Source organism: Betta splendens, chromosome 2, assembly GCF_900634795.4.
Source record: "Betta splendens chromosome 2, fBetSpl5.4, whole genome shotgun sequence".
NCBI lineage: Eukaryota > Metazoa > Chordata > Actinopteri > Anabantiformes > Osphronemidae > Betta > Betta splendens.
Window position 1 is genome coordinate 13,039,485 of NC_040882.2, and position 131,542 is coordinate 13,171,026.

The 131,542-nt window shown below is 42.0% G+C and overlaps 25 protein-coding genes and 1 gene segment (V, D, J or C); 1 reads left to right on the forward strand and 25 right to left on the reverse strand.

Moving 5' to 3' along the window:
* Window positions 1-4,164: 4,164 nt before the first annotated feature.
* LOC114847085 (uncharacterized) lies at window positions 4,165-5,305 on the reverse strand. The gene is made up of 3 exons (XM_029136450.3): window positions 5,251-5,305; window positions 4,452-5,162; window positions 4,165-4,368 (listed from the first exon to the last, which is right to left on the reverse strand). The coding sequence occupies exons 1-3, from the start codon at window positions 5,303-5,305 to the stop codon at window positions 4,244-4,246; spliced, it is 891 nt and encodes a 296-aa protein (XP_028992283.1). The 3' UTR covers window positions 4,165-4,243.
* Window positions 5,306-10,074: 4,769 nt separating this feature from the next.
* Window positions 10,075-11,297, reverse strand: LOC114866657 (uncharacterized). The gene is made up of 3 exons (XM_041073613.2): window positions 11,243-11,297; window positions 10,387-11,097; window positions 10,075-10,303 (listed from the first exon to the last, which is right to left on the reverse strand). Exons 1-3 carry the CDS (start codon window positions 11,295-11,297, stop codon window positions 10,179-10,181), a joined length of 891 nt encoding a protein of 296 aa, XP_040929547.1. The 3' UTR covers window positions 10,075-10,178.
* Window positions 11,298-15,859: 4,562 nt separating this feature from the next.
* Window positions 15,860-17,473, reverse strand: LOC114845356 (uncharacterized). Of its 2 annotated transcripts, none has more exons than XM_029133260.3 (5): window positions 17,196-17,473; window positions 16,436-17,104; window positions 16,228-16,350; window positions 16,114-16,145; window positions 15,860-16,010 (listed from the first exon to the last, which is right to left on the reverse strand). In XM_029133260.3, exons 1-5 carry the CDS (start codon window positions 17,248-17,250, stop codon window positions 15,897-15,899), a joined length of 993 nt encoding a protein of 330 aa, XP_028989093.2. In that variant the 5' UTR covers window positions 17,251-17,473; the 3' UTR covers window positions 15,860-15,896. The 2 variants fall into 2 exon arrangements, with proteins under 2 accessions (XP_028989093.2, XP_040924356.1); XM_041068422.2 differs by having other exon boundaries at window positions 16,228-16,353; window positions 17,196-17,472.
* Window positions 17,474-19,852: 2,379 nt separating this feature from the next.
* LOC114848483 (uncharacterized) lies at window positions 19,853-22,220 on the reverse strand. The gene is made up of 5 exons (XM_029138982.2): window positions 21,897-22,220; window positions 21,107-21,808; window positions 20,874-20,999; window positions 20,760-20,803; window positions 19,853-20,641 (listed from the first exon to the last, which is right to left on the reverse strand). The coding sequence occupies exons 1-5, from the start codon at window positions 21,937-21,939 to the stop codon at window positions 20,468-20,470; spliced, it is 1,089 nt and encodes a 362-aa protein (XP_028994815.1). The 5' UTR covers window positions 21,940-22,220; the 3' UTR covers window positions 19,853-20,467.
* Window positions 22,221-24,061: 1,841 nt separating this feature from the next.
* LOC114851390 (uncharacterized) lies at window positions 24,062-25,958 on the reverse strand. Its single transcript, XM_029143250.3, has 5 exons — window positions 25,739-25,958; window positions 24,889-25,557; window positions 24,657-24,785; window positions 24,490-24,530; window positions 24,062-24,394 (listed from the first exon to the last, which is right to left on the reverse strand). Exons 1-5 carry the CDS (start codon window positions 25,779-25,781, stop codon window positions 24,275-24,277), a joined length of 1,002 nt encoding a protein of 333 aa, XP_028999083.1. The 5' UTR covers window positions 25,782-25,958; the 3' UTR covers window positions 24,062-24,274.
* Window positions 25,959-26,652: 694 nt separating this feature from the next.
* On the reverse strand, window positions 26,653-30,129 carry LOC129603810 (uncharacterized). 2 transcript variants are annotated; one of them, XM_055506960.1, is made up of 5 exons: window positions 28,277-30,129; window positions 27,813-28,160; window positions 27,623-27,724; window positions 27,481-27,515; window positions 26,653-27,405 (listed from the first exon to the last, which is right to left on the reverse strand). In XM_055506960.1, the coding sequence occupies exons 1-5, from the start codon at window positions 28,335-28,337 to the stop codon at window positions 27,289-27,291; spliced, it is 663 nt and encodes a 220-aa protein (XP_055362935.1). In that variant the 5' UTR covers window positions 28,338-30,129; the 3' UTR covers window positions 26,653-27,288. The 2 variants fall into 2 exon arrangements, with proteins under 2 accessions (XP_055362935.1, XP_055362934.1); XM_055506959.1 differs by having other exon boundaries at window positions 26,653-27,515.
* Window positions 30,130-33,105: 2,976 nt separating this feature from the next.
* LOC114846411 (uncharacterized) lies at window positions 33,106-37,320 on the reverse strand. Of its 3 annotated transcripts, none has more exons than XM_055506958.1 (6): window positions 37,013-37,320; window positions 34,664-36,911; window positions 34,519-34,560; window positions 34,327-34,428; window positions 34,201-34,232; window positions 33,106-34,091 (listed from the first exon to the last, which is right to left on the reverse strand). In XM_055506958.1, the coding sequence occupies exons 2-6, from the start codon at window positions 35,100-35,102 to the stop codon at window positions 33,969-33,971; spliced, it is 738 nt and encodes a 245-aa protein (XP_055362933.1). In that variant the 5' UTR covers window positions 35,103-36,911; window positions 37,013-37,320; the 3' UTR covers window positions 33,106-33,968. The 3 variants fall into 3 exon arrangements, with proteins under 3 accessions (XP_055362933.1, XP_028991159.1, XP_040925841.1); XM_029135326.3 differs by having other exon boundaries at window positions 34,664-35,002; window positions 35,136-37,320; XM_041069907.2 differs by having other exon boundaries at window positions 34,664-37,320.
* Window positions 37,321-45,180: 7,860 nt separating this feature from the next.
* Window positions 45,181-47,363, reverse strand: LOC129603009 (uncharacterized). The gene is made up of 5 exons (XM_055502390.1): window positions 47,318-47,363; window positions 46,861-47,202; window positions 46,235-46,336; window positions 46,092-46,126; window positions 45,181-45,300 (listed from the first exon to the last, which is right to left on the reverse strand). Exons 1-5 carry the CDS (start codon window positions 47,361-47,363, stop codon window positions 45,181-45,183), a joined length of 645 nt encoding a protein of 214 aa, XP_055358365.1.
* Window positions 47,364-54,564: 7,201 nt separating this feature from the next.
* Window positions 54,565-55,434, reverse strand: LOC129603812 (uncharacterized). Of its 2 annotated transcripts, XM_055506964.1 has the most exons (3): window positions 55,266-55,424; window positions 54,794-55,138; window positions 54,566-54,700 (listed from the first exon to the last, which is right to left on the reverse strand). In XM_055506964.1, exons 1-3 carry the CDS (start codon window positions 55,351-55,353, stop codon window positions 54,582-54,584), a joined length of 552 nt encoding a protein of 183 aa, XP_055362939.1. In that variant the 5' UTR covers window positions 55,354-55,424; the 3' UTR covers window positions 54,566-54,581. The 2 variants fall into 2 exon arrangements, with proteins under 2 accessions (XP_055362938.1, XP_055362939.1); XM_055506963.1 differs by having other exon boundaries at window positions 54,565-55,138; window positions 55,266-55,434.
* Window positions 55,435-56,025: 591 nt separating this feature from the next.
* On the reverse strand, window positions 56,026-58,037 carry LOC114847197 (immunoglobulin lambda variable 6-57-like). The segment is given in 5 exon segments: window positions 56,026-56,671; window positions 56,901-57,002; window positions 57,277-57,318; window positions 57,458-57,799; window positions 57,892-58,037. Coding segments are annotated over 5 exon segments (546 nt in total).
* A 1,139-nt stretch (window positions 58,038-59,176) lies between these two features.
* LOC114847207 (uncharacterized) lies at window positions 59,177-60,564 on the reverse strand. The gene is made up of 6 exons (XM_055506962.1): window positions 60,499-60,564; window positions 60,031-60,372; window positions 59,849-59,890; window positions 59,600-59,710; window positions 59,443-59,477; window positions 59,177-59,315 (listed from the first exon to the last, which is right to left on the reverse strand). Exons 1-6 carry the CDS (start codon window positions 60,542-60,544, stop codon window positions 59,196-59,198), a joined length of 696 nt encoding a protein of 231 aa, XP_055362937.1. The 5' UTR covers window positions 60,545-60,564; the 3' UTR covers window positions 59,177-59,195.
* A 1,256-nt stretch (window positions 60,565-61,820) lies between these two features.
* On the reverse strand, window positions 61,821-63,634 carry LOC114848710 (uncharacterized). The gene is made up of 5 exons (XM_029139468.3): window positions 63,254-63,634; window positions 62,837-63,175; window positions 62,271-62,753; window positions 62,156-62,193; window positions 61,821-62,065 (listed from the first exon to the last, which is right to left on the reverse strand). Exons 1-5 carry the CDS (start codon window positions 63,318-63,320, stop codon window positions 61,955-61,957), a joined length of 1,038 nt encoding a protein of 345 aa, XP_028995301.1. The 5' UTR covers window positions 63,321-63,634; the 3' UTR covers window positions 61,821-61,954.
* Window positions 63,635-65,392: 1,758 nt separating this feature from the next.
* LOC114866677 (uncharacterized) lies at window positions 65,393-67,135 on the reverse strand. Its single transcript, XM_055504902.1, has 5 exons — window positions 66,951-67,135; window positions 66,157-66,834; window positions 65,880-66,005; window positions 65,744-65,787; window positions 65,393-65,639 (listed from the first exon to the last, which is right to left on the reverse strand). The coding sequence occupies exons 1-5, from the start codon at window positions 67,003-67,005 to the stop codon at window positions 65,532-65,534; spliced, it is 1,011 nt and encodes a 336-aa protein (XP_055360877.1). The 5' UTR covers window positions 67,006-67,135; the 3' UTR covers window positions 65,393-65,531.
* Window positions 67,136-67,498: 363 nt separating this feature from the next.
* LOC114866682 (uncharacterized) lies at window positions 67,499-70,868 on the reverse strand. The gene is made up of 6 exons (XM_055504568.1): window positions 70,013-70,868; window positions 69,593-69,928; window positions 69,150-69,488; window positions 68,752-68,877; window positions 68,639-68,667; window positions 67,499-68,543 (listed from the first exon to the last, which is right to left on the reverse strand). Exons 1-6 carry the CDS (start codon window positions 70,053-70,055, stop codon window positions 68,397-68,399), a joined length of 1,020 nt encoding a protein of 339 aa, XP_055360543.1. The 5' UTR covers window positions 70,056-70,868; the 3' UTR covers window positions 67,499-68,396.
* Window positions 70,869-84,277: 13,409 nt separating this feature from the next.
* On the reverse strand, window positions 84,278-86,095 carry LOC114851319 (uncharacterized). The gene is made up of 5 exons (XM_029143083.3): window positions 85,973-86,095; window positions 85,161-85,868; window positions 84,936-85,064; window positions 84,803-84,846; window positions 84,278-84,685 (listed from the first exon to the last, which is right to left on the reverse strand). The coding sequence occupies exons 1-5, from the start codon at window positions 86,025-86,027 to the stop codon at window positions 84,566-84,568; spliced, it is 1,056 nt and encodes a 351-aa protein (XP_028998916.1). The 5' UTR covers window positions 86,028-86,095; the 3' UTR covers window positions 84,278-84,565.
* Window positions 86,096-87,759: 1,664 nt separating this feature from the next.
* LOC114844139 (uncharacterized) lies at window positions 87,760-89,715 on the reverse strand. The gene is made up of 5 exons (XM_029131250.3): window positions 89,577-89,715; window positions 88,724-89,428; window positions 88,403-88,516; window positions 88,272-88,315; window positions 87,760-88,168 (listed from the first exon to the last, which is right to left on the reverse strand). The coding sequence occupies exons 1-5, from the start codon at window positions 89,629-89,631 to the stop codon at window positions 88,052-88,054; spliced, it is 1,035 nt and encodes a 344-aa protein (XP_028987083.1). The 5' UTR covers window positions 89,632-89,715; the 3' UTR covers window positions 87,760-88,051.
* A 5,531-nt stretch (window positions 89,716-95,246) lies between these two features.
* On the reverse strand, window positions 95,247-98,008 carry LOC114866725 (uncharacterized). 2 transcript variants are annotated; one of them, XM_055504502.1, is made up of 5 exons: window positions 97,548-98,008; window positions 96,727-97,434; window positions 96,498-96,620; window positions 96,364-96,407; window positions 95,247-96,239 (listed from the first exon to the last, which is right to left on the reverse strand). In XM_055504502.1, exons 1-5 carry the CDS (start codon window positions 97,600-97,602, stop codon window positions 96,120-96,122), a joined length of 1,050 nt encoding a protein of 349 aa, XP_055360477.1. In that variant the 5' UTR covers window positions 97,603-98,008; the 3' UTR covers window positions 95,247-96,119. The 2 variants fall into 2 exon arrangements, with proteins under 2 accessions (XP_055360477.1, XP_055360470.1); XM_055504495.1 differs by having other exon boundaries at window positions 96,727-98,008.
* Window positions 98,009-100,877: 2,869 nt separating this feature from the next.
* LOC114844111 (uncharacterized) lies at window positions 100,878-102,936 on the reverse strand. Of its 3 annotated transcripts, none has more exons than XM_029131205.3 (5): window positions 102,639-102,936; window positions 101,798-102,505; window positions 101,555-101,683; window positions 101,242-101,282; window positions 100,878-101,163 (listed from the first exon to the last, which is right to left on the reverse strand). In XM_029131205.3, the coding sequence occupies exons 1-5, from the start codon at window positions 102,691-102,693 to the stop codon at window positions 101,047-101,049; spliced, it is 1,050 nt and encodes a 349-aa protein (XP_028987038.1). In that variant the 5' UTR covers window positions 102,694-102,936; the 3' UTR covers window positions 100,878-101,046. The 3 variants fall into 3 exon arrangements, with proteins under 3 accessions (XP_028987038.1, XP_055360526.1, XP_055360520.1); XM_055504551.1 differs by having other exon boundaries at window positions 102,711-102,935; XM_055504545.1 differs by having other exon boundaries at window positions 101,798-102,544; window positions 102,639-102,704.
* A 2,637-nt stretch (window positions 102,937-105,573) lies between these two features.
* Window positions 105,574-109,907, reverse strand: LOC114866732 (uncharacterized). Its single transcript, XM_029168841.3, has 5 exons — window positions 107,035-109,907; window positions 106,218-106,925; window positions 106,004-106,126; window positions 105,894-105,916; window positions 105,574-105,800 (listed from the first exon to the last, which is right to left on the reverse strand). Exons 1-5 carry the CDS (start codon window positions 107,087-107,089, stop codon window positions 105,687-105,689), a joined length of 1,023 nt encoding a protein of 340 aa, XP_029024674.1. The 5' UTR covers window positions 107,090-109,907; the 3' UTR covers window positions 105,574-105,686.
* Window positions 109,908-110,050: 143 nt separating this feature from the next.
* On the reverse strand, window positions 110,051-111,836 carry LOC114844146 (uncharacterized). The gene is made up of 5 exons (XM_029131263.3): window positions 111,490-111,836; window positions 110,659-111,363; window positions 110,414-110,536; window positions 110,289-110,311; window positions 110,051-110,195 (listed from the first exon to the last, which is right to left on the reverse strand). The coding sequence occupies exons 1-5, from the start codon at window positions 111,545-111,547 to the stop codon at window positions 110,082-110,084; spliced, it is 1,023 nt and encodes a 340-aa protein (XP_028987096.1). The 5' UTR covers window positions 111,548-111,836; the 3' UTR covers window positions 110,051-110,081.
* A 148-nt stretch (window positions 111,837-111,984) lies between these two features.
* Window positions 111,985-114,272, reverse strand: LOC114844155 (uncharacterized). 2 transcript variants are annotated; one of them, XM_055504563.1, is made up of 5 exons: window positions 114,054-114,272; window positions 113,240-113,941; window positions 113,036-113,158; window positions 112,923-112,954; window positions 111,985-112,786 (listed from the first exon to the last, which is right to left on the reverse strand). In XM_055504563.1, the coding sequence occupies exons 1-5, from the start codon at window positions 114,106-114,108 to the stop codon at window positions 112,673-112,675; spliced, it is 1,026 nt and encodes a 341-aa protein (XP_055360538.1). In that variant the 5' UTR covers window positions 114,109-114,272; the 3' UTR covers window positions 111,985-112,672. The 2 variants fall into 2 exon arrangements, with proteins under 2 accessions (XP_055360538.1, XP_055360537.1); XM_055504562.1 differs by having other exon boundaries at window positions 113,036-113,161.
* Window positions 114,273-116,440: 2,168 nt separating this feature from the next.
* LOC114866737 (uncharacterized) lies at window positions 116,441-119,447 on the reverse strand. Its single transcript, XM_055502395.1, has 7 exons — window positions 119,393-119,447; window positions 119,160-119,280; window positions 118,731-118,973; window positions 118,463-118,521; window positions 118,265-118,390; window positions 117,664-117,707; window positions 116,441-117,368 (listed from the first exon to the last, which is right to left on the reverse strand). The coding sequence occupies exons 1-7, from the start codon at window positions 119,445-119,447 to the stop codon at window positions 117,249-117,251; spliced, it is 768 nt and encodes a 255-aa protein (XP_055358370.1). The 3' UTR covers window positions 116,441-117,248.
* A 2,148-nt stretch (window positions 119,448-121,595) lies between these two features.
* LOC129603414 (uncharacterized) lies at window positions 121,596-124,971 on the reverse strand. 2 transcript variants are annotated; one of them, XM_055504511.1, is made up of 5 exons: window positions 124,455-124,971; window positions 123,641-124,342; window positions 123,327-123,452; window positions 122,724-122,767; window positions 121,596-122,428 (listed from the first exon to the last, which is right to left on the reverse strand). In XM_055504511.1, exons 1-5 carry the CDS (start codon window positions 124,507-124,509, stop codon window positions 122,309-122,311), a joined length of 1,047 nt encoding a protein of 348 aa, XP_055360486.1. In that variant the 5' UTR covers window positions 124,510-124,971; the 3' UTR covers window positions 121,596-122,308. The 2 variants fall into 2 exon arrangements, with proteins under 2 accessions (XP_055360486.1, XP_055360485.1); XM_055504510.1 differs by having other exon boundaries at window positions 123,641-124,971.
* A 145-nt stretch (window positions 124,972-125,116) lies between these two features.
* LOC114844131 (uncharacterized) lies at window positions 125,117-127,659 on the reverse strand. 2 transcript variants are annotated; one of them, XM_055504557.1, is made up of 6 exons: window positions 127,568-127,659; window positions 127,344-127,445; window positions 126,750-127,211; window positions 126,532-126,669; window positions 126,346-126,386; window positions 125,117-126,113 (listed from the first exon to the last, which is right to left on the reverse strand). In XM_055504557.1, exons 1-6 carry the CDS (start codon window positions 127,620-127,622, stop codon window positions 126,006-126,008), a joined length of 906 nt encoding a protein of 301 aa, XP_055360532.1. In that variant the 5' UTR covers window positions 127,623-127,659; the 3' UTR covers window positions 125,117-126,005. The 2 variants fall into 2 exon arrangements, with proteins under 2 accessions (XP_055360532.1, XP_028987071.1); XM_029131238.3 differs by having other exon boundaries at window positions 126,750-127,445.
* Window positions 126,817-131,542, forward strand: part of LOC114844074 (prostaglandin D2 receptor 2-like) — a 19,216-nt gene continuing 14,490 nt past the window's right edge. For both annotated transcript variants that reach the window (XM_029131142.3, XM_029131135.3), the window contains exons 1-2: window positions 126,817-126,842; window positions 126,983-127,096. The gene's annotated coding sequence lies outside the window, so the exon portion shown is untranslated. The remainder of the gene's footprint in view (window positions 126,843-126,982; window positions 127,097-131,542) is intronic.
* On the reverse strand, window positions 129,167-131,484 carry LOC114844121 (uncharacterized). The gene is made up of 5 exons (XM_029131227.3): window positions 131,087-131,484; window positions 130,277-130,972; window positions 130,082-130,204; window positions 129,482-129,522; window positions 129,167-129,303 (listed from the first exon to the last, which is right to left on the reverse strand). The coding sequence occupies exons 1-5, from the start codon at window positions 131,208-131,210 to the stop codon at window positions 129,184-129,186; spliced, it is 1,104 nt and encodes a 367-aa protein (XP_028987060.2). The 5' UTR covers window positions 131,211-131,484; the 3' UTR covers window positions 129,167-129,183.

A 131,542-nucleotide genomic window follows, 5' to 3' on the forward strand; every position in this document is an offset into this window, starting at 1 on the left:
CGGGGGCTGTGCAACAGACGCAGTGAAGTTCGTTGTGCGAGCCGAATCAGGGACGCCCATCTTTGCGCCAACCCACGAGCTGGAGATGAGCGACTGTCCATGGAAGTCTGAGGGCCCGGTACAAAAACAAAACCCCGAGTCTGGAAGAGGGGGGCGAAATAGTGCGCGTTGTAGCTCATCGCGCATCGCACCCACCTCAACCCACAGCTTTGCCACACCCGGGAACTCAAACAACCAGGGTTCCTCCCACAAAATGTCATCCAGCAGCTCGACTGCTACTAACCTGGCCTCCGGCCTAGGAGCGTCAGTGGCTGCTTTCAAAATGACCCTGTAGCGCATCAAAAAGTGTGGGGACAGATCTGGTCTAGCTGGATCCATGGCACTGAACTCGAACTGGTTACACACACACAGACAAACTAAACAAGTTGTACAAGCACGAAAACAAGACAAGCACCCAGTGAACACAAACACACAGCCTCACAAACAAGACAAGCTATAGTGCTAACACAGACTACTCCTACAGTAGCGCTCCACTACACTAACCGGGGAAAAACAAAAAGAACAGGGTCGGCTGGGTCCAAATGGTTGGTGCATTCTGTTACGGGCAAGGGTCAAACTGGACTGAACTGTATTTTAAAACACACTCACTATGAGTGGGGAACAGGCTACAAAGGCCTTCAAACTAAACTGGAGGGAGGACCCAAATGCACAACCCACAGACAGGACTGACAATAAGTGCTTTAATAAATAAATAGAACATACAGACTGAGAACAATACAAACTAAGGACGCTGCGACTGCAGGATAAGCCAGAAACAAAAAATGCAAACTAACACATAAAACTCACAGGTAAAACAAAAGATCACTGCAGAGCAGGAAACTAAGTAGCCATACTAAAACACAAAACATGCAAACAACAGTATCCAACACAAACAGTAAACAAACACACAAACCTGGACAGAGCACGAGAGCACGAGAGCACGAGAGCACGAGAGCACGAGAGCACGAGAGCACGAGAGCACGAGAGCACGAGAGCACGAGAGCACGACGACACTGCAACACGTAACAAGTTATACGTAACGAGTAACGAGTAATGCACCAACAAAGACTGTACCCAAACCAGAAACTTAAATACTTACAAAAACAGGTGATTATAATTAACCTAATAACAGGACATGACATGACAGGAAATGAAAAAACAAAGAACCAACCAAGAAGGCCTTAATGCCACGTGAGCCAGAGTGCCCTCTGGCTGTCTGGAAGCTGACTCACAACACTGGGAGCGCATTATGAATGGTCATATCATGTTTTGCGTCAAATGTAGACTTTGTGAATACAGTTGGGGTGCAGTGTGTTCATGGTGATGTGAATCGGTATCCGCAGGCCGAAGTACTGGTAGAAGTACAAGGGCAGACATACCTGCTACTGGTGGCTGTAGTGGATAGTCTACCGACAGACAGGATTTGGGGCCGTGATTTGCCAGTGTTGTGTGACTTATTACAGAGCACTGAGAGGAGCACTGGAAATGTTGACTCGGTGTTACAAGTTCATCTGTCATGTCCGACCTTTACACGGACGCAAGCCATGGCAGGACTGACATGGACGAAAAGTCCGTTGCAGGGTGGAGATAGAGGCCCAATAAAATCACACAGACTGAAATGTCTGGAGAAGTACCAGACAGTAGAAGTACCTGGGCACACCAACCTCGGAGGTTGGTGTGCCCAGGTAAAGCATCTGTGTGCCCTCAACAAGCAAACTTCTGGCAAAATGGCAAGGCCCATATAACGTGATCCGCAAGATGGGGCCAGTAACATGAGGTCCATCACCCAGACAAGGGAAAGGCAAAGCAGACGTATCATGTACTGTAAATCTTGTAAAGGAGTGGAAGAAGTCATCGAAGAAGGAACCTTTGTCAGCCATGCTGGTACGGAAGATGACAGGTGGAGAGGAAGAGGACGGTGTGGAAGGTGCAGAAAGGGAGACGTCGGTGTTGAATCTGACTCACCTAGACGACATCAAGCGCCGGGAGTTGCAGGGTCTCTTAGACTAGTGCCCAGTGCAGCACGGGGGACCGAGCGGAAGGCGTCCTTTAACGCAGTGCACAGCGGCCCAGTGTGTTCATGTCTTTGGTTCTGTATCTGGGGAAAGTTTCCAAATCAGGTTGAAAATAAAAAAGTTGTGTTCCATGATAATGATGAATTTTGAAATTTTGTTTGAATTTAGTGGATCTTTAGATTTTGCAGTTTGATGTATTAAAGCCTAAAATAGTTCCCAATGATTCAGTTAATACTTACCAAACGTACCAAATAACTCAAGACGAAACTATAGGCCAAACAAAACATCCAGACCAATGATCTTTTCAGCAACGCCCTCTACCACTCATCACGTATGACCACTTCCAAATTATCCATTAAAACAACTCTCTAACGTTTAACAGAATAACTAAAAACTCTTCAGAGGATTTATTTTTCACGACCTGGCTCAGAGGAAGGACAAATATAAAATATAAACATATTATGTTCAACTCGAAATATTTATTTAACAAATCAAACAAGGAAACTCTATAACATGTATCTGTCATATAATATGTGTATGAATGGGTGTAAAAAGAAATACAAAAAAAAAACAAAGATAAACAAAACACAAGGCAACATAGGCCAAACCACAAACCAAAATGAGACAAAATGTCTGAATCTACCAGTTTAAATAGCGGATAAATGACTGAAAGGACTCAAGCTCACCTCAAACGGCTCAAACAGGAAGCAAAATGGGACCGTCACACTGTTATTAACCCCAAAGTCACAAACTGTATAGATGATGAGGAAATGACATTCTACCAGAGACACCGATGTCGCATGACAGCAATGTTAAAAGGTATAACTAAAAAAAATGAGAAAAACAGGAAACTGAAAAGCTTAAGCCCTGTGTCAGTGACGTATGTCTGCTCAATTAAGGACGTGAGGAGACTAGAAGCTGCTTCTTATTGTTGGTGGTGTCTCTACAAATGTTTCGTAATTGAAGGGTTTTACTCCTTGTACTTTGTCTTTGTACATTCTCTGTCTGTAGCTCTCACCTCTCCTTCCTGTTTCTTCACTTATTTCAACTGACTGCGGTTTATTATTTGGGTTAACACACATGCACCTGTGTTTTGTACTAACAATCAAGACACTTGTTGGTCAAATACATCGTCCAACTCTTACATGAGTATCTACAAAAAGATGTTTATGACCCACTGTACTGTACATTAAATGGATAAAATCTATAAAAAGCAATGATGAAAGCAGGTTAAAGATTTATTTTACATTGTTCACAGATGAGAGTAGATGCACTTTGTGATCTGCTCCAGACAAAGGACGTCTGCTTCTGATTTCATGTACTGGACTACAGAATCACCACTTATGGTGGTTTGCACATATCTTCTTTTCAACATTTGATGTGCTGCAGTTTTAATGTGTATGCTACTGATGGTACACTGTCACTAAAGTAGCATTAGGTCATAAGAGCACTGTGATGTGTGAAAGTTGTCTTTTGTGAGATTTATTATAAAAAAAGGAAAATAAAATAATGACGAAAGCAAATCAAAAACATGGATGTTGATCGTGCACATCAACAAACCAAAAACCAGCTTCAGTTATTAAACCACAAAGGTGTGATGCAAAGAGTCCAGAGTCTATCAGGCAGAGACAAGCATTGAACAATCTAGGTGAAATGTCAAATACATAGGACAGAAGTAAGACAAAACATACGATATTAATTGCAGGGCATACGTCATAAATCATATAAACAGCATAGAATAAGGAAGAAACTATTTTTCCCATAACAACGACACACACAGTAAAGTCAGTTTTTTTGGCCCTTGTTTAACCTTAAACCTTCCAATTGCCCTTATTATGTTACACAGCTCAGTTCTACGACTTCACACTGAGGTACACACATTCAATCCATGTGTCATCTTTTGTTCCTCTTCTGTTGATTTCACTCTGTGTTGGAGTAACATAATGACGGTTGTCTTGATTTAGTTTAACCTGAGAATTTAAAAAATAAAAAAAAATTAAGAACTTAATTGTCCACATACAAACAATAATAATCACAAAAAACATTACAAATAATAAAGTCAACATCTAAACCACAAATACCTCTGAAGTTTTTGTGAAGGCATCTGAAAGTATCGTATGAGGCTCTGAAATGCAAAATAACAATATTACAATGTCATGAGGTTCAGTAAACAGGGGATATTGATTGAGTCAGTGTTTATTACCCCAAAGGTGGTTGTTCATCACTTTGCACACTAAGAAAGCCAATAAAACACTCAGGAGGCTGGTAAATATTAAAGCACTTCTCAAGACATTCACCAGATGAGAGTCCTGATCTGTAGAGACAGACACCAGGCTTGAGTTTGTCGGAAACTACTGTAGAATAAAAAACACTTACCCTGCTGGTGAAGTGACTTACACTTAAGGTCCAGTTCGGTTCCATTTCCAAACACAATGTGTCCACATAAAGCGATGGCACAGTAGTAGGTCCCAGCATCAGAAGCATTCAGGCTTTGTAGAGGCAGGTTGTAGACACAGGTGTGTGTTCGTATGTCTGGTTTCCTCTCACACTGATCATTTCTGTCTCCGTGACTGTAAATGAGTCCTGGAAGAGCTTCTCCAGAGTTTTTGAACCAGTAAACACTGTGTTGTCCATCACAGGTCCCAGTTTGTATTATACAGTTCAGTGTCACAGAGCCTCCTGGCTGGATGCTCCCAGATGCTGACTGATGCACCAGAGCTGTGAGGTTGGAGTCTGAACCTTTTACACTGACTGTAGTGACATTTACAATTTTAGCTCTGTATGAATAGGTGCTCAAACAGTAGTAAGTAGCTGAGTCTGAAATATCGACATCTGTAATTGTCAGATGATTTTTACCACTATCACTTTTCAAGAGGTAACGTGGATTGTTCCTGAATTCATCATAAAAAGCGTGATTCACATCATCATATTGATTGAAGGTGGCCATGAACTGTGGTTTGTGTCCCATAGGTTGTTTAAACCAGTAAAGTCTTAGAGAAAAACCAGCCTCATAAAAACAGAACAAAGACACTTTGTCACCAACTTTTACAGAAACAAAACTACTCCACTGTTGAAATGATGATGAGGATTTCAGGTCAGTCATCTGGGCTGAATTGAACAAGACAAAAAAAAATACTAAATAAATTACTTACTATACTCGGACAGTTGCAGGTTATGGATAGATAAATGCTCTTACCCATTTTGCACACAAAAAGACTTGTTAGATAGAACACAATCCTAGAAGCTGCCATCTCGGCCCAGCTGTGCTAAATGACATTCAGCACAGCAGCTACAACATTATCAATGTTCTCTCCACTCTTTTAAGTGAGACAAGACTGCACCTGATTGGCCAGATGTTGCTGATGTGACTCTATAGGAAGTATGTTCACATGGCCTCAGCATGTTAACTTCTATGTGAGGGGTCAACGTTAGTGTGATGAAAGAAATGTTGATGTAATAATCACACTTTTTTCGTTTGTACCTGTGAGTACCAGTAAAATTCAGAGAGTTCAGAGAGAAGGAAATATACAGAGGGAGAGAGACGCATCAAGAGCAAGAACTACTGAAATTTCCTTAGTGTGTGTGAGAGAGGATTATACTGAATAAGGCAAAGGTGAATGTAATGAGCTAATGACCAGATGATTGGGGTGAAGGGGAAATGAGGAAATCCTTGCGGTTCAGATCAGGGGGCGTAGCTCAGGAATAGAGCAAGAGAATGTACAGTAAGAGAAAGGGAAGCCCCAGTATCCTAACATCAACAATCGATCCTGTGTCAATAAATACAGAAAATAAAATAGTCCATATTCTTTTATAAAGTGCATATAAAAAGCTGAAGACTTAAAAGGGAGTCTATAAGTTTTGTGTGACCTATAGAGTTCGGCTCAGTCACAGCCAGGGGGAAGAAGCTGAGTCTGGTGGTTCTGGTGGCTACAGCTCTGTGGCGCCTGCCAGAGGGGAGGAGATTAAACAGCGCCACATGCACCAGGGCAATAGGTCTGTAGTCATTCAGGCTGGTGATGGTGGACTTCCCATTGAGGGGCATGAAGCTGGACTGTCTGAAGCAGTTGGGCACTGTAGACAGAGACCGGTTGAAGATCTAAATGAAGATCGGTGCCAGCCGGTCAGCACAGACTCTTAGACAGGTTGGGGACAAACAGTAGGATCCCGAAGCCTTTTTGGTTTACTGCCTTTTCTGGAGTCGACAGAGGAGACATCTCCTGCACAAACCTTCAGTGCCAGTAGGGGGTCTAATGGCGGGAGGGTGTGAGTGTTGGGGGGTGTGGGTGGGTCTACTGTGTGGCCAGGAGGTGTGAGGTGGTTCCTTTCAAACCGGCAGTAGAACTTGTTTAGCCTTGTTTAGCCAGCAAGGCCTCAGGGTGTGGAGATGGTTTCCTGTAGCTGGTGATGTGCTGCAGGCCTCTTCAGACTGACGCAGGGTCGTTTGTTGTTGATTGTTGTCGCCAGTGGTCAGAGAGGCCCAGTGCTGCACGGGGGACTGAGCGGTAGGCGTCCTTTAACACAGTGTAGCAGCGGTCCAGTGTGTTTATGTCTCTGGTGCTCTATCTGTTCCAGTTATTGGCTCAGGTTGAAAATAAAAAAAATGTTGTGTTCCATGATAATGATGAACGGTTAGAGTGGCAGCAGCAAAACTGGCTCAACATTACCTGAATGCTCATCACGGGACTCTTCAAACTCAACAACCTTCAGGTACCGGAATCCGCCAGGAAAAAGGCCTAAAGAACTGGTGTGCTTTTACTGTCAGCAGACAGGACATAAAGCATCTGCGTGCCCGGAGCGCAAAGCTAAGCTGTCGGGGTACTGCTATGTCTGAAGGGAAGGGGATGTCAAACTGCACAGGGGCCGTGAGAGTCCCTCTGCATGTCATGTGACTGTGAATGGACGCTGCCTACGGACTTTATTGGACACTGGGAGCGCATTATCAATGGTCATATCATGTTTTGCGTTAAATGTAGACTTTGTGAATACAGTTGGGGTGCAGTGTGTTCACGGTGATGTGAATCGGTATCCGCAGGCCGAAGTACTGGTAGAAGTACAAGGGCAGAAATACCTGCTACTGGTGGCTGTAGTGGATAGTCTACCGACAGACAGGATTTTGGAGCCGTGATTTGCCAGTGTTGTGTGACTTATAACAGAGCACTGAGAGGAGCACTGGAAATGTTGACTCGGTGTTACCAGTTCATCTGTCATGTCTGACCTTTAAACGGACGCAAGCCATGGCAGGACTGACATGGACGAAATGTCCGTTGCAGGGTGGAGACAGAGGCCCAATAAAATCACACAGATTGAAATGTCCATCACCCAGACAAGGGAAAGGCAAAGCAGACGTATCATGTCAATCTTTTTAAGGAGTAGAAGGAGTCATCGAAGAAGGAACCTTTGTCAGCCATGCTGGTATGGAAGATGACGGGTGAAGAGGAAGAGGACGGTGTGGAAGGTGCAGAAAGGGAGACGTCGGTGTTGGATCTGACTCACCTAGACGACATCAAGCGCCAGGAGTTGCAGGGTCTATTAGACTAGTTTCCAGACTTGTTTCGTCAGAGGCCTGGGCGAACAGCGCTGATCCACCATACCATCCACCTCACCGATAAGACGCTTTCTAGGCAGAGGCCGTACCAGATACCAGAACGTTTGGTGGATCCACTGAAGGAAGAGATTTAGACGATGAAGAAGCTGGGAGTGATTGAGCCGTCTACAAGCGAGTGGTGCAGTCCAGTGGTGATTGTCCCGAAGACGGACGGGTCCATCCGTGTCTGCATTGACTTTCGGAAGCTCAACGCCCAATCCCAGTTCGACGCCTACCCGATGACCTCTTGGAAAGAGTGGGAAAGGCAAAATTTATAACTACCTTGGACCTTTGCAAGGGCTACTGGCAGGTTCTCTTGGATCCAGTGTCAAGGCCTTACACGACCTTCAGGACTCCGGCAGGCCTTCACCAATTCACTGTCCTTCCTTTTGGGCTACACGGGACTCCAGCCATGTTCCAGAGGCCTTGAAGGAGAAGATGTTCTCCAGCCCAGTGTTGCAGAGTCTGGACTTCTCCCAAGGTTTCCAGGTCCAAGTAGATGCGTCAACAGTGGGTCTAGGAGCCGTTTTGGTCCAGGGGGCCAAGGGAGATATATCATCATGTATGACCACTTCCAAATTATCCATTAAACCAACTCTGTTACATTTAACAGAATAACTAAAAAAGTTTGGACTCCTCCGTCCACCTTTTCACCGCACTGACCACAAGTTTACAGGTTCTTGATTTCTGCCTGTAAATTGGGATGAGGTGAAGCAGACAGTGGTCAGAGGGGCCCAGTGTAGCACAGGGGACTGAGTGGTAGCCGTCCTTTAACACAGTGCACAGCGGCCCAGTGTGTTCATGTCTCTGGTTCTGTATCTGGGGAAAGTTTCCAAATCAGGTTGAAAATAAAAAAGTTGTGTTCCATGATAATGATGAATTTTGAAATTTTGTTTGAAATTGGTGGATCTTTAGATTTTGCAGTTTGGTGTATTAAAGCCTAAAATAGTTCCCAATTATTCAGTTAATACTTATCAAACGTACCAAAAACTTAAGACGAAACTATAGGCCAAACAAAACATCCAGACCAATGATCTTTTGAGCAAGGCTCTCTACCACTCATCACGAATGACCACTTCCAAATTATCCATTAAACCAACTCTGTTACATTTAACAGAATTCAGAAGATTCATTTTTCACGACCTGGTTCAGAGGAAGGAAAAATATAAAAGATCCACATATTTTGTTCAACTCAATAAATTTATTTAAAAAATTAAACACGGAAATTTTACAACATGTATCTGCTATATAATATGTGTATGGATGGGTGTAAAAAGAAATAAAACAAAGATGAACAAAACAAAAGGCAACTTACTGTAGGCCAAACCACAAACCAGGCCCTACAGGACAAAATGTCTGAATCCACCAGTTTAAATGTGACTGAAAGGACTCAAGCTTAACTCAAACGGCTCAAACCTCAAAGGAGGTAAAATGGGACCATCACACTGTTATTATCCCCAGAGTCACAAACTGTATAGATGATGAGGAAATGACATTCTACCAGAGACATTGATGTTACATGACAGCAATGTTAAAATGAATAATAAAAAAAGGAGAAAGACAGGAAACTAAAAAGCTTAAGCCCTGTGTCAGTGATGTACAGTATGTCTGCTCAATTAAGGACGTGAGGAGACTAGAAGCTGCTTCTTATTGTTGGTGGTGTCTCTACAAATGTTTCGTAATTGAAGGGTTTTACTCCTTGTACTTTGTCTTTGTACATTCTCTGTCTGTAGCTCTCACCTCTCCTTCCTGTTTCTACACTTATTTCAACTGACTGCGGTTTATTATTTGGGTTAACACACATGCACCTGTGTTTTGTCAAGACATGAGTATCTACAAAAGGATGTTTATGACCCACTGTACTGTACATTAAATGGATAAAATCTATAGACACAATTGTGAAAGCAGGTTAAAGATTTATTGTATTTTACACTGTTCACATGGAAGATGCACTTTGTGACCTGCTCCACAAAGAGGACGTCTGCTTCTGACTTCATGTACTGAACTACAGAATCATCACTCATGCTGGTTTGCACATTTTTTTCTTTTCAACATTTGATGTGCTGCAGTTTTAATGCTTATGCTACTGATGGTACACAGTCATTAAAGTACTGTAGCATGAGGTCATAAAAGCACACACACAGTAAAGGCAGGTTTTTTGGGCCTAGCTTAACCTTAAATCTTCCACTTGCCCTTTTTATGTTACACAGCTCAGTTCTACGACTTTACACTGAAGTACACACATTCAATCCATGTGTCATCTTTTGTTCCTCTTCTGTTGATTTCACTCTGTGTTGGAGTAACATAATGACAGTTGTCTTCATTCAGTTTAACCTGAGAATTTAAAAAAGCAAAGAACTTAATTTTCCACATACAAATAATATTCAAAAAAACATTACATACATTAAAGTAAGCATCTAAACCACAAATACCTCTGAATTCTTTGTGGAGGCATCTGAAAGTATCGTATGAGGCTCTGAAATGCAAAATAACAATATTAAAATGTCATGAGGTTCAGTAAACAGAGGATATTGATTGAATCAGTGTTTATTACCCCAAAGGTGTTTGTTCATCACTTTGCACACTAAGAAAGCCAATAAAACACTCAGGAGGCTGGTAAATAATAAAGCACTTCTCAAGACATTCACCAGATGAGAGTCCTGATCTGTAGAGACAGACACCAGGCTTGAGTTTGTCGGAAACTACTGTAGAATAAAAAACACTTACTCTGCTGGTGAAGTGACTTACACTTAAGGTCCAGTTCGGTTCCATTTCCAAACACAATGTGTCCACATGAAGCGACGGCACAGTAGTAGGTCCCAGCATGAGAAGCATTCAGGCTTTGTAGAGGCAGGTTGTAGACACAGGTGTGTGTTTGTGTGTCTGGTTTCCTCTCACACTGATCATTTCTGTCTCCGTGGGTGTAAATGAGTCCTGGACGAGCTTCTCCAGAGTCTTTGAACCAGTAAACGCTGTGTTGTCCATCACAGGTCCCAGTTTGTACTGTACAGTTCAGAGTCACAGAGCCTCCTAGCTGGATGCTCCCAGACACTGACTGATGCACCAGAGCTGGGACGTTGGAGTCTGAGTCTCTTACACTGAGAATAATTCCCTCTGCAAAACTCAAGACAAAAGTATAGCTGCTCGCACAATAATATGTAGCTGAATCTGAGACGTTCAAGTGCAAAATATGTAAATCATTTTTGCCTTCTTTACTCTCTAATTTAAAGCGTTTATTTTCCCTAAATTCATTATAAAATGTTATAAAAATGTTTAGATCATACATATAAAAACTAGAGATGAGCTTCGGTTTCTCTCCCAGAATATTCTTATACCAGAAAAGCCATGCTGAGTCATTATCTTCATTGGAACACTGTAGGGTCACATTGTCTCCAACATTAACTGCTAAATATTTTCCAGCTTGAGGGCTCGACAGAAAATTTACATTCCTCTCCTTAGCTAAAATACAGAAAAACAAGCAAATGCGATAAATTAATTGTTGTAAACTTGATAAAATGTAATAATCAAATAAATAAATATAATCTTTCCAGTAAATCATTTTTTTACAGTAAAACAAAAAAATTACTACAAAAACAAAACTCACCTTTTTCTCCCGTGAACAGACACATGAGACAGAAGAAAAGTTTTAGAGACGGCATCTTGTTTGAATTCTTGTGTTGAATGAAAATGGTCTTGGTAGTTTCTCCCCCATCAGAGACCAGAGTGTGTTTGATTGGCTGAGCTGATAAGAAACTGTACTGAATGTCCTAGTTAGGAAACATCACATGTTCACTGCTACCTATAGTCGTAATTATGATGTTCACATGGTGAGAGATGACTGAATGTACAGCCTTTGCATATTGGTGCTATATCCTGAATATTAATTGACTTTCACAATCAGATTAGTCTTAATGGCAGCAGTTTATTATTGATTTTATTTAGCTATTTTTACACACAATCAAACAAAGTCCAACATCATGTGAAACAGGGTTTTCAATAATAGTTCTATTTACAGTCTTATTAAGAACGCAAAGCTCACATTATAATATATATGATTATCTCATTTCCAGAGCTTACTTTGTTACAGTGTCATCCAAAACCACAGGACTATAGTTTGGTGGCAGCTTGAATTCAATGAGAGGAAGGCAGCGCATAAATACTAATAACCACAGGTGTAACAAATGAACACAGTTAGTACCAGGAACCACAACCTGGACCTCAACCTGGACCTGAACCTCACAACCCCCCTATGAAAGGCAAACAACCAAGGCCAGAGACTTCGCCCGGTATGGCGCAGCCGGGGCCCCGCCCTGGAGCCAGGCCCGGGGTTGGGGCTCGTATGCGAGCGCCTGGTGGCCAGGCCCACTGGGGGCCGTAGGGGGCCGGTGCAGAGTGGATTGGGCAGCAGTCGAAGGCGGGAGCCTAGGCGACCCAATCCCTGGATAACCAATATGGCTATTGGGACATGGAATGTCACGTCACTGGGGGGAAAGGAGCCGGAGCTTGTGCAGGAGGTCGAGCGGTACCGGCTAGAAATAGTCGGGCTCACCTCCACACACAGCCTGGGCTCTGGAACCCAAATCTTTGAGAGGGGATGGACCCTCTTCTACTCTGGAGTTGCCTGCGGTGAGAGGCGGCGGGCTGGTGTGGGCTTGCTCATAGCTCCCCAGCTTAGTCGCCATGTGTTGGAGTTTTCCCCGGTGGACGAGAGGGTCGCTTCCCTGCGCCTTCGGGTGGGGGATAGGTCACTCACCGTCATTTGTGCTTACGGGCCAAATGGTAGTGTGGAGTACCCGGCCTTCTTGGGGTCTCTGGAGGGAGTGTTGGAAAGCGCTCCAACTGGGGACCCCATCGTTCTTCTGGGAGATTTCAATGCCCACGTAGGTAACAACAGTGATACCTGGAGAGGCGTGATTGGGAGGAACGGCCTCCCTGATCTGAACCCGAATGGTGTTATGTTATTGGACTTCTGTGCTAGGCACAGTTTGGCCATAACAAACACCATGTTCGAACATAATGCATAACATAAGACCTAGGCCGGAGGTCGATGATAGACTTTGTAGTCGTTTTACCTGACCTTCGGCCATATGTTTTGGACACTCAGGTGAAGAGAGGGGCTGAGCTGTCAACTGATCACCACCTGGTGGTGAGTAGGATCTGCTGGCAGGGAAGGAGGCTGGAACGACTTGGCAGGCCCAAACGTATTGTGAGGGTCTGTTGGGAACGCCTGGCTAAACCCTCTGTCAGACGGACCTTTAACTCACACCTCCAGGAGAGCTTCGACCAGATTCCGAGGGAGGTTGGAGACATAGAGTCCGAGTGGACCATGTTCTCTGTCTCCATCGTCAACGCGGTCGTTCGGAGCTGTGGACGCAGGGTCTCCGGTGCCTGTCATGGTGGTAATCCCCAAACCCGGTGGTGGACACCGGAGGTAAGGGACGCCATCAAGCTAAAGAAGGACCCTCAGCAGGGTGCTTGAGGGTTTGTGGGAGTTTGCCCAACCAGTCTACATGTGCTTTGTGGATCTGAAGAAAGCATTCGACCGCGTCCCTCGTGACATCTTGTGGGGGGTGCTCCGGGAGTATGGAGTCCAGGGCCCTTTGCTAAGGGCTGTTCGGTCTCTGTACAACCGGAGCAGGAGCTTAGTTCGCATTGCCAGCAATATGTCAGACCTATTCCCGGTGCATGTTGGACTTCGGCAGGGCTGCCCTTTGTCACCGGTTCTGTTCATTATTTTTATGGACAGAATTTCTAGGCGCAGCCAGGGGCCGGAGGGGGCTGGTTTGGGGACCACAGGATAGCATCTCTGCTTTTTGCAGATGATGTTGTCCTGTTGGCTTCATCAGGCCAGGACCTCCAGCGTGCGCTGATGCAGTTTGCAGCTGAGTGTGAAGCGGCTGGGATGAGAATCAGTTCCTCCAAATCTGAGGCCATCGTTCTCGACCGGAAAAAGGTGGTTTGCTCTCTCCAGGTTGGAGGAGAGTTCCTGCCCCAAGTGGAGGAGTTTAAGTATCTTGGCGTTTTGTTCACGAGTGAGGGAAGGAAGGAGCGTGAGTTTGACTGACGGATCGGTGCGGCGGCCGCAGTAATGCGGTCGGTGTATCGGTTCGTTGTGGTGAAGAGGGAGCTGAGCCAAAAGGCAAAGCTCTCTATTTACTGGTCAATCTACGTTCCTACTCTCACCTATGGTCATGAGCTTTGGGTCATGACCGAAAGGGCAAGGTCACGGATACAAGCGGCTGCAATGAGCTTCCTCCGCAGGGTGGCTGGGCGCTCCCTTAGAGATAAGGTGAGGAGCTCTGTCACCCGGGAGGAGCTCGGAGTAGAGTTGCTGCTCCTCCACATCGAGAGGTGGCTCGGGCATCTGGTTCGGATGCCTCCTGGACGCCTACCTGGGGAGGTGTTCCGGGCATGTCCCACCGGTAGGAGGCCCTGAGGAAGACCCAGGACTCGCTGGAGAGACTACGTTTCTCGGCTGGCCTGGGAACGTCTTGGGGTCCCACCGGAAGAGCTGGAGGAAGTGTCCGGGGAGAGGGAAGTCTGGAACTCTCTGCTCAGACTGCTGCCCCCGTGACCCGGCCCCGGATAAGCAGATGAAAATGGATAGATGGATGGATAGTACCAGGAAACACCGGAAATGACATCAAACAAAAACCAAGAAGGAACGTGGAGGCACAAGGCCAAAGTGCACCTCTAGCAGTGCGAACAGCCAATAGTCAGACTATTTATGTTTAATTACTGGTATACTGTACACTACAAATTTAAATGAAACTGCATTTGGTGAAATCAGAAAGTCTATCTGTTGTATACTGACAAATCAGAATTGTCTTTTATCTTGCAAATTTTGAATCAGATCTATGACTTGTGTTCTTAAAATTGACAAGAATTGGCATTGGTGGTAATCAAAAGCACTGCTCTGCTTCTTTTTCTGTGTCTAACAATTAAAGATCAAGGAAATTCTTTGTCCTAAAGAGTTTAAGAAACAGTGTAAATAGTTCATAGTGTGAAGCAATTTATTGTCCAATATGCAGTAGTGGTTCTCACTGTTGCCTCGAAGTCAGAATAGCCAGAGTTTAATTTAATATTTTTTTATTTCATTACTAATGAATGATTTTACAATTTTGATGTCTGCTTTCATGTTGAAGATTTGAAATTAAATCATCTATTACAGTTTTTATTCAGTTTAGCTCAACTAACAAAAGAAAATCATTTATCAATAAAACTTAAATCTCTTACAGTCTTACATCATACGCATCTAAGTAAATTGCATTGTTTGCTACATACATGTGAATGCTAACACAACACTGGTTGTAGGGAGTCAGGGCCACGGTCATCACTGCTCATCACTTCTGTGGGCATGATGAACGTGACAATCTACAAGAGCAGTGGCATCACATTTACACAGTCACTGAGCTTGCATGATGTTCAGCGACTTCTGTTTTCTACCGCTTCACACTGGAGTAGACACATTCAGTCTTGGTAGAGCTCCCCTTTTTTCTTGATCTGTTGGGCAGGTTAACGCCTAAAGCAGCATAATGAAGGTTGTCCACCTCATCACATCCCTGGTAGGAACATATGTAGAAATGCATTAGCACATCTATCTGAGCAGAAATGTTAAATATATTTACAGTGTAATACATGATATTTGATGGTGCCACTTGTGTGTGTGTGTGTCATGTTTGGATGCTAATTAATAAAAAAAAACATTAAACGCTTGTTTAATTAAATTAGCTATTTATTGAATAGAAAGAAAACGGTACACAAAGTGCCTGTACAGTAGCATTTGTTTCTTTTTGACAGGTTGCGTACCAAAAAAGCCAATGAAACATCCATGAGGTTGGTAAATATCAAGTTTTGCACTAATTATATTGCACAGTTCTCTAATCTGTCTGATCTATCTATCTTTCTTCTATTGAAATGCTTTGACAGCTAGTTTGACCATGGAAACTTGATCACAATAACTGGTCACTAAGACTGGTCTTTTCACTAAGAAAGTACATGGTGGACGTTCAACGTAAGGGGCAAGACCAAATGTTTCACAGCAGCTGGATCAGCTGTACGCTAAGATTCCAATTCTGTTATAATGGAAGTGTTTTATTATCAGCTCATCATGTGGTGTACAATGAAAAAATAGCGTATCTTTATTCCGTTTCTGACAAACCTGATTTAGTATGTATTGGGCCAGTTCACAGATGCAGCCAACAGTTATTTGGCGGTACTTTTTAGATACTTTATTGCAAGCAATACTATTTGAGGTTTTACTGTCTTACAGTAGAGTAAACACAGTGACTTTGTTCTTTCTGTTTTTCTGAGCTGCTGAACCTTTGTTTCCTTAAAGCAGCATAATGAAGGTTGTCTGCCTCTTCATCACCCTATTAGAAAGTATATGAGTATGAATGACAATATACTACAAAATAATGAGTAAGTAAAAGCGATAACACACAAAATTTAAGCTGAGACTAAATTGATATTCACCTCTGCATTTACTGTGGAAGAAGCTTGAGAATCTGGAGAAAAAGCAGAAAAGGCTGATTTACTTTAAAGTTCTTGTCCCATGTTGAGATGTCAGATACATACGCTTGAACCTACCTGTATATCTGCAGCTGTTTGCTTTATGAAGCCTGTACACTAGCAATGTTAGTAACACAGTCAGGGTGGTGGTCAACACCAAAGCCCCACCCAAGAAATACACCAGGACAAGAGAGTCTGCATCTGCTGACATAGACAAGAAGGAAACCTTATGGACTTGATGCTATTACTGTATGTGTGATTAGTGCTATAATTTTAGGGTACTTACACCTGAAGTCCAGTTTGGTTCCATTTCCAAACAGAATGTGTCCACATGAGGCGAGACCACAGTGATAGGTCTCAGCATGAGAAGCATTCAGGCTTTGTAGAGGCAAGTTGTAGACACACTGATCTTTTCTGTCTCCGTGGGTGTAAATGAGTCCTGGACGAGCTTCTTCAGAGTCTTTGAACCAGTAAACACTGTGTTGTTCATCATAGGTCCCAGTTTGTACTGTACAGTTTAGAGTCACAGAGTCTCCTGGCTGGATGCTCCCAGACACCGACTGATGCACCAGAGCCGGGACGTTGGAGCCTGAACCCTTAACACTGACTGTGACGCCGTCTCCAAACACAAAATTGTAAGCACTGCAGCTCGCACAGTAGTAAATAGCAGAGTCTGACACGCGCATGTCTGATATAGTTAAGTGGTAATTACCAGATTTCGTTTTCAGTGAGAATCGTGAACTGTTTTTGAATTCATCTGTAAATGTGATCTTATTTTGGTCATATTTATACAAGATAGACATGAGCTTTGGTTTCTGTCCTTGAGTTTGTTTATACCAAAAAAACATCACAACGTCACCCTCATAAAAACACCGCAAAGTCACTGTGTCACCAGCATTAGCTGATATCAAACCTCCTTCCTGACGGACAGACAGTTTAATGTTATTTGCCGAAGCTGAAAAGAAAAAAAAAAGAACGCTTAGACTTAATGCAGTAATGATAATACTGATTGTAACAAATATTCATCATTACAAGCTCTGACCTACCCGTTATCCAAAGTAACAGACAAGTCAGACACAAAGCAAACTTCAGAGATGTCATCCTGACCAAAACGTCTTGATGAATGTAGAGACCCGTTACATGTCCTCTGCTCTTAAGGAGGAGACAATGTTTTGATTGGCCAACAGAGAGGCGGCGCTGAATGTCCTAATTTGGAAACCCTGGTGTTTCCAAATTATAGATTACCAACAGTAACATTATTCATATTTAGATATTGCAACTGAGTTACAGAAATGAATGACCACAGTATTCCTGATCTGACCATGCTATTATTATGCTCATTTTGTACTTGTTCTTGTTGTTCATAGACAGGGCTCAGCCTTTAAGGACAAGCATCTGTGGGAACTTATGCTGGACTCAAGGGACACTCCGATTGCTCCCTAATTCCTATGCAGAGAAGTTCTCATTTATTCCTCCTGTAAGACGCCTTGGCAGATGGTTTGCTGTGGGCTCAAAACTACAACTAGTGCTTCCTGGTTTCCTCTGTACCTGCGCCAGCAACAATAAGACTGAGAGGGGGCGGGGCCAGGCCAAGAGGGGGCGGGGCCAGGTTGCTGGAGCGAAACTGCTCAGTCCCGCATTGTTTTTCCTCACATACACGTACAGCCTTAATATTCAATGGACGAATGTCCCTCTGTAGATTGTTTAGAAGACAGTAAGTACTTCAGGAGAGTCTGATATGTGGTTAGTTGTTAGAGTACAGCATCAACGAGTTACGCTGTATGGAGGAGTACGAGGCTGCCTGTAAGGAACGGGCACCCACAGCAGAGCTCAGCAACTCTACTAATAAAATAAGTCATTTCATCCTTTCGGTAATATCGGCCGGTTGCGTATCGACACAGAGACTCCGCGAAGGGACAACTGTCTTGTTGTTCAAGCCACTAACAGCAGATGAAGAAAAGAAGAGGGTTTGTGGCTAAATGTGGAATCTGTGGCTGTCTGCTTTGATTCAAAATTAAAAGATGCTAAATCACCTACAAATTATGTCTTTATTTAAACACAGTTAAAATATAACCTTTTGTTAAAAATGCAAAGTAATGTCTGAATGTTTGTTCGTCCCCACAACTCTAGCAGACTGACCCCGCCCCCTCTCAGCACGACCCCGCCCCCTTTCAGGGGCAGCGTAGGAAAACTGACATTTTGTCTGCAGCAGGCCGAGTTACACTCCCTCAACAAAGCTGCTTATAAGGCTTTTCTCACATCACTAACTCTTTGAATTACTGATTTGTTAATTATATGTAAAACTTATTTCATCATTTTTATACTGCTGCACTCATATAAGCTACTGAATCACTCTGGACATTGCAGCTAACCGTTCACACTGCAGGTTTCCGGTTAGAAACCACAGCAGAGGGTTCAAATAAAACACATGATAAAGCAACTGAGCCGTAACCTTTCAAACTCTTGACTGTGGCCACATGTTGGCTAAATATATAGAAAATACCTTTAGCAAGCAAGCAACTAAGGTTGTAGAAATGCCACCAGCACCAGTGCTAAAAATCCAGCTGACTGGGTTTGTGTGTTCTAATTATCACCTTTTTTATAGCTCTATGTTATTGTGTCCAGCATCTGAACTGCTCCAAGTCGCTGTGGAGCACTTGGTCTCTTAGAAGCTTCTTAGTCAGCGTGTGTCATTTAAGGACACTAGGCAGGAGTTTCTGTTTCAGAAACAGCTCATTAGTCCTCATTTACTATGAGCAATGCTTGTTTTAATGCATAAGATTATAAGATATACTATCTTTAAATAGTCTGTGCATTATAGTTATGATGGATGGAAAACTCTGCAGAGCCTTCCTGTTTGAAACCAGGGCAGAGGGTCTTAGAGAGGAGCTAATGTTCGCCTGCTAACCACACACAGGCTAGAAAAGATGCTCACACCTCTGGGGTTGCGGTATCAGTAACTTTACAGTAAACAACCTGTATACAATAACAGGAATTACTCCTCTAGAACTTGTTCTTATTAACACAGTCCATCTGGGCTTGTGAATGCTGATTTCGTTCAGTGTTTGTTCTGATTAAATCTGATATCGCAAAATGAGATTTATATAGAAGTGCCTGTCAGAATAACTATAAACATCACAGAAAAACTGTATTGCATCAGAAAACGATTTATTACAGAACAAGGACAGTGCGAGACAAATGAGAGTGAGAGTGGCATCTTTAACAGCAGCTCTATCTGATGCTTCATGTTAGTAGCCGTAGAGCATCTTAGGTGAGACCATGCTCACTGCGGCATGAGCTGTGGCCTGAAAAATGCATTCTTCCTGTGTTTAAGCTCTGCTAAGGCTGATGTTTCCACCAATGGAAACTTGCAGTCGCTACTTCACACCACCTTCACCACAGGAGTGAAAGGTAGAGACGCCGAGGCGGTGAGAGCTGGCTGCAGATTGGAGGGTGCTACATGCATATACGTCTCTGGCTGGAGGTTTTTCTCTAGACACCTAAACACAAGCAGACGTCTTATGTACTGTATATGTATCTACTACGTGTTCCTAGCTGACCTGTGAATGTGATCACAAAGTGGCCAGCATGAGTCAGCACATTCATGCACCACTGAGCTGATTGTTTGTCCAAATGGAAAGAGATACTGTAATAACTAAGGTGGTGTTGAGATGTAGAATGCAATGGATGAATGACAACAATGTAATGGCTTCAGTCCTGGCTGTATTTGTCACAAGCACGCTCACATGCACACACACATGAACTCGGGGCACTCGCTTACAGCTCATACGGGGGGACGGGTAATAGTGGCTGCACTTTCCAGGGGGGCTGCTAGTGCCTAAACTACTCAGTTTACTGGGTCGGCTCAACTTAGAGCTTGCGCCAGAGAACCAAAACTAGACCAGAGAGGAGGAGCCAAATGCACAATCACCACACTGAATATTTAATATGGAAACAACACTGAACACGTGACTAGACTAGACTAGACTAGAGGCTAAACTAGAAATATGAACATGAATTCAAAATCACTACTATGCAGGTAAACATAGAAGAGTACAGTTTTCACAATAAACTAAACACGTGAAAATAAACAAAACACAGGACAGCACAAGCCTTTACTAGACAGGACCATGACATCTACAAGCTGTGACAACTATGATGAACTAACAAAGACTGAACTCAAGCTAGGAAGTTAAAAACTTGGTAAATGGGTGAAACAGATTATACAAATTACCCACAGGAATCAAAACAGAAAGTCACATGACGCCAGATCGAGACAAAAAGAACACAACCCAAAACAAAGCTCCTATTGGTGATGTCACTTGCTTTCCTGAAACACTGACTCCAGTGGTCCAGTGTGTCCTACTTGACTCTTTCTGCTGTTTACTCTGGAGTAAACACAAGCATTGACCAGGTTGTTGTCAGGGCGACGTTGCTCATTGTTCCTGTCCAGTTCTAGAGCAGCATAATGGACAGCATCTGCATCTTGGATCTGTTAACGACACATTGATCAAGGGAAATTATGTGCAAAACAAAGACAGGATAATAACAACAAACTATACAAATTTATCAAAGAAATGAAAATGTAATTATGCAATTATATCACTCACCAAAGCATCAGAGGCTGCAACAGATCTCACTTTTGAACCAGACCCTGGGAATCATAGCACAGTGACTAAGCCAGTCAAACCACTCATCAGGTTTACTGGTTGTAGAGACTTTACCTTTGCAGACAGAGCACAACTTTCTCCTCAGCTTGTGCACAACGAACATCAACGAGAGAAGCACGATGATGGAAACTGCCAATGCTGCACTCAGACCATAAATCACTGAGAGTCTGGTTGAACCACCTGGCGTGCATGAGAAAGCATGTATCACATTTCTCTACTATGATTATGGGTTCATGTAATGCAAGGTTTCAGATGATACTGTAGCTGATTTGCAGCTCATCACCTACCTACGATCTCCAGCCTCGTCCCAGGTCCAAACACAATCTCCCCACAGGAAGCCAGAGCGCAGTAGTACGTCCCAGAGTCCGTGGAACTCACCGACTTTATAGCCAGGGTTGCACTGCAGGTTTTGCGTTGAGGCTGTTCCTCTTTGAGGCTTGTGCACCGTTCTTCACTAGGATGCATGATTGCAGGCTGAGAGCCACCGTATCTGAACCAGTAGAGACCCTCATCTCCCTCACATTGTTCAGTATGTACCGAACAGTTCAATCTCACGGCTTCTCCTATCCGATGTGCCACCACTGCTGGCTGCTGAACAACTGTCTGGGTCTTGGACAGTGATGTTTTGACATGAAGGAAAACTCCTTTTCCAAATTCAATGGCAGTAAATTCTAACATCACACAGTAATAAGTTGCTGAATCTGACAGACGAACATCTCTGATGATGAGGTCGTTGGTGTTGTCTTGTACTCCTGCCAGGACTTGAAACCTCTCTTTATAGGCAGGATATATATTGGCTTGTGCACTGTGCTTCATACGTGTTGAAATGATATTCAGTTTGCCTCCCAAGCTTTGCTGGTACCAGGAAACATAAATGATTCCATCATTTTCAGAAGAGCATCGTAAAGTCACATTCTGACCAACGTCAGATGTTATAATCCCACTGTGCTGGATTATACTCAACGTCCTGACAACAGCGGGGAGATGACCTGCATGTAAACACCATAAATTATTAAACTTATTTCAACTTGTACAACTGTTATGCACGCAGATGAAAATTGTGTCTAAAATACTCACATATTCCAATCAGCAGCATAAGAAACATACAAGGTGGCCTCATCCTTGAAGATCTTCAGTTTCTCGTGTGAACTGTCGGAGGCGACCAACTCTTATAGGAAACAGGTGGTTTGTGATTGGCTTAGTTGGCATGTTGGCTTTAGAAAGGTTCAGCCCGATCAGATTTTTGCCGTTGTAACTGGTGGTCATTGGCTTTTTATTGATGACATCCTAGTTTTAGACAACTGGAGCGCAAAAGGTGCATCACGTTGTGCAGGTGGAACCTTTGATTCTCCAATCATGCATCAAGCTTGACACTGCATTTACACATAAGACCCTAAATGGTTCAGTACCCTGAAAATTTGTGTGTGGGAGAGTCCTGGGTAGACAGAAACCAGGTCAAGTGATGCAATAAATATAAAAAAGGTCATGATTTAAAGTTGCTGGATGGTTACACGTGTAAGCCTTGCTAAAAATGTCACACCTCTGCAACTGTCAGGACAAAGCAATGGCCATCCGCACAGACATTACTGAAACTAGTTTAGATCATTACCATGTTTTTTCTATTTAGAATACTTTGAAAAGGCATTCAAATGTTACACCAGACTCTTGCTGATATATTTGCATCCTAAAAGACCACACATGAACACAATTTTTAATAGACTAACACTTCACCTCCAAGCTACAGTAAAGCGTTAGGAGGCCAGTTTAAGACGAAATTGCAATATATTATGAACAAGATGCTAAAAATAGCTGTTGGCTTCCAGCTAAACTCAGCCCCACATCCTCACTGTGAAGGAGGTGGAGCACAATTCAATTCTTGGGTACTACTTGGTGCTTACTACTTAACTGAATTATTTTCAGTTTGAGGCACTTTCTCTGGTGATTCTAATTAGACTTGAAGATCATTTCAAACTGATTTAAAAACTACTTTCCATTGTTCTTGATTTGTAAAAGAAGTGATCATGTGGAAGTCTTGTAATATGTCCAGTGGTCTCATGCAGCAGAAGCAGCTACTGTGTGTGACGCAGATATGTCACTTGATGTGGGTGGTCTGCACGTACACGCTTTTAAAAATAAACACACCGTGGTCAACGCTGTACCTTGTGAAACAGTAGCGTTGGGGCTTTTCTGATCAACTTTCTTTTCTCAGTAGAGGCAGAGCTGCGACTGTGTCACATACAGGAAGCTGTCATATGGTGGTTTGATGACTGCGACTTGGATTAGCTGCCTCTGATTGTTTCAAACCTACTGAATATGGTACATTTAGACATACTGTACATAATGTGTTAAAAATTGTGCAGATCTTTTTTGCATGAAACCTGATCATTTGTTTTTTTTATGTATCCTGTCTTTTTCTTATAACTTCTTAAAATAGGTCACAAACATGGTGAGCAGGCCGACGCACCACCACATCACCTCAGGATTTCTTTTTCCTTGCGTCAATCTTAGGCAGCATTGACTTATCCATTTTATTTCAAATGTCCATCTGATCAGTGCAGCAGTGATACAAATACAGTGACTGATGCTGCTACGAAACAAGACAAACAAACAGCAGCACAAATGCAACCGCATAGACGTCCTGTGGTGAAGGTGGAGGCAAAACCATTTGAACTCTAAAGCAAAGTGGAGTTTTTTCTCTTGTTCAGTCAGAAAACACATCAGTGTCACTGAACAATTGAACAACACCCCCAGTCTTGACTACACAACTCGGAACATGAATACATAAAACATAAAAGCCAAGTTATGTGCACAGTGACAAGGCTGACTTTCTTCCTGGGGGTTGAACCAAGGCTTTTCATGTCAGCTACAGTGGAACCACCCAATGGCTGTGAACAAACAAAGGTGTCTGTCTCTGAACTCTTCAAACACATCATGTAGAAATGTGTAGCCTCTGCTGTGTTTTATCTTCAAATAACTCTTTCCTTTTCAATGTTAGAAAGATGTTGGTCACAGTAAATGGTTGGTACTGGAGAGCAAGCTATAGAGTCATGTTTGCGTACTACCTGTTGTAGGTGGTCTGTTGCCCCCTGTTGACCAAAAGCTTAAGCTGCACACATCTGATGGAAATATAACAATATTTTAGCGGTATCTTTTCCATGTTGACTGCTCTTTTTGTGGGTCCCCCATTTGTTAAGTGATGTGTATAAGAAGAGTGTCAGATCACAAATGCAGTAGGTCAGTAGTTTTTATTTTTATTTTTAAGCATGCAGGCACAAGCTCACAGTTGTAGTTGTAAACTGCTCTCTGCAAGTTTACTGACTAGCTGTATGCAGTAGTGGCAGTGTTAGCAGTTGAAGAGGTTTAGAAACAAATCTCTGTCGGACTGAAATGAAGGATAATTGCACAAGGTGAGACCTCTTCCATAACCTGATTTTCTTGAGATCATTTCAAATGTTTCACAGTCTAACTTCAGAGTAAAGTGTCTCATCCAAATTGCTCTTTGCTCGTCTCCTCTTGCTTTGCATTTTCTTCATGTGCAGAGCTACGTACGGCAGAGCATCAGGTTCTTCAATCTGTAGGAGTCAAAAAATATTAGTAGTAGTAGTTGTAGTTCATAAAATACAAGTGAAAGTACATGTATGTGTTCTGGAGGATTTTTTTAAGTGAACTTACTGTCAGCAGTATCTGGGACACTCCTTTGGGGATGTAACCCTTAAATAAGTCAGATTTAATACTGATTAGTTTGTAGAACTTTAAATCGGCATACGTAGAGCCAATTGTAGCTGCGTGATAGACATTATATGAATTAGGTTGTCTTTGCTTCATCAGAACACCAACCTTTGGACTGAAGATTTCTTTGTCGCACGTTGCAGAGGATACAGGAAAGGATGCTGTTCACGATAACAGACAGAAGCAAAGCTGGAACCAACCAGTGCCTCAAGACAGCAGAAGCGTTAAACTGCTCTCCTGTGAAAAGGGTCAAATTGAGTACGGGTGAAAAACAGATGCAGAAGCAGATGTATATAATTTTTAACATCTAAATCTGAAATGTTTAATGGGTTTTGCTGACCTTCAACATCCAGTTTTGTTCCTTTACCAAACAGTATGTGTCCACATGAAGCCACGGCGCAGTAGTACATCCCAGCATCGGATGAGCTCACTTTGTTCTTAGAAAGACTGTACACGCAGCTCTGTCCTGGAGACCCAACCTCTGAAGTCGTCGAACACTCACTGCTCCTGTGCGTGTGAATGTACATGATTCCCACACTGGAGTTCATCGTGTCTTCTTTGAACCAGTAAACTCTGTGTTCGCTGTCGTTGGTTCCGGTGTGCACGGTGCAGTTCAGAGTCACTGATCCTCCTGACTCCACTGAGTCTGATGCTGGTTGCTGGAGGAAAGACCTGCAACTGGACTGTTTCAAGACCAATAATGTTCCTACTTCAAATTCAGTGATCGCTACGGTGGTTGTGCCACAGTAATACATAGCCGAGTCTGAGTCCTGCACGTTGGAGATCTTCAGATGATAGAAACCATCTCGGGTATAAACCGAAAATCGCTTGTCGTCTTTAAACTGGTTGTGGAAGTTGTTGGATTTGGGTGAAGATTTGTAGAAAGAAGACATGATCTGAGGCTGCTCCCCTGCAACCTGCTTATACCAACACAGATTAGTGGCTCCAGAGTCATGATCACAATGTAACGTCACGTTTTCTCCAAGGCTGGCGTAGAGCACAGCACCATCTAAAGACAAAGATAATGACATAATCACTACAAAGCAATGTATGGCGTTCAACAGTTCAACTTATCTGAGAATTACAAAAATTAATTCCAAATCTCCTGAGTAAGATCTGAGATGAGATACATTTTTAATTTAAATTAAATTAAATTTAATTTAATTTTTAGCACAAAAAGAGAGACTTACAGACTTGATAGAGGGAAATCAAGAGAACATAAACCTTGCACATCCTTCACGCTCGATCTATCTGATTCTTCCAGTGTGTTGGTGGTTGCAGAAAAAGAGGTCGGAGATAAAAGATTCTCCATCAGCGGAAAAGAACAGATTTGTGGGTGGACATATTTGTAAAAAAGGAAGGAAGTGTCTGTACTGTCTGTGTGAAGCTGTTCTCTGACAGCTAAAATCAGTTAAATTTGATTCATGACTGTTTAACTGTGGTTAAACTTTATTGCACTTCTTGTTTGGACGTATTTTCACATAAGCATCGGGTTCTGCCTTTCTCTTCCACACATTACTTTCCACTCATCGCCCTAAGTTGGGAAGAAAAAGAAATAAACGAGCACAACTATGCATTGATCAAATACAGAACTTGTCTGTTAAGCTGTTGTATGCACAACTCCTATTCCAACAAAGATTCTTAGCTGAGTTTTCTGTTACTGCACAGACTTGGACACACTGCTGCTTTCAGTTTCAGAGGTTTCTCAAAAATGCAAAAACGACTCTGAAGTGTGAGTTTTGCAAAGGTTGTGGGGACAATTTTTTTTCTCTTTCATAATGATGACTGCATATTTACAAGGAACTAATCTTACTAGAGGTCTGATTTCCACACCCACTCATTAGGTGGTCTACCACAAAGACGTCTATGCAAAGAAAACATATAAAACTGACTGGAGTGGAAAGAGATGAGATAATAAAAAAGGCAGGTGGGCTCCACATAGAAATTATTTTGTCTGATGTATTGTACATACTGAAGATATGTTGATTGAGATATGTGATTCTTTGACAATTCAAACAATTCCTGCTGGCTATTTGCTCACATATGAATGTTGGGAAAACCATTTCCCGTTCGTTTAAGAAACAATGAAGCGCAGTCTGGTTGAGCTGATGACAAACACATTACTACACAAACTACAGTGTAGTGACGCTCCTGTTGTAAGCTCTCACTAAGTAGTAGGGAAAGATAATGAAGAATTACTCTCTTCTGTGAATGTAAGGACTGATTTATTTTAGTTTATTCTGTGTTACATCAGTGTATCTTCAAGTTTTTAACCCTGAATGTCTTTAGACCTTGTCCTGTGTGTTTGTGATGCGCACAGATGTCAGTCAAACACATTGATGCTGCTTAATGATTTTTCTAATTTTTGAATGTGAAGGCTAATGTTGAGTAGATACGTCTAAGAAACCTTCGACCCAACAGTCCCTGTGCCTTTACCTTTACATGCTCAAATCACTCATGTATTTTCCTGTCAATGATGTGTTGCTCAGCAACTGCTACTGTGCTGCACATCTCATCTTCCCCCAGCAACTAAACTAAAATCAGGGTTCTCTAAAAAAACATTAAGTTGAATGGAAACTTAGGTTTATTTATGATTTAAGCAGAGATAGCACATGCATAATTGTATACATATAGCACAGACTTAAAGAAAGAATATTTTCACAAGGTCAGTGTGATGACAGGGGTCCCTGTCACCAACCACAGAAGAATCAGATCATCCAGTTCCAGTTGTCTCCCTATTTTATCTATTGGCAGCGTTATCAGGCTCCAACTGTGTCTGTGATGCCGGTCTGTGGTTTGTCCTTGGCTTTGGTTTAAAGGTCACTGCAGCATAATTCAGATTATCAGAGCCCAAAGTCTGGAAATGGAAATAACCACAAATGAATAAAAACAAATTACAGATCAATCTAAGGTAAAAATTATTTTTCATTACCTGACTGTGTTGTGGATTCTGTCCATGAACAGGAGCTACATGACAAAATCAGTTTAAAAATATTGTTGTCAGTATGTTAGGTTAACAGTAAATTTTGTAGGAACAAACTTTCTACTAGCCAGCTTTTATAAACTGTAAATACCTTTATGGAGACTGATGATTTTGATAACCAGACCAATGATGACTATAATCAGGAAAATAATTAGACCACTCAGGATCACAGTGATCAATGCACCAAACATTTCTACAAGAAACAAAATTAAATGTTTTTCTTATTGTACTTCATGGTTTAGCAAAAGTCAGACAGTACAAGTAATTTCCATCCTTCTTACCTTGAGTTACCTTCAAATACGTTGCATGAACAATCATTGGTTTTCCATCACAGTTATTTCCACAGAAATACAGTCCGGAGTCGAATAAATCCACATGTTTGATATTGAGGAAGACGGTCTCGGTGCTGGATGTCATAGTAAATCTGTCATTTTTAAATCCATCACAGAACGTAGTGTTCGTATCAGCACTGATCATAGAGGAAATGCAGGTGATGTTGGGTCCACTGCCCAGTTTAAACCAATGTATGTGAGACGGCCAACTGGTAAAGTTGGTACAGTCCAGTGTAACATCTTCACCATGTTGGACCTCCACAATGTGAAACTCAGACACTGAGGCGGAGATCCAGCCTGAAATAAACAGCAATTGATGATAAACATGTCATTTAATAGAAACGAGCAGTCAATACATTTCAGTTATGTCGTATTAAACTATTGAAGGAAACACCATCAGTTGTATTACTTACTAAAGAAGTAGACGAAAGCTGTTAGCAAGGTGAAGTTCATCGTTCTGACAAAGCACCACATACACTAGACGGTCTCGAATGAACTGTGCAGTGGTGAGAGTGATCACCACCTAAAGAGGTCGAGCTTCTTATGTCCGCTTTGTCAAAGTACAGTAAACGCAGGGGGATGGGTGTAGAAAGGTACTGTAGGGAGAAAAGTTATTATTACGCTGATTATTTAAGGAACACTTTGACGATTTTTAATGGGTGTTGACCAAAACGATCTTGTGTAGTATTTAAGAATGAAGGGACAATCAGATACCTCCATAGTTTCTATGCAGAGAAATTATCATTTATTCCTCTGCAGAAAGCTGAAACAGACCAGAGGCCTTTTGCTTTGGTCTCACAGACTACAACTATTGCTTTAAATGATAATTTCTATTTCTACTGGAGATAATTTCTCAAGGTATGTTAAAGTTAGTTTTTTCAGTGTTATAGAGAAATATTATATAACTATTAACTATTAAATTTAACTATTGTTTTACCTGAAAGCTGTTACGGTGACGGTTTTTAAGGTGTCAGACCGGGATAATCCAACAACAACTTTGATAATAGCATGGGTCCAATGGATCACCTCCCCTCTGCGCTCTGGTGGAGCAAACGATTAGGTGGGGTGTCCAGCACGGCAGGGAGGGCCTCAATGGCGGCCTTTACACGGGCTCCAACCACGCAACATGCTGGAAGTATGAGCTGGGGTTCCTCCGGTTCAGACTCGTGGATTCGGGAGAGAGCATCTGGCTTGCCGTTACTGGTTCCTGGACGATAGGACAGGTGAAAGTTAAAACGTCCAAAGAACAGTGATCATCGAGCTTGATGGGAGTTTAGCCGTTAGCTATCCGATGGCTGTTTGTAAGTGCTCAAGGTTTTTATGATCGGTGTAAACGATAAACGGTTGCTCAGCTCCTACTAGCAATGCGCCACTCTTCCAGAGCACTTACGTGACATGAACGCGCACGGATGAAGCTTGCCATCAGCCAGGTCCCGTTGTGAGATCCCCCCGATGCCGGAATGCCTGGACGTGTCTATCTCCAACATGAGCGCACGAGCCGGGCCTGGCAGTTGAAAAATGGGCACGGACGTAAAACTCTTCTTGAGGCACTAGAAGGCCTCCTCTGTCTCTGTTGACCACTGCAACTGAACCTTCAGTGAGAGCATGAAGGGGAGCGGCAAGAGAGCAGAACCTACGGATGAATCTGCGGTAGAAGTTGGCGAATCTCGAAAAAAAAGCTCGAAGGCGGAAGACAATAAGTAACTTCATTGAGGCCGCTGTAATCGATGTAGGGTCGGAGTGATCTGTCCTTGTTACCCACGGAGAAGGGTAAATTATCGAAATTGATTACCTTGGGTGTGGGGTCCGACGTGAGTTTGTCCACTGGGCGGACTGGACCCGACCTTGGATCGACGACAGGAGCGAACGCAATCGGTGCCCCACTCCTCTATCTCTCTGGTTCTCCAGTTCTGGCGTGGGTTGTGAAGGGGTAACCAAGTGTGGCCCAGCACAACTGGGTGGTAACAGGCAGGAACAATGAGAAAGTGTCAAGATCCTGGGCTGGCTCTGCCCGCCATCCTGTTATTTTTTACCCTGGACCACATCTTCTCCCTGACCATGCCATGCCTCTCTTTCCCTCTGTAGTCTCCAGGCAATCAGCCCAACTCTCCACTTCTGTGCTTCCCCTCTGCCTCCCTTTAAGGACTCCTGCAGCCCAGCACTCCTGTGCTCGGTCATTGTCACATCATCTCCCCACGCTGCTCACGTCAGGTCGGTTCCTGCATTGGACCTTTTTTTATCATCGCCATCACCCATTCACGGCACTATGGACATGAACCATCAATGGGTATGGTTGCCTGTTTGTCAGGCGTTGCTTGGCATGTAAGACGTGCAAAGGCACCTATAAACTGATTCATGCGTTGTAGTAGCCTTTTGTCGTTCATTCCATTCCTAAGCCTTGTTGTTCATGCCGTAGCCACGTTTGCTCATGCCATTGCCTTAGCCATGTTTTGCCCATGCCATTCCACAGCCTCGTTTTGTTCAGGCCATGCCTTAGCCACGTTGGGAGCTTCTTCTGAGTTCTACGTGTTAACTTTTGTTTTGGTTATGTTATTAGGTGTTTTGCCTCCTGATGTATTTAGTTGGTTTTAAAGGAGTGTTTTTTGCTTCATGAAATAAACTGTTTTCAGTGATTATGGCCCGCACTGGCTCTGATTCGGTCCAACTGCACCCACACAGTCTCGATCTGCCATGTTGTGTGGCGGATCGTGACAGAAAGGCAATCTCCTCCTGTGGTCATCAGGAAACGGCAGCGAAATGGGGGTGGTATGATGCGTGACTCTCCAGAGGCAACATCCATCCAACGCCATGGTCTCTAAGGTTGGTGAAATGGGAACGGTAACTACCCCTAGCTTCTCGGCTAATTCAGCATCCATTGAACATTCATGGATCCAGTTGTGAACATTAAAGTCTGTGTAACTTACCTTCTGGTCTCCGTCCCCATGCATGTGGGTCAGATTCGTCAATCTGCCTGACACATAATGATTCTATTGACAATTTCAGTATGACCCTGTTAAGCCCTCCTTAAGGTGCCAACACACCACACTGTCATTAAAGACCTACAGGATGCTACAGGTTGTGTCACTTGTTTTGACAAGGAAAAAACCTCCGTAACAGCAGGTGGCAGCAATCTGAATGTTTCATTGTAAGAAAGAAACCACACCTACAAGTGTAGTTCACAAATATTGTGTTTACATGTGTGTCTCATTGTGAGTATTTCTACTGAGCAGCTGTGTATTTGACTGAGAGAGAGAGACATGAGACAGTGGAGGTACAGATGCTCATCAAAAGGACAACTGTCAGTTGTTATGTAATGAATCTTGTCTCTCTGAGAAGGGTGGAATAAAACTAAGAGAAAGAGATGTGTCTACATGAGGTTTATTCTTTGCCAAGAAGGTAAATCAATGTTACAGAATCCTGGTTCAGTATGAGTCAACAAATAAACATACAGTACAGTAGCAGGTGTGTAACAACATAAACACAGGTCACAATGATCTACAGTACAGACGTCCATTTTCTAAGTGGATTGAAGAAAGCATTAGTCTTTTTGGCTAATTAAACTAATACTGTAGTAAGATCTGTCACATTAAGGATTTTAATAACGTTACATTTTGTAATATACCTTCTTGACCTGCCATTCCATGTCTCCAAATGTGTGTCTGATGCAGTTCTTTAGTCTGTCTTTGGCCTTAATTTGAAAGTCACTGCAGCAAAATTCTGATTATCAGAGCCTAAAGTATTTTGACACAAACTATTGCTGGCTAAACTTTTTAAAAACTGTAAACGTGTGAGGAGTTTCATTCTGTTCATACCGTCATGGAGTCTAATGATTTTGACAACCTGAGTAGTGATGACTATGAGGACCATAGTCACACCACCCAGTATCACACAGGTCAATGCTGCTAATCTATTTAAAATGTCTACGAAAAACATATTTACAATTTTTTACCTTTTCTGTTTTACTTGGTTTCATTTTAGCAAATTGTCAGACAGCAGAAGTAATTTCCATTATTCTTACCTTGAGTTACCTTCAAATATGTTGCATGAACAATCTTGGTTTTCTATTACAGCTATTTCCACAGAAATAGTCCACAATGGAATAAATCCACGTTTGATATTGAGGAAGACGATCTCTGTGTTGGATGTCATAGTAAATCATTTTAAATCCACCACAGAAAGCAGTGTTGGTATCAGCACTGATCATAGAGGAGATGCAGGTGATGTTGGATCCACTGCCCAGTTTAAACCAGTGTACATGTACAGTATGTGGCATGGCAAACTGGTAAAGTTGGTACAGTCCAATGTAACATCTTCACCATGTTTGATCTCCACAGTTTGAAACTCAGACACTGAGGCGAGATCCAGCCTGAAATGAAAAGCAAGTGATGATGAACATGTCATTTAATAGAAACGAGCAGTTTACACGTTTTAGTTATGTCATTAAAGTACTGAAGGAAACGCCATAAGATGTAGTACTTACTAAAGACGTAGACGACAGCTGTTATCAAGGTAAAGTGATCGTTCTGCGTAGACAAAGCACCACAGATGTAATTTCAGCCAATCTGAGAGCTGAGCGTGGTCACAGCAGTAAGAGCTCAGACTTTATGTTCAACGCTTTCAGGGAGATGAGTGCAGAAATGTAGCTAAGCTTCACTAAGCTATTAATGTTATTATGTATATAAGTGTATTATAGAGAAATTTTGTATGGAGCATGGAGTATTTGTAAGACGTCTTATGTGAAAATTGTTAAAGTAAATTTAAATGTATTTATATAGCAGTAAATACAACAAATGTTGTATTTATGTAGACACAAATAGACACAAATCTATGTTTACATAGACAAAAGTTGTATAGACAAAATATTAAATCCATTGAACAGCACTAAGCAGCAGAGGAGAGGACAAACTATGAACCATAACCTTTTTAATTGAAGAAACCTCAATCAGATCTGGTGGAGGCAGAGAAAAGAACATCAAGCATCAAAAAACAACAGTCAGTCAGCGAAAACCTCCTCCTCTGAGCTCTAGGAATATGGAAGTCACAGCGGAACAACAAACTAAACCAATATATGTTGATAGTGATGCATTTTTATCATTTTTATATATATATATATAAAATAAATAAATAAATATATATATATATATATATATATATATATATATATATATATATATATATATATATATATATATATATATATATATATATATATATATATATATATATATATATATATATTAGTTCATTTTGAGGTTGATGGCAGCATCATCTGTCAAAAAAGCTGGAAATGTTTACTAATGTGTACAAATCACCGGGACAGTAGTTGCTCAAAAGCCCTGGGGCCTCAGAGAACTGCGTAAGTAGAAATGTATCGACCTCCACTGAGTGCAAATCTACGCCTGTTTCCTTCGTACATCCCAATCAAGGTAGAGATGAGCGCAGATGATTGAGTATATACATGCTATTCATTTAAATACGGTCTGCGTCTGAGCCGGACCGTGTGTGCAGGTGTCAATGCTGCAGGTTCCGCACAGCAGCGTAAATAAAAAAAGTGGTGGACATGAAGCAAAGGGCGGCTGATTACAACCAAAGTGTCAGCAAAACAGGCTGAGGAGAAGGAGAAAACCTGACACTGTGTTCAGCCACTAATAGGAAGTCTTACATTAAACCACCCACTAGTGTTGACGCTGAAGACAGGATGATATTTGGGGACGCACAATGTCTATACTTGAAGCAGCTGCACAGTGAATGCTTTCATGTGACACTGCAGATGTGTTGAGATGCACCAGGCGTATTTTCACAAGTTCACAAGCGTTTACACCAAGATTAGTCACACGTTTGTGTCAGAAGTGTACCGATATTTATTTAAACATATCACTAATACAAACACTTCTTCTTTTCACTTCTGTAAAGTTCAGCGCGTGCATCTCACCCTTTGCTGCTCTGCTGCAGATTCTCTTCAATCTGTTGTCACTAAAGTCAGGTCACAGGTAGACAGTGACAAACACCAAGCCTCTTTGGTTGTTCACTCATTGCAGTACTGTAAGTTCCCATCAGAACACAGCAGTAGATCAGTCTGATAAGAGCAGCAGTTGCTCTGTGAGTCTATCTGCTGGCAGCGTAAGTAACATGAGTCTCCACTTGTCTCTGTGATGCAGGTCTCCTGCTTCTTACTGCTGGTGAAAACACACTCAGTGCTGCAGCCTTCAGGTCGTCACAGTCCACTTTCTGTAAATCAGAGTAGAAACAGTTACATGTGACAAAAAGCTGAGGTTTAAAGATAGAAATGAATTCATTTGTTATGATTCAGGGATTTTTGTTATACAGGAATCTTTACCTCATGTTGTGGATTCTGCTTGTCACCAGAAACTGGGTAGGAGATAATATTTTGTATTAAATTGTCATTATATCTACATCTCACTGAATTATGTTATTGGTCTGTATAAAACAACCCATAAATTACCTATTGGACAGTTCTTGACAACAATGACAGCCACAGGGAGGAAAAGAATAAAACCACCAAGGATCAGCAGTATCAGCACATAAGTGGTTTCACCAGGTGGTTCTACAACAAACAGCGTATTTAGACAGACACAGCTCAGTAACTTCACGATTTCATAAGAGAATGAGTGAGACTTTGTCCAAATGTCCTTACGTTGTGGTTCCTCGTTGTCAGTCCACTTATCACTGTCTTTTTCTGACAAGAGGACAAATTCAGCCTTGATTTAGTTTTGATGATGTAAATACATTTACAATGTGTAGACAGTTATAAAATGACCTGACTTTAGGGATCATTCTACCTCCAACATTTAAATAAATCACATCTAGTAACGGTTTCCCGCCTTCTGAAAATCCGCAGAAGTAAAGTCCAGAGTCGGATGAATCCACTTGTTTGACTTTGAGTATGAGAGTCGTCGTGTTGGATCTCATGTCGAATTTTTTGTCGTGAAATCCCTGACAGAAATCGGCTTTGCTGTAGGATCTGGTCATAACAGCGACACAGCTGGCCTGGGTCCTGTTGACCAGCCTGAACCAGAAGGTCATGGTTTCAGATTTAGAAATGTTAGGACACAGCAGGGTGACATCGTGACCAGGCTTGACCTGCACAGTGTGTGAGAGAGAACCTGAGGAGATCCAGCCTGCAACAAGCGACAGAGACACCAAGATGTCGAGATATGTTACGGTAAAAGTGAAAGCGTTTAACGAAATACATTTTTTAACTACACTATGTCTGCACATAAAGACACAAAGTAATGTATTGGCAGTACTTACTGAGGCTGCAGAGAGTTAAAGCTATTATCAAGTTAGACTTCATCACTGTGCGTGTAACAATGAAGCTCTGTGACTTCCCCAAACTACTTTTTTCCCCAGGAAGCACGTGGTTTTGTCTTGAGGAGGGGAAAGTTGGTGTATTTGTCTTAACTGATTACTTTGTTGCTTGGTGACGATTTTTAGCCAGAAATGCAGACTGATTCATTAGATTATGTATTTCCTCAATGTAGAGTCACGAAAACTCAAAATGAAAACAGCAAGTAATGGTGAACATGCCAATTCACAGAAACAAGAAGTTCATAGATTATATTGTGAGAATAAATTTCTGAAGGACTTTATCAAAGTAAAGTAAACGCTTTCAGGCCGATGGTGCCGAAATCTAACAACATCTACGACAGTGAAAAGTTATTAATGGTTTAGATCATCAGTAGTCATTCACATGTTTTACATGGACATATTCTATGTATTTCTTTAACATCAACCATCAAAAGACAACAAAGGAGCACTGGCTCCTGAGCTCTAGGAACCACAAATACGCTGGTTCACAGCCCTGGCTTTTTGCCCTTCGCCCTGGATTCTGCTGGTTAGGGTGAACAGAAGACAGTATGTTTAGTTTAGTTGACACAGTTGTAATTGTATGTACATCTCACTGAAATATGTCATTGGTCTGTATATAAAACAACTCATAAATTACCTGTTGGCTTTGATTTTCTTTAGATGATGTACATACATTTACAATGTGTAGGCGTTAGTGATCATCCTACCTTCCATATTTAAATAAATCACATCTAAATTCGGTTTCCCACCTTCTGAAAATCCACAAGTATAGATAGATAAATATTTATCAGCCCATTCGTACGGGCCAGTAGGTGCCTGCTCTACCTACTCGCTAACAGCTAGCTAAGTCGCTACGTTTAGCAGCTTTGGACGTTATTGTGGTTAGGATTAGGGTTACAGTAGATAACGGGTGGGGGGTTCAGGTTACGGTTAGCTAACACAATACAGCTAGCTAGTTGCTAAGTTATGCTCGCTAATTAATCAAAATCAAAAACTTCAATCCTCCCGTCTGAACAACAATCGCTCAACAGCGCCCCTATTGACTCTGCTGGTTAAATCATCCGAGCCATGATCTACCTTACGGATGACGGCGAACTACTGCACCTATTCACCGCTGCCAGCAGGTAGATGGGCACCTACCGGCTCATACGTATGGGCTGATAACCACTGATAATGACCACTGAATGGCGTAATAAAGTCCGAAGCGGCTCTACATACATACAGTACTGTAGATACTATTTCTTTGTTAATTAATTTTTTAGACGTGTTTGGTGGAACAACTGGATTTGGACCAGTTTTACGAAGTTGACAGTCCAAACTCTTCTGTCACTGCAATTGACATTTCAAGTTACCTCTTTCAGGGCTGTTAGAATAAATCGATACATTGTATCAGAAAGGCCTCAATTTTTTTTTCACAGTTGCCACAATTGGCTAGAAGACTGGTCTCATGGGAAGCTTTGCAGTTTTAATTACATTAGTCATAGACACTCATCCAGGAATTTGAGGGCTTCCTTCAGGGGGCCAGTGGACGGAGCCTTCACTTTGATGGTTCTGTCTGCTGGACCCCTCTGGGAACTGGCGATCTCCCAAAGTTCCTCATACTTAGCCACATACACATACATTTAGGGCCGGGCGTGGGCTCTTTCACTGGGGCCTGGGGGTGCGGCCAGTTGTGGCCTCGCCACTGGCCCTGGTTGGGAGATCACCACCCATATTTAACTGCACACTGACATTTAGGGTGAGGGGACACACCGTCAGCCAGCGGTCATGCTCCTGGAGGTGTCCCCCACTTTCAGTGCACTCTAGTTTAACACACTCACGTCCAAGCTGGGTTGCAGGGTTCTGGGGTGCCTTTTCTGCTGCCCTCTGCTTCTTCTGGGTTGGGGGGCGGGTCTTAGGAGGAGCTGCAGTCCCTGCCTGGGGCCACATGGGCGGCAGGCCGGAACTGAAGGTGTGTGGGCTCCCTGGCTGCTAGGATTCTTTCCTCTGCTTGTTGGATGGGCGTAGTGGCCAAGCCCCTCACATCACCCTGGCTTCCACAAGTGGCATTGTTCATGCACCAACGTCTGCCTCACCCTTTGGGTGAATTATATTAAGCTACAGCTTCACTAACCTTGTAGTGGGACACTTTCCAAACCCAACTGGAAATTGTGGTGTTGTATGTCATGGCTATTATTAAGTAGTATGAGATATGTACTGTATAACAATACTTATGTGTATGTAAATGATATATGTATAAGTTTCTATGAGTATGTGCACGTACAGTACAGTACCTTAACACTATTATTGGTATTAGTATTAATCTCCAAGGTAAACCACAGTACAACAGTTGTTTAGTTATGAATGTGTTAGCCTAAGGTACATCCCTGCTTATTTATTTTGCTCAGATTGTTTACTTAACAGATTTGTTTGGTTTTAGCAGCTGGTTGTAACCCTACCCCACACCCCTCCTCCCACACACACACCCCAAAGCAGAAACGTAACCTGTCCACCAACATAGCAACATCACACATATTTAGGATTAGCTAAATAAAACATTAAATACACCATTAATCAAGAAGTGTATATATATTTCTTATATACTCGTCCTGTAGAAGCAAAGCTGTGCATCACGATACGGCATTCAGCCTAATACATGCTGCTTGTTAAACTGCTGGACAGAACATAAAAAAGAAGACTGGTCTCATGAAATCCAGATGCAACACATCAGTGTCTATAGATTATTACTTGTACTTTCTAACTTCAACTCTGAAAACAGTGTTTTATCAATTTTCCTTCTGTCACTCGTCTCAAAATAAATGTGGTTGTGTTTTCTCCTTTTCTGCAGAAAATCTGTTGAGTGGAGTCAGAATTGGGATTCTACAGTAAGAGAGAGATAGATTTCACACAGATAAGCCTTGATAATGAGTTGATCAGAACCAATACAGTGGCTGATACATGATGAAAAGGTGATGATACCAACTCTTATACAGCACCTGACTGAAACCCCTTTCTGACAACAAGGACAACAATGACCTTTGTGACGACGACAGTCACAGTGCTGAGGATCAGGGTCATCAGGGTTGTTTCTTCACCAGACTCTTCTACAAAAAGGATGCTCAGAATAAACTGTGCTGTAGAACCATACACCAATTGTTGGGAGAGAACGTCTTCATAAAACAATGCCCCAACCATACCTTGAACATGTAAATATGTTGAACTGACAATCACAGAGTGTTTGTTTATGTAATTATAATCCACAAAAGTACAGCCCAGAGTCAGATGCGTCCACATGCTTAATTTTGAAAAAGAGAGTGGACACGTTGGATGTCGCTTCGAATTTGCTCTGTTCGTGCTGCCCACAGAATGATGCGGGTTCATTGGCGCTGTACATGTAGGAAATGCAGCGAGGCTGGGTTCTGTTATATAGTTTGAACCAGATTATCTGAGTAGGGGAACTGCTAAAATTGGAGCAGAGCAGCGAGACGTCTACACCAGACCGAATATCCACAGTGCGAAACTCAGAGTCTGAGACGGAGACGTAACCTGAAAAAGACAAGTTCAGTTCAGAGAGATGTGGCTTTTACCTTAGAAGCCATGACATACACATAGACACTCAATGTGACAGCTAAATGGAGTCTAGTTCATATTTTTGAATCAATAAATTACTTACTGAGGCTGCAGAGAAGAAGAGGTGTGATTATAGTGGCTTTCATCTTACTGTAAAGATGCTTAAACCGAGTTCCACTGCCAGACATAATAACACAATAGGCTGCGAATCGTTCGGGCTGTGTTTAGTTCAATGACACCTCCAACGAAAAGGCGTAGTTTGTGCTCTTCGTGTTCCTTTGTGGGCCAGTGGTCACGTCAGCAGCCAGTGCTGCTGTTGTGGTTGAAGGTTAGGGCCATTGTCTTGCTGAAACTGTTCAGTTGAGCTGTTTCTCAGGTTGTTCTAAGAAGAGTCAACAAGATCAGTCAAGTCTGAATAGAATGCTTTACGAGCGACTGTGATTATTAGAACTAGTTTACAGTCATCAATGACAGAAAAGCTGCTCCAAATGCAACACTATAAGGTGACGTGAGGAACATTCTTCAGAATTATCCTGTTAGTTAGTTAGCTCTTATACATACTAGTGAAATATCCTGTCCAACATCCACAATATTGTAGATCAAATTGAATTATCATTGAGATCCCATTGTTACCCACTGATAACCTGGACATGCAGCATGTGCAGCACCTGTCGTTTGCTTCTGTGCATTTAATTTATCATTGCCTTTCTGTGTATTATGAGCTGAGCTTCTTTTCTTCAGTCTTTCAAAACTTAACCCTCCCACCTGCTCCACCTGTACTTCGTGAGCTGCATTAGACACATTACGCTGCTGTCTCGGTTTATTGGTTAATGCCTTCGGTTGTGTGAGCATGAGCTCACACATCCTCTGCTGCATGAGGTTTTTTGCAGAGCTGAAGGACAGTGCTGCTGTGGCTTTCGATTTGGGTCTCAGGCGCAACGTTCACACCACAGTAGAATACATGGGGAGTGGGTATGTGTTTGAAACATAGCTAGGGACAGGAAGTAACTTGTTTTTAATTCAAACTTACAGTGTTGGCCCTAGCCATTTTGGTGCAGTTTGGTGATAACAAAAGCTGTATGACAGCCGCTTAGAACGGTGTCCCCTCGGCACCCTAGGTTACTGCCTGCCCAGAGAAGGCCTTGCAAACTTAGGTTAAACCTTTTCTGTGGTACGACTTTAAAAATCTGTCAGTCCTCCTTTAAAAGCTGAACTGTCTTGATCTGAACCCAAGTGGTCTTATGTTATTGGACCTCTGTGCTAGGCACAGTCTGGCCATAAATAACACCATGGTCGAACATAAGGGTGTCCAAGAGTGCACAGGGCACCAAGACACCCTAGGCCGGAGGTCGATGATAGACTTTGCAGTCGAGTCATCTGACCTTCAGCCATATGTTTTGGACACTCGGGTAAAGAGAGGGCCTGAGCTGTCAACTGATGACCACCTGGTGGTGAGTAGGATCCGCTGGCAGGGAAGAAGTCTGGAACTAGAGTGTGAGGGTCTGTTGGAAATGTCTGGCTGAACCTTTAACTCTCACCACCAGGAGAGCTTTAACCAGATTCCAAGGGAGGCTGGGGACATTGTGTCTAAGTGGACCATGTTCTCCGGCTCCATTGTCAATGCAACCATTCGGAGCTGTGGACGCAAGGTCTTCGGTGCCTGTCATGGTGGCAATTCCCAAACCCGGTGGTGGACGCCAGAGGTAAGGGATGCCATCAAGCTGAAGAAGGAGTCCTATCAGGTCTGGATGACTTGTGGGACTCCTGAGGCAGCTGATGAGTACCAACGGGTAAAGCGTGCTGCAGCCCATGCTGTTGCAGAGGCAAAAACTCGGGCCTGGGAGGAGTTTGGGGAGGCCACCGAGGCGGACTGCCATTTGGCCTCAAAGAGATTCTGGTAAACCATTTGACGCTTCACAAAGGGGAAGCAGTTCTCCACCAACTCTGTTTTTAGTGGAGCTGGTCAACTGTGGATGTTATCTGATGGTGGAAGGAGTACTTTGAGTGCAAGTATCTTAGGATCTTGTTCACGAGTAAGGGAAGGATAGAGCGTGTGACTGACTGACGGATCGATGTGGCAGCTGCAATAATGCGGTTGGTGTACAGATTCGTCGTGGTGAAGAGGGAGCTGAGCCAAAAGACAAAGCTCTCAATTTACCTGTTAATCTACGTCCTATCATCAACTATGGTCATGAGCTTTGGGTCATGACAGAAAGGACAAGATTGCGGATACAAGGGACCGAAATGAGCTTCACAGGGTGTCTGGAGGCTGCCTTAGAGATAGGGTAAGGAGCTCTGTCATTGAGAGGAGCCAGTTGAGGTGGCTCGGGCAACTCCCTGGGGAGGATTTCCGGGCATGTTCCACCGTTAGGAGGACCCGGGGAAGACCCAGGGCACGCTGGAGGGACTATGTGTCTCGGTTGGCCTGCGAACGCCTTGGAGTCCCACCGGAAGAGCTGGAGGAAGTGTGCGAGGAGAGAGAAGTTTGGAGTTTCTTAATTAGACTGCTGCTTCCGCGACCCGGCCCCGGATAAGCGGTGGAAGGATGGATGGATGGATGGATGGATGGATGGATGGATGGATAAATGAACCCACTCATTGTTTTAATCATACCCTCGATCTTGTCCTGACATATGGGGTTGAAATTTATAATTTAATAGTTCTTCCCCAAAACCCTCTGTTATCTGACCATTTCTTATCAACTTTTGAATGCACCATAATTGACCTTGCTGCAGCTGAAAAGTTATCTTACTATAGCAGATGTTTATCTGATGACACTGTTGCATCTGTTCAAGCAGATGATTCCATGATATTTTGCCTCAATGTGTTGTAGATACACAGAGGAGAACAGTCACCTTAATCCTTATGAACAGGTTGACTGTCTTGTAGATGATGCTGCAGCTTCTCTGCGTACAATGTTAGACACAGTGGCTCCTCTGAAGAAGAAGACAGTGAATCAAAGGAGGTTAGCTCCGTGGTATAACTCAGAGATCCGCAGCCTAAAGCAGAGGACCAGACAACTAGAAAGGCAACAAACTCAATGTAAACTGCATAGCATGGAAGGACAGTCTAATAATATATAAAAAAGAACTTTGTGCTGCTACAATCGTGGCTAAAAAATTATCTGACCACCTGAGTCGGAATAACCTGTAGATTTTTAGTCAGGGTTTTAAAAGTATCATAGCACAGAAAAAGCTCTGGTTAGAGTCATTAATGCTCTTCTCTTAGCTTCAGACAATGGTCAAGTGTCCTTGTCCTGTCAGATCTTAGTGCTGCATTTGATACAATCGATCATAACAGTTTATCACAGAGACTAGAACAAAGCATTGGAATTAAAGAAACAGCATTGGGATGGTTTAAATCCTATTTGTTGAACAGATTCCAGTTTGTTTGGAGGTTAATTATAGATTCTACTGTGAGGAACCTTGGTCTCATTTTTGACCTCGGTCTCTCTATTACATCATACATTACATAAAATCTCCAGAACCGCCTACAGTACTTTCACTTTAGAACTATAGCTAGAAGCATCCTCTCCCAGAGCGATGCAGAAAAATTCATCCATGCATTTGTTACAGTACCTCTAGGCTGGAATACTGTAACTCCTTACTACTGTAGGATGTCCTAACAGCTCCTTAAAAAGCTGTTTACTGACCATATATTTTGCTATTTTTTGTTTATATGTTCTCTACCTTTCGTAGGTTTCAGACATAGAAAAATGATGACCATAATGAGGAAACCACACAGACCAGCAAGGATCACCGTCATCATGTTTGTTAATGCACCAGGGTTTTCTGCAAGAGTAACAAGTGGATTACGTGGTGGCTTCATGGTAAAGCCTACTGTAGATAGAGCAAAAGGACAGTCTAAGGTTTAGTCTCAGACTCCACGTAGCCTCATATTCCCTTTTATGAAATAATAAGATAATGTAACACAGTATATATAGTGCTGCTGTTTTTATTATTATAATTTTATATTACTAGAGTATATATAGAATATATATACTCTTCCTGATTTATGGTTTATTTAATGGTTTATTTAGCTAATCCAAAATGTGTGTGATGTTGCTGTGTTGGTGGACAGGTTAGGTTTCTGCTTTAGGGTGTGTATTCGGGAGGGTGGGGTGGTGGGGTAAGGGGTGCAACCAGCTGCTGAAACCAAGTAAATCTGTTAAGTAAACGATCGGAGCAAAAAAATAAATAAAAAAAATAAATAAGAAGCATGGATGTACCTTAGGCTAACACATTCATAACTAAACAATTTTTGTACTGTGGTTTACCTTGGAGATTAATACTAATACCAATAAGATATGTGCACATACTAATACAAACATATACATACAATATACATACATATGTGCATTATTATACATATCCCATACTACTTAATAAAAGTCATGACATACAACACCACAAATTCCATATTCACACATTATTCATATTGGTAGTGATAAGTATCAGTAATACTTACAGTTGGATTTGGAAAGTGTCCCACTACAAGGTTAGTAAGGCTGTAGCTTAACATTATTCACCCAAAGGCTGAGGCAGACGTTGGTGCATGAACAATGCCACTTGTGGAAGCCAGGGTGATGTGAGGGGCTCGGCCATTACGCCCATCCAGCAAGCAGAGGAAGGAATCCCAGCAGCCAGGGAGCCCACACACCTTCAGTTCCAGGAGGGCAGGTGTTGCGACCCAAGCCGCCCACACAGAGCCCCCCAGGCAGAGCTGCAGCAGCCACAGAGACAGCACCCGAGGTCAGAGTGAGGGTCGGCCTGAAAGAGTAGAGCCCGAGGACCCACGGTTTGTAGGGAGCCCGCCAGAAGATGCCCCCACGCCCAGAGTGGGGCACACCCCCAGTCCACCACCCCCACGAACGGAGCGGGGCCTACCCCATCGGCCCGACCTCATCCCCTGGCGCCACAGCGGCCTGCAGCACAAGGCCAGCAATTGGTGGGGTCAGCAGAAAAGAGACCACCCAGGCAGAAGATCATCGTACCCTGGGCGGAAAACCGGACCCCCCACACTTCAATCGCACCACACGCATACCAACTCACACAAACACAGACGCATACACCCACCCACATATGCAACACACATCATCACATCAACACACACACACACCATGGACTCTCTCACAACCAACTAGTCAATCATACGTGAACCAATGCACTCTCAGATACATTCTCGCACCCACACCATTCGCTTGATCACATTCGTGGGGAGGGTAGGTCTCCGGCCTGCCGTCCATGTGGCCCCAGGCAGGGACCGCAGCTCCTCCCGAGCCCCGACTAACCCCCCCAACCCGGGGGAGGCAGAGGGCAGCAGAAAAAGGTACCCCAGAACCCTGCAACCCAGCTTGGACGTGAGTGTGTGGAACTAAAGTGCACTGAAGGTGGGTGACACCTCCAGGAGCACAACCGCTGGCTGACGGTGTGTATATAATTATTAACTGAGTGATGGTATTATCACTATGGTTTATTGTGTCAAATATAGTTTGACTGACCCCTCACACTTACAGCCACTGCAGGTTCTATATTTGAAATGCTCCATAAATATATATTTTGACTGACTGGAAAGTGACATTATGATACAATGTCATGAATTCACAGAGACTCCTGTTGTGTCACATGCCTTTGCCTTTAATGATGTCTTGAATGTTGATGTGAAGGTGAAGCAGATGTGTTTGTGGAAGGATTAAAATTAAGCACAATGAGCCAAAAGAACTATTATTTATTTCAGTTTCTTTTCACCTTTTATCCATTGCACACTCACAAAGAAACAGACACTGACGTGATAAAGCATCAGTTCCTGTTCTTGTGGTGGCAGCTAACAGTACGTAACATTTGTTTCCATCTCTCTCTGTGGTGCTGGCCTGTGGAATCTCATTCTTGCTGCCTGGTTATTTCAGGTCAGAGGTTATACCCTACAGTACATAGCACATCTACAGTATGATTGGCAGCATTCTGTACAAAACATATAATACAACAGAACATGCAAAAAAAAGTTGTTTAGCCCAAATTATTTAGATGATCAATTTTAATGTCTAATGACATTTAACACTGTAGGATTTAATCCAAAACAAAACAAACCACAATGAACTCTGCCTGTGTTATAATATTGTCATTGTTATTACAGTATACTGTTTTTTTAAAACAATCTAAAAAAGAAGCTTCTTTGCTTGCAGCAACTTGCAGTTGCTCTTAGAAAACACTGCACCGTGCACACGTCAACCCACAAACCATGTCCGTCCCAAACAAGTCTGATAGTTATTGTTGTTTACTGAACTGTAGGACATGAGGCAAAAAAGACAACACACTGACGAGAGAGACAAATAAAAGTAACCAGACGTAATAAACTTATTTCATGGATTTTACCCCAACTACACGTTAAACCATGTTACGCGATTTCTGTGAAGAAGTCTCTCTATCTGTCTGAGTTGATCTCATCTAGCAGCAGAGTACACCACGTTTGGCTCCAGCTGTCTTTTTGATGCGTATCTGTGGTTTCTTGGCTTTGTCTGGAAACTCAGGGCTGCATAGTGCAGGTCATTGGAGCCCAGATTCTGTAAAATAACAATGTTGAGAATCAGATGTTTCAAGCTTTGGTTTCACATCACCTCTAATTGCATTATCCAATTTACGATTATACGGGTGCTTTCACACCTTAATTTGTTTGCAGTGGGGAGCACTATCACCTCATAGCGAGAAGTGCTTGGGTTCGATTCCAGGGGCCCCCCGGGACACGGGGATTTTGCATGTTCTCCCTGTGTTTGCGTGGATAGGTTAATTGGCTACTATACATTCGACCCCCAGTCGCAGCTAGCTAGTAGTAAATGGATAGATGGTCTGAATCAGCTGATGAGTTTGTAAAATTGTAGCAAATGGTTTGGTTTTGTTTCCCACGTCACTTTGACCTACGCAAGAACATTCTCTTTGCTTATGTGGTCAGTTGTGTCTGCCATAGGAACTAAAAACTAAATATGGGAAGAAGGTGTGTTGTGGACTACTGCACGCTTCTGTGACAAGAAAGAGACAGTTGTTCGATGGTGGTCAACCTATGCGGGCTGGTCTTCGCCCCGTTTATTACCTTGCTTGCATTTTTCACTTCAAGCAAACCCGTTTGAAAATGAAGGCTGGTTAAGGATGGAAAACAATACACTGATGCACTTGATCACGTGATTCATGGCCTTTGATATCGTTTTGGTTCGGTTTGCTTTGATGAATATGATGATTTTGTCAAACTATATCCTATAAGTGTGAAAGCACTCTAATGAAATACATAAATCACATTAACAATGTTTGATCATAATAATAATAATAATACACATATGAGTAAAGTCATAAATGTGCAAACCTCACTTCCCTTTGGTTGTTGGTCCTTAGTAAAAGCTAAACAAAACAAGAGAAAAGTACGGTTGATTATTATAATTCTAATTGATTCTAGTGTGTTTCCATTAGGTTTATGTAAGATAGAAGGGGCCATGGAGGCAACATTACCTGTCTGAAGCTTCCTGACTTTAATCGATAGAGCAATGATGACCACAGAGAGAACAACACACAGACCAGCAAGGATTACAGCTGTCATTCCTTCACTTCTTCCTGCAAAAACAGTAACAGGGCCACCCATGTACAATCTAGTAGACCCACCACACAAGTCAGCAAAATCGAAAATACAATAAACAAGAATGCTCAAAAACCTGCTTATCTAATTAATTATTATTTGTTATTATTTTATATTATTAATTATTATTTTTATCATTTAATGGTAATTATGGTAATGGTAATTGTCTGTTAATTTATTTTAACAGACAAATTCATCTGTAAATCTGCAGGTTGTTACCGTAAGTGACTAGCTCATAAGTGGCTCCTACCAAGATACAAGACTAGCAAATAAATTAAAATGCTACACATTGTATTTAATTAAATCACACAGAAGGACAATCTTACTTTCAGTCTCAGAATCTACATCTTCCTCAAGCTGATCATTACCTTTTAGCAAAAAGATAAAATAATGTGATACATATTATTCTTTCTATTTATTAATGTCTTAATATTGTGGTTAATATAAAGTGCAAAATATTTTGAAGAATTGCATTGTTACTTAGATGTAACTACTTTCTTACCTTGAACTATTAAATGTGTTGTACTGGGAATGACTGTATGTGAATCTATGTAAATTCCACAGAAGTAAAGTCCAGAGTCTGAGAATTCTGTTGACTTGATCTTAAGGAAAAGAGTAGAGACGTTGGAGCTCATTTCAAATCGATTTTTAAATCCATCACAGTTTGAAGCTTTGCCATTCGCATCAAACATGGAGGAGATGCAGCGTGGCTTGGTTCTGTTGACCACTCTGAACCACTCTGTATAAGTTGGCCCTTTGGAAATGTTGGAGCAGAGCAGTGTGACATTTTGACCACGCTGGACTTCGACAATGTGAGTCTCAGAGCTTGAAACACAGATCCAGTCTGTAACAAACAAAAAGACAGTGTAGCAATAACATATGTACAGTAATGAATTTAAAGTTTAGTTAAAGGTGTATTAGTGATCAGCAGAGCATAATATTCTAACACAGATACTTACTGCAGGCGTAGAGAAGTAAAGCTGATACTGACGTAAAGTTCCTCATCGTGCAAACTGTAAACCCGTCTTAAAGCAAACGACTTTATACTGTGTAAGTGGCCTCATGAAAAGGGGTGGGGTGTAGTTCATATTGGGTTGCACTAAGTGTTTACAATGCTAGTTAGACATCGCTGTAGCTGTTGTGAGTCAGCTTCCACGCCGCCAGAGGTCACTCCAACTCACTTTTTGTATTAGTACTCTCTTGGTTGGTTCTTTGTCTTTTCATTTCCTGCTATGTCATTTCCTGTTATTAGTTTGATTAGTGTGTTAAGTTCCTAGTTTGAGTTCAGTCTTGGTCGATTTGTCATAGTTGTCACACCGTTTGCAGATGTCCTGGCCCTGTTTGTGCTGTCCTGTGTTTTGTTAAATGTCTGGTGTTGTAAGTCATTTAGTAACTTTCTATGTTTAGTTCATTGAGTATTCAGCAGACTTGTATGTTTACCTGCATAGCAGTGATTTTCAGTTAGTTATTATTTCTTTATTCATTAATTTTCATTAAATCATATTATTGTTACATAGTAGTGTACATGACTGTTGTACCGTTTGGGTCCTCTACTCCAGTTATGTTCGTAGGTCTCTGCAGCCTGTTCTCTGCTTATTGGGAGCCTGTTTCAAGTGTAGTTTGTCTAGAGGTTGTAACATAACATAGTTTGTCCTAACGGTGTTAATAATACTGATAGTTTCACTAAGCAGCCTTGAGGGAAACCAGTGCTCAATTCGATAGACTTAATGTAGATGTTTATATAAAAAAATCAGGTTTAAATGTGTCAGTCAGTTTTACAGATGTTGGTGATGAAGCCATAGGATCTTGTGCACACAGCTGTTTTTCCTCTTCTTGCGTGGTACTTGTTTTATAAAGTATTATAATTACTCAATCAGACTTGCAGGAGTTCAGTCTAAGAGGCACTGCTCAGCAAACACAAATTATTAACAGTACATACATAAAGTCTCAAATGTACAGGTAGCAGTAGCCATGAACTATTATGCAGTATCATTTGAGTTTTTAAGAAGTTCCTTGGCTTTGTTAAAACTGCACCTGTGTTACGCTGTACCATGTTACTGAGGCACATGTGCCTCATCCCAAATGCACACTGTAGAAGATGTATATACACACACTCCATTCTCACCCGCGGGTGGTCTCATCCACTTTCCAAGCTCGGGTCCTCAGGGAGCTTGAGGGTTCTGCGCAGTATCCTTGCTGTTCCTAGGACTGCACTTTTCTGGACTGAGATGTCGGATGTTATTCCAGGGATCTGTTGTAGCCATTCCTCCAATTTGGGGGTCACTGCCCCCAGTGCTCCAATCACCACAGGCACCACTGTGGCCTTCACCTTCCAAGCCTTCTCCAGTTCTTCTCTGAGCCCTTGGTATTTCTCTAGTTTCTCATGTTCCTTTTTCCTGATGTTGCCATCGCTTGGTATTGCCACATCCACCACTACGGCTTTCCTCTGCTCTTTATCCACCACCACAATGTCTGGTTGGTTCGCCATTACCATTCTGTCAGTCTGGATCTGGAAGTCCCACAGGATCTTGGCTCGCTCGTTCTCTACCACCTTGGGAGGTGTTTCCCACTTTGACCTTGGGGTTTCCAGTACATACTCTGCGCAGATGTTCCTGTATACTATGCCAGCCACTTGGTTATGGCGTTCCATGTATGCTTTCCCTGCCAGCATCTTACACCCTGCAGTTATGTGCTGGACCGTCTCAGGGGCCTGTTTGCACAGTCTACACCTTTGGTCTTGTCTGGTGTGGTAGATCTGGGCCTCTATGGCTCTGGTGCTCAGGGCCTGCTCCTGTGCAGCCACGATGAGTGCCTCTGTGCTGTCCTTCAGCCCAGCCCTTTCAAGCCATTGGTAGGATTTGTTGAGATCAGCCACTTCAGTTATGTTCCGGTGGTCCCAGGCAACAAACAGCTACGCCCTGCCAGTGATCAGATACCCTGCGGGAATAATAAGGTGGCCAAAAGAAGAGATACAGACCACAGATGTTAAGACACGAAAGCTCCTCACCATGCATGGAGGGTTCCACCTCAAATCCAGCGCCCTGAGACTGTACGTTAGCCGCAAGGAAGGAGGCCGAGGACTAGTGAGCGTGAGAGCCACTATCCAGGGTGAAACGTCCAAGATCCATAAGCACATCAAGGATAAGACCCCGACAGATGACGTGCTGAGTGAATGTCTCAGGCAGTGGAGAACAGAGGATGAGATGCTGGAAGAGGGACCATCATGGGAGGACAAGCCCTTACACGGGATGTACCACCGGAACATAACTGAAGTGGCTGATCTCAACAAATCCTACCAATGGCTTGAAAGGGCTGGGCTGAAGGACAGCACAGAGGCACTCATCCTGGCTGCACAGGAGCAGGCCCTGAGCACCAGAGCCATAGAGGCCCAGATCTACCACACCAGACAAGACCCAAGGTGTAGACTGTGCAAAGAGGCCCCTGAGACGGTCCAGCACATAACTGCAGGGTGTAAGATGCTGGCAGGGAAAGCATACATGGAACGCCATAACCAAGAACGAGCGAGCCAAGATCCTGTGGGACTTCCAGATCCAGACTGACAGAATGGTAATGGCGAACCAACCAGACATTGTGGTGGTGGATAAAGGGCAGAGGAAAGCCGTAGTGGTGGATGTGGCAATACCAAGCAATGGCAACATCAGGAAAAAGGAACATGAGAAACTAGAGAAATACCAAGGGCTCAGAGAAGAACTGGAGAAGGCTTGGAAGGTGAAGGCCACAGTGGTACCTGTGGTGATCGGAGCACTTGGGGCAGTGACCCCCAAACTGGAGGAGTGGCTACAACAGATCCCTGGAAAAACATCCGAAATCTCAGTCCAGAAAAGTGCAGTCCTAGGAACAGCAAGGATACTGCGCAGAACCCTCAAGCTCCCTGGCCTCTGGTAGAGGACCCGATTGGAAAGTGGATGAGACCACCCGCGGAGGGTGAGAATAGAGTGGTATATATATATATATATATATATATATATATATATATATATATATATATATATATATATATATATATATATATATATATATATATATATATATATATATATATATAACATACAGTAGTTTATATAGTCACAGCAAAACAACATGCTTTAAAACTTACAAACATTAAACCACTTTGCTCAGTATTTTTTCCTTAGGCTAACAGTAGTGTTTTGCTGCCACCTAATGTAAAGAACTTCCACCTATCCATTTTAGTCTAGTCCCATGCAGGATTACGGAGATCCTGGAGCCTATCCCAGCTAGCTGAGGGCGAGAGGCAGGGTAAACCCTACAGTGGTAGCGGTTTACCCTGCCTCTGCCTAGCTTTTTTACTGCAGTACCGACGCGTTGCCCCGGTGCAGCGGGTGCATCGCTGACTAAAGATTTTTAACGGATGAAAAAATCAGGACGTTAGTCTCGTTTTAACCACCAGGCGGCGCAGCGTTGATTAGAAGCCTCCAAAGCACTACAGCGTAACTGTGTCATGTTCTATGCCACTTCCTGTTTTTATGTTGTAGTACTTCCTGTTCTCAGTTCAGTTGTTCACTCCCCGGATCATTTAGCACACCTGTCAGCAATTAGTTTATCAAGCACCGGTATTTAGTCTTCACCTCACACACACTCTAGCCGCCAGATTGTCAAGTCCAGTACTTCTATCCAGCTTTTTTTGTATTGTCTCTTGTGTATTGATCCCGATTACCCTGACCGCCGAATCCTGTCTGAACCTTGCCTGTACTTTCGCCTGGATAAGAACCCTGCTTGATCATTTGACCGTGAGTTTGCCTAGTCCTTGTCTGTACCGTCGCCGTGCTCTTCTGTGTACTGAACCCTGCCTGTTTATTGGACCTGAGATTGCCTGCTCCTTGACTGTGCCCTTAAGACCGTGCTCCTCTGTGTATGACCTGGACCGTTTGACGCTGATTGTGGAAATAAAACCTGAATTCAATCTCAACACGTCTGTGTACTGTGCATGTGGGTCCGACGTCTGCCCAAGCCTGACAAACTGAGGTCCGACTGTTCATTTCGACCTGTAACTCACATTTATTACACCAAACCTATTTTACTATTACATTTTTACTATTAAGTATTTGTTGTGTGCTCAAATGTGGGGAGTGTGAAGGGCAACAACTTGTTGATGGCTTAGTTATTTTCTGTTCACTGCAAAGTTATAATCGTTCTGTCTAGTTTAGAACAGACCTGCTCCACAGCAGCAAAACGTTCTTGTTTTCATTCTCCTCAGCTTTTTCTTGTCTTTGAATAGCAGGCGTCTTTTAAGAATATGTACACAAACATTGTCTTCAGATAATTCCATGATTATGGGTAGTGGTTTAATAAATATAATTTGAATGCGCATGGCCAAGTAAAGACGTAGAGCACAGTCCATCTGTGACTACAGCCGCTTATTTAGGTTTTAGACTTCCACAACTTGTTAATAAATGTTTTCCAGTAGTCGTACGGTAGATTTTACATAAATAACCGTAATAATCGTAGGAATTTGTGTCGTTCTCTCATTACCTCTGTTTATAATTTGTTGGAGACATCAAACTCCTAAAAGTTAAAAGCTAAAAGCTCCGTGGGAGACTGGGTAGCATCGGGCGGCGTGATCAGCTGCAGGTCTAAGACTCATTAATGCAGCAAGTAGTTTGTTCTACATGTTTACTCTGCAAGAGTAAACGTATGTATTTATCGTAACTTTCTAGCAGTTCGACATTCGTTTAAAATATGCAGTGCATTTTAACACTAGAACTACTAAAGGACGTACACCTTTACATATACCCCTAACAACGTCTGGGTGTTCATTTGTCCGGCACGCTCCAGCTGGCACCCTGCCAAGAGCCGCTTTTGTTACGTAAAGAGGGCCATCACCAACGCACTCTGTGGGGTGGGACGCATGGGCTTGCTGACCCTGCTGCTGCCTGCAAGGCAGAGCAGGGTTCCTACTCAGGTTCCTATGAGTCTATGAGTGACATCCACTGTTACAATGTTCCACCGCGTGTAACGTTACCGAAAATTACAGAAAAGACGACAGTACACCCATCTAGTTTTAACATATGTGGAATTAAAATATATTATAAACCAAAAAACGCTTGAAAGCGTTTCGTTTTTTTCACATACATACAGTACTGTAGATACTATTTCTTTGTTCATTCATTTTTAGACGCGTTTTGCGGAACAACTGAATCTGGACCAGTCCAAACTCTTCTGTCACTGCAATTGACATTTCAAGTGACCTCTTTCAGGGCTGTTAGAATAAAACACTACATAGTATCAGAAAGGCCTCAATTTTTTTTCAGAGTTACCACTATTGGCTAGAAGACTGGTTTCATGGGATGCTTTGCAGTTTTTATTGCATTAGTCATCACACTCATCCACAAATCTGGGGGCTCCCTCCAGGGGGCTAGTGGATGGAGCCTTCACTTTAATGGCTCTTTCTGCTGGACCCCTCGGGGAAATGGCGATCTCCCAAAGTTCCTCATACCTAGCCACATACACATACATTTAGGGCCGGGCGTGGGCTCTTTCACTGGGGCCTGGGGGTGCGGCCAGTTGTGGCTTCGCTTACTGGCCCTGGTGGAGAGATCACCACCCAGTTTTAACTGCACAATAGACATTTAGGGTGAGGGGACACACCGTCAGCCAGCGGTCGTGCTCCTGGAGGTGTCCCCCACTTTCAGTGCACTCTAGTTCCACACACTCACTTCTAAGCTGGGTTGCAGGGTTCTGGGGTGCCGGGGCTCGGGAAAAGCTGCGGTCCCTGCCTGGGGCCAAATGGGCGGCGGGCCGGAGACCTACCCTCCCTACAAATGAGATCAAGCGAATGGTGTGGGTGCGAGAATGTATCTGAGAGTGCATGTGTTCAAGTTCGTTGTGAGAGTTTGTGGCAGTGTGTGTTGATGTACGTGTGGGTGTGGGTGTGCATCTGTGTGAGTGTGTATGTGTGTGGTGCGGTCAGAGTGTGGGGGGTCCCATTTTCCGCCCAGGGTACGTGAATCTGCTGCCTGAGTGGTCTCTTTTCTGCTGACCCCCAGAAAGAGATCAGGGGTGGTGCCAGGGGATATGGTTGGGTCGATGGAGGAGGCCCCGCTCCGCTCGTGGGCGGGTGGTGGACTGGGGGTATGCCCCACTCTGGGCGCGGGGGCATCTCCTGGCGGGCTCCCTACGGGCCATGGGTCCTAGGGCTCTATTCTCTCAGTCCGACCCTCCGACTGGGGGGAGTGTTTGCCCCTGGTTCTCGTGGGGCGGACAGCGTTGACCCACGGTGGCCCACTCTGACCTCGGGTGCTGTCTCTGTGGCTGCTGCAGCTCTGCCTGGGGGGCTCTGTGTGAGCGGCTTGGGTCGCAACACCTGCCCTCCTGGAACTGAAGGTGTGTGGGCTCGCTGGCTGCTAGAGTTCTCCCCTCTGCTCGTTGGCTGGGTGTAGCGTTGTAGTGGCTGAGCTCCTCCCATCACCCTGGCTTTCACAAGTGGCATTGTTTATGTACCAAAGTCTGCCTCACCCTTTGGGTGAACAATATTAAGCTTCAGCTTTACTAACCTTGTAGTGGGACACTCAACATCTGAGCTGATAAACAGGCTTTCCAAACCCAATTGTAAGTATTACTGATACTTATCACTACCAATATCAATAATGTGTGAATATGGAAATCGTGGTGTTGAATGTCATGACTTTTATTAAGCAGTATGGGATATGTATAACAATGCATATGTGTATGTATATGATATGTACAGTATATGTTTGTATGAGTATGTGCACATACCTTAACACTATTATTGGTATTAGTATTAATCTCCAAGGTAAACGACAGTACAACAGTTGTTTAGTTATGAATCTGTTAGCCTAAGGTACATCCCTGCTTGTTTATTTTGCACCGATTGTTTGCTTAAATGATTTGCTTGGTTTCAGCAGCTGGACGTTGAACTAACAAAAAAAAAATAAGACTGGTCTAATGGAATCCAGATGCAACACATCAGTGTCTATAGATTATTACTTGTACTTTTTCACTTCAACTCTGAAAACAGTGTTTTATCCATTTTCATTCTGTCCCTCTTCTCAAAATAAATGTGGTTGTGTTTTCTTCTTTTCTGCAGAAAGTCTGTTGAGTGGAGTCAGAATTAACATTCTGCAATAAGAGAGAGACAGATTTCACACAGATAAGCCTTGATAATGAGTTGATCACAACCAATACAGTGGCTGACACGTGATGAAAAGGTAATGATACCAACTCTTATACAGCACCTGACTGAAACCCCTTTCTGACAACAAGGACAACAATGACCTTTGTGACGACGACAGTCACAGTGCTGAGGATCAGCGTCATCAGGGTTGTTTCTTCACCAGACTCTTCTACAAAAAGGATGCTCAGAATAAACTGTGCTGTAGAACCATACACCAATTGTTGGGAGAGAACGTCTTCATAAAACAATGCCCCAACCATACCTTGAACATGTAAATATGTTGAACTGACAATCACAGAGTGTTTGTTTATGTAATATCCACAAAAGTACAGCCCAGAGTCAGACGCGTCCACATGCTTAATTTTGAAAAAGAGAGTGGACACGTTGGATGTCGCTTCGAATTTGCTCTGTTCGTGCTGCCCACAGAATGATGCGGGTTCATTGGCGCTGTACATGTAGGAAATGCAGCGAGGCTGGGTTCTGTTATATAGTTTGAACCAGATTATCTGAGTAGGGGAACTGCTAAAATTGGAGCAGAGCAGCGAGAGATTTACACCAGACCGAATATCCACAGTGCGAAACTCAGAGTCCGAGACGGAGACGTAACCTGAAAAAGACAAGTTCAGTTCAGGGAGATGTGGCTTTTACCTTAGAAGCCATGACATACACATAAACACTCAATGTGACAGCTAAATGCAGCCTAGTTATTATTTTTAAATCAATAGATTACTTACTGAGGCCGCAGAGAAGAAGAGGTGTGATTATAGTGGCTTTCATCTTACTGTAAAGATGCTTAAAACGAGTTCCACCACTACCAGACATAATAACACAATAGGCTGCGAATCGTTCGGGCTGTGTTTAGTTTAATGACACCTCCAACGAAGAGGCGTAGTTTGTGCTCTTTGTGTTCCTTTGTGGGCCAGTGGTCACGTCAGCAGCCAGTGCTGCTGTTGTGGTTGAAAGTTAGGGCCATTATGTTGCTGAAACTGTTCAGTTGAGCTGTTTTATCAGGTAGTTGTAAGAAGAGTCAACAAGATGATTACCTGGACATGCAGCATGTGCAGCACCTGTCGTTTGCTTCTGAACATTTAATTCATCATTGCCTTTCTGTTTATTATGAGCTCAGCTTCTTTTCCTCAGTCTTTCATGACTTACCCTTCCCACCTGCTCCACCTGTACTTTGTGAGCTGCATTAGACACATTACGCTGCTGTCTCAGTTTAATGGTAAATGCTTCCGGTTGTGTGAGTATGAGCTCGCACATCCTCTGCTGCGTGTGGTTTTATTGCAGAGCTAAAGGCCAGTGCTGCTGTGGCTTTCGATTTGGGTCTCAAACTCAACGTTCACACCACAGTAGAATACAAGGGGAGTGGGCATGTGTTTGAAACGCAACTAGGACAGGAAGTACCTTTTGTCTTTTATTACAAACTTAGGTTAAAGATTCAAGATTCAACTCATTCTGTGGTATGACTTTAATAATGTGACATCTGTTCCTTTGAATCTAATAACGTGTCACTCAAGCATCCTTTAAAAGTTCTGAACTGACTCCTCCTCCAAAACATTTCAGACTGTGATCAAGGGTACACACATTGATTAGTAGGCTGGTATAAGTTATGGATTAAATGTATTCTTACTCTGGGTCTGTAACAACAGGGGATCATGTGATGTCTGTGGTCTCAGTCTTTGCTGTCCTGACAATGTTTGTCATCACTGGCTTGATTCATTAATATTTACTTTTTTTACTTACAGTTGAATCCAGTTAAGTCAGTATATGAAACATTTGAGTTTGACTAAAGACTTTGACTCAGTCCACACTTTTCTGTCTCTTCCTGTGTAATGTTTATCTCACTCCCCTGATAGACCATCACGTACTTACTATCAAATGTAAATTAAAGAGAGAGAACAAGGACATGAAACATGAATCCACTGTACATGAATCTAACCTGATTACATGTTATTATGTAAGTGGGGAACACAGGTTTAATATGATAACACATCTATTACTTTCCAGTTTCCTGGGTCTTGACTGTATAACTAACACGCGTCTCCTCTGCTCTCTTCAACGCTGGTCTCCTGCATCTTCCTGACTTTGGAAGGAATCTCAGCACTTCACAGTTCATGTAATCATCAGAGCCCGGATTCTGCAAAATCAAAGTTTTTAGAATTAATGTAAATTACAGCTCATCTTCTATTTCCTAAACATTGAGGGTTTATATATTGCAACTATATGAGTAATAACATGTTTGTACCTTGTTTCTTTCCGCTTGTCATTCATCGATCATAGCAAAATAATAGAAAACATCTGTTTACTGACCATTTATTTTGATATTTTTTGTCCATATGTTAACAGAATTTAAAAACCAGCTCTACCTGTTGTAGGTTTCAGACATAGAAAAGTGATGACCATAGTGAGGAAACCACACAGACCAGCGAGGATCACGGTCATCATGTTTGTCGATGGACCAGGGTTTTCTGCAAGAGTACCAGGATATGTGATGGCTTCATAGTGAAGCCTACCGTAAATAGAGCGAAGGAAAGTCTAACTCAGACTGCACGTAGTCTCATACTTTCCCTTTAGCAAAGAATGAGATAACGTAACAGTATATACAGTGCTGTGTTCTTTATATATTACAGTGATTTATAAATATAAAATAGATTCCTGCTGGTTGTTGTTTGAGTCTGGATCACAAGTCGCTTGTGCTTATTTTTATAAATAAATGATATTGTGATTTAAAAAGAGACTTACTTTCAGTTTCAGATTCCACATCTTTCTCAAGTTGATCATTACCTTTCAGCAAAAAATGAGGGAAAATAATGTGAAACATATTGTTTTCAATAGAAATATTGTGTCTTAATAGTTTGGCTAACATGTAATACATTATATTGTAAATATAAAAGCATTTGATGTACTATAACTCCTCTCTTACCTTGAACTATTAAATATGTTGCGTTGGCGATAACTGTATTTGCATCTATGTAAAATCCACAGAAATACAGTCCAGAGTCTGAGGCATTCACTGCTTTGATTTTAAGGAAAACAGTAGAGACGTTGGAGCTCATTTCAAATTGTTTGTTAAATCCATCACAGTTTGAAGCTTTGCCGTTTGCGTCAAACATGGAGGAGATGCAGCGTGGCGTGGTTCTGTTGACCACTCTGAACCAGTCTGTCTGAGTTGGCCCTTTAGAAATGTTGGAGCAGAGCAGTGTGACGTCTTGACCAGGCTGGACCTCCACAGTGTGAGGCTCAGAGCCCGAGACGCAGATCCAGTCTGAAAGAAACAAACAAGGAAGGCAACAACGTATTGAATAAAGTTCTGACTTATAACCCTACATTCTACTGTTGTTTGGTGATGGTACTTACCGAGACAGCAGAGATATAACATTGTTGTCAAGGCAATGTTCCTCATTGTGTCCTTTATTGTGTCAAATATAGTTTGACTGAGCTCTTATGAAGTGGTTCAGGGTCAGAGGGGCGGGCGTGTTGTTTTTCGTGTTGCCCCTCACACTTACAGCCACTGCAGGTTCTATATTTGAAATGCTCCATAAATATATATTCTGAAAGTTAAACTCACTGGAAAGTGACATTATGATACCATGTCATGAATTCACAGAGATTCCTGTTGCGTCACATGTCTTTGCCTTTGATGATGTCTTGGATGCTGATGTGAAGGTGAAGCAGATGTGTTTGTGGAGGGATTAAAATGAAGCAGAATGACCCAAAACTATTATTTATTTCAGTTTCATTCCACTACACATGCACATAAAAACAGACATTACACTGATGTGATAAAGCTGCAGTTCCTGGTCTGTTCTGAGTTCATCTGGTGGCAGCACATGCCACATTTGGCTCCAGCTCTCTCTGTGGTGCTGGCCTTATTCTTGCTGTCTGCATAGATAGTGTTTTAGATAATGTTCTTATTGTTTTTTAGCCTGTTTTCGTCTGTTGTTTTTTGATAATTGTCTATGGCTGCTGCAAACAAAAGAATTCCCCCATTGTGGGATAAATTAAGTTGTATCTTATCTTATCATGTATTTCAGGTCTGGGGTAATACCTTTTATAGCACAGCTACAGTATGATTGCCAGCAATGTGCACAACAAGATATATTACAACAGAACATGCAAAAATATTTACTTAGATAATCATTCGTAATAATTGTCCAATGAAATTCAATCCAATCCACAACGAACTGTGCCTGTGGTATAATGTATATTTTTGCATTATTACTGTTCTTTTAAAACAATCTATCAAAGAAGCTAGTTTGCTTTGACCTGCAGGCTGTCTGGTTTTCACCTCTGTTGCTCTCCGACCACACTGCGCTTTGCAAAACGTTATCTGTCACACATCAACCCACAAACCATGTCCGCCCCTAACAAATCTGATAGGTCTTGTTGTTTACTGAACTGCAGAACATGAGCCAAAAAAGACAGCTAGACAGACAAATAAAACTAACCACACATAATGAACATCATATTCCATGGATTTCACCCCAACTACAACTAAACCAGTGGTGGACAAACCTGGTCCTCGATGGCCGCTGCCAACTCACACACCTGATGAAGGTGATCAGCAGTTAGAGTTGGAAACCAGCAGGGACCCGGCCCTCGAGGACCAGGACTGCCCACCCCTGCATTAAAGCATGTTACTCTGTCCCTCTGAACTGATCTCATCTGGTGGCAGCGTACACCACGTTCGGCTCCAGCTCTCCCCTGGGCGATGATCTGTGCTTTCTTGGCTTTGTCTGGAAACTTAGGGCTGCGTAGTTCAGGTCATTGGAGCCCAGATTCTGCAAAATAACACGTAATTCAAAAGAACAACAGCTTAATAGTAATTAAACACTTAAATCATTGAAACACTGTTTGATAATAATGATAATAATAGTATGAGTGAAGTAATAAATGTGTAAACTGTACCTCGCTTCCTTTTGGTTGTGCTTCCTCAGTCACAGCTAATAAAACAACACAAAAGTGCGGTTTATTAATATAATGCTGATTATATGCTTCTAGTGTGTTTTCATGTGTTGATTCATATGTTCATGTAAAATACAAGAGGCCATGGAGCCAACATTACCTGTCTGAAGCTTCTGGACTTTAATCGATAGAGCAATGATGACCACAAAGAGAAGAACACACAGACCAACGAGGATCATACTTGTCATGTCTGTCTTTGTGTAATTGTTTTCTGCAAGAAAGATAAAAAGAAAACAATAATATTTATTGGTGGAAAAGTTACAAAAATGCGAATGATCTAAACCTAATAAGCAAACTATGTTGCTATAGAATTGAATTGTTACAGTAAGTGATTTTAAAGGAGACTTACTTTTAGTTTTAGATTCCACATCTTTCTCAAGTTGATCATTACCTTTCAGCAAAAAATGAGGTAAAATAATGTGACACATATTGTTTTCAATAGAAATATAAGTGTCTTAATAGTTTGGCTAACATGTAATACATTATATTGTAAATATAAAAGCATTTGATGTACTATAACTGCTCTCTTACCTTGAACTATTAAATATGTTGCATTGGCAATAACTGTATGCACATCTATGTAAAATCCACAGAAATACAGTCCAGAGTCTGAGGCATTCACTGCTTTGATTTTAAGGAAAACAGTAGAAACGTTGGAGCTCATTTCAAATCGCTTGTTAAATCCATCACAGTTTGAAGCTTTGCCGTTTGCGTCAAACATGGAGGAGATGCAGCGTGGCGTGGTTCTGTTGACCACTCTGAACCAGTCTGTCTGAGTTGGCCCTTTAGAAATGTTGGAGCAGAGCAGTGTGACGTCTTGACCAGGCTGGACCTCCACAGTGTGAGGCTCAGAGCCCGAGACGCAGAACCAGTCTGAAAGAAGCAAACAGTCGTGAATCAGTGATATATTTAACATATAAAATCCGCTGTCATTTCAAAGTTAAGGTTAAAGGTGTGTTAGTGGTCAGCAAAGAGTTTAATAATCAAACTCATACTTACTGCAGGTGTGGAGAAGTAACGCTGTAAATAAAGTGAAAGTCCTCATTCTGCATAAACCTGTCTCACAGCAAGTGCATTTTATAGTGTGTAAGTGTCTTCATGGAAAATGGGCGGGCTATCGAATAGTTCATGTTGGGCGGCAGTAAATATTCACCACTCACACAACTGTAATTCAGTCAACTATACATGTAGGTAGAAAAATAAACATGGACATCAAAACTGTAAAACTGTAAAAAAAGAGAAGAGAAGAAAAAGACTGGACCGAATCATCAAATAGCTGACCATTAGAATTAGACCATTAGGAGACCTGGAGTTCTTCACCATTTCTCCCTCTTTATCACACATTGAAAATCAGGTTGGTCTGACTGTATATTCAGTCTCTCTCCTCATTGTCACCAGTATGATCAACAATATCACTACAGTCTTGATGGAAGCCAGTTTGTCTGAATGGTGTTAATACTAATGGTTTCACTACGCTGCTCTGCGGGTGCTCAACTCAAGGAACTGAGGATTTGTATGCACACAAATCCTCGTTGTGTGTGTCAGTAGCTTTACACATGCTGGTGGTGAAGCCATGGGAACTCATGCTCACACAACTGTTCTCCCCCTGCAATCAGTTTGTTCTTGTATTATAAAGTGATGAATAAAATAAGCCAAGGGTCAGATCGGTCAGTCTTGCTCACCATGTTTCAGGTTCACTCTGGAGTTTTCAGAAGCTTCTTGGTTTCGTGAAAACTGCAGCTATTGAATGTTACACCCTGTCCCTATCATCATAATTTAATAATACCCCAAATGCAATTGTTAGTGTGACTAAAGGTGATCTGGATCTATTATAGGATACAGTAGTTAATGTAGTAATGTAGTACTTAATATAGCAGTAAGCAATGTAAACAGAAAGCATAAAGTCACTGTAGGTTTTTATAGGTTTTCTAATAGCGGTGTTTTGCTGCCACCTAATGTAAAAAAAATATTCCAAAGCTTCAGTTAGTTTCTGTCTCCCTTCCATCTGAGGGGAAACTAAATGAAAATGCTTGTACCTTTATTTTTTATTTCCTTATCTGTGGCATCAAGGCTGCGACCAGGACACTGCCCATCCTCCCTTCCCAAGCAAACACTGTCTGTCAGGTGTTGTGTTGTTGTCTACAGTCATCTACTGGACAGCAGTATTAAGAAGTCACAGCTTCTGTCCAGGATAATAAGCATCCCTGATAAAATCACAACTGTTACAGATGTTTTTATTTTATTGGATTAATTTAGAATTTAACAGCTTCATCAGATTAAATCAAGAATTTTGTTTAGTTAAAAAAAGGAAACAGGGACATTATGTATTCAGACATTGAACACTATAATATTTTATTTTATTGTTGTTATGTGCATTATGTTTGTTCATATATCTGCAATATCGGCAAGTCAGCAATCAGTTATGAATAATATCCAAAACATATATGTACAATATTCAGTGCTTGATGTCTGAATAAGTTGCTGAGTCATCATCCTGTTTGACAGGAGCTGGTTGACAAGAGGAGCTTCTGGAAGCTGCACACACAGCTGCATACACAACTTCAGTCTGAAAGACATGGAAATGCGATGAGGTTTACATCAAAGACGTTATTTATGAATGTAGCTAAAGTCAAGTTGTGTTTGAGTAGTGAACCACCTCACAGCCTCCAGAGGATCCATCGCTGGGTTGGGCTGCTGTTAAAACAAAGATGTCTGCTGTCAGTGCTGTGGACAGATGTGCACACACTTACATCCTCCAGTGATTTAAATACCTGCTGGAGCCGTCTTGTTCTTGAAACATGACCACAGAAGAAGAAGCGTCATCACCCCCAGAAGAACGTTCGACAGCACCAGTGCAACAACAGTTGGACTCAGATTAGGTAAATTATTGAAAGCAAGTTCTTCATTAATCAACAAAACAATGACCCTGGTCCCGCTTCCAAACTGGACCCGTCCACATGAGTTCACGGCACAGTAGTAGGTTCCAGCATCACCAGCGCCGAGGTTCCTCAGGAGAACGTTGTGCACACAGCTTGCAGAGCTCATGTCAGTCCTGTGGCAGGAGATGTTCACATCTTCAAAGGAGTGAATGAGTTCCACATCGCTGTGGTTGGCGCTTTTCAGCCACATGATGCGAGTTTGTTCCTTTGTGCAGTGATTGGCGTGAACAGAACAGCTGAGAGTCACAGAACCTCCTAAAAGCACTGACTCGCTCTGTGGCTGCTGGACGACAGAGTGACTGTTCACGTTTGCTCCTTCAGAAAGAAACCAAATGATTAGTATTTGAACTGAAACTCCAGTGCATCTGATCTCAAATCACAGCAAACACGTACGGTACCTTTTATCAACAGAAAGGTTCCTTTTCCAAACTCAATGTCATATAAGTTCATCACTCCACAGAAGTATGTGCCAGCGTCTTCCCACGTGGTTGAAGTTATAGTGAGGTGGCTGGTGAGATGCTCATACCTGACTGCGTAACGGAGAGGTGCTTTAAAGGTGGTCACGTTGTAGAGAGTATCTGTTGAGGCCACTGTCTGCAGCCTCCTGTCTGGGGTGAGTTTGTACCAGACTCGCTGTCTCCCAGGATTAGAAATCCAACAAGTAATAGTAACTGGCTCTCCTAGCTCCACGGCTTGGAAAGACTCTATGTGAGAAACCTCATCTCCGTGGGTTTTGCCTAACAGACACCAAAACACAAGCATCATTAACTTACTTTGGTTTTGACGTAGAGAAAGAGTCCTCGGGTGTTACTTACACACAGAGCAGAGCAGAGAAACAGCCAGGAAGCCCATTCTCTTCAGCTTCTCCGCCTGTAGCCCCATCTTCCACACAGCAGCCCTCGCTGGAGCGAGTCACAGCAGATATGACGGCTCCAACGTGCAGGACTAGTTCATAGAGAGCAGGTCACGTGCGTCGGGTGGCTCGTTGGTTCGCCGCTCTCTCTCCGGGCTGACTGGACGAGCGGCGGCTGTTTCCCTTCCTCTGATCATTCTTTCCATCTTCGTCTGTGTCAGCGCGGTGCTTTTCAACCAGGTAGCACAAAGCGTCTATGGCAAGTCAAACCTCGAGAGCTCGTTTACAAAGACGCCGCTGGATCCTGGAAACGACATGAACGAATTGTGTTTTTGTTTTGTAATTTCAGCTTTGGTTTGTAATTTTGTTAAGATGTTTAGATGTTCTGTCACTTGCCCTCGTTAAACTGTGTAAGGAAGAGGAAGAGGTTGAGATGTAACCACATTCTTCTTATCTATGTGACATGCCCTTGGCCATCCATCCATTCTTTGTGCAGGTCCTCACCCTAGAAGACGAGACCCACCGCTGAACTCCGCAGTAGAAAGACAGTTTGTTTCCTCACATGTAAAGCTTACAGTTGGTGCTGTGGTTTAACGCCCTGTCTCTCATCAAGCAGCAGGGCCTACAGTGTTCTGTTGAATAGCCAAATATATTATAATTATGTAATGCAAAATATCAAATGATGGCAAAACATCTGCCACCTTCTGCCAGAAAGTAAATGGGAAAAAGGTTTAACCTCCCAACTAACAAAGACCCCGGGCACACGGCAGAAATAGGCGGCACAGAGGCTGGAGGCGTCTGAGCCAAGAGTCACTGAAAACCTAGTCGTAAGAGAAGGAAACCTTAGCTTTAGAGAGAGTTGAGTTGTCCGTACAGGTGTGAGTCTGTGTGTTTGGTTAGATTCTAATAAAAAGTTAGACCCTCTAAGTTATTGTTTAGAATTCTCTGCATCATCGCAACCCTCCAAGGCCGCATTCATGGTTGTTGAGCACCTGTGGTTTAGGAGGTAGCGCAGTCATCTGCCAGTACAGAGAACAGCAGACCATTTCCCAGCTCATCCATGTCTATGTCAGGTTCTGGTTCTGTGCTCATTGGCCATATTATCATGTTCTGGGTTTCTAGTTTCCATTTCCGGTTTTATTTTGGTAGTCTCCCAGGTTTCTGTTTCAGTTCGAGCTCCACTTCCAGTATTATGTCACGTCACAGCTGTTCCTGCTTCACCCGGTCATTACACACACCTGTTTTAAATCAGTAATCACTTCTTGTATTTAACCACCACCTGTTTCCGTAGTTCTCCGCCAGATCGTTGTATGAATACACGTCATCACCTTCCAGCCGTTTTTGTCCCAGCTCAACATACTTCGCTTTGACTCCGTTACGCACTCCTGACCGCCGACGCCTGATTACCCCTGACTGGTACTGTAGCCGTGTTTTATCCGTTGTCGAACCTTGCCCGTCTATGGACCTGATTACGCCTGCCGTTTTTGTACCTTAAAACCTGCGCCTTGCTGTGTATGACCTGGACTGTCTTCACTAACGAGTATTGGAATAAACCCTGTGTCTTACTACATACCATCGTGTCCTCGCACCGTGCATGTGGGTCCTCTCTCTGCCGCTCCTGACAGTCTAAGTCCTCGGGGATGCACTGATCCCAGTGATTGGGCTCAGCTGTTATAAAGGGTCTAGGTGGGTGAGCGGGGGTCATGTGATACTCAAAGGAGATGCTTAATAATTCATGCTTGGTAAAACTCGGTCACGCCATGGGCTTGGTTATGGTTCTTTTGAGGAAGAGCTGTTATGTTTTCGTTGAAGGCTAAATTTATTCACTCCACTGTTACCTACAGTACAACAAACAGACCTCAGTGTGTGGGTCGAACGGCTGAGAACCACCGATGCAGAGACATCCTGCGTGAAACCACAGAGGCACAGCTCTCTTGTCTTTGCAACGAGCTCACACAAACCTCCAGGTTTATGGCAGCGTGTACAGTAGCACGCCGGTGGCACGGCCGGTCAGGACGATGGCAAGTGTCCATTTACTGTAGAATCATGCAAACGTGACAGTAGCATCACATCACGGCAGCAACAAACAACTCAGACGACGCATTCTGTGTTTTTTTTAACATATTGATTTACAACAAAACAAGGAATAGGATGATTCATTACAGTTGAGCAAATATGTACAGAGATGTTTTTAGCAAAAAATAAGTCGTGGGTGCTACGTGCTGAAAACATGTCCACGGTTACTGCTTCACACTGGAGTACACGCATTCGCTCATGATCGCCTCGTCACGTAGTTTTCTTGATCTGTCGACTTCCCTGAAAGCAGCATAATGAAGGTTCTGCTCATCCTGAAAGAAATGGTCATTTATAAAACAGAATTAAGAATTGTAGTTAAGGATAGACAGCAGGCCACCATATATTAAATACCTAATTATAAATAGGTGATACCTACCTCTGTATTGGCTGAAGGTGAAAAGGTCACATTTGAGTGTGGTCCTGATGAACAGAATGAGAAGCCATGTAATAAGACTCTACCTGTAGTGAGCTGGTGGGTGCTCACCTGTACATACTGTACAGTAGGCAGTTACCTTTATACAGCTTACACACGAAAAAAGCCAGGAAAACCGCCAGGATGGTGGTGAACGTCAGCGCACAACTCAAGAAATACACCAGGTTGAGAGAGGCCGGAGCGTCACCAGGAGACACGGCTTTGTCTTAATAACGAGGAGATTTAGAGGAAATGTTTTAACAGCCTGTGAAATTCGCTTTGTGAAACCAACATGCTGTCGATGCGTTCACATCATGCTGGTATGTCAGGGTAAAATTACTTTCCACACAAAAAATCATTCCCATACAAATACTCACTCTTAAAATCCAGCTTGGTCCCGTTTCCAAACAGAATGTGTCCACATGAGGCGACAGCACAGTAGTAGGTCCCAGCATGAGAAGCATTCAGGCTTTGTAGAGGCAGGTCATACACACAGGTGTGTGTCTGTGTGTCTGGATTCCTCTCACACTGATCATTTCTGTCTCCGTGGGTGTAAATGATTCCTGGACGAGCTTCTCCAGAGTCTTTGAACCAGTAAACGCTGTGTTGTCCATCACAGGTCCCAGTTTGTACTAAACAGTTCAGAGTCACAGAGCCTCCTGGCTGGATGCTCCCAAACACTGACTGATGCACCAGAGCTGGGACGTTAGGACGTAGTTCTTTTACAATGACAGTGATTCCCTCACAGAATTCAAAGTCATATAAGTTGCTCTTTACACAGTAGTAAGTAGCTGAGTCGGACATTCGTAATTCTGATATCTTCAAGTTTCCAATATCCAGTGAGAAACGTCGATCGGTTTTAAATTCACCATGAAAGGCAACATTTTCACGGTGCTTATATGAAGTCAACACCAGCATCGGTATCTGACCCAGAGTTTGCTTGTACCAGTAAAACATCACTGCTGCATCATCCTGACAGAGACACGGTAAAGTCACAGTTGCTCCAACATTAGATGGTTCAAACCATAAGGACTGCTGATGTAAAACAGTAGAAGCTGAGGAGAATGTTAAATAAATTAGTGCTACAGCGATATATACAGTACATGTTAAACACATTTATCATTATAAAATGAAGTCATGGGAATAAGATAAAATAGAACTTAAAACTTGCCTGCACTGGACACAAACAGACATGCGAAACACAAAGCGAAGTTTGGAGGCGTCATTGTGCTTCAGGTGCCGAGACGAATGAATGGAGTCTAAATGTTGTCTACTCCTCACAGAGGAGACTGTGTTTCACTGGCCAATCACGTCGCCACCTCTTTACACAGTGAACTCATGTTCAGTGCCCCTGGTTTGGCACAGATGGTCCTTGAAACAGATTCATATTAGAAAAGCAACATGTACTGCAATCGATGAATAACAGCAGGCGAGTAGGAAATGAAGCATTTAGGGGTCATTTCCTCTTTTTAAACATGATGGACCTTTTCAACAGGCTTATTCTACATTTATGACTCCTTCTAGTGCAGGGTCTCACACACTGTAGCTGAAAGTCTTCTAAACGTTATATGACACAATAGGTTGCACTCTGTTATTGGTTATTTGTGTAAATGCAGCAACTCGTGGATCATCTGGACATGTGCAGAATTTAAAAATGTTTTCCACACAATTTACAAATGTCTATGAAGACATACAATGTTTTTGATAATGGTTGGAATATTTAATGTGTTCTGATGGAAGCCCCTAGATTTTTGCTAAAAAAATGAAAGATTGGCCTTACATTATATACTTATATACATATTATTTATTTATACTTTACATCCTCTCATAGTGCGTTAGTCACAATCAATTAAAGAAGGTAATGAGAAAATAAATATTACACAAATTTTCAGCTCTTACTACCCATGGCTTTATTACAAAAAAACATCCTAATCACACAGTCATTGTCACACATGCTGCCTTTACAAAATGTCTTGGCTTCCGTTTGTGCTGATTACGTTGTCCCCGGAGGCCACAGGCCACTCTTCCTGTGTACATGCTGGAACCTAAGTTTCCACCAGCGGAAACTGGTCTGCAATGCTTCACACCTCAGTTCACCACAGGACTCAAAACACAAAGAGGTGGCCAGCAAAGCTTGCACTCGCTTGTTGTTTCTGTTTACAAAAGGCAATAATAGTCTAGAGGAGATGCTTTTCTCATGCATGCATTTATGATTTGAGAGAACAAGGCCCAAGTTTCTGTTTTACCATCTGACCAACTTACACTGTTTTCAGTGCTGCATGATGTGAGGTCTTGTTGACTTACTGTACACGTGAGTCATCACAATGCACACGGCTTAAATCGTGGTCAGCTGTACAATAGCAGAAGGTTTAAGCGTACACATCTCAAGTGTGCTGACAATTCATAACCACAACCAGTTAGATGTAACAAACAGTAGCACAAGCCTTGTAGCAGGCACTAAATCTAGATGGTTTTGTCTAGTTACTGGCCAAATTTCAGGTCAAAGACAAATAGCGCATGTATACATATATAAGCTCTGCAGCTAGGTGCTAAAGAAGCAAAGTGATGAGTTTGTACCGTAGGTCAGCAAGACCCAAGCTCACTGTCCAAGACTGGTTCAGAGACGTGGTTCTGAGTTCTGTTGAAAGTCTCTGATTTTTGAATAAACTACCAGGTCTCCACTGTGTTGCACTGCATCTTGTGTGAGGTCGACGCCTCTTGGGGACAAACACATAGCTGAAGCATAGATAACACCATCACCAGTCTGGAAGAAGGCAAATTTAAAGAACAAAGACGTTTGAACACAAAACAAACTTGTAGGTTTCGTATTGGAGAAAAATCTTTTAAACAAATTTTTACCTGATTTCCTTCACAAGGTCCAGTAACCCCTGAAAAATAACCACTGATTATAGTCAATGCACCATGACTCATTATGTGAAAGCAATCAGTTCTGCAGTTCATAGATCACATACCTGCAGAGTTGCTCCTCCAACTCATGCAAAGTGCCCAAATGAGACCAAGTATCACAAGCCCAAGAAAGATGTTTGACAGAATCAGTGCAATGAAAGTTGAAGTCTGGTTCAAGGAGGCTGTTTCTACTGTAAAAATAAGACAACGTGCATTGTTCCTGGATTATATTCATTATTCAACAGGAGACCAGTAAGTAAGAGGTGGAAAGCATTTCAACAACAACTGTAGAAAAGATGTAACATCTGAAAAACTAGGTGTGTTGTCTGATTTTCAAAATTTACAAAAGTACAACAAGGCAAATCTCAGCAATTCAATAAATTCATTGATTCTGTTCCACACACTTGCTCTAAAGTTTTTTCCTACCAAAATCGTTGGAGCACACATTAGCCGTTACTCTCACCTTTATCGATCCTGGTTCCGTTCCCAAACCTCACGCATCCACATGAAATCACAACACAGTAGTAGGTTCCAGCGGCATCAGTGTCGAGGTTCTTTACCACAAGGTTGTTCACACATGATGTTGTTTCATCCTCCATCTTCTGGCAGCTGTTTCTCTTATTTTCAGAGGAGTAAACTATTTCTGGACCAGAGCCCTCAGAGGTTTTTAACCACATGAAGCTAGTGTGATCTGCTGAGCAGTGATGGGTGTGAACAGAGCAGCTGAGGGTCACAGAACCTCCTGGATGGACTGATTGATACGCTGGCTGCTGGACCACAGAGCTACCAACCATGTTTGCACCTTAAAAAATTAATAAATTCACTGGTATTACTATTATTTTGTTGTTTTTATTACATTATGTTGATGACATAGAAATTCTGCATCAAAAACAGATGCATACTTACCTTTCAGCATTAGAAAGGTTCCTGATCCAAACTCAATGTTGCTTAAGGTCATTACTCCACAGAAGTAGGTTCCAACGTCCTCCCACACGGTAGCAGTGATACTCAGATGACTGCCAGATTTAACTGTGTAACGTTGATGAAATTCATCAGGAACTGTAGTTAAATTATAGCGAAAGTTCATTTCTGCCACAAGCTGTAGTCTGTTCCCGGTGGTCAGTTTGTACCACGCTCCCTTGTTCATTGCAGTGTCTATGTCACACTCAATAGTTGTCGTGTCTCCAAGCTTTGCTGTCTGGAAGGGAACGGGCTGAGAGATCTCACTGAACTCCGCCACACCTGAAATAAACAGACAGGATGTTTTCAGCTTTGGGTGAAAAGGCGCTGATGAAAAGTCTCCAGAGGTGGATTTCTTTTACTTACACAAAGAGCAGAGGAGGAAAATATATATGATATATGTCAGCATCTTGTCTGTGGTCCTGCGTCTTCTCCACTGTAGTTGGGCATCTACAGTAAACGGCAGACCTAAAAGATTTACCAACAGCAGCCTGTCCTATATTCTGCCTCATCTGTCACTTCTGATTGGTTCATTATCTGCATAAAACAGGTTGCGTATTTCTCAGTGAAGAAAAAAAAAAGACTACTGTTGTTTGAGACCTAAATCTCCCACTGTTTGAGAGTTTCCTGTGTGTAGAACTGATAAGTGATCAACACTTTGGTATTAACTAACCACACCTTGGTCAACCACAACATGGTCTGTGGAATGGAAATAGGTGCGTGCCAACAAAATGAAAAAAAAAAACCTGAAGACCTAGATTTAAGTAGGCTAATCAAAAAGTTAAAGGTCATGAAACACACACGTGCCCTCAAATTTACCCTCAGTTTGATGGTGGGGGCGGGTTAACACGCCCCTTTACAGCCACATTTCAGCAACCGGAGTATTTAACTAGCAGGAACTGATATTACTCTGATGGATTCATGATTTACAGATTGCCGTCACAACCTCATCTCTGGCAGCAGGAAACACAAACAGTAAGGTTTGTTTACAAGACAAAATATTTGTGTTTTATTATTGGTAATACAGTTGGTTATAAGTACACTCAGCAAGACCCCCTGTTCTGTCTTCTCCATGTTGTGGTGTTCATAAGCGTTTAAGGAATTTAGGCCACTGAAGGTTGAGCAATATACTGACATTTCCTGCCCACTCAGTAACAGCATAGTCAACTCATTTCAACTAGTCCCTTCACTTCAGTCACTCTGTGACCCTGGGACCACACATGATGATCTGCAATAGCAACTGATCGCTCTCCACTGTGACTGGTTAAATCAGTTTAACAATTTAAACCTGATGCCGATGTTGTTGGGTTCAACCTACAGTGCATTATGTGTGGACTTTAAAGGGTGACATGATAATTTCCATGAAATATACTGTAATATGTACCGGATTCAATTTAATGATTAAATACTAATGCAGAAACATTAATATTCCTTGAAATAGGGGCACCAGGTTTGTTTTAAAGCTGAAACCATGCTTTTATTAGTCTTGTAAAACACCAGATGACAATTTAATTGGATACGAATTAGGATTAACAACAATAACAACTTTGTTGCAATAAAACCAAATCAGTCTCTAATGTTGTGAATTCTTGTGGTTTAGTGACCTTCGTCTCAGTCTGAAGAACAATGCACACAAAACCAGATTACTTTTAACATTTATTGATTTAATACTACTGGATATATGAATGAAATAATATAAAAATATTAAAATGAACAAGACAAGAAATGAGCAAACAGTTAGCATGAAATGATCAGCAATGCATGAACAGTGAACAGAATGATGGTGAATGAGGGTGTGTGTGTGTTGAAAGCTTTATACAGATAATGTTAATGGAAATTAATGAACATATGACAAACACAATCAAAGCAATAAATGAATAACTGAATGAAAGTATAATTGATGGTCAATACCAAAGTGTGTGATGGTTTTGATCAAGAGAATAGAGTAATTGTTTCTAACTAATGAATTTGGAATATTCAAGTTCATTCAGCAAAGGAAAAGTCAGCCAGGTTGAACTTTCCAAGGTATTTCAAACGTCAGCGCTACTTAAACTAGCCCAAAGGGAAAACTGGCTGGAATCTAATTTAATTAATTCAATCAAAAATAGTGAGTCATCAAAAAAAAGTTGATTATAGTTCAGTTTCAGTTTCATTAAAGTTTTTTGATGAAGTTTGTTCGTATTTCTAAGCATTTCTAGAGGGGATCCCAATTCAACTAGGGTTTCACTGGGTAAATACCCCAGGGGCAGTGGTCACTTCAAGGAGAAGAAATTAGTTCAACCAGTGGTGGAAAGCACACAAAACCAGATTCCTTTTAACATTTATTGATTTTAACTCGTGGAGCTGGCAGGTGGATGCACTTGTGACCGACTGGTGGTTGGCTGACTGACGGTAAGCGTATCGCATCACTTCCGGTTACTGAGGTTTGCTGCCGCTGTGTGTGTACAGCGTTACTCTCCGCTCTTTTCTAAATATTATCGTTTCTGTTCGGTGCCTGGTGTGTCTTATGTTTAGCTTATCCTCCGCCTCCTTTAGTGATGGTAATGGTATCTGTAATAGGTGTACGCTACAGAGGCAGCCGGTAAAAGTGTCTACCCCCACCGTGTTTGGGTTTCAAATCTGCCGCGTCAGTGCCGGGTTTGTACTGCGGGAGGAGTGTGTTACGTCCTTCTGGCCTGTAGGTGGCGATTGACTCCCACTTTTGGTCCTAAAACATCGTAGTTGCTTACGTCATATAGGCTCTTGTAGAACAACCAATGATCGGGTCTTGGGTGGCCTAGTGGTTAACGTGCATGGACACAACGTTTTTTTTTGTCCGGGGTTCGAGTCTGAGTGGAAGCAGTTTTTTAATTTTAATTATTGGAAAAACAGCGTCTCATCATCATCATGTGATCACGAGATGACAACGTTGTATTACTTAGTGCATGGATCACCAAGACCATGAACCGCTGGTCGCGTTATAGTATGAAGTTATGAACGTAAGTAAATTATGGCAAATTATGGCAGTTTAAAACCGAAAATAAGAAGCTGAACGGTGCGCCCTCCCGTGTGCAGCGTTCGATTTATGGCAGACAAGCTACTGTAACCCTGATTTCTCGCTGTTGGTACGGGCAATTTTCTTTACGTGGAATGCTTCTTTAATGCACCACACGGCAAGACAGTACGGCACATGTACACTTTTTTCTTTACGCCGCTCTTACCCAACGCGCGTCACATTTTCCTGTCCCCCGTCAACAAGGACAGGTAGGAACTAATGTTGATGACAAATAAAATCACAGTAGCTGAAATGTCACGTTTCTCAAACATAAAATAAAATGTGGGATGGCCACGCCCACTTTCATTCAACAGACGGACATGAAAGAGGGAATAACGAAATATACAGCTGGTTAACTTCGTAGGAGCACCTTGTAGTAGGAACTGGTATATTTAGAAAACGCAGTAGTCCTAGTGTTAAGGTGTGTGAACTGGGGAGGAGACGGCAGCAGCGACTGAACAGCGACTGAATAGAGTTGATGTCTTCCCCGCTGACAGGCGCATTAATTTGATAATGCACGACCTTGGCTGACAGTTCAGTTGAAAACCACACTGAATCTTTACAAACCGTCCCTGAATAACATCTATGAACTGCAGTTTCTTCCTTGATTATCCATGATTATTATGAAAGAAGCGCAAATCTTCGCCAGTCCAAATTGTGCAATTAATACTGTGTTTACAATAAAGGTAATAAATAATAATAATAGTATTTTCATTTTAAAATGCACTGCATATTTTAGACGAATGTCGAAGTGCTACAAATAACTTAGATCAGAAAGCTACGATAAATACATACGTTTATTTTTGCAGAGTAAACGTATGTAGAACAAACTACTTGCTGCATTAATGAGTCTTAGACCTGCAGCTGATCACGCCGCCCGATGCTGCCCAGTCTCCCACGGAACTTTGTCCTGAAGCTGAAGTATTTCTCACCTGCTGATCGAGTGGTAGCAACACATTAGCATGTCTATGCGCCTCTACAAAGGAGGGGGAGGGGAGGGGTGTGTAGATTTCCTTTGCGACTGTGAGCAAACAGGAGACAAACAAAAGCTTGGTCGAACTCAGATCCAAGTCATCTGAGTACGAAACACATCACATATCATTCGATCTCGTGTTTCATTGAGCGGCAGTCAGGAGCTCTCTGCTAAGACTGCTGCCCCGCGACCCGTCCACGGATGAGCTTCGATTAAAAATTAAAAGCAGAGGTTTTTTGTTTTTCGTTTTTATCTAAACGAAAAAACAGCTTTAAATTCAAGTCCGTGTGTTTTTGTTAAAAATATTTTTGTTCGGTTTATTGGTTTGTAATGCGGTGCTTTTATTTAGGATAGATAGACGGATGGGAAATCAAAGTTTTGAAACATACACGGGCCGAATAAGTCACATCAGCCACTCATTCAGTTACAATGACACGCACAGTCAAAACAGATTCTCGCTACATTTAGTGCACCACTGCCCCGTTCCTCTCGTAGCCTGCATTTGCACATCCATACATTTGTGTATTGGTCACTCTCTGTCTGGACACATGACTCCGAAACACGTCACGTGTTTGTGTAAGAGTTTGATGTCTCCACCAAATTATAAGCAGAGGTAACGATAGAACGACTTTTTGTTTTCCGTTTGTCTCTAAACAATAAAACATATTAACTCCAATTCCGTGTCTTTTTGTAAAAAACAAATATTTTTGCCTGTTTTATTGGTTTGTAAGGCGGTGCTTTGATTAAAATCCGTTTGCCGCTCATCGAAAGAGAAACGAAAACGCCAGTGAAAGTGGCTGGATGGACGGATGGGAAATGAAAATGTTGAAACGTACACGGGTCGAATAAGTCTCTCAGCCACTCAGTTACAATGACACGCACAGTCAAAACAAGTCAAACTGCAGTTCTGCAGACACAGAGTAAACGCGTAGGAACAAACATGTGGCTGTAATGCGTCGCTGTAGATCTGCTGATTTCTGGCATCCTGTCAAAATTACGATCGACAACTGCTGTAAAACAAATTCCTATGATTATTACGGTTATTTACGTAAAATCTACGACTATTGGAAAACATTCATTAACAAGTCGTGGAAGTTTAAAACCTAAATAAGCGGCTGTAGTCGCAGATGGACTGCGCTCTACGTCTTTACTTGCGCATTCAAATTATATTAATTAAACCGCGACGCATAATCATGGTATTATGTGAAGTCAATATGTTGTATCAGACGTTAGAGCGGTGGGTGTGTACATATTTTTAAGAGACGCCTTCTATTTAAAGACACGAAAAAGCTGAGGAGAATAAAAACAAGAACGTGTTGCTGCTGTGGCGCTGCCTGTTTTAAACCACACAGAACAATTATAACTTTGCAGTGAACAGAAAATAACTAAGCCATCAACAAGTTGTTGCCCTTCACACTCCCCATGTTTTAGCACACAACAGATACTTAATAGTAAAAACTTAATAGTAAAATAGGTCTGGTGTAATATATGTGTGTTACAGGTAGAAATGAACAGTTGGACCTCAGTTACGCTGTAGTGCTTTGGAGGCTTCTAATCAACGCTGCGCCACCTGGTGGTTAAAACGAGACTAGCGTCCTGATTTTTTTCAGCTGGCTGCAGGATTAAAAATCTTTAGTCAGCGACGCACTCGCTGCACCGTGGCGACGCGTCGGTACTGCAGTAAAAACCCTAGTCACTTTGAACCGCTGCCACTGTAGTTGCAGGGTTGGAGGCGAGGTTGTTAGACTTAGAGTCTCGGCTTCGCACTTTAGAAAACAGGCCAGCTAGCCAGGTCCCTTTAGCCGGTGCGGAGCCTCCTAGCTTAGCTGCTACCAGTCCCCCCGGCAGGTCCCAGGCAGCTGGGCAACGACTGGGTCACGGCTCGTAAGAAACGTAGCCTTAGGCAGGCGCCCACGGTTCACCACCAACCGCTTCACGTTTCAAACAGATTTTCCCCACTCAGCGACACATCGGCTGAGAAACCCACTCTGATCATTGGTGACTCCATAGTCCGAAACGTGAAGTTAGAGAATCCAGCGGTCATAGTTAGGTGTTTGCCTGGGGCCAGAGCGGGCGACATTGAGTCTTATCTTAAGCTCCTGTCTAAGGATAAGCGTAAGTACGCTAAGATCGTAATACACGCAGGAGCTAATGACGCCCGTTTACGCCAATCGGAAGTCACTAAAACTAACATTGAGTCGGTGTGTTCGTTCGCCAAAACAATGTCGGACTCCGTAGTTTTCTCTGGACCCCTCCAGCGCTGTGACCAGCGATGACATGTATAGCCGGCTGTCATCGCTCCACCGCTGGTTGTCTAGGTGGTGTCCTGCAAACGATGTGGGCTTTGTGGCTAATTGGAGCACTTTTTGGGGAAAACCTGGGCTGATTAGAAGAGACGGCGTCCATCCCATGTTGAACGGAGCCTCTCTGCTTTCTAGTAACATGGCCATGTTGCTTAGTCCCCCCACTGCGTGACAACTCAGAGTGGAGCCCAGGACGCAGAGTCGCAGTCTTACACGCCTCTCTGCATGTTCTCTACAGCCGCCACCCACTCTTACGTCTTAGTTATCGCATAGAGACTGTGTCTGCTCCCCAACCATCTAAACTATACAAGTCACAAACAAATCAAAGAGGAGTGACTTACCAGAATTTAATAAACATCAAAACAGTTCCTCTTACGGAACAAAGTAACAGTAAGCTAATAAAGTGTGGTTTATTAAATATCAGATCTTTCTCATCTAAATCCTTTTTAATAAATGACTTGATAAGTGACCATCACATAGATCTGTTCTGTCTCACTGAAATCTGGCTGCAGCAGGATGAATGTGTTACTTTAAATGAGTCGACTCCAATGAGTCACATCAACTATCATGTTCCAAGAAGTACAGGTAGAGGTGGAGGAGTAGCAGCAGTTTATAAATCAGATTTATTAATTACTCCTAAACCTAAACATAGTTATAACTCATTTGAGAGCCTCACTCTGAGCCTTTCTCACCCAGACTCTAAAACTCAGAAACCAGTTGTGTTTTGTATTGTTTACCGTCTTCCTGCTCCATATTCAGAGTTCTTAACTGAATTCTCTGAATTCTTATCTGACTTAGTTCTTAGCACAGATAAAGTCATTGTAGTGGGAGACTTTAACATTCATGTAGATGTTGACAGCAACTGTCTCAGCACTGCTTTTAACTCCTTAATAGACACTATTGGTTTTACACTGCAGGTAAATGAACCCACTCATCGTTTTAACCACACCCTAGATCTTGTCCTGACATATGGGGTTGAAATTGATAATTTAATAATCTTTACAACTAGGCTATGTACCACAGGCTTTTAAGGTGGCTATGGTCAAACCTCTATTGAAAAAAACAACCCTTGACTCTGGACAACTAGCCAACTATAGGCCCATTTCAAATTTACCCTTTATTTCCAAGATTCTGGAAAAAATTGTGGCTAAACAATTATCTGACCACCTTAGTGGGAATAACCTGTACGAAGTTTTTCAGTCAGGATTTAGAAAACATCATAGCACAGAAACAGCTCTGGTTAGAGTCACTAATGATCTTCTATTAGCTTCGGACAATGGTCTAGTTTCTGTCCTTGTCCTGTTAGATCTTAGTGCTGCATTTGATACAATTGATCATAACATTCTATTACAGACACTAGAACATAGAATCGGGATTAATGGAACAGCATTGGGATGGTTTAAATCCTATTTGTTGAACAGATTCCAGTTTGTTCATGTTAATGATAAATTCTCCACACGCACAAGGATTAGCTATGGAGTTCCACAGGGTTCTGTGCTGGGTCCAATTCTGTTTAGCCTATACATGTCTCCTCTAGGTGAGATTATTAGAAAGCATTCTATTAATTTTCATTTTTACGCAGATGATACTCAGCTATACATGTCCTTGGAACCAAATGAAACAGATCAACTAGTCAAAATTCAGGGTTGTTTAAAAGACATCAAATCCTGGATGTCCCAAAACTTCCTTCAACTAAACTCAGATAAAACCGAGATTCTTATTGTTGGGCCTAAAAATCTGAGAGAGACACTATTGAGTCAGATAGCCACCCTGGATGGCATAACATTAGCTTCAGATTCTACTGTGAGGAACCTTGGTGTCATGTTTGACCAGGATCTCTCTTTTACATCATACATTAAACAAATCTCCAGAACCGCCTACTTCCACCTTAGAAATATAGTTAAAATCAGAAGCATCCTCTCTCAGAGCGATGCAGAGAAACTGATCCATGCATTTGTTACCTCTAGGCTGGACTACTGTAACTCCTTACTCATAGGATGTCCTAACAGCTCCTTAAAAAGCCTACAGCTCATTCAAAATGCTGCAGCCAGAGTTCTGACAGGACTTAGAAAGAGAGATCACATTTCTCCTACATTAGCTTCTCTGCACTGGCTGCCTGTAAAATGTAGGATAGAATTTAAAATTATCCTACTCACATACAAAGTACTCAATGATAAAGCTCCTTCTTATCTTAAAGACCTTATAGTTCCTTATGCTCCCAGCAGAACACTTCGTTCTCAGAGCGCTGGGCTACTTGTGGTTCCTAGAGTGTTTAAATGTAGAACAGGGGGCAGAGCTTTTAGCTACCAAGCTCCTCTCCTCTGGAACCAGCTCCCTCTTCAGGTTCGAGAAGCTGACACACTCTCCACCTTTAAGATTAGGCTTAAAACCTTCCTCTTTGATAAAGCTTATAGTTAGAGATGGTTCAGGTCACTGGCAATTATTGTTAGTCACAGGAACCATCTCTTAGTTAAGCTGCAATAGACATAGACTGCTGGGGGACTTAATTTATACACTGAGCTCCTCTGTTTCCTTCTACCTCCTCTGTCCCATAACCTCCCATCATTGTCCCATGTTTAACTAACCTTGTCTCTTTCTGTCCAGTAGTTGTGCTTCTCCCCCCCCCCACTCTTTCTCCCTCTCTGTCCTCACCTACAGGTATCATTGGACTCAAAGTTTGGTGTCTGTGATGGGCAGCTGCGGATCCAACCATTCTGCCTGCGTCCAGTCCCTGGTCCTACCATCCTGCCTGTGCTCTGTTGTTGCTTGTTGTTGCTTGTTGCTGTGCTTTTCTATCTCTCTATCCTCTCACCCCAACCGGTCGAGGCAGATGGCCGCCCACATCCAGTCTGGTTCTGCTGGAGGTTTCTTCCTCGTTAGAGAGGGAGTTTTTCCTCTCCACTGTTGCTGTCAAATTAAATGCTTGCTGTATGTGGGATTTGTTGGGTTTAGTTGTGTGAGGTTTTAAACCTTACTTTGTAAAGTGCCTTGAAATAACTTTGTTGTGATTTGGCGCTATATAAATAAAATTGAATTGAATTGAATTGAATTAATAGTTCTTCCCCAAAACCCTCTGTTATCTGACCAATTCTTATTAACTTTTGAATTTAGCACAACTGACCCTGTAACAGCTGGAAAGAAATGTTACTATAGCAGATGTTTATCTGACAACGCTGTTGCCAGATTCAAGCAGATGATTCCATCATCTTTTGCCTCAATGACTTGCAGATACACAGAGAACAGTCACCTTAATCCTTATGAACAGGTTGACTGTCTTGTAGATGATGCTGCAGCTTCTCTACGTACAATGTTAGACACAGTGGCTCCTCTGAAGAAGAAGACAGTGAATCAGAGGAGGTTAGCTCCGTGGTATAACTCAGACATCCGCAGCCTAAAGCCAAGGACTAGACAACTAGAAAGACAGTGGCGTTCCAACAAAATAAATGTAAACTGCATTGCATGGAAGGACAGTCTAATGAAATATAAAAAAGCACTTTGTGCTGCTAGAAAAACATATTATTCCTCCCTAATTGAGGAAAACAAAAAGAACCCCAGGTTTCTTTTCAGCACTGTAGCCAGGCTGACAAAGAGTCATAGCTGTATTGAGTCTACTATCCCCTTAAATCTCAGCAGCAATGACTTTATGAACTACTTTACTAATAAAATTATCATCATTAGAAAAAACATTCAGCAGTGACTTCTTCCAAATGACAGAAAGCACTGTTTAGATCCATCAACTCTAAATTTATTAAATCCTCTGTCTTACCTAGCCAGCTTCTCCCCCATAACTCACTTCCAAGTCGTCCACTTGTCTTTTAGATCCAATCCCAACCAGATTACTCAAAGAAGTTCTACCTTTAATCAGCTCATCCATATTAAATCAAATCAATCAATCTTTACAACTAGGCTATGTACCACAGGCTTTTAAGGTGGCTGTGGTCAAACCTCTATTGAAAAAACCAACCCTTGACCCTGGACAACTAGCCAACTATAGGCCCATTTCAAATTTACCCTTTATTTCCAAGATTCTGGAAAAAATCGTGGCTAAACAATTATCTGACCACCTTAGTGGGAATAACCTGTATGAAGATTTTCAGTCAGGATTTAGAAAACATCATAGCACAGAAACAGCTCTGGTTAGAGTCACTAATGATCTTCTATTAGCTTCGGACAATGGTCTAGTTTCTGTCCTTGTCCTGTTAGATCTTAGTGCTGCATTTGATACAATTGATCATAACATTCTATTACAGACACTAGAACATAGAATCGGGATTAATGGAACAGCATTGGGATGGTTTAAATCCTATTTGTTGAACAGATTCCAGTTTGTTCATGTTAATGATAAATTCTCCACACGCACAAGGATTAGCTATGGAGTTCCACAGGGTTCTGTGCTGGGTCCAATTCTGTTTAGCTTATACATGTCTCCTCTAGGTGAGATTATTAGAAAGCATTCTATTAATTTTCATTTTTACGCAGATGATACTCAGCTATACATGTCCTTGGAACCAAATGAAACAGATCAACTAGTCAAAATTCAGGGTTGTTTAAAAGACATCAAATCCTGGATGTCCCAAAACTTCCTTCAACTAAACTCAGATAAAACCGAGATTCTTATTGTTGGGCCTAAAAATCTGAGAGAGACACTATTGAGTCAGATAGCCACCCTGGATGGCATAACATTAGCTTCAGATTCTACTGTGAGGAACCTTGGTGTCATGTTTGACCAGGATCTCTCTTTTACATCATACATACAACAAATCTCCAGAACCGCCTACTTCCACCTTAGAAATATAGTTAAAATCAGAAGCATCCTCTCTCAGAGTGATGCAGAGAAACTGATCCATGCATTTGTTACCTCTAGGCTGGACTACTGTAACTCCTTACTCATAGGATGTCCTAACAGCTCCTTAAAAAGCCTACAGCTCATTCAAAATGCTGCAGCCAGAGTTCTGACAGGACTTAGAAAGAGAGATCACATTTCTCCTACATTAGCTTCTCTGCACTGGCTGCCTGTAAAATGTAGGATAGAATTTAAAATTCTCCTACTCACATACAAAGTACTCAATGATAAAGCTCCTTCTTATCTTAAAGACCTTATAGTTCCTTATGCTCCCAGCAGAACACTTCGTTCTCAGAGCGCTGGGCTACTTGTGGTTCCTAGAGTGTTTAAATGTAGAACAGGGGGCAGAGCTTTTAGCTACCAAGCTCCTCTCCTCTGGAACCAGCTCCCTCTTCAGGTTCGAGAAGCTGACACACTCTCCACCTTTAAGATTAGGCTTAAAACCTTCCTTTTTGATAAAGCTTATAGTTAGAAATGGTTCAGGTCACTGGCAATTATTGTTAGTCACAAGAACCATCTCTTAGTTAAGCTGCAATAGACATAGACTGCTGGGGGACTTAATTTATACACTGAGCTCCTCTGTTTCCTTCTACCTCCTCTGTCCCATAACCTCCCATCGTTGTCCCATGTTTAACTAACCTTGTCTCTTTCTGTCCAGTAGTTGTGCTTCTCTCCTCTCTCTCCCCCCCACCCCCACTCTTTCTCCCTCTCTGTCCTCACCTACAGGTATCATTGGACTCAAAGTTTGGTGTCTGTGATGGGCAGCTGCGGATCCAATCATCCTGCCTGCATCCAGTCCCTGGTCCTACCATCCTGCCTGTGCTCTGTTGTTGCTTGTTGTTGCTTGTTGCTGTTGCTGTGCTTTTCTATCTCTCTATCCTCTCACCCCAACCGGTCGAGGCAGATGGCCGCCCACATCCAGCCTGGTTCTGCTGGAGGTTTCTTCCTCGTTACAGAGGGAGTTTTTCCTCTCCACTGTTGCTGTCAAATTAAATGCTTGCTGTATGTGGGATTTGTTGGGTTTAGTTGTGTGAGGTTTTAAACCTTACTTTGTAAAGTGCCTTGAAATAACTTTGTTGTGATTTGGCGCTATATAAATAAAATTGAAAATTGAATTGAATTGAATTTCACCTCTTCAGATCAAATATCAAACTAGTTGATTTGGAGTAATTCTGAATGTGAGCTAACTATACTTTTCTTTTTTCATCAAGCTCAAAGTGTCCATCACACCATAACACAGTATACATGTTACCATCACCTTGGCACTTAAATAATTAGGAGAAACCAGAATGGTTAAACAGTGAAATAAATGCATAGATTATTTAGGCTTTATAGGTGTTTTTTTTTAAATTATAGAGATAGTGAACAAATGTGGTAAATAATAATAAATCTGATGATAAGCACAAATTGGTGCATAAATATTAACATTCTGTAATGGTTCTCTTTTTTGTATATGTGTGGCATTATGTGTGTTGGTATTTTAACTGCTTTTACATGTTTGAAGGAATAAAGGTAGGAAAGAGCAGGCTTCACTTTCTGGCCTTCTGACCCCCCCATTGCTGTGGTGTTTGTTTTCATCCAGCATTTACTGGGTTAACACTAGAAGCTGGGGAGTCGGGAGGGGTCGTTCTCAAGGATCTTGGACATGATTGGCTAAGGGTAACCCTGGAAACGCCATACTTGGGCCTTTTCCGCCTTGCTTGGCCTGAAACGGATCGTCCATCTTGAGTTGTCCCTGTAGGTTTCAGTTTTAAATTTAGTGAGTTATGGCTCACAGAAGTGGAGGAAAAATATTTTTCGCTCCGGAGTTGAAGCAGAACACTTGCAGTTTTTGGACCATTGCGGGTATACCGTGTGTCTTGGAGCTAAACACTTTCCTGGATTACATTTGCTGGATCTTAACAGACAGAATGAGACCACACACGACGTGAATCGGCGAGGTTTGGGGTTTAGAAGTCGTCAAAAGTAAGTGATAAAAAATTTATGGTTATTGGTATTTGAGCATTTGGTGACTGCGCTGTGATTGTTGTCGCTGGAAATGGTTTATATGGTTAGATAGACGAAATTCTAAGCTTTCCAACGGCGTAAAACATGCCTAGGTGGCCAGAAATGAGATATATCCAGCCATCCATCCATTTTCCAAGCTGCTTATTCCCTAAAGCGGGGTCACGGGGGTGCTGGAGCCTATCCCAGCTGGCTACGGGCGAGAGGCAGGGTACACCCTGGACGGGTCGCCAGTCCATCGCAGGGCAACACAGAGACAGACAACCATTCACACACACACTCACACCTACGGGCAATGGAGAGAGTCCAATCAACCTAATGCATGTCTTTGGACTGTGGGAGGAAGCCGGAGAACCCGGAGAGAACCCACGCAGACACGGGGAGAACGTGCAAACTCCACACAGAAATGAGATATATCATAAATCCTAATTCAATTAATTCACACCTGTGCCTGTTACGTCACAGGCACAGGTGTGCCCTGTGCCTGTGACGTAACATGTAGAATGCTTGGTCTCCAAGTGGTGAGGCAGTTAGAAGGCTTCTTTGCCTTGTTGTTGCTACTGTGTGTAGAGTGGGCTGAACAACTCATCCACAGTACATGAGGGTACACATCAAGTACTTGTGTGGTATGGAACATAATATATAGTTATTCAAACAGGCTATTTAGCTGTATGGGAAGGCTAGATTCAGTTCTAATCAATGACCATTCAACTAATATAATTTACTTACCATTACCTTATTCATTACACATCAACAATCATACTTTCACTTATGCATTTCTAACACACATTTATGCAACAAATATTTCAAAGGCACATAAAAGTCCAACATAACAAACGTGATGCCATTCAACTCAATGTTCTACACCTTTAGACTGAAATTAAAAAAAAAAGTAAGAGTCATAAAGTCACAGCTCACACATTTTCCAGAACGAATACCGTATGTCAGAAACAGGACAAACTTTGCTTTGATCAAATTGCTCTTGTGGGTGAAACCAGTTAATCTCAGTACCACGTATCGCTCTTTGCAGATAAGACAGATAAGTGTTGGGTTGTCAAGGTTTAGCTGTGACCCAAATACTGCAGGAAACATCATTGCAGCTTCACTGGAACCTTTAGCGTCAGCTTTGCTTCTCGCAAATGTCACATGGTGAGAAGTAGTGTCAAAAATCTCATTTTCTCATAAATTTAAATATAACAAAAAAGTCATTTTGCATAAATCCTGAAATGTCAGACTTTCCAAAAATGTTGTTATCCAATGTCCTGTTTAATATCCATATTGTAAATCAAGCTGAATATTTGAGAGGTCAATAAGTTGGGATAGTAATTATCAGCAGCAAGTGTTTTTGCTTTTATTTTTATTAGTTTTTTTGGCTGCATTCAGACAACTAAACAACAAGCAGTCAAAGCACATGGTCAGATATGTAAGAAGTATACGGACCTCGCTCGGAACTTTATGAACTTCAAACACAAACACCAATACATGTAGTTTATTGTATTTAAAAACCTTCTAAAAAATCAGCATTCTACTAAGATCTGGCAAGTTCTTCCCAATATCATTAACTGGTGGGGTCATTTCAAAAGCTGATTAGATTCACTTGTTATTTAGCAACATGTGTTTTAACATTCAATACTGACAAAAGTACGAAAAGGATGGTTATCACAGAAATAGAGAGACCTTTCATGATATAGTCATAAATGTAAACTATTGATATAATATCAGCGTTTTGTTATGCAATATCACATATACAACACAGACAGTATTATTCCTTGATATTTGAGTACACACAATGCGACTCACAATTATTCTCCTGTCTTTTCGATCTTCGGGTCGTCTGCTGCCTTATAGCTGCATAATGGACAGTTTCTTTATTTGGCTGAATCTGAGTATAAGATAAAAATAAAAACGTATTTAAAAAATTAGAAATAAACAAAACTATTAAGACTGATTATTTAAAAACAATGTTTTCATTGTAAAAATAGTTAATAAAAATAAATACCTCTGAATTGGTTGTGGAAGAGGTTGAAACCTTTGAAGGGGATGCTGAAAAAGAAAAAAAGAAGCTTTTTGTTGTAGTCACTGAACTAACTCTGTTTACCACAACCTGCAGCATCATATAAATTATGCTGTACCTGTACACTGGCAGATGTTTGTTTCTTTGATCTTGCACAATAAGAAGGTTAATAAAACACTCAGGATGACGGTGAATCCTAAAGCCCCGCTCAGAAGGTACACCACCAGGTCATAAGAAGGGACCCTGTCTGTAGAGACAGAAACAATAGAAAAAAGGGTTGGGTTTAGGCCACAAATATGTCTATAGCCTTAAAAGAATAAGCATTTAAGTAAAAGTGTCTTACCCTCAAAGCTCTGTTTGGGTTCTTCTCCAAACAGAATGTGTCCACATGACGCAACAGCACAGTACAAGGTCCCACTATGAGAAAGACTTAAGTTGTTCACTGGCAGGTCATAGACACAGGTGTGTGTCTGTGTGTCTGGTTTCCTCTCACACTGATCATTTCTGTCTCCGTGGGTGTAAATAAATCCTGGGCGAGCTTCTACAGAGTCTTTGAACCAGTAAACACTGTGTTGTCCATCACAGGTCCCAGTTTGTACTGTACAGTTCAGGGTCACAGAGCCTCCTGGCTGGATGCTCCCAGACACTGACTGATGCACCAGAAACGGGATGCTGGAGTCTGCACCATGGACATTGACTGTGACTCCATCAGCAAACTGAAACTTGTACGAATAGCTACTTCCACAATAATAGGTAGCCGAGTCTGAAACTTGCAGATCTGCAATTGTCAAGTGATTTTTACCGCTGTCAGTCACCAGAGTGAAGCGTGGATTGTTGTATAACTCGTTGTAAAAGGTTGCATTGTTGTCAAACTTGTAGAAGGAAGATATAAGCCTCAGTGTCTGTCCCAGAGTTTGTTTGTACCAGTAAAATCTTGCAGCAACATCACTTTCAGAGAAACAGTGCAAAGTCAGGTTTTCCCCAGTTTTAACAGATTTAAAACCAGTGTCTTGAAAAACCGATGTGGAGAATTTCAGAGCAGCCGTGTGACCTGAAATGAGCCACAGAGCATATGACGATTTGACCACATAAATATCAAAACCAATGACAGCGGCTTAATGTGCTGCAGACAGCTGCCGCAGAAACACAACTTACCCAATTCTCCTACGAACAAACATGTCAGACAGAAGAGAAAGTCCGCAGGTGTCATTGTGCTAAAATTGTTGTGCTAACTGACAAGAATCTCAGCAATTTCTTCGCTTTTCTGAGACAAGCCTGCCTCTGATTGGCCAGTGAGACATGACTGTTTGTTCTAAGACGATCACGCTGGCACCGCCTCCCTCAGACATAGGCCTAGATTCTGAAGATATACAGTACATGTAGTGAAAAACCACAGAGACTAACCTGTTTACAGTGGCTTAAAGGTCAAACTCAGTGATTACATATATTCACTGACTGCAGTATTTGCACATCAAGCCACTATTAAATATTCATTACATTACATTCATATCTGTAGCTGCCCTCCCCAGACGCCTGTTGCAATGCTGTATGGACCTGACAGGTGGAGCAGCGATTAGGCCTGTTACTGCGTGATGCCGAGCAGACGGCTGCACCAGAGAGGAACACGAGTGCCCCTGTTAAGGCCATGCTGCCATGGACAGTGTGTTTTGGTCGCGCCCTGGATTCGCATGAAGGGAGCATAAACCTTCTCGGTGGAGAAGGTCATCTGGCTTTGTTCCCTGGACAAGTGGTTCAGTTCTTCTCAGGAGTTCATCTGAAATAACTGCTTTCTGTTTTACACCTTTCTTTCCTTCTTCAACTTTTACTCAAAACACGTTTCTACTGCCTGGTGGTGAAAATGCATCCAATCATCAAGCTTGCTGCAGGCTACCATTCTCCCCTCTGCTGCGGTAACCTTTAAGTCAGCAACACAGTCACACTTCAGTTTAGCTCCCCACTTCCCCCTGCATGTTATGTTCACAGACCAGAACTGTGACGCCTGTGACGGAACAGGCTGCTGAGGCCTACGAACACAACTAGAGAATAACGGACCCAAATGCAACGACCCAAGACTGACGAACATGGAACAAATAATGTAATTTAATAAATGGATCAACATAAACACAATCCAATAAACATGGAACCAATATTAAATAAGTAAAGGTCACTGCAGGGCAGGAAAACACTATAAACTTAGGAATAATCCAATTACAGATGTAAAGACTCAAATCTAAAAAAGGACAGTAACACAGGATATGACATAGTACCCAGACAAAGCTGAACAGGACACAAGATGGGAGTAACATACTGTACAAGAACACAATGCCATGGTAAACAAGCAAATGATCTGAGAAAGAACACAAGTGGAGGACAAACTTAAATACCCACAAAACAGGTGTAGCTAATCACAATCACAGACAGGAACAGGAAAAAACATGAAACAAGACACCAGCTGAACAAACCTGCCTACAGCAGGCCGGAGGCCTGGGTTGTAAGAAGAACATGGCCGAACCCAAATACAGAGAGGACCAGAATGATGGGACCATACTCACAGACACTTACTGAACCGACAGAACCAAAGCTAGAGGTCAGGCATAGGGACCAGTACAAACACAGGCAGACACCAGCACGGGAGAACAAGCGCATGAACAAACAGGACTTACACACTAATGAATTACAAACATAAAACACCTGAGACAGAAACCAGGACAACCTGGACCAGACCACCACTAGGTCTACTGGAGCAGAGGGGAAACTATGGGGCCCCCTGGTGGCTGGAGGGCCAAAACACAACACGTAGCACCAATCATCCCCCACTCTCTCCCAGTCGCGTTAAACTACTTAAAACACCTGACAGCTTTTGTCTAATTCACACCACTTCATAACATATTCATCATATTTATTCAATCACCTTGCTGCAAAATATACACTGAAATCTGCACTTGAGCGTATTGACATCATTTATTTCATGATAATACTGTAGTTAAGAATAAAAGCCAAACATTCAAGAAACACAAAGTGAAAGAATAGCATCTTTTACATTGTAATTGAAAACATTGGTATCGTCATCACAGAATTGCTGACATGAATGTTTTACCTCCTTCATGTTGTGCATTACACCGTTTACCACATCAAAGCTAGACGAGATGTTTATCTTAAGATCTACATTTCGAAGACTTTGAAGACTGTATGGTCTCGAGGTAAACTTGACCTGACTCGTTTGGTAATAATATTCTACTGCTTCATACTGGAGTAGACACATTCACTAGGCATATTGTTCCTCTGTGTCCTTGATCTGGTGGACAGGTTAACGCTAACAGCTGCATACTGAAGGTCATCATCATCGTAAATCTGTCAACACAAATATCAAAAGTAAATCACAGCATGTTTGCTGCAAAAAATAAAACCCCCAGAGTCCCCAACACTGATATTTCTGAAAGAAACCTGCTTTTACCTCTGGCTTAGTTGTGGAGGGAGCTGAAATTGCTGTCTGGGTCTCTGATTCAGGAAAAAAAAACATACTGTTAACAAAAAGCCACATTCAGACATATTATAGACAACAAGTCTCCCTCAATCATGAATTACCTGTAGTGTGAAAGTTCTTTGTCTTGTAAAGAAAGGTCAATATAACAACCACTAGGGTGGTGAAGGTCAGAGCTCCGCTCAAAACATACACCCATACATGGTCACTCCCTTCATCTGCATGTAACGTACAAGTATCAGAAACAGCATGTTAGGGACCCTGACTATGGCTCAACTGTCAACTCAAGTAATCACTATATTTAATAATACTCTTATTATTGAAATCTACTCCAATCCTGCATCCTGTGCTGAAATAATATAAAACAAATAATTTCATAACCCTCCCATCAGAACAGAGCGATATTTGCAATAGCATATTCTCACCCTTAAAATCCAGCTTGGTCCCGTTTCCAAACAGAATGTGTCCACATGAGGCGACAGCACAGTAGTAGTTCCCAGCATCAGAACGATCCACATGATTTATCTGTACGTTATAGACACAGGTGTGTGTCCGTGTGTCTGGTTTCCTCTCACACTGATCATTTCTCTCTCCGTGGGTGTAAATGACTCTTGGATGAGCTTCTCCAGAGTCTTTGAACCAGTAAACGCTGTGTTGTCCATCACAGTTCCCAGTTTGTACTGTACAGTTCAGAGTCACAGAGCCTCCTGGCTGGATGCTCCCAGACACTGACTGATGCACCAGGGCTGGCATGATTAAATCTGAATTCATTACAACCACAGTAATGGTCGCTAAGAATTCAAGTTCATTGGAAAAGTACCTCAAGCAGTAGTAGTTAGCTGAGTCTAAAGCACGTACATTTATGATTTTCAGGTCATTTTTCCCATTTTCATGATCCAATATGAAACGTGGATTTCTGTTGAATTCACCATTAAAAATTACATCCACATTGTATTTAAAAAAGGTAGAGATGAGCACTGGTTTCTGCCCCATGTGTTGTTTATACCAGAAAAGTCTTACAGCAACATCATCTTTATAAAAACATGGTAAAGTGACATTGTCACCAACGTTAACGGATAGAAAACTCCACTGATCAACAGATGATGAAGGTGTGAGACTTGTCAGCTGAACTGAAATGAAAAGCAAAGACAACACAAATGGAGTTAATTTTAAAGTATTTATATGAGTTAATATGCATACGCATACTGTATAATATTCTATTCACTTTTCACATTAGATTTCATATTAGATAATGAAAAAACACCAAATGCATCCTACCTATACTCCACAAGAATAAACTTGTCAGACGGACAAAGGACCCTGAAGCTGTCATATTGTTGAAGTTGCAGTGCTGAATGACAGAACATCACTGGGTTCACCACTGTCAGAGGACGAGGCTGTGTTTGATTGGCCAATCTAAGGAGCCTGGGCTCGTGTTCGACAGGCAACATAATCACATGTTCACTGACACCTATTGTGTCAATACTGCTTTTTCTATTTTGTGCATTGAGAAGTGTTGCTGAAATTTTGAAATAACATCAATATATGTAAACAGGAAACAAAGGTTAAGCCATTCAAAATGCCGATGTGTAATACGCAGAAACCACAATATATCCTGTTTCGTGCTGAAGAGACGTTTACAGATACACACTTCTGAGATGAAGCGGACAGGTAATTATTACAAGTATAGAGTAACACCAAGCCACCTACCATGTGGGCCTTCTCCACTTTCCTCCCACAGTTCAAAGGCACACAGTCAGATGAGGAGCACTTTTTAAGATAAAAGAGTAAACCATACTGTAAGAGTGAGTGGTTGTTTGTGAGGTTTATGTGATGGCATGGTGACCTGCCCATGGTGCGCCCACTTTCTACCCAGTGCAGCTGAAAATAATTGAAAGATTGAGTAGTTTCACTGACACAGCAGGTAGACAGGCAGAAAAACCAGCATAGCCCTCTTGTTTTATTTCTAAGACATCTATAAATGTTGTGACTATCATGGGCATGGAGGGCATGGGAGGAGACTCTCTATTTTGTCTGCTCATTGCAGATTTTACAAGACAGAAAACAGATACAGAATTTAGCCCAAGGGGTGTGTACTCTAACAGTCCCCTTCTAGAGACCTCATCCAGTCATTATGCAACAACAAATGGGGAGCAAGGTGCTGCACTGCCACAGTCCAGAGTCAAGAATGAAAAAAAGGCTAGTGTTATGACTTAATATTGATCAAATTGTGTTTTATGTTGAAAATTTCGCATAAACAAACAGATGTTAAAGTTGTCTTTTCTGTGATTCATTATAAAAATAAAGGGAAATAAAAATATTGGGGAAAGCAAATAAAAAGCATGGATGTTGATCGTGCACATCAACAAACCAAAAACCAGCTGGGGAGATCAGTGCACACACCACGAAGGTGTGATGCAAAGAGCCCACGATCCTCAAGTTGCTTCTGCCCTTTAACCTCTCGACTAGGGTGGAACGTCTGTGTAGCCCAATCAGACTACAGCACATGCACCATCCCATTACTGTTGTTGTGTGTGTGGAGATGTTTACATTCTTACACCTGCATCACTGGCGTCTGACTATTAGAGAGGAAGGAGCGCTAAGTCTCAACAGACAGAGACACAACTCCCCGGCCTTGGGTTTGGGGGCTAGAGTTGAGAGTCTATCAGGCAGAGACAACCTTTGAACAATGTAGGTGAAATGTCAAATACATAAAACAGAATTAAGACAAAACGTAAGATATTAATTGCAGAACATAAGTCATGAATCATAAAATAACTGCATAGAATAAGGAAGAAAGAATTTTTCCTATAACAGTTTTGACAGAGAGACGCCTACAGTATGTGCTGAGAAGGAATTCAAATTTGAACTTGAACTTGAACCAAAGAGAGTGTCATGATCTGGGACTTTGTGTCCGGTTTTATTTTGAAAGGACTTTTTGTTTTCATGTTGTCTTATTCCAGTTTCCAGTTCCTGTTTTATTTTTAAGGACTTCTGGTTTTGTTCAGTCACAGCTGTTTCCTGTCACTCCCGGTTCACCATGCACACCTGTCAATAATTATTAATCACGCCTGTATTTAAGCACCAGTAATCGCTACATCCGTTGCCAGATTGTTAGTTCGTGTTTGTGTGTCTACTCTCTAGCATTCAGTCAAGTAAGTCACTTTGTGTATTCACCCAGTTTCTTGTTTTGACCATGTCCTGCCTGCTCCCAGTCGGTTTCTTTTGACTCTGCCTTGTGTATGGAACCCTGCCTGAATCTTGACTGCCTTTGCTCACTCCTTGTCTGTGCCGTTGCCATTATAACTGATCTGTGTACCGACTTTTGCCTGTCTGACCATTAGCCCGATTAAACCTTCACAAGACTAAGTTCATACAGTACGAGCTGTGCATGTGGGTCCGTCATATCAATGAGGTACTGACAGAACAGACCCAGCCGGCTCTCAGGTAAAGACTCAGTTCGGGGATTTTTTTTGCTTTTCGCGTTTGGAGGAGGATTTCTACGGGCTTCTACGAGCGGATGTGCGCGCGACTCGGGGAGTTAGAGAGCGTGCTCCGCACCACACCAGCCCCCACGCTGTCCGCTCGGATTACGCCAGCCCTGGTTGCATCCCCAATGCCCCCGGATTCAGCTGACTCCTCTGCTCCTCCTTCCACACCAGATCAGCCCGCGGTCCCGGTTTCAGTTTCCTTTTCCCAGCCCCGTCTGACAGTCGCTGCTGCACCAGCTTGCCCAGCTCCAGTTTTACTCCGCTGGGAGTAATTCTTGCACTCGTGTAGTCCCCCGTCTCATGCCCCCGCTCTTGCCACAGAATCACAGACAGCAGCAGTCCCAGCCCAGGTTCCAGTCCAGTCGTGTCCCGCCAAGCTCAAAGGCCGCAAGCTGCCCTGCCGGCTCCAGAGAGGAGGCCGCAAGCAGCCCCGCCGACCTGGTAGCAGTGACCGTCCCTGTCCCTGTCGGTCCAAGGAAAGCGGTTGTGTTGCCCACCGCTGGTCCAAGAGAGACCAGTCTGGTCCTTGTCGGCCCCGATGGGGCTGTTCCAGCTCCTGTCCGTGTCGGCTTCCAGGCGGAGGTCGTTCCTATCCACGTCGGCCTCCAGGTGGAGGTCGTTCCAGCCGTAGTCCCCGTCGGCCTCCAGGAGGAGGTCGTTCCAGCCGTAGTTCCCGTCGGCCTCCAGGAGGAGGTCGTTCCAGCTTCGGTTCCCGTCGACCTCCAGGAGGAGGTCGTTCCAGCTTCGGTTCCCATCGGCCTCCAGGAGGAGGTCGTTCCAGCTTCGGTTCCCGTCGGCCTCCAGGAGGAGGTCGTTCCAGCTTCGGTTCCCGTCGGCCTCCAGGAGGAGGTCGTCCCAGCTCCGGTTCCCGTCGGCCTCCAGGAAGAGGTCGTCCCAGCTCCGGGATCGGTTCCTGGTGGTCCTGTCCAGACCACACCTTTATCGGTTCCAGGTGGTCCTGTCCAGACCACGCCTTCATCGGTTCCAGGTGGCCCGGCTCGGGCCACGCCTGCATCGGTTCCTTGTGGCCCGGCTCCGGCCAGATCTGCATCGTCTCCTGGCGGCCGGGCTGTGGCCACGTTCGCATCGGCTCCTGGTGGTCCGGCGTTGGTCCCGCTTCCCTTGGTGCCTGAGGGTCCAGCATCACGTCTGTCCCGGTCTCGTCTTCCGGTCTGGTGGCCTCGCCCGCGGCTCTCTCTGACGCTTGGGTGGCACTGCCTCCTCCGGCACCGCCTGCCTCGGCTCTGCTTTTGTCACGGCCGCTTGCCTGAGGGACGCCCTCTCCTGCCGCGGCGATGGCACGGGCTCTGTCGTCACCGTCCACCTCGAGCCTTGGATCCCTGGAGCATCGCTGGAGGCTGGGCTTGGTTCCGCCCTCACGGGCTCCGCCGTTCATCATGGACAACCCATCTGCGGTTCCAGCCCAGGGTATGCTGAGCTGGAACCCAGGGGGGATCTCTCCGGCTACCGCCCTCCACGGGAGGGGGGTTCTGGTTCCCGTGGAGTCCCCCTGGGAGTGTACCTTGTTTAGACTCTCGGCTTCTGTTGATAATGGACACTATTCCTGTTTCGACCCAACTCCAGTCCTCCCTCCGCCCTCCCTGCTTGTGTGCCTCAGCGGTGGTGGATTCGGTCCCTCCTCCTGAGACCACCCTCCACCTGCCCTGGTTGGGGGGCCTCCGTGGGCGCCGTAGTAGATGCCCTAGGGGGAGGGGTACCGTCATGATCTGGGTTTTTTTGTTCGGTTTTATTTTGAAAGGACTTTTTGTTTTCATGTTGTCTTATTCCACTTTCCAGTTCCTGTTTTATTTTTAAGGACTTACGGTTTTGTTCAAGTCACAGCTGTTTCCCGCACTCCCGGTTCACCATGCACACCTGTCAATAATTAGTAATCACACCTGTATTTAAGCACCAGTAATCGCCACATCCGTTGCCAGATTGTTAGTTTGTGTTTGTGTGTCTACTCTCTAGCATTCAGTCAAGTAAGTCACTTTGTGTATTGAGAGAGCAGTTGGAATTTTTAAGTTGGATGTTTACTCCACCATATCAAAGTGCTATCGACACATTTGCCTGGAAAATGTTAATTATTCTTATTATCATGTTAAGTTGTAGATATTGAACAACTATACAGATACATAATAATAATAATAATGATACAGAACTTTATTAATGCAAATATTCTCAGACTGTCATCTACCCAATTCAAACTGGATTCTAAACTATTATACAGTAATAAGTAACACAGAGTTATTACAAATGATCACTTGGTGTTGACTTAGATTATACAGTAAATATTTTATTCCTGTGGTTTGTAATTGATACAGCAGATTATAAACCAGACTATGAGTGGACCTGAGGGCAAAACGATTTTGATGGTGCGCATAAGATTATATTTGGAGCATATGCACCAGAAGAAGAGGAACAGAAACTTTCTCATACCTACCGGATATGATCTTGAGTCTTGTGCAAACACACTTGGAAATGCAATTGATTTTAAATAAAGTTATCTTTGTCCATTTCTGCCTGTGAGGCTTCTTAATTTTCAGAACTTAAGCACTTTGGAAGCGTAGCTCTAACTCTCTCGTGTAGCATGTTCCTATTGGTTCCTGAGTAGAAAGTAAAAGCCAATGTGTCTCTCTAGCTCATTACAATAACGTCCAGTGCTACAGTTTTATATTAGAGTACACACATTCATGCTCTGTGCTGTTCTTCTGCCGCCTTGATCTTTTGGGAGACTTAATAACTATAGCAGCATAATGGAGGCTGTCGTCTTGGATGCTCTGTTAACAAAAGCAGATGATGCAACACAGATCACAATATGGACTCTGGCAATAATCCATGAGGCCATTTTACTGTTTGAATACTGAATGATACTTTCACCTCTGCATGTTTTGTGGAGAGGGTGGCTCCTCTGGACTCTGGTTGTGAAGCACAAATTACTTTGTTATTAAAGTGCAAATCCGGTGAAAGCGCATGGTACCAAGTATAAAACGTGCCACTTACCTGGATCTTTAATTTTTCTGCTGTTTTTCTTGCACAGTAAACACATCAGTACAACAAATACGAAGATGGTGAATGCCAAGCAGCCACACAAAAAGTACACAACCAGCAGGCAGTCCACGCCGTGTGGCAACAGGTAATCTAGACACATACTGGAGCTGTAGCTTTTACTTATTAAAACGCTGGGTCTTAAGATGACGAAGTGGTAGCAGCTTGAAACTCAAACTCGTCCTTAATAGACAGAAGAGTGATACTCGCTCTTATCTTCAGGCGCCACAGTATGTTTGATTGGCCAGTCTATCGTGACACTCAAATGTCGTGCACAGGAAACAGTCACATGTTCACTGCTACTTATACAGTAGTGTCGTGTGGCCAGTCTGCTTATTGAGAAGGTTCAGATCTAAATGAAGACCACCTATACCTCTGAAATAGAAAGGCCTCCAGTAAAGCAGTACCAAGAAACGTGTACAGTTTCCAGTATTTGCCTATGAATGACCCTTAGTATGTAAATGAGTATAGGTATATAAATGAGGTCGAACGTCACGAGGGAGGAACACTTTCATCTGTTAAACCACAGAAACTGCTGCTCTCTACGGCTTTTCTATCTCTTTCAGATTAGGTTATCTCAAGGCTGAATGTTTCTTGTTTGTTTCTTTTTATTTCAAACAGATTTACTAATTTTTCTAGATACAAATACACCTATTGTGATACAGGATTGGCAGAATAGTCTTTCTAGTTTTGATGAGCACGTACTACAGCATTTTGGAAACTCAGCTTCAGCTGACAATGTGGCGAGTGGAGGGGTTCAGCTTGGACAGGTCACCAGTCCATCACAGGGCTACACACAGACACACACAACCACTCACTCTCACTTACGAACAATTCAAAGTCCCCAATCAACCCGACATTCCCGTACAGTAAGTCTGTTTGTGGACTGTGGGGGGAGAAAACCCATGCAGATGCGGGCAGAACATTTAACAAGAAGGACACCCGAATGACCCTTGAATCAAACACTGTGCCACAAAGAACCAAAATACAACAAATGAAATAATAAGACAGTATTGTCTGAATTTTCTGTAAACAATTAACAACAGACTTCTTTCTAATTACTTCATGTAATATTACAGGCCATCTTCTGTCAAAATACTGATTTATAAAGATCTTGATAAAAGACAAAATCCGATGGAAAGGCTCATGTCATGAATCACATGAAATAAAATAATAATAATCTTAAGATTTTACATATAAAAGAACAAAACATGGATATGGTTTACACATTTGTGTCTAAATCTACAAGGCACATCTAAGTCCTATTCACACAGTAAAACATCTACAGCTTTACACTGGAATACACATAGTGAGTGTTGGTGTCATCTTTCTGTCTTCTTGATCTCTTTGGTAGTTTAGTGTTCAGGGCTGCATAATGAAGGTTGTCTGCGTCTTGACCAATCTAACAAAACATGCAAAGAATGGATTTAAACTTGGTTCCTGAACTACATGTCTACAAGACAAATATGTGTTTTGCTGAAAGGCACTGTACTGATTGTTCAGTAGTTAATAAAAATGATATTTACCTCTGTGTTTGATGTGTGGATAGATGAAAACCTTGCTCGGTGCTCTGGTTTAAAAATGAAAGAGATTTGCTTAAGCACAAAAAAGTTATGAATGTGTGTGTAGTGAGTGTAATACATAAAAACATTTTAAGTACCTGTGGACTGACCGAAGTTTCTTTTTTTACAAAGTGAGACAACAAGAAAAACAGTCAGGATGAAGAAGAATATCAAAGCTCCGCTCAAGAAAGCCACCAGAAGGTCCACGTTACCTGTGAATACTTACACAGACATGTCATTATCAAACACTTATTACAGCTTTTATTTCTGTTCTTACATTTAATAGTAAACCAGACAACCCTTGCTGTAGGATCTACTGTAACTTACCCTCAAACTGCAGCTTGGTCCCGTTTCCAAACACAATGTTTCCACATGAGGCGACAGCGCAGTAGTAGGTCCCAGCATCAGAAGCATTCAGGCTTTGTAGAGGCAGGTCAAAGACACAGGTGTGTGTCTGTGTGTCTGGTTTCCTCTCACACTGATCATTTCTGTCTCCGTTGGTGTAAACGATTCCTGGACGAGCTTCTCCAGAGTCTTTGAACCAGTAAACGCTGTGTTGTCCATCACAGGTCCCAGTTTGTACTGTACAGTTCAGAGTCACAGAGCCTCCTGACTGGATGCTCCCAGACACTGACTGATGCACCAGAGCTGGCATGGTTAAATCTGAATTCATTACAACTACAGTTGTGGTCCATAAGAATTCTACTGAGTGTATATAGCAACTCATGCAGTAATAAGTAGCTGAGTCTGAAGTATGTACACCTGTGATCGTCAAGTGATTTTTATCATTTTCATTATCCATTATGAAGCGTGGATTGTTAATAAATTCACCATAAAAAAGACAGTTCCCATCATACTTGTAGAACGTAGAGATCAGTGTTGGTTTCTGTCCCAAACTGTGTTTATACCAGTAAATCTTTGCAGCACCATTGTGTTCATTGAAACATTTCAAAGTTAAGTTGTCCCCAGCTTTGACTGTAACAAAGTGACTCGTCTGGCGACGAAGTGAGGAGGACGTCACATCGGTTAGTTGAACTAGTGAAACAAGAGAAGAAGCAAAGTAGGATTGCTGTAATGCAAGAAATGGGAGCACTGCAGTTCTGACCCTAGAATGCACTGATAAAAGGAATGACAGAAGCATAACTTACCCAATTTACCCAGGAACAAAGCTGTGATACAGAACATCCACACTGGTGATGCCATTTCGTTAAAGTTGCTGTGCTAAATGGAAGAATGTCAGTGGTTTGCTCTCTTTAAGGCCAGGACAGCGTTTGATTGGCCAAGTTGAAAGGACGGCACATCCTTTGTAGACAGTATGATCAGATCCGCCCTGTGAGCAACAGAAGCCGCCTGCTGTTTTATTGGATGGATTAGAATATAAAAAGCTCAAAAAAACAGAACACTATTACCTTTTTTATAACTAAGCCACACTATTGTTGAGACAGTGACCTCTTATTTGAAACAGATTTTCTCACTTACACTGCAGTAAAGCCCCTAATGTATTTTTGTAAAAATATCCCTTAATAGAAAACAAAAAAAACACTAGTTGAGCCTGCAATGAAACATCTCACACCTCCCAGGTCATTCTCACAGCCTCTCACTGACACAGAGTGACTGCGTGACAGAACAGGATGACCAGGAAGACCTCCATACAGTATAACAACTGTAGCAGAAACACAGTAAGTTAATGTTTTACAGTAAAATGGTGGTGTGTTAGTGGATAGAGGGAGGAAAGGTGAGGACAACAGAGGAGCTCAGTATATGAAGGAGCTTCCCAGCATCTAAACCAGCTTACCTAAGAGTTGGCTCACAGTGACCTAAACCTTCTTTAAGTATAAGCATCATTTAAGGCTGGTCTTAACGTAGAGGGTGTGTCTGCTTTTAGAACCTGAACTGGAAGCTGGTGGCACCGCAGAGGAACTCGGTGGCTAAAAGCTCTGCCTCCCATTCTACATTTAGAAACTCTCGGAACCACAAGTAGGCTGGAGAGAAGCATGAGGAACATAGGGAACTGTAAGGTCTTTAGGATAGGATCCAGAGTGTTAGCATTGGGTGCTTCAATAGGGAGTGCTTTTGTAATCTGTCATAAAAACAGCTCATTCTTAAGCCTTATTTTGTGCATTAGGAGCCTTTTAAGCATACTCAAGTTAAAATGGTTGTAGTTCCTAAATGCTAAGGGCTACATTGTTGAGCTTGGTGTCATTGATGTCATTGTCTAGTTTTTGAAAATAAAAACAAAATTTGTTACAGTTATAATGAAGCGAAATAACAGACACAAACCTGAGGTCACTTTTTGACAAACACTTGTCTGGAATTTTACGTATTCACTTTTACTTAAAAAATGTCAAAAAAAACTGTCTGGGTGTAAAGGTTTGATAAAAATGAATGTGCAAAGAAACTGTTAATGATAATTATATAAAAATTGAGTGAAGAATGAAGAAATACCTAGGAAGTAGTTTTCTACTTTTATATATTAAAATGTCCAGGCGAGGGCCATGGTCTCCATTTAGACACCCAAAAATGGAACAATTTGGCCAAAGGCTTTTAAAAAAAAGAGTAGAGATGTAAATGCATTCTTTTTTTTTTACACACTACTCATAAAAATGTTTTCTGTTGTTTTCTTCTTCTTTTTTGGTGTTTTACTCAACTCTGACCCTTGCTATTACCTCCGTAACCGACTTTTGCCTGATCCCTGCCTGCCTTGTATGCCTTGTTCTTCGAGCCTGCCTGGTAAACGACCCTGCAGGTTAGTTTGACTACGATTCTGCCTCTGCCTGAACGGTATTGTAACCTCGACCAACACGTTAACGAATCTTGCCTGCCCACGGAACTGAGTCTGCCTGATCCATTGGATTGTTCATCGTTGCCTACCTGTGTATGACCCTGCCTGATCCTGACTCTGTCTTTTTGGAATAAATCCCCTTTTTATCACCACTCAAGCGTGTCTGTGCTGTGCATGTGGTCCGTCATCTACATCGCCCTGACACAAACATGTCAGCAGGTCTTAGAACAGGGAGTTCATAAACACATTTACTGACTAACAATGATGTACTACTGTACATTATAATACAAAAATGAAACACAACTGATAATCAAAACATTGTAAATGGGAACTCCAAATTTGGATGTACAGTATACAGTTATTGGAAGTTGAATCTAGAAAAGTGAACACTAACCGCTTTTACACAAGCAGTGGCACTGTTCACTAGTTAAACTTTGTGTTTTCTGGTCAGTGTTAAATGCTTCCTGAGTGGTTTTACTTTTGCACCAGAACAATTCGGTTTTGTCACTCACTCGTTTCTTTTAGTACAGTAGATGAGGTCAACCACAGGCTTAAAATGACATGAGGCTGTCACGTCTGTGAACACACATGCACTGCACTGTAGTCCACACGTCTGCTCCTGTTCCTCTGCAGCGTGGCACTTCTGCTATGCTTTCAGTTAAAAATTGGCGACTATTTCAACAAATACTCCAGCCTCGAGTTTCTGCACTTGTGAAGGCTTATCTTGGTCTTCAGTCCAAATGTCAAGACAAGGTGGCGGCACAGAAGTAGGTCATGGTCACATTTATCTCCAGAAAAATCAAGTCTACTGCACATATCCTCCAGTTAACTGCCACTACGTCAGTGGTTATGTAGTAATCTCCTCTGTACAATATTTGTGAAAGCTGTGCATTATTATATATTTTTTTTGTATTTCTTATATATTTACACAATGTGCAAATTGCAAATGTATTTATATTTAAACACTGTGCAATAACCCTTCCAATGACCTCATATTCACCCTACCGCTGTACTGTCCTACATTGTACTGTGCCAACACAAACTGTCTTATATTCTGTTGCTGTATTCTCTGCTCTGTACTTTGCTGTTGTGTGAAGCAATTTTCACACGGTGGGACTATTAAAGGTTTTTCTTCTTATCTTAATGCCCCATTAATGTACTGTATGCAGGTACTGTGAATACTATATATACCCACACACTTACTCCATCCACCCAGTGGGCCTGTTTACATTAAACTGTGGTGATTCTACTTCATATATTATAAACAGTAAACAATATATCGAGAAACCAAATTATCCATATCTGATGCCAAACACACAGATAAACACTATTACAGTGCATTTACCAGTCACGTGTTTGTATACTTAAACGGAGCAGGACAAACAGAGTGCTTGCGAGTGACAGAGGTAGAGGGGACGAGCAGCCTGATGTCATTTTATGGTCTGTTTGTAGCAATTAATGCAAACATGCCGAAAAAAAATCCTGTTGCGTTTTGCTGAGACAAATTTGATGGAGGGACATCTGACGCTGTTATCAGCACTTTGGCGTCTGTCTAATGTGGTTGAGCTCTCTATAAAACAATTGCTTCAACTTACATTCTCTATCAAAGTCCCAATTACCATTTGAAGGATGTGGGGGGGGTGATGGAATTTTAGAGCGTGTTGGTCTAATTAACTCTAATAAGACAACACATCAATTGAAGATTTAGATTGTTTTATTTAAAATATTTGAATGGCCAGACAGGCTTTGAGCGTTTATCAGTATGGGTCGACAATAAACTGCTTGGCAATGATGACTAAAAGCTTGATTATACAGGTAGAACAACATTAACAAGGACTGTGACATGAGCTCTGTTCTGATTTCTACTACTTCACACCGGAGTAGACACACTCAGTCTGCGTGGAGCTTTTCTGTTTTCTTGATCTGTTGGAGCTGTTAACACCTAAAGCAGCATAATGGAGGCTGTTCACCTCTTCACATCCCTGGAAGGAACATATGCAGAAATGAATGAGCACATGATCTCAGCTTCATAATTACTGGTTTGCTAAAAGAGTAGTCACCTGTGGATTCGCTGGAACAGGAGCTGACCTTGCTTTTTGCTCTAGTTGTAAAATGGAAAATAGTGGTAGTAGTAGAATAATGGTCACATACTGAAAACACATGCTTTATAAGTACTGTAAAGGGATCTAGAACTATTAAAAAACTTAAATAAAGTTCAACTTTAATATTTCAAAGTGTTGTTTATAATTAAGACTTTGTTTTGCTGATTCATTGTAGTAAAATGTGCCAAAACACATACGTTTTGAAAACATTCTGAAGTTAATGCATTTAGAAGTCACTGTAAAAATTGAATTCAAGGGAAGTACAACTCACCTGTACCGTGGCAGTTGTTTCTCCTTGACAGGTTGTACGCAGAGAGACCCAATGAAACAACCATAAGGATGGTGAATATCAAAGCTCCACTTAAGTAATACACAAGAGAGCTGGAAGTGTTCACATCATCTGCGTTCATTAAAAAGAGACTTTTCAGCTTGTACTGTATATTCACAAAAAGCTTGACCAAAAAGTTATATATGATAATGTATTTGATTATATTATTACATCAATGTAACTCACGCTTAATGTGAATGTCAGTTCCTTTACCAAACACTATTTGTCCACATGAGGCGACAGCACAGTAGTAGGTCCCAGCATGAGAAGCATTCAGGCTTTCCAGAGGCAGGTTGTAGACACAGGTGTGTGTCTGTGTGTCTGGATTCCTCTCACACTGATCGTTTCTGTCTCCGTTGGTATAAATGACTCCTGGACGAGCTTCTCCAGAGTCTTTGAACCAGTAAACGCTGTGTTGTCCATCACAGGTCCCAGTTTGTACTGTACAGTTCAGAGTCACAGAGCCTCCTGGCTGGATGCTCCCAGACACTGACTGATGCACCAGAGCTGGGACGTTGGAGTCTGAGTCTCTTACACTGAGAATAATTCCCTCTGCAAAACTCAAGACAAAAGTATAGCTGCTCGCACAATAATATGTAGCTGAGTCTGAGACGGTCAAGTGAAAAATATGTAAATCATTTTTGCCTTCTTTAGTCTCCAATTTAAAGTGTTTATTGTCCTGGAATTCATTATGAAATGTAATTTTTGTATCATACACATAGAAACTAGAGATGAGCTTCGGTTTCTCTCCCAGAATTTGCTTATACCAGAAAAACCATGCTGAGTCATCACTTTCATAGGAACACTGTAGAGTCACATTGTCTCCAATATTTAGTGGCAATAATCCTTTCATCTGCGAGAGCAATGATGGGGAACTCAGATCAACCTTCTGAGCTGAGAACAAAAGCAAACACACAAACACTTATATTCAGTCTGAAAAGAAAAACATAAAAGGTAATGAAATAAGACACTTTTTAGTCAAGTCTTATTTAGGTATAAAAAAGTAGAGCCACAAAACACAACTCACCGTGTTTCCCCATGAACAGACAAGTCAGACACAAGACAAACTTCAGAGATGACATCTTGTTTGAATTCTTACCTTGAATGAAAAGGGACTCAATGCTTTTGGTCTCTGCAGAGATGAGGCTGTCTGTGATTGGGTGAGCTGATATGACACGTCTTTGTACATCCTAGTTAGGAAACATCACATGTTCAGTGCAACCTATAGTGTTGTTTGCTTTCTGAGACATTCCCACGGTGAAAATATCTTTGGCAACATATTTTCTAATGTGGAGAAACAAATGACCTTGCAACATGATCTATGGAGCACAATAATAATAACAGAGGCATTAGTTTGAACATTATCATGCTGAGACATTAGTCTGTCTGCTGTACTTGCGATATTTACCAAGGATTTTTCTATAATTTGGATTTGTTTTTGAGGACAGCTTTTGTTTTAAAGGGTTCAATAAAGGGTTCAATGTGAACACTTGGTGGTCCTTACTGCATGCTGGGGAACCTTTGTTATAGTCTTTAGTTTGCTTTCTGATGCATTTAGGAGAGAGTGCTATCACCTCTACTGTACAACTTGTTCAAAGCCTTACCAACTACTAAAGCAAAAGAAAAACAAAGCAAGACCTGGTGTAAAGGTAGAATGCTCTTAACTCTTAATGTGTTTGAGTGAGTTAATGGAATATCTTTACTATGATCTAAAGTGTTTCCCCTAGGATCATGACTTTGGGGGGTTAGGGGGTATGGGTGGGTTAGGGTTAGAGTTTGCGGCAACACACTAACACAAACACTTGCTACTCATAGTGTTTATGTTTCTTTTAATTACAGTATAACAATATATTATAACGTCTGAACAATTACTGTACAATAACGTAAAAACTGTACACTGAACTAAACACTAACCATCAGAAATATTTTTTTAAAAAGTTTAACAATTGCCCTCTGAGAGTCATTCGGTGTTGTCTAGGACCTGCAGCACGTGGGCCCTTTTCTTTACTTTAACTCGGATTAGGAGAGCTACACTGGCTTCGACGCACAGTCTCTGCCGGCTGGTGTGTGTGTGCGTGCACGTGTCTGTGTGTGCACGCATTGGGGAGGAACTACGCCATGTGCGATACGTAGGACAATTGTAAACGTGCATACGTGGAGACAGAAATTACATATCGTATAAAAAACATAAGTCTGTTTAGTGTAATAAGAGAAAAAAACGGGGGGCGCGAGTGCCGTTGGGGGGCTGCCCCCCAATATAATGGTAGGGGAAGCACTGGAGTCAATCATATCAAAATGTGCAGAACAAGCTAATGTAAAACGTCCAACATTGCTGAAAAAATCTATGGGACCTATCTCTCTTAGCCTGGCATTTCAATCTACTGTATCTGGCTGCACGGTTCCTCAGATCTGTGGTTCGCGACCCTCAGGACTGTGGACCGGTACCAATTCATTGGTACGAGGCCACACAGAAAGAATACATATATTATATACCAATATACATAAATTATTTCTGTCAGTCTGAACGATATTTTATTTTGGAAAATTACTGGATTATCTCCGCTACAATATATGATGCAATACTGGATCTTATATTTATTTTTGTCCTGTCCAGAATCTTGTAATGTGATGGACAGTTTTGCTTTATCGAGAAAAGTATATAAACAATATATACCTTTCCTGATCATTGACTCTTGTCTAATTGTCCTTTTTGCATATTTCTGAAGTCAGCCTCAGAGTTGGTGGCTGAAAAAAATAAAATACATACAATATTAAACCACAATCATAATAATCAAACATTAGTTATAATAGTAAATGACAGCAGTACATACCTGTACAGCTAAGTTTAAGATGTGCTGGTGCAGTGTCCCACTACATAGTTAGTGGACTGTGTAATGGAAAAATTGTGCCTTTGTGCTATTTCTTATCCAACACAGTCGTCATGTGCTGGTTAGGTGCAATACTGAAAATTCTTACACAAACAACTAATCTCTTGTGCCCTGTCGTACATCAAGTCCAAACATCTGATGTTCCATTTGACTGACTAATAGTTTATGATATATGTTTGTCTTTTACACACGGACTCTGGCTCCATCCTATCTGACTCCCCACCAGACCCAAGGCTGTTAAAGCGAATGCATCTTGTCTTGGAAGTTCGGTGTTCCTTCCTTTGGATAACAAGACATGACGATGCAGAAGTGAGAACGTAAACATTCTTACTCACGATGAAATAAGGTGGCACAAACAACTCCATTGCTGCAGACATTCCACCGCAGCCAGAGAAAGGGGTTAAAAGGCAGAAGCAACTTGAGGATCGTGGGCTCTTTGCATCACACCTTCGTGGTGTGTGCACTGATCTCCCCAGCTGGTTTTTGGTTTGTTGATGTGCACGATCAACATCCATGCTTTTGATTTGCTTTCCTCATTAATTTTATTTTCCTTAATTTTTATAATAAATCTCACAAAAGACAACTCTCTCATCTGCCTCTTTATGGGAAATTTCCACCACAACTGTACAATTACAGTGTAAAACAAAAGGGTAAGAATGTCACTGGTGCATGAACAGAGCCACTTGCTAAAGCCAGGGTGGTGAGCAGAGCCCTGCCTCTACAACCAGTACAGAGAGTGGTAAGAAGGAAACTAGAAGCCAGGGAGTCTACTAATAGTTCAGGGGCCGTGGACCGAGTTGCCCACACATAACCTTCCAGGCAGAGTAGCAGAGGTCACAGAGACAAAACCTGGGGTCAGATCGGGCCACTGTTGGGTTAATGCCTGCTGACTTGGGGAGAGCGTGAGGCTCCCCAAATTCCCCCCCAGTGAAAGCGAGACAATGGAGCCCGAGTCCATAGGGAGCCCAACACGTAAAAGGGGCATTTATTGAAGCAGGTTGTTGCCTGTCATCATCCCACGTCACTGAAGGTGGGATTATGAATAATAATAAAATAGTAATAATAATAATAATAATAATAATAATAATAATAATTAATAAGACACATTGTCTTATTAAAAATGTGGAAAAAGTGATTAGAGCAAAAGTACTAAAAGTACAACTTTAACATAGTTTATTTACTGTGGTCTACAACTTTACACCAGAGTAAACACATTCACTTAAGACTTCATTCCTCAGTCGTCTTGATCTGTTTGCCTGGTTAACATGTAATGCAGCATAATGAAGGTTGTCGTTGGAGTCCTGGAACAATTACGTAGAGCATCACATAAACTGGCCACATTTCAACACATTTCTAAAGAATAATGACATATTTAATAAGAGAATAAGACTCACCTCCACATTTGTTGTTGAGGGAGCTGTAAATAAGAAAATGCCACATTTTATGGAAAAGCCAAATTTAGTGTATGTACAATATATACTTCAACATAAATACTACAAATTACCTGAACATTTGCAATTTCCCTTGATCATCTTGCATATTAGGAAAGACAGTAACACACACAGGATGGTGGTGAATGCCACAGCTCCACTCAAGACATATACCAAGAGAGACGAGTTTATCTGGCCTGAAAGTTTAGAAATGAGGTGAAACCATGAGTGGCCATGAGTATTCCCTGGCTTTATTCAGAATTTGAACTTTGGTAGACATTTACTCACGCTCAAAAACCAGTTTGGTCCCGTTTCCAAACAGAATGTGTCCACATGAGGCGACAGCACAGTAGTAGGTCCCAGTATGAGAAGCATTCAGGCTTTTTAGAGGCAGGTTGTAGACACAGGTGTGTGTCTGTGTGTCTGGATTCCTCTCACACTGATCATTTCTGTCTCCGTGGGTGTAAATAATTCCTGGACGAGCTTCTCCAGAGTCTTTGAACCAGTAAACACTGTGTTGTCCATCACAGGTCCCAGTTTGTACTGTACAGTTCAGAGTCACAGAGCCTCCTAGCTGGATGCTCCCAGACACTGACTGATGCACCAGAGCTGGGACGTTGGAGTCTGAGTCTCTTACACTGAGAATAATTCCCTCTGCAAAACTCAAGACAAAAGTATAGCTGCTCGCACAATAATATGTAGCTGAGTCTGAGACGTTCAAGTGCAAAATATGTAAATCATTTTTGCCTTCTTTACTCTCTAATTTAAAGCGTTTATTTTCCTTAAATTCATTATGAAATGTAATTTTTGGATCATACATATAAAAACTAGAGATGAGCTTCGGTTTCTCTCCCAGAATTTGCTTATACCAGAAAAGCCATGCTGAGTCATCGCCTTTATAGGAACACCGTAGGGTCACATTGTCTCCGATATTTACTGGCAATAATCCTTTCATCTGAGAGAGCAATGATGGGGAACTCTGATCAACCTTCTGAGCTGAGAACAAAAGCAAACACACAAACACTTATATTCAGTCTGTAAAGAAAAACATAAAAGGTAATGAAAAAGGAAGCTTTTTAGTGAAGTCCCACAAAACACAACTCACCGTTTTTCCCCATGAACAGACAACTCAGACACAGGACAAACTTCAGAGATGACATCTTGTTTGAATTCTTACCTTGAATGAAAAGGGACTCAATGCTTTTGGTCTCTGCAGAGATGAGGCTGTCTGTGATTGGTTGAGCTGATATGACACGTCTTTGTACATCCTAGTTAGGAAACATCACATGTTCAGTGCAACCTATAGTGTTGTTTGCTTTCTAAGACATTCCCACGGTGGAAATATCTTTGGCAACATATTTTCTAATGTAGAGAAACAAATGACCTTGCAATATGATATATGGAGCATATTAATAATAACAGGGGCATTAGTTAAGGCGATATTCAGCAAATGTAGTTGAGTACAAACGGTGGTCCTTACTGCATGATTGGGAACTCTTTGTTACTGTCTTTACTTTGCTTTCTGATACATTTAGGTGAAAGTGCAGTCATGTCTACTGTACAAACTGGTGTAGAGGTTGTAGCAAAAGAAAACCAAAGCAAGACCTGGGATGAAGGCAAAATCATACCTAAAGTCAACCATATCAAAATGTGCAGAGCAAGCTAATGTAAAACATCCAATATTGCTGAAGAATTCTATGGCGCCTACCTCTCTTAGCCTGGATTTTCCATATAGGTCCACAGGTCCATAGGTTAATTATTTTTGTCTAATTGTCCTTTTTGCATATATCTGATGTTAGCCTCAGAGTTGGTGGCTGAAAATAAATAAATCAACAAATAATAGGAGACCACAACAATTATAATCAAACATTAAAAATTAAAATAAGAATAGGAATACCTTTATTAGTCCCACAGCAGGGAAATTGCACCTTACAACAGCAAGAGGAAAGCAAAAACAAAACAGAGAAACTACACAAACATACATCTATACAGTAAATAGGTCACACAACCTTAATGTAAATGAAGCACACACCCATAAACAAGCACACATCAACGAACAGGGCAAATGTAGTTAGCAGATCTGGTTGAAGAGTCTTACAGCAGCAGGCAGGCAAGATCTGGGATATCTCTCTTTCACACAGCGAGGGTTGAGGGTGGCTGATCAGAACTTATCAGCCTGTTCCTATGGGCCAGTAGGTGCTGCTCTACCTACTCGCTAACAGCTAGCAGCTAGCTAAGTTGCTACGTTCAGCGGCTTCGGACGTTATTGTGGTAAGGGTTAGGGTTAGGGTTAGATAACGGGTTGGGGGTTCAGGTTACGGTTAGCTAACACAATACAGCTAGCAACTTACTAAGTTATGCTCGCTAATAAATCAAAAACTTCAATTTACCCGTCTCAACAACAACCGCTCAACAGCGCCACTACTGCTGGTTAAATCATCCGAGCCGTGATCTACCTTACGGATCTATGAGGGCGACCTAGTGCACCTATTCACCACTGCCAGTAGGTAGGTGGGCACCTACTGGCTCACGTATGGGCTAATAACCACTGATAATAACCATTGAATGGCGTGATAACATCCAAAGCGGCTCGTCCTCCAGTGGGTAAGAGTCCTGGTTCAGGATGGATGTCAGTTTAGCCAGGACCCTTTTCTCACCCACCTGCTGCACCGTGTCCAGAGTGCAGCCCAGGACAGTGCTGGACTTCTTGATGACCCTGTCCAGTCTCCTTCTGTCCCTCACTGTGATGCTGCTGCTCCAGCAGACCACACCGTACAGGATGGCTGATGCCACCACAGAGTCATAGAAGGTCTTCAGGAGTGGCCCCCTCGCTCCAAAAGACTGCAGTCTCCTCAGCAAGTAGAGCCTTTCTGACCCTTCCTGTACAGTGCATCTGTGTTGTAAGTCTTATTGTTCAGATGCACACCCAGGTACTTGTAAGAGTCCACTCTCTCAATGTCCCTCTCCTGGATGTGCATCGGTGGGATGACACCAGGCTGCCGTCTGCAAAAATCAACCACCATCTCTTTAGTTTTCCCTGCATTGATCAAGAGGTGGTTCCGCTGGCACCAGTCCACAAAGTTCTGAGTGAGTCCTCTGTACTCTGCATCCATTTCGGGAGTGCAGGCGCCGTGGACCGAGTTGCCCACACAGAACCTCCCTGGCAGAGCGACAGAAGCCACAGAGACAACACCTGGGGTAAGATCGAGGCACTATTGGTTGAATGCCTGCTGACCCAAGAAGAACCTGAGGATCCCCAAATTCTCCCCCCAGTGAGTCAGCCTTAGAGCATGGAACCCGAGTCCACCGAGACTACCAGGAGAAGGGTGAGAACAACAACAACCTCCCAACCCCCTCAGAGCAAAGTGAAGCCCATCCCAGCGGTCTGACCATAACCCCTGGCACCACATTGGGCCTCCAACATGAGGCTGGCATTTGGTGGAGTCTGCACCAGAGACCACCTGCAGCAGAACTGTGCACCCCAAGCCTTAGACAGACTTCTCATGCATCCAATGTACCGCAACACAGCACACAAATAAAGTTACTTTGCACAGGGTAAAAGAGCCAGTAAGGAGACACAATAAGAAAAAGAAAGCTGCATTTAACAGACAATACCAGAAGTGGTAATAAATATGGATTTATTGCAGCAGGTTGTTCCCTATCACCAAGGGTTGCCTGTCATCATCCCACTGTTACTGAAGGTGGGATGATGAGTAATATTAAAAAATAATGTTTAATAATATAAAAATAATAACAATAAAATTTAATAAGATACATTAAAAATGACTTTTGTATTTAGGGAGCTCCAGGCTGGACCACCATGGGTAGTAAAAGGGACCACGCATACTGCAGTCAGATGCTTTTTACACTGCAGAACATCAATGAATAAGACCCATAAAGAATTGAAAACCGGCAAAGACTTCAGACTATTAAATGATCCCTGATTAGAGCGGGTTTATCAGTGAGTAATTACACAAAACAACTAACTATTATAAAAATCTAAACTTGCCCCTTAAAGACATGATGATGGTGAATCCAACAAAAGAACCACGTACGTAAGCTACAAGTTACACTTACAGAGGCAAATGTGGAAAAAGTGATTAGAGCAAAAGTACTAAAAGTACAACTTTAACATAGTTTATTTACTGTGGTCTACAACTTTACACCAGAGTAAACACATTCACTAAAGACTTCATTCCTCTGTCGTCTTGATCTGTTTGCCTGGTTAACGTGTAAAGCAACATAATGAAGGTTGTCGTTGGAGTCCTGGAACAATTACGTAGAGCATCACATAAACTGGCCACATTACAACACATTTCTACAGATTAATGACGTATCAAATAAGGTAATATGACTCACCTCCACATTTGTTGTTGAGGGAGCTGTAAATAAGAAAATGCCACATTTTATGGAAAAGCGAAATTTAGTGTACAATGTATGTATATATGTACAATATATACTTCAACATAAATACTACAAATTACCTGAACATTTGCAATTTCCCTTGATCATCTTGCATATTTGGAAAGACAGTAACACACACAGGATGGTGGTGAATGCCACAGCTCCACTCAAGACATATACCAAGAGAGACGAGTTTATCTGGCCTGAAAATTTAGAAATTAGGAGAAACGGTGGCCATGAGTTTTCCCTGGCTTCATGTTGAATTTCTAAGCAAGTAACATTCACTTTTAATACATCAAACAAACTTTGGTAGAACTGTACTCACCCTCAAAGTCCAGTTTGGTCCCATTTCCAAACAGAATGTGTCCACATGAGGCGACAGCGCAGTAGTAGGTCCCAGCATGAGAACGATCCACATGCTTTATCTGTACGTTATAGACACAGGTGTGTGTCCGTGTGTCTGGTTTCCTCTCACACTGATCATTTCTCTCTCCGTGGGTGTAAATGATTCCTGGATGAGCTTCTCCAGAGTCTTTGAACCAGTAAACACTGTGTTGTCCATCACAGGTCGCAGTTTGTACCGTACAGTTCAGAGACACAGAGCCTCCTGGCTGGATGCTCCCAGACACTGACTGATGCACCAGAGCTGGGACGTTGGAGTCTGAACCCTTAACACTGACTGTGACGCCGTCTCCAAATTCAAACATGAACGAATAACCACTTGCACAGTAGTAAGTGCCTGAGTCTGATATTTTGATATCTCTTATGTTCAAGTGATTTGTATCACTCTGGATATCCAGTGTGAAACGTGGATCACCTTTGAACTCATTTTGAAAAGTGCCATTTTTATCAAACTTATATGTAGTGGAGACAAGCTGCAGCTTCTCTCCCAATTTTTGCTTGTACCAAAAATATTTTGCAGCATCACCGTTGAAGAAACATTTCAAAGTCACTGTGTCCCCAGGATTAACTGAAATGAAACCGCCCTGCTGATTCACACTAGTGGTCTGTTTCAAATCGTTCATGTGTGCTGTAATGAAATGAGACAAAGAATGTCACAAACTACAATAGATCAGTGTAAAGTTACACAAAAAGGTCGCAACGGCACTTCAGCGCTGACAGTACACAAATTATAAATGCCTCTATTAAAACTTACCCATTTTCCACGAGAACAAACATATCAGGTAGAAGACAGACTTTAAATGTGTCATCATGTTGAAATCGTCCCTTTGAATGAAAAGGACCTAGATTCTTTCTTTGCTCTCAAGAGACTAGACTGCTTTTCATTGGCCAGTCAGGCAACATTCATCACATGCTCACTGCGACGTATGCTGCTTCTTTCCGAAAAAAAGTGATCAGAGGCACACAAGGTGTCCTCACAGAGCTAAGATGTCTCAAATCACTGAAAAATACAAATCACCGTATTTAACAGTGTGGACAATGTTGTGTAGACCACACGCTTGTCAACTATTCTAGAAACGTCTCCTAAGATCTGTTAGAAGTAAATTAGCCTTTTTTTCATCACATTTTAAAGAAAGTGTACTACGCTATGCAGTACTGAACTGTGGAGTCAAACTGCTATTAGTCCACACAATACAACTCTTGCTGTGTGAAGTATGGCGGAAACATGAGCCAATACATGATGACTGGATGTTATTTGATACCTTTTTAATGAACAAGATTTTCCATGAGAACTACCTGATCAGAGTTCACCTGCTTTAGCAAGTTGACATGTGTCTTCACTCTCCTAAAAAAGATCTAAAAGAGCAAACACTTTTTAATCCTGCTGCAAATATCAGGGTTTACTTCATGACTTCTTCATTCACAACGTACATTGGTGGTAAATTTTAACAGCAGTCAAATAATAATACTAATAAAAAAAGATTGTTGGATTGTCATTTTAGTTCAAAAGAGAAGAAAAAAGTTAAACCACATGCACAAAGACCCCCAAAGAAGCGCGGACTACTCATCTTTTGATTGCAGACCGCAAAGAGAACTATAAAAAGACCTCACAGTGGTTGTAGCGTCATCTGCAACAGGTGCAGGTACCAGAACACTGGGTGTTTTTGATGTATACATACAACACCCATCAATGCGTTCAGCAGTGCAGCACTGAGGGTCAGAGGTGACAGTGCTGATATGTTAAATCCTCTCTCCTCTGCATATTCTTCTTCAAGTAGTTCCTTTCAACCCACAATGAGTCAAGTGATTGAGCTTTTCCGTTACAGAAACTGGAAATTACACATAAAATTATAAAGAAATATACGTAATGTAAAGTGGTCTAAAGATACAGTATACTACAGTATGTGAAATACATACAAAATATATAATGATCAATTCTACAGTTTGACAGTGGAATACACACAGTCAGCTTCATTCGTCTGGTTTCTGGTCACTCTGAACCTTTGTGTCCTTAAAGCAGCATAATGGAGGTTCTCTGCATCTTGATCACCCTAAAAACAGACAGATGTAAAATGACAATAAAGGACATTAAATGCATTAGAAGTATCCTTAACACACCAATACTGTATGTGCTACAGAACACCTAAACTGTAACTGAAGAAAGACCACTGAGCGGAAAATGTTCACCTCTGCATTTACTGTGGAAGAAGCTTGAGAATCTGGAGGTAAAGCAGAAAAGACTCATTTACTTTAAAGCTCTTGTCACAAGTTAAGATGTCAGATGCACCAATTGAACCTACCTGTATATTTGCAGCTCTTCGCTTTATGAAGTCTGTACACTAATACTGTTAGTAACCCAGTCAGGGTGGTGGTCAACACCAAAGCCCCACCCAAGAAATACACTAGGACAGGAGAGACTGCATCTGCTGACATAGACAAGAAGGAAACTACAGACACTAATATGTGGGATTAGTGCTATAATCATAGTATCATAGAGTACTTACACCTGAGGTCCAGATTGGTCCCATTTCCAAACAGAATGTGTCCACATGAGGCGACAGCGCAGTAGTAGGTCCCAGCATGAGAAGCATTAAGGCTTTCCAGAGGCAGGTTGTAGACACAGGTGTGTGTCCGTGTGTCTGGTTTCCTCTCACACTGATCATTTCTGTCTCCGTGGGTGTAAATAATTCCTGGACAAGCTTCTTCAGAGTCTTTGAACCAGTAAACGCTGTGTTGTCCATCACAGGTCCCAGTTTGTACTAAACAGTTCAGAGTCACAGAGCCTCCTGGCTGGATGCTCCCAGACACCGACTGATGCACCAGAGCCGGGATGTTGGAGTCTGAACCCTTAACACTGACTGTGACGCCCTCAGCAAATTCAAAGTTGTATTTAAAGATACTGGCACAAAAATAAGTAGCTGAGTCTGAAATACATAAATCTGAGATTGTTAAGTGGTAAGTACCATTTTTAGTTTCCAGTAGAAATCGTGAATTGTTTTTGAAGTCACCTTGAAAGGTGCCAGTTGTATCACTTACAAAGAAGGTAGAAATCAGATTTGGTTTCTGACCTAAAGTTTGTTTATACCAGTGAAACATCGCTTGAGTGTTACATTCATAGAAACATCGTAAAGTCACTGTGCCACCAGCATCAGCCAATATCAAACCTCCGTCTTGACGAATAGACACTTTAGGATCTGTTGCCAAGGCTGAAAAGAAAACAGGAACATACAGATAGACTGATATAGGATTATTATAAGACAGTTTACTTTAACAACAATGTTTATACATGACAGTCTTAGGATTTAAACCCAAACGTACCTTTGTTCCAAACCAAAAGACAAGTCAGACATGAAGCAAACATGAGCGATGCCATCTCGATCAAAATTACTTAATGAGTGTAAAACCCCTCTGTACGTCCTCTAATGTTAGAGGAAGGACTGTGTTTGATTGGCTAACAAGTGACACTGAATAAGGAAGCAGCGAGATCCTGTTCCGTGTCCACTCAGTTATGAAAAAGTTTAGGTCTCAGGTCAGAATAAACAAAGTTTTCAGTAGCTCGTTTTGATAGCAAATATTAATATGAGACTAATAATGACATGTTATTAAAGGCAGTGGAGTGGACGTCTTTAGTTCATTGTTTTGAAATTATATTATAATATGTACAGTATATGTTTGAGGATGTAGCAGAGGAGTTACAGGTTTAGATCCACCAAGCATTGTAAAACTAAAGTATTATGAGGTATCAACCAGTCTAATAAGTGGTTAAGGTGTGTTGACTTTATGCTCATGTAGCTCATACCAGCAATTAATGTTACAACGGTTCATCTTCTGGAGACCATGAATGTTAGCGTCAAGTTCTAGTATAATAGTATTTTTAAAGGAGCACAGAAGATTTAATGTTACTAAATCAATCACCAGAGTCATGGGGTTTAATCCTCTGGGAAACATGGACATCATATCAATCTATTAATACCTTGGAAAATGCTGATTGATTGGAGTAATGTAATGGGCTAAACTTTGTGTTACAGCTACAGCTTCTTTGTGCAAGTTGCATTTAAAGAGATAGTTCCTGTTTGAAACCGCAGCAGCAAAGAGAGCAGAGGGTCCAAACAGAAGTATATGACCAGAGGAAGCTAAATAAAGATGCTCACACCTCTGGGCCTGTGGCATATTTTAGAAGAATAGCCACAAAACAACAAAGATCTGTACAATGCATGAGCTTGTTGTCTCAGCAGGTGACAACAACTCAGACAACCCACTTTAGTAAGATTTAAAAATAAAAATGTGGGACCAGCACCCAGTCAGTGTGTCTAATGCGAACCACACACCGCATAAGCTTACCTTTGTGTACCTATGTAGCTCTGTTGTGTGGAGGAGAAACAATAGCTGCATGTGACTGTATTTATATCTGCTGGGACCTCAGCCACCGGTCAAACAGACCACCTACACTCTCTGCAGCAGCTCCATGTAATTTTACTGTGCTACACTCGTGTTTATTAGGCATAACTACTGAACTGTACACAGACCTATACATGTATATGCAGTGGGAACCAACTATGATCCCTGACAAAAATAAAATTAGATAACATACATTGTTGATGAGGCAGAGCAGACATTTTCCATGCAATGGATCTATTGCCCCTTTGTTTGAGTGTTCCCATCCAGTGTGGCTCCTGGCAAGTCGGGTCACCAGTGTCAGCTTGTTTATATATTATACTGTGAACATCTCAGGTTGATTCGGTGCTGCATCAAACGCTGTCTGGAAGCAGTAATCAGTGAAACACATGCTTCGAGAGCCTGTGTCCATGCGACTACCACCAGCCACAGCCGGACAGACCAGGGGTCAGCGCGATCACAGCTAATCAGATATTCAGTACAGGGGCTCTCCTTGCCATGTCATATTAGTTAGAAGTATCAGTTTGTTTGGAACGTGTGGATTTGACAGATAAAAACTATTATACGATGCGCAAAATAAGTTCTACCGCATGTACGACCACCGAGCGTATCTAATGCTGCATTCACTTACTGTACATTTGTGGCGGAGCGAAAGTACAACATTACAAAATCATGATACTATAAACACACTATGCTGGAGAATTATTGGCTTTGCAAACAGTTTTTATAGTGATGTGAGATTTAAAGATGTTGAAAGGGTATTATTTCTTTTTCTGTTCCTCTTTTTCATAAGTAGGTAGTTTAAAACTTTCAATAGTAATTCTCCCAGTTGGCACAGCTCCTAAAGGCAGCGTGTCCACAAGACGTTTTGGTCTTCTGTGTTAGTTCCGCCCCCTCACACGCCATGCAGACCGAACCTGAAAAAAAGAACTGTAACTGAAAAAAAGCGTTGAAAGCTAAACAATAAGATTTGAAACTCGAAAACCTAAAAATGAAAGCTGAAAATATATTTGAATGGATAATCTTTGCATACACTTTAAGCTTTTAGTTTCAAATCATTTACATTCAAGACATACAGTATGGGCCCAGTTTAGCTCCATAAGTTGGAGAGTCCGCTAGAGGCATCTGTTGTTGGAGCTCGACACAGCGACAACCACGCAGCCAGCCACATCCAGCTGCTCACCGCACTAGGATCTCAGCCACGGGGGCATTCAGAGCTTCAGACCAGTCAAGTAGTGGACCCTGAGCCGAGCCAGCTGTGTGGCATCAAGTTCCCATACAACGGTTGATCACAGCAACATTATAGCGCAGTTTGCAGCCAGATCAGGTTTACCTGACGTGATCGGACCCATGAACTGGACACGCATCACTATAAAAGCACTGTCACAGGATGAAGTGGCACATGTCAACAGAAATCATTTTTATTTCATCAATGTACAAATAATCTGTGATGCACAAATGCAGCTACAGTCAGCAACATTGTGATGAGGTGCCTGGTTTAATGCACAATCTATTCATTTTAAAAAACAACATGGCAAATTTGAAGCTGGAACCAGATTGGTGGTTCCTTGGTCAGTAAATAATTTAATGGTCTTAATATTAATTCCTGTTGTGCATAGAATCTATGCGCCCCCAAAGTACATCCTGTTTTCAGTGTCAATACAAGTTGGTGATTTGATGTAAAAACTTCCTATTAGTTGCTAAACAATGTCATAAGGTTTGTTTCTCCTTCTCCTCAGCCTCTTTTGGTGACGCTTTGATGCTTTTGCTTCACATCCACCTTTAATGTCAGACCACTTTTATTTTGTTAATTTCTGCTGCTGTGTGGGACCTGTAGACATATGATCCAACTCTATACTGCGCAGACGCAGACCATATTTAAATGATATAACATATTTATATAGAGGCGTGTCATGGGAGGAGTGTGCTATGCATTCACCTGTGCTCATTTCTACGTTGATTGGTAAGTGTGAAGCAAACATGCGTAGATTCATACTTAGTAGATATTAATACATGTAGATCTTTTTTTTACTTATGCAGTTTTCTGGATTTTAACTTTGTAGGTCTTTGTACAGTACAGTTTATGAAGTGATACCCAAAAGTTCTGTTGACTGGAACCTACATCCTCACATGAGAGTACACACATTCACTCCATGTGTCACCTCTCTGTCTTGCTGATCTGCTCATCTGGTTCCTCTTCATTGCACCATAATTGAGGTTCTCTGCATCTTCATAAACCTAACAATGAGATAAACACTACATTTGTCAGAACTGTTTGAACGTTTAATACATTACCAACACGTCTGTCACATCCATACTTATAGGCAGCTTGACGTCACCTAGGATCTAATTACCTAACAATTACCCAAGATGTAGGAGGAACACACCACCCACAAAACAGGTTCTTTCAGCTGAGGTAACAGTGCCATTAACTACTATTATACATTCAGATAAATAACACTTAGGGGATTATGTTTTCTGTTCTAAGCTGTGATTTATTCAAAAATATGTTACATTACAGGACCATACTCACCTCTGCATTTGGGGCAGAAGACGGTTGAGATCTTTCTTTAAAGTCTACATGTGGCAAACATAAAAAATACTTGTTTAAGTACACAAGAAACTAAATGTAACAACAAAACAGGAAATAGAAACTATAATTAAATCAACACTTACAACTTTGTGACAGGTTACCTACTATAGGTATCCACATGCAAACATGTTATACAGTTGAAGCTAAGTGTGAGGTTATAGTTCGCACAACTTTCTCAGTCATCACATCGGTGTTCAGAGGAGAGGCAGAGCCCCACTGGCTTCATTCTAATCCCAAACCCTGCATAAACATGAGTTGTAACCGTGCCACAGTCAAATGAAAGATTGTGTACATATGAGAAATTCAACATTCTAATTAAACTGGTTGACCTGGCTTGCAATATTTCAAAATATACAGGATACAAACATAGGAACAAACCTACAGTCCTTGAATACATGATATGGGAATGGCTGTTGACAACGCACACCAGACAAAACCCCAGCACCTCTGGAGGCCGGGCTCTGACATTACTACCTCTCAACACAACACAACATAACACAAACCCAAACTGTAAATTACTGTATGAAGATTTGCAGCCCACCTGTGCATTGGCAGCCATTTGCCTTATATGTTCTATAAGCAGGGTAAGCCAGGAAGACCACCAGGAGGGTAGTGAACACTGAGGCTCCACTCAAGACGCACACCAGCATGAAGGACTCATCAACATCTGCAGAGAGCCAGGCAATAAATTAGTGTCTCTATAATGTGTCTATGAAGCATCCACTACAACGTTACTCACCCTCAAAGTCCAGTGTGGTCCCGTTTCCAAACACATTCTGTTTGGAAACGGGAGAGAAACTACAGACACTAATATGTGGGATTAGTGCTATATTCATAGTATCATAAAGTACTTACACCTGAGGTCCAGCTTGGTCCCATTTCCAAACAGAATGTGTCCACATGAGGCGACAGCGCAGTAGTAGGTCCCAGTATGAGAAGCATTCAGGCTTTCCAGAGGCAGGTTGTAGACACAGGTGTGTGTCTGTGTGTCTGGTTTCCTCTCACACTGATCATTTCTGTCTCTGTGGGTGTAAATAATTCCTGGACGAGCTTCTCCAGTGTCTTTGAACCAGTAAACACTGTGTTGTCCATCACAGGTCCCAGTTTGTACTAAACAGTTCAGAGTCACAGAGCCTCCTGGCTGGATGCTCCCAAACACTGACTGATGCACAAGAGCTGGGACGTTGGAGTCTGAACCCTTAACACTGACTGTGACGCCCTCAGCAAATTCAAACTTGTATGTAAAGATACTGGCACAAAAATAAGTAGCTGAGTCTGAAATACATAAATCTGAGATTGTTAAGTGGTAAGTACCATTTTTAGTTTCCAGTAGAAATCGTGAATTGTTTTTGAAGTCACCTTGAAAGGTGCCAGTTGTATCACTTACAAAGAAGGTAGAAATCAGATTTGGTTTCTGACCTAAAGTTTGTTTATACCAGTGAAACACCGCTTGAGTGTTACATTCATAGAAACATCGTAAAGTCACTGTGCCACCAGCATCAGCCAATATCAAACCTCCGTCTTGACGAATAGACACATTAGAATCTGTTGCCAAGGCTGAAAAGAAAACAGGAACATACAGATAGACTGATATAGGATTATTATAAGACAGTTTACTTTAACAACAATGTTTATACATGACAGTCTTAGGATTTAAACCCAAACGTACCTTTGTTCCAAACCAAAAGACAAGTCAGACATGAAGCAAACATGAGCGATGCCATCTCGATCAAAATTACTTAATGAGTGTAAAACCCCTCTGTACGTCCTCTAATGTTAGAGGAAGGACTGTGTTTGATTGGCTAACAAGTGACACTGAATAAGGAAGCAGCGAGATCCTGTTCCGTGTCCACTCATTTATGAAAAAGTTTAGGTCTCAGGTCAGAATAAACAAAGTTTTCAGTAGCTCGTTTTGATAGCAAATATTAATATGAGACTAATAATGACATGTTATTAAAGGCAGTGGAGTGGACATCTTTAGTTCATTGTTTTGAAATTATATTATAATATGTACAGTATATGTTTGAGGATGTAGCAGAGGAGTTACAGGTTTAGATCCACCAAGCATTGTAAAACTAAAGTATTATGAGGTATCAACCAGTCTAATAAGTGGTTAAGGTGTGTTGACTTTATGCTCATGTAGCTCATACCAGCAATTAATGTTACAACGGTTCATCTTCTGGAGACCATGAATGTTAGCGTCAAGTTCTAGTATAATAGTATTTTTAAAGGAGCACAGAAGATTTACTGTTACTAAATCAATCACCAGAGTCATGGGGTTTAATCCTCTGGGAAACATGGACATCATATCAATCTATTAATACCTTGGAAAATGCTGATTGATTGGAGTAATGTAATGGGCTAAACTTTGTGTTACAGCTACAGCTTCTTTGTGCAAGTTGCATTTAAAGAGATAGTTCCTGTTTGAAACCGCAGCAGCAAAGAGAGCAGAGGGTCCAAACAGAAGTATATGACCAGAGGAAGCTAAATAAAGATGCTCACACCTCTGGGCCTGTGGCATATTTTAGACGAATAGCCACAAAACAACAAAGATCTGTACAATGCATGAGCTTGTTGTCTCAGCAGGTGACAACAACTCAGACAACCCACTTTAGTAAGATTAAAAATAAAAACGTGGGACCAGCACCCAGTCAGTGTGTCTAATGCGAACCACACACCACATAAGCTTACCTTTGTGTACCTATGTAGCTCTGTTGTGTGGAGGAGAAACAATAGCTGTATGTGACTGTATTTATATCTGCTGGGACCTCAGCCACCGGTCAAACAGACCACCTACACTCTCTGCAGCAGCTCCATGTAATTTTACTGTGCTACACTCGTGTTTATTAGGCATAACTACTGAACTGTACACAGACCTATACATGTATATGCAGTGGGAACCAACTATGATCCCTGACAAAAATAAAATTAGATAACATACATTGTTGATGAGGCAGAGCAGACATTTTCCATGCAATGGATCTATTGCCCCTTTGTTTGAGTGTTCCCATCCAGTGTGGCTCCTGGCAAGTCGGGTCATCAGTGTCAGCTTGTTTATATATTATACTGTGAACATCTCAGGTTGATTCGGTGCTGCATCAAACGCTGTCTGGAAGCAGTAATCAGTGAAACACATGCTTCGAGAGCCTGTGTCCATGCGACTACCACCAGCCACAGCCGGACAGACCAGGGGTCAGCGCGATCACAGCTAATCAGATATTCAGTACAGGGGCTCTCCTTGCCATGTCATATTAGTTAGAAGTATCAGTTTGTTTGGAACGTGTGGATTTGACAGATAAAAACTATTATACGATGCGCAAAATAAGTTCTACCGCATGTACGACCACCGAGCGTATCTAATGCTGCATTCACTTACTGTACATTTGTGGCGGAGCGAAAGTACAACATTACAAAATCATGATACTATAAACACACTATGCTGGAGAATTATTGGCTTTGCAAACAGTTTTTATAGTGATGTGAGATTTAAAGATGTTGAAAGGGTATTATTTCTTTTTCTGTTCCTCTTTTTCATAAGTAGGTAGTTTAAAACTTTCAATAGTAATTCTCCCAGTTGGCACAGCTCCTAAAGGCAGCGTGTCCACAAGACGTTTTGGTCTTCTGTGTTAGTTCCGCCCCCTCACACGCCATGCAGACCGAACCTGAAAAAAAGAACTGTAACTGAAAAAAAGCGTTGAAAGCTAAACAATAAGTTTTGAAACTCGAAAACCTAAAAATGAAAGCTGAAAATATATTTGAATGCAACATTATAGCGCAGTTTGCAGCCAGATCAGGTTTACCTGACGTGATCGGACCCATGAACTGGACACGCATCACTATAAAAGCACTGTCACAGGATGAAGTGGCACATGTCAACAGAAATCATTTTTATTTCATCAATGTACAAATAATCTGTGATGCACAAATGCAGCTACAGTCAGCAACATTGTGATGAGGTGCCTGGTTTAATGCACAATCTATTCATTTTAAAAAACAACATGGCAAATTTGAAGCTGGAACCAGATTGGTGGTTTCTTGGTCAGTAAATAATTTAATGGTCTTAATATTAATTCCTGTTGTGCATAGAATCTATGCGCCCCCAAAGTACATCCTGTTTTCAGTGTCAATACAAGTTGGTGATTTGATGTAAAAACTTCCTATTAGTTGCTAAACAATGTCATAAGGTTTGTTTCTCCTTCTCCTCAGCCTCTTTTGGTGACGCTTTGATGCTTTTGCTTCACATCCACCTTTACTGTCAGACCACTTTTATTTTGTTAATTTCTGCTGCTGTGTGGGACCTGTAGACATATGATCCAACTCTATACTGCGCAGACGCAGACCATATTTAAATGATATAACATATTTATATAGAGGCGTGTCATGGGAGGAGTGTGCTATGCATTCACCTGTGCTCATTTCTACGTTGATTGGTAAGTGTGAAGCAAACATGCGTAGATTCATACTTAGTAGATATTAATACATGTAGATCTTTTTTTTACTTATGCAGTTTTCTGGATTTGAACTTTGTAGGTCTTTGTACAGTACAGTTTATGAAGTGATACCCAAAAGTTCTGTTGACTGGAACCTACATCCTCACATGAGAGTACACACATTCACTCCATGTGTCACCTCTCTGTCTTGCTGATCTGCTCATCTGGTTCCTCTTCATTGCACCATAATTGAGGTTCTCTGCATCTTCATAAACCTAACAATGAGATAAACACTACATTTGTCAGAACTGTTTGAACGTTTAATACATTACCAACACGTCTGTCACATCCATACTTATAGGCAGCTTGACGTCACCTAGGATCTAATTACCTAACAATTACCCAAGATGTAGGAGGAACACACCACCCACAAAACAGGTTATTTCAGCTGAGGTAACAGTGCCATTAACTACTATTATACATTCAGATAAATAACACTTAGGGGATTATGTTTTCTGTTCTAAGCTGTGATTTATTCAAAAATATGTTACATTACAGGACCATACTCACCTCTGCATTTGGGGCAGAAGACGGTTGAGATCTTTCTTTAAAGTCTACATGTGGCAAACATAAAAAATACTTGTTTAAGTACACAAGAAACAAAATGTAACAACAAAACAGGAAATAGAAACTATAATTAAATCAACACTTACAACTTTGTGACAGGTTACCTACTATAGGTATCCACATGCAAACATGTTATACAGTTGAAGCTAAGTGTGAGGTTATAGTTCGCACAACTTTCTCAGTCATCACATCAGTGTTCAGAGGAGAGGCAGAGCCCCACTGGCTTCATTCTAATCCCAAACCCTGCATAAACATGAGTTGTAACCGTGTGCAACAGTCAAACGAAAGATTGTGTACAGATGAGAAATTCAACATTCTAATTAAACTGGTTGACCTGGCTTGCAATATTTCAAAATATACAGGATACAAACATAGGAACAAACCTACAGTCCTTGAATACATGATATGGGAATGGCTGTTGACAACGCACACCAGACAAAACCCCAGCACCTCTGGAGGCCGGGCTCTGACATTACTACCTCTCAACACAACACAACATAACACAAACCCAAACTGTAAATTACTGTATGAAGATTTGCAGCCCACCTGTGCATTGGCAGCCATTTGCCTTATATGTTCTATAAGCAGGGTAAGCCAGGAAGACCACCAGGAGGGTAGTGAACACTGAGGCTCCACTCAAGACGCACACCAGCATGAAGGACTCATCAACATCTGCAGAGAGCCAGGCAATAAATTAGTGTCTCTATAATGTGTCTATGAAGCATCCACTACAACGTTACTCACCCTCAAAGTCCAGTGTGGTCCCGTTTCCAAACACATTCTGTTTGGAAACGGGAGAGAAACTACAGACACTAATATGTGGGATTAGTGCTATATTCATAGTATCATAAAGTACTTACACCTGAGGTCCAGCTTGGTCCCATTTCCAAACAGAATGTGTCCACATGAGGCGACAGCGCAGTAGTAGGTCCCAGTATGAGAAGCATTCAGGCTTTCCAGAGGCAGGTTGTAGACACAGGTGTGTGTCCGTGTGTCTGGTTTCCTCTCACACTGATCATTTCTGTCTCTGTGGGTGTAAATAATTCCTGGACGAGCTTCTCCAGAGTCTTTGAACCAGTAAACACTGTGTTGTCCATCACAGGTCCCAGTTTGTACTAAACAGTTCAGAGTCACAGAGCCTCCTGGCTGGATGCTCCCAAACACTGACTGATGCACAAGAGCTGGGACGTTGGAGTCTGAACCCTTAACACTGACTGTGACGCCCTCAGCAAATTCAAAGTTGTATTTAAACATACTGGCACAAAAATAAGTAGCTGAGTCTGAAATACATAAATCTGAGATTGTTATGTGGTAAATACCATTTTTAGTTTCCAGTAGAAATCGTGAATTGTTTTTGAAGTCACCTTGAAAGGTGCCAGTTGTATCACTTACAAAGAAGGTAGAAATCAGATTTGGTTTCTGACCTAAAGTTTGTTTATACCAGTGAAACACCGCTCGAGTGTTACATTCATAGAAACATCGTAAAGTCACTGTGCCACCAGCATCAGCCAATATCAAACCTCCGTCTTGACGAATAGACACTTTAGGATCTGTTGCCAAAGCTGAAAAGAAAACAGGAACATACAGATATACTGATATAGGATTATTATAAAGTAGTTTACTTAAACAACAATGTTTATACATGACAGTCTTAGGATTTAAACCCAAACGTACCTTTGTTCCAAACCAAAAGACAAGTCAGACATGAAGCAAACATGAGAGATGCCATCTCGATCAAATTGTCTTCATGAATGAAAAAAACCCTCTGTACGTCTTTTAAAATTAGAGGAAGGACTGTCTTTGATTGGCTAACAAACAACACTGAATAAGGAAGCAGTGAGACCCTGTTCCGTGTCCACTCAATTATGAAAAAGTTTAGATCTCAGCTCAGAATAAACAAAGTATTCAGTAGCTAACGGTTTGATACCAAATACATATCAAAAGTCTAATAGTGACATGTTATTAAAGGCAGTGGAGTGGACTTATTTGGTTAATTGATGTAAAACTTAACACAGTTAAAAATATGTTATCATATGAACAGTATACGTTTGAGGATGTAGCCAAAGAGTTACAGGTTTAGATCCATGAACCATCAGTAAAACTAAAAAGTAGTATGAGGTGTCTAACAGTCTCACAATTGGTCAGGCGGAGTTAATGCACTATAGCTCATATAACCCAAGTTAACATCAAGTTCTGGTACAACAGCTGTTTTAAAGGATAATGACATGGAGAGCACAGAAGATTTACTTTTAAGTGAATCAATCACCAGTGTCATGGGGTTTGATCATGTGGGAAACATGGACATCATAGCAATCCATTAATATCTTGTCAAATGCTTTAGGATTGATGGAATATTTTAATGGAACAACATAACATAATTTGGGTGGTCACAAGTACCAGTTGCACATAAAAACATTCAGAGTTCCTGTCTGAAACAGGAGAGCAGAGGGTCCAAACAGACGTACTGTATATGACTAGAGGAAGCTAAATAAAGATGCTCACACCTCTGGGCCTGTGGCATATTTTAGAAGAATAGCCACAAAACAACAAAGATCTGTACAATGCGTGAGCTCTCAGCAGGTGACAACAACTCAGACAACCCATGTTAATAAGATTTTAAAAATAAAAACACTGGACCAGCAGCTGCCCACACCCAGTCAGTGTGTTTAATGCGAACCACACACCACATAAGCTTACCTATGTGTACCTATGTACTGTAGCTGTGCTGGGTGGAGGAGAAACAAAAGCTGCATGTGACTGTATTTATATCAGCCACTGGTCAAACAGACCACTTACACTCTGCAGCAGCTATCACTGTAATATCACTGTGCTACAGTGTAATATCACTGTGCTACACTCATGTGTTTATAGGCACACCTACTGTACACAGACCTATATATGCAGTGGGAAGCAACTGTGATCTTTGACAGAAATAAAATAAGATAACATACATTGTTGATGAGGCAGAGCAGACATTTTCCATGGAATGGATTTATTGCCCCTTTGTTTGAGTGTTCCTGTCCAGTGTGGCTCCTGGCAAGTCGAGTTATCAGTGTTAGCTTGTTTATATATTATACTGCAAACATGCATCATGAACTGCATCAAACACTGTGTGAAAGCAGTAATCAGTGAAACCCATAATTCAATAGACTGTGTCCTGACACAGTCTATTGTGTGTCATAAAAGGGGAATCCCTTTTATGCATTTAGAATGCTCCACTCCAATTTATTGTCTGACATCGGAGTAAACACAATCACTGTGTGTGGTCTCCATCTGTCTTGGGGGTCTGAGCTTATGTTTCCTCAAAGCAGCGTAATGGAGGTCGTCTGGATCCTGCAATAATACAAAGTATTATTATAGATTGACACATGATGCTTCTCAATATATCAGAGAAAATACAGTATACACTTTTTAATTCGTAACAGTTCAATCAGCAGACATTTGGTTATGGTTCAGCTTATGGGTCATTATGTAAGTGGAAACACTTCTGCATTTGCTATGTTTTGAGTTTCTCTGTGTTTATTCACAATATTTTGTCAAATAGTTGAGGTTGTGCAATACTTACTTCTGTAATTGTAGTAGAAGATGGAAATCTTCCTTGAAAATCTGGTCAAGAAGCAAGATTTAAAAGACAGATGCTAATGACATGGATTTCTATGTAATCAAAAGCGCCTGTCTTGATAAGTTTGTCTTTATTAAATCAGCTTCAAAATGAAACACTATTAAATCTTACGACTGACATTTAACCTACCTGGAACATGAGGGCAGCCGTTGCTCTTGTGCAGCCTAAATGCTGCAAACGCCAGTAAAACAGCCAGGATCATGGTAATCGCCAAAAGGCCACTCAGCACATACACCAATACGAGAAGGTGTCCAAAAGCAGATCCAGCTAGAATAGATGTTACAGGTCTTTAGAATAATAAGCAGGTAGCGATTCTACTTTACGTATATGGAATCTGTGCTACTTACATTCTCCCTTTTTCTTTTTTTCAAACAGAATGTGTCCACATGAGGCAACAGCACAATAGGTCCCAACGTGAGAATGACTCTGACCCTTCACTGGTAGGTGGTACACACAGGTGTGTGTCTCTGTGTCTGGTTTCTTCTCACACTGATCATTTCTGTCTCCGTGGGTGTAAATGATTCCTGGATGAGCTTCTCCGGCGTCTTTGAACCAGTAAACACTGTGTTGTCCTTCACAGGTCCCAGTTTGTACTGTACAGTTCAGAGTCACAGAGCCTCCTGGTTGGATGCTCCCAGACACTGCCTGATGCACCAGAGCTGGGACGGCGGAGCCTGAACCCTTTACACTGATGGTGAGTCCCTCAGTGAATTGAAAGTCGTATGCATAACAGCCTATGCAGTAGTAAGTGCCTGAATCGGAAATGTGTAAATCTGAGATCGTCAGATGGTTTTTACCATGTCCTGCATCTAGAATGAAACGGGAATTATTCTTGAAATAATTATAAAAGATGCTTTGTCTTTGGCGTTTGTTGAAGGATGAGACGATTTTTGGTTTCTGGCCCACAGTTTGTTTATACCAGTAAAACATCACTGCATTACCTTCATGGGAACACTGCAAAGTCACATTGTCCCCAACATTAGCTGGATGAAAAACACTTTCTTGGTGCACGTAAATGGATGATTTTAAATTTTTCATCTGAGCTGAAAAAGATCAAAATAACAAATAAGAGTTGGTAGTTGGTAGCTATTATAATGAGCACAAGCACAATTAGTAAGCCTATTAAATCATCCAGTTGTTGGAGATAAATATAAAGAGAACTTACCCAAACTTCCCAAGAAAACACAAGTCAGACTGAGAGAAAACACTAGAGTTGCCATCGTGCTTCAAATGAACTGAATCCAACACTGGTCTCTATTCTTCAGAGAGAAGACGGTGGTTGATTGGCTACAAGACAGTGTTTGATTGTCTAAAAGACAGTGTTTGATTGGCTAACGAGAAGAAGCAGCCTCCTCGTTAGCTGAAGTGGAAACAATGACCACGCTCATATTCAGCGCTGCCTTGAAAGTGTTTGCTTAAATGAAGGTCTGCCAGTCCAGACAGGTCTTTGGACAGATGCTCCAAACATTATGGGAAAGACTTATGCACAGTAGTTACTATTCTGATGATGTCCTAATGATTAATAGACAAAAACACTTAACCTTTTTCTGGAGCTCCTTCGTGACCACAAAGCATTTCGTACGAATATCCAAAATCCAATCTCAACATTCAGCAGATTTGACCTTCAATCAGACATGAAAAAGCAAATCTCTAATATGCAAAATTCACTCCAACCAGCTGTGACATTGACTTTGTACAAGCGAGAAGTGATGCTTCACACTTTCTAGTGTGAGACAACAGAGGCTGGACTGGCTATTGACAGACTATTAACGTATTCTGTACCATACTGTACATTTAGGACACTTTGTCAGAGATGGATGCATGGACTGACCCACTGACTGACTAACTCCCATTGACTGGATATAGTAATTTCATTTACTTATACTACTTACTGTATATATTATGTTTGTGCTGGAGCAACCATTACCTATCACTATTTATAGACTCATGTCTAGGTTAAAATAATGCTTGTCGAAGTTTTTGTGTTCCAAATGTGTTTCTCATTTTGGATACTAAAACTGTAAATTTACTGTTTGTAGGTGCATTTGCCTCGTTGGTATTATTGTGTGAAGAACCTTGGATTACTAGCAAAGGTCCTTAGGGCAGAACATCAGAGCATATAAAACAATATCATAAAAAGCCCAGGCTGATTAAAAGGTGAAGCTCTAACATAATTGCTAATTGTTCATGGGGTTTTTTAGGCACTGTTTCCGGGTTTCAATATGGACCTCACAGTCACTGCGCAGCAACTGTGCATGAAAACCCCTGCAGAGACTTCCTGTTTTTAACCGCAGCAACAGAGAGAGCAAATGGTCCTGGAGAAGAACAAGACCAGAGCTCACTGAGCTAATGGCTGACTGCCGACCACACACAAACAGGCTAAAAAAAGATCCCCACACATTTACAGCAGACAAACTGTACACAGCAAGGTTTTATCAAAGCACTTGGTGAGGGCAAACATGGGACTAGATTTTGCAGCATAGAACATGTTCAGGATATTGTTTTAAATAGCGCAGTATGTTGCTGTGTGTTCTCCCCACGCTAAGATCAGGCCTTGCCGTTTCTGACGGTCACGTCTATATTTGACTCACTTTCGATTGTGCTGTTTAGTTCTGAGTACACTGGAAGTATGAGGGTTGTCTGAAGGAGGAGCAGTGCTACATATCCCGGTCATCATCACTGCTAATGGTTTTGCTTTGCACAATAGACACAGATAGATTCCACAAGAACACCAGTTGTGTGTTCAGTGAAGTGATACCGAAGAGTTCTGTTGACTGGAACCTACGACCTTACATGAGAGTACACACATTCACCACTAGTGTCATCTCTCGGTCTTCTTGATCTGCTCATTTGGTTCCTCCTTAATGCAGCGTAATGGAGGTTCTCTGCATCTTCATAAACCTGACAATAATGTAAATATTAAAATTAATCCTCAAAACTGTATGAACACCTAATGCAAAAACAAGTACACATTCATACCTACTGGCAGCTTGACTTCACTAATGGTCTAATTACTTTCTACTTTGCTCTAATATTGTCCTTCATTCAAAATATGTTACATTACTGTAGGACTACTCACCTCTGTAGCTGGAACAGATGGTTGAGAACTTTCTTCAGTGTCTACATGTTGCAAACAAGAAAAAAGGCTATGATTTGCATAAACTTGCATCTTTCTCAGTCATCACAATGTTTTTCAGCGGACACCCAGTGGCTTCTCTCTAGTCCCTGTGAGTCTTATATTCAGCACAAGCATATACAGTAAGGAACATTGTAACAATGCCACAATTTCACATTCTACATTAGAGTAACCATATTATAACACACACACTTTCTTGGATATCAGAAATGATCAAATGTTACATTTTTCTACAAACAGTAATAAAGAAAATAAAGTTTAGAAAACCTGAGAAGGCTCAAAAAGTTACCAACATAATTTTGAAAAACTGTGTACACATTGAACATTTAACATTATTGTTAAGATAGTCAACATGGCTTGAACGATATGGCAACAGGTGTAGGTGATTTACATGGTTGTGTGGACAGGAAACAGGACGCAAACACCAGACAAGACAAAACCACAGCACCTACTGTACGGAGGGCCGGAATGTGACATTACTACCTGTCAACACCACAAGACAAACCCAAACTGTGAATTACTGTGTGAAGATTTGCAGCTCACCTGTGCATTGGCAGCCATTTGCTTTATATGTTCTGTACACAGTGTAAGCCAGGAAGGCCACCAGGAGGGTGGTGAACACCAAGGCTCCACTCAAAAGGTACACCAGTACAAACGACTCAACATCTGTAGAGAGCCAGATGATAAATTGATTTCTCTATAATGTGTCTATAAAACATCCACCATAATGTTACTCACCCTTAACGTCCATATTGGTCCCATTTCCAAACAATATCCATCCACATGTGGCGACAGCACAGTAGTAGGTCCCTACATTAGAAGGATTCACATCTTTCACCTCCAGGTTGTAGACACAGGTGCGTGTCCGTGTGTCTGGTTTCCTCTCACACTGATCATTTCTGTCTCCGTGGGTGTAAATAAGTCCTGGATGAGCTTCTCCAGAGTCTTTGAACCAGTAAACGCTGTGTTGTCCATCACAGGTCCCGGTTTGTACTGTACAGTTCAGAGTCACAGAGCCTCCTGGCTGGATGCTCCCAGATGCTGACTGATGCACCAAAGCTGGGACGTTGGAGCCTGAATGCACCACGGCGAGAAAAACGCTTTCCACAAACTCGAACAAGTACGAATAACCACCTACACAAAAGTAATTTGCTGAGTCTGAGCTCTGCACAGATGCGATCTTTAAGTATTTTTTACCAATAGTCACGTCCACTTGAAAACGTGGATCACTTTGAAATGGACCTATCAAAGTGGCATTTTTTTCATGCTTGTAGAATTTAGACACAATCTCAGGTTTCTCTCCCAGAGCTTGTTTATACCAGTAAAACATCACTGCTACAGAATCTTCAAAGGAACATTTCAAAGTCACATTTTGACCAAAATTTACGGATAAAAATCGTAAAGTTGTTGATTGATTGAGCTCTGTCGCTTCAGCTGAGAGAAAAACAGAAAATGCACAATTACATTTAGACCATGGGCGGGAGTATCGCCTGTTGCTGAAAGGTACGAAGTACAAAAAAGGTGAGAGAAGGAGCAAAATGCACTTACCCCATTCACTTATCGGTATGAACAGACAGGCCAGGTACAAAGCAAACACTGGAGGAGCCATTTGCTTGAAATTGCCTCGACTAATTGAGAGAACCTCAATAGATTCTCTACTTTTCATAGACATGAGTGTTTGACTGGCCAATCAGATAAGACCTTGAAGGATCACATGGCCGGTGACCCCATAGTGGTTATTTTGATCTCTGAGAAAATTTACATGGAAGTAGGTACACTTAGACAAAGTGCGTCACGTGTCGTAAAAAGGCTGGCGTAAACCTGTTTTTTGGGGATTTAGCTCAGAAACAAGCAGCTTCTAAAGTTAGCTGCAATTAAAACGAGATTGAAGAATCATCCACTGTGTTAATAATATGTCCTTTAGGATAATAGTGTAGTTCTAAAATGATGGTAAGACCATAGCACTGGTTGTGCTTGAGTGTCGAGAGGATGGAGAGAATGGCT

What these genes read in the sequence shown, in the direction of transcription:
- LOC114847085 (XM_029136450.3), bottom strand. Translation starts at nt 5,305, where the DNA reads ATGGCAGCTTCTAGGATTGTGTTCTATCTAACAAGTCTTTTTGTGTGC. An exon ending in TCTTTTTGTGTGCAAAATGG is followed by an intron (nt 5,163 to 5,250) that starts GTAAGAGCATTT and finishes TGTTCAATTCAG; the next exon opens with CCCAGATGACTGACCTGAAA. An exon ending in AACCGAACTGGACCTTAAGT is followed by an intron (nt 4,369 to 4,451) that starts GTAAGTCACTTC and finishes CTGTCTCTACAG; the next exon opens with ATCAGGACTCTCATCTGGTG.
- LOC114866657 (XM_041073613.2), bottom strand. Translation starts at nt 11,297, where the DNA reads ATGCCGTCTCTAAAACTTTTCTTCTGTCTCATGTGTCTGTTCACGGGA. An exon ending in TCTGTTCACGGGAGAAAAAG is followed by an intron (nt 11,098 to 11,242) that starts GTGAGTTTTGTT and finishes TCTGTATTTTAG; the next exon opens with CTAAGGAGAGGAATGTAAAT. An exon ending in AACCGAACTGGACCTTAAGT is followed by an intron (nt 10,304 to 10,386) that starts GTAAGTCACTTC and finishes CTGTCTCTACAG; the next exon opens with ATCAGGACTCTCATCTGGTG.
- LOC114845356 (XM_041068422.2), bottom strand. Translation starts at nt 17,250, where the DNA reads ATGACATCTCTGAAGTTTGCTTTGTGTCTGACTTGTCTGTTACTTTGG. An exon ending in AACCAAACTGGACTTCAGGT is followed by an intron (nt 16,354 to 16,435) that starts GTAAGTACCCTA and finishes TGTCTATGTCAG; the next exon opens with CAGATGCAGACTCTCTTGTC. An exon ending in AAACAGCTGCAGATATACAG is followed by an intron (nt 16,146 to 16,227) that starts GTAGGTTCAAGC and finishes CTTTTTCTCCAG; the next exon opens with ATTCTCAAGCTTCTTCCACA.
- LOC114848483 (XM_029138982.2), bottom strand. Translation starts at nt 21,939, where the DNA reads ATGAGGCCACCTTGTATGTTTCTTATGCTGCTGATTGGAATAT. An exon ending in TATGCTGCTGATTGGAATAT is followed by an intron (nt 21,809 to 21,896) that starts GTGAGTATTTTA and finishes GTTTACATGCAG; the next exon opens with GTCATCTCCCCGCTGTTGTC. An exon ending in GACGAGGCTGGAGATCGTAG is followed by an intron (nt 21,000 to 21,106) that starts GTAGGTGATGAG and finishes CATGCACGCCAG; the next exon opens with GTGGTTCAACCAGACTCTCA.
- LOC114851390 (XM_029143250.3), bottom strand. Translation starts at nt 25,781, where the DNA reads ATGTGCAAGGTTTATGTTCTCTTGATTTCCCTCTATCAAGTCT. An exon ending in AACAAAACTGGATGTTGAAG is followed by an intron (nt 24,786 to 24,888) that starts GTCAGCAAAACC and finishes CCCTTTTCACAG; the next exon opens with GAGAGCAGTTTAACGCTTCT. An exon ending in TCCCAGATACTGCTGACAGT is followed by an intron (nt 24,395 to 24,489) that starts AAGTTCACTTAA and finishes TTTTGACTCCTA; the next exon opens with CAGATTGAAGAACCTGATGC.
- LOC129603810 (XM_055506959.1), bottom strand. Translation starts at nt 28,337, where the DNA reads ATGTGGTGCTTTGTCAGAACGATGAACTTCACCTTGCTAACAGCTTTC. An exon ending in AGCTTTCGTCTACTTCTTTA is followed by an intron (nt 28,161 to 28,276) that starts GTAAGTAATACA and finishes TGTTTATTTCAG; the next exon opens with GCTGGATCTCCGCCTCAGTG. An exon ending in AATCATCAGTCTCCATAAAG is followed by an intron (nt 27,516 to 27,622) that starts GTATTTACAGTT and finishes TTTGTCATGTAG; the next exon opens with CTCCTGTTCATGGACAGAAT.
- LOC114846411 (XM_055506958.1), bottom strand. Translation starts at nt 35,102, where the DNA reads ATGTGCAGACATAGTGTAGTTAAAAAATGTATTTCGTTAAACGCTTTC. An exon ending in TGTCAAGAACTGTCCAATAG is followed by an intron (nt 34,233 to 34,326) that starts GTAATTTATGGG and finishes TCTCCTACCCAG; the next exon opens with TTTCTGGTGACAAGCAGAAT. An exon ending in AGCAGAATCCACAACATGAG is followed by an intron (nt 34,092 to 34,200) that starts GTAAAGATTCCT and finishes TCTGATTTACAG; the next exon opens with AAAGTGGACTGTGACGACCT.
- LOC129603009 (XM_055502390.1), bottom strand. Translation starts at nt 47,363, where the DNA reads ATGAGGAACTTTACGTCAGTATCAGCTTTACTTCTCTACGCCTGCA. An exon ending in AGTCAGGAAGCTTCAGACAG is followed by an intron (nt 46,127 to 46,234) that starts GTAATGTTGCCT and finishes TGTTTTGTTTAG; the next exon opens with CTTTTACTAAGGACCAACAA. An exon ending in AACAACCAAAGGGAAGTGAG is followed by an intron (nt 45,301 to 46,091) that starts GTTTGCACATTT and finishes GTTATTTTACAG; the next exon opens with AATCTGGGCTCCAATGACCT.
- LOC129603812 (XM_055506963.1), bottom strand. Translation starts at nt 55,353, where the DNA reads ATGTCTGGTAGTGGTGGAACTCGTTTTAAGCATCTTTACAGTAAGATG. An exon ending in TCTTCTTCTCTGCGGCCTCA is followed by an intron (nt 55,139 to 55,265) that starts GTAAGTAATCTA and finishes TGTCTTTTTCAG; the next exon opens with GTTACGTCTCCGTCTCGGAC.
- LOC114847207 (XM_055506962.1), bottom strand. Translation starts at nt 60,544, where the DNA reads ATGAGGACTTTCACTTTATTTACAGCGTTACTTCTCCACACCTGCA. An exon ending in AACATATTTAATAGTTCAAG is followed by an intron (nt 59,891 to 60,030) that starts GTAAGAGAGCAG and finishes TTTTGCTGAAAG; the next exon opens with GTAATGATCAACTTGAGAAA. An exon ending in TGTGGAATCTAAAACTAAAA is followed by an intron (nt 59,711 to 59,848) that starts GTAAGTCTCCTT and finishes TCTTTCTTGCAG; the next exon opens with AAAACAATTACACAAAGACA.
- LOC114848710 (XM_029139468.3), bottom strand. Translation starts at nt 63,320, where the DNA reads ATGGGGCTACAGGCGGAGAAGCTGAAGAGAATGGGCTTCCTGGCTGTT. An exon ending in GAACAAGACGGCTCCAGCAG is followed by an intron (nt 62,194 to 62,270) that starts GTATTTAAATCA and finishes TTGTTTTAACAG; the next exon opens with CAGCCCAACCCAGCGATGGA. An exon ending in GATCCTCTGGAGGCTGTGAG is followed by an intron (nt 62,066 to 62,155) that starts GTGGTTCACTAC and finishes CATGTCTTTCAG; the next exon opens with ACTGAAGTTGTGTATGCAGC.
- LOC114866677 (XM_055504902.1), bottom strand. Translation starts at nt 67,005, where the DNA reads ATGACGCCTCCAAACTTCGCTTTGTGTTTCGCATGTCTGTTTGTGTCC. An exon ending in TCTGTTTGTGTCCAGTGCAG is followed by an intron (nt 66,835 to 66,950) that starts GCAAGTTTTAAG and finishes CATTCTCCTCAG; the next exon opens with CTTCTACTGTTTTACATCAG. An exon ending in GACCAAGCTGGATTTTAAGA is followed by an intron (nt 66,006 to 66,156) that starts GTGAGTATTTGT and finishes CTCGTTATTAAG; the next exon opens with ACAAAGCCGTGTCTCCTGGT.
- LOC114866682 (XM_055504568.1), bottom strand. Translation starts at nt 70,055, where the DNA reads ATGCTGACATATATCATATATATTTTCCTCCTCTGCTCTTTGT. An exon ending in TTGGAGGAGCAACTCTGCAG is followed by an intron (nt 68,668 to 68,751) that starts GTATGTGATCTA and finishes GTTATTTTTCAG; the next exon opens with GGGTTACTGGACCTTGTGAA. An exon ending in GACCTTGTGAAGGAAATCAG is followed by an intron (nt 68,544 to 68,638) that starts GTAAAAATTTGT and finishes GCCTTCTTCCAG; the next exon opens with ACTGGTGATGGTGTTATCTA.
- LOC114851319 (XM_029143083.3), bottom strand. Translation starts at nt 86,027, where the DNA reads ATGACACCTGCGGACTTTCTCTTCTGTCTGACATGTTTGTTCGTAGGA. An exon ending in TTTGTTCGTAGGAGAATTGG is followed by an intron (nt 85,869 to 85,972) that starts GTAAGTTGTGTT and finishes GGCTCATTTCAG; the next exon opens with GTCACACGGCTGCTCTGAAA. An exon ending in AAACATCTGCCAGTGTACAG is followed by an intron (nt 84,847 to 84,935) that starts GTACAGCATAAT and finishes TTTCTTTTTCAG; the next exon opens with CATCCCCTTCAAAGGTTTCA.
- LOC114844139 (XM_029131250.3), bottom strand. Translation starts at nt 89,631, where the DNA reads ATGACAGCTTCAGGGTCCTTTGTCCGTCTGACAAGTTTATTCTTGTGG. An exon ending in TTTATTCTTGTGGAGTATAG is followed by an intron (nt 89,429 to 89,576) that starts GTAGGATGCATT and finishes TTTTCATTTCAG; the next exon opens with TTCAGCTGACAAGTCTCACA. An exon ending in GACCAAGCTGGATTTTAAGG is followed by an intron (nt 88,517 to 88,723) that starts GTGAGAATATGC and finishes CGTTACATGCAG; the next exon opens with ATGAAGGGAGTGACCATGTA.
- LOC114866725 (XM_055504495.1), bottom strand. Translation starts at nt 97,540, where the DNA reads ATGCTTCTGTCATTCCTTTTATCAGTGCATTCTAGGGTCAGAACTGCA. An exon ending in GACCAAGCTGCAGTTTGAGG is followed by an intron (nt 96,621 to 96,726) that starts GTAAGTTACAGT and finishes TGTCTGTGTAAG; the next exon opens with TATTCACAGGTAACGTGGAC. An exon ending in TCCACACATCAAACACAGAG is followed by an intron (nt 96,240 to 96,363) that starts GTAAATATCATT and finishes ATGTTTTGTTAG; the next exon opens with ATTGGTCAAGACGCAGACAA.
- LOC114844111 (XM_029131205.3), bottom strand. Translation starts at nt 102,693, where the DNA reads ATGTCATCTCTGAAGTTTGTCTTGTGTCTGACTTGTCTGTTCATGGGG. An exon ending in AAACAACTGCCACGGTACAG is followed by an intron (nt 101,283 to 101,554) that starts GTGAGTTGTACT and finishes TTTTACAACTAG; the next exon opens with AGCAAAAAGCAAGGTCAGCT. An exon ending in CTGTTCCAGCGAATCCACAG is followed by an intron (nt 101,164 to 101,241) that starts GTGACTACTCTT and finishes TGTTCCTTCCAG; the next exon opens with GGATGTGAAGAGGTGAACAG.
- LOC114866732 (XM_029168841.3), bottom strand. Translation starts at nt 107,089, where the DNA reads ATGTCATCTCTGAAGTTTGTCCTGTGTCTGAGTTGTCTGTTCATGGGG. An exon ending in GACCAAACTGGTTTTTGAGC is followed by an intron (nt 106,127 to 106,217) that starts GTGAGTAAATGT and finishes CTAAACTTTCAG; the next exon opens with GCCAGATAAACTCGTCTCTC. An exon ending in GGGAAATTGCAAATGTTCAG is followed by an intron (nt 105,917 to 106,003) that starts GTAATTTGTAGT and finishes TCTTATTTACAG; the next exon opens with CTCCCTCAACAACAAATGTG.
- LOC114844146 (XM_029131263.3), bottom strand. Translation starts at nt 111,547, where the DNA reads ATGATGACACATTTAAAGTCTGTCTTCTACCTGATATGTTTGTTCTCG. An exon ending in GGGAAATTGCAAATGTTCAG is followed by an intron (nt 110,312 to 110,413) that starts GTAATTTGTAGT and finishes TCTTATTTACAG; the next exon opens with CTCCCTCAACAACAAATGTG. An exon ending in CCTCAACAACAAATGTGGAG is followed by an intron (nt 110,196 to 110,288) that starts GTGAGTCATATT and finishes TAATTGTTCCAG; the next exon opens with GACTCCAACGACAACCTTCA.
- LOC114844155 (XM_055504562.1), bottom strand. Translation starts at nt 114,108, where the DNA reads ATGGCATCGCTCATGTTTGCTTCATGTCTGACTTGTCTTTTGGTTTGG. An exon ending in TCTTTTGGTTTGGAACAAAG is followed by an intron (nt 113,942 to 114,053) that starts GTACGTTTGGGT and finishes TTTTCTTTTCAG; the next exon opens with CCTTGGCAACAGATCCTAAA. An exon ending in CTTCCACAGTAAATGCAGAG is followed by an intron (nt 112,787 to 112,922) that starts GTGAACATTTTC and finishes GTCTGTTTTTAG; the next exon opens with GGTGATCAAGATGCAGAGAA.
- LOC114866737 (XM_055502395.1), bottom strand. Translation starts at nt 119,447, where the DNA reads ATGGCATCGCTCATGTTTGCTTCATGTCTGACTTGTCTTTTGGTTTGG. An exon ending in ACTCAAGCGGTGTTTCACTG is followed by an intron (nt 118,974 to 119,159) that starts GTATAAACAAAC and finishes TTTTTGTGCCAG; the next exon opens with TATCTTTACATACAAGTTTG. An exon ending in GACCACACTGGACTTTGAGG is followed by an intron (nt 118,391 to 118,462) that starts GTGAGTAACGTT and finishes GGCTCTCTGCAG; the next exon opens with ATGTTGATGAGTCCTTCATG.
- LOC129603414 (XM_055504510.1), bottom strand. Translation starts at nt 124,424, where the DNA reads ATGTATAAACATTGTTGTTTAAGTAAACTACTTTATAATAATCCTATA. An exon ending in GACCAAGCTGGACCTCAGGT is followed by an intron (nt 123,453 to 123,640) that starts GTAAGTACTTTA and finishes GGCTCTCTGCAG; the next exon opens with ATGTTGATGAGTCCTTCATG. An exon ending in CTTCTGCCCCAAATGCAGAG is followed by an intron (nt 122,429 to 122,723) that starts GTGAGTATGGTC and finishes TCTCATTGTTAG; the next exon opens with GTTTATGAAGATGCAGAGAA.
- LOC114844131 (XM_029131238.3), bottom strand. Translation starts at nt 127,622, where the DNA reads ATGGCAACTCTAGTGTTTTCTCTCAGTCTGACTTGTGTTTTCTTGGGA. An exon ending in TGTTTTCTTGGGAAGTTTGG is followed by an intron (nt 127,446 to 127,567) that starts GTAAGTTCTCTT and finishes GATCTTTTTCAG; the next exon opens with CTCAGATGAAAAATTTAAAA. An exon ending in AAAAAAGAAAAAGGGAGAAT is followed by an intron (nt 126,670 to 126,749) that starts GTAAGTAGCACA and finishes CATCTATTCTAG; the next exon opens with CTGGATCTGCTTTTGGACAC.
- LOC114844121 (XM_029131227.3), bottom strand. Translation starts at nt 131,210, where the DNA reads ATGTCTATGAAAAGTAGAGAATCTATTGAGGTTCTCTCAATTAGTCGA. An exon ending in GACCAATATGGACGTTAAGG is followed by an intron (nt 130,205 to 130,276) that starts GTGAGTAACATT and finishes GGCTCTCTACAG; the next exon opens with ATGTTGAGTCGTTTGTACTG. An exon ending in CATCTGTTCCAGCTACAGAG is followed by an intron (nt 129,304 to 129,481) that starts GTGAGTAGTCCT and finishes CATTATTGTCAG; the next exon opens with GTTTATGAAGATGCAGAGAA.